The sequence below is a fragment of the Trachypithecus francoisi genome, unplaced genomic scaffold (assembly GCF_009764315.1).
Source record: "Trachypithecus francoisi isolate TF-2019V2 unplaced genomic scaffold, Tfra_2.0 Lachesis_group15, whole genome shotgun sequence".
Taxonomy (NCBI): Eukaryota; Metazoa; Chordata; class Mammalia; order Primates; family Cercopithecidae; genus Trachypithecus; species Trachypithecus francoisi.
The window spans coordinates 113649123-113784474 of record NW_022681460.1 but is presented as its reverse complement, the minus strand read 5'-3'; the positions used below and the strand labels follow the sequence as shown (position 1 = coordinate 113784474).

The 135352-nt window shown below is 58.4% G+C and overlaps 6 protein-coding genes across 27 annotated transcripts; 3 read left to right on the top strand and 3 right to left on the bottom strand.

Annotated features, from left to right (window-relative positions):
• Positions 1-2495: 2495 nt before the first annotated feature.
• On the bottom strand, positions 2496-5792 carry LOC117098109 (mastin-like). Its single transcript, XM_033236576.1, has 6 exons — positions 5653-5792; positions 5499-5559; positions 5151-5331; positions 4725-4999; positions 3052-3224; positions 2496-2957 (listed from the first exon to the last, which is right to left on the bottom strand). The coding sequence occupies exons 2-6, from the start codon at positions 5557-5559 to the stop codon at positions 2772-2774; spliced, it is 876 nt and encodes a 291-aa protein (XP_033092467.1). The 5' UTR covers positions 5653-5792; the 3' UTR covers positions 2496-2771.
• Positions 5793-28139: 22347 nt separating this feature from the next.
• UBE2I (ubiquitin conjugating enzyme E2 I) lies at positions 28140-45803 on the top strand. Of its 3 annotated transcripts, none has more exons than XM_033236299.1 (7): positions 28140-28673; positions 33132-33208; positions 33399-33482; positions 34712-34784; positions 39216-39325; positions 39484-39563; positions 43573-45803. In XM_033236299.1, the coding sequence occupies exons 2-7, from the start codon at positions 33143-33145 to the stop codon at positions 43634-43636; spliced, it is 477 nt and encodes a 158-aa protein (XP_033092190.1). In that variant the 5' UTR covers positions 28140-28673; positions 33132-33142; the 3' UTR covers positions 43637-45803. The 3 variants fall into 3 exon arrangements, with proteins under 3 accessions (XP_033092190.1, XP_033092191.1, XP_033092189.1); XM_033236300.1 differs by lacking the exon at positions 28140-28673 and adding an exon at positions 28769-29027; XM_033236298.1 differs by lacking the exon at positions 28140-28673 and adding an exon at positions 29429-29662.
• Positions 45804-52369: 6566 nt separating this feature from the next.
• On the top strand, positions 52370-67565 carry BAIAP3 (BAI1 associated protein 3). Of its 9 annotated transcripts, none has more exons than XM_033236281.1 (35): positions 52416-52511; positions 57061-57191; positions 57369-57509; positions 57730-57817; positions 57998-58078; positions 58324-58431; positions 58982-59041; positions 59189-59255; positions 59359-59554; positions 59887-59931; positions 60051-60128; positions 60244-60346; positions 60596-60703; positions 60788-60883; positions 60982-61085; positions 61463-61583; positions 62076-62200; positions 62281-62371; positions 62522-62578; positions 62654-62751; positions 62851-62902; positions 63022-63152; positions 63302-63425; positions 63941-64084; positions 64180-64272; positions 64362-64553; positions 64633-64701; positions 64798-64877; positions 65035-65143; positions 65463-65534; positions 65709-65789; positions 65865-65985; positions 66057-66180; positions 66255-66460; positions 66538-67565. In XM_033236281.1, exons 2-35 carry the CDS (start codon positions 57163-57165, stop codon positions 66639-66641), a joined length of 3498 nt encoding a protein of 1165 aa, XP_033092172.1. In that variant the 5' UTR covers positions 52416-52511; positions 57061-57162; the 3' UTR covers positions 66642-67565. The 9 variants fall into 9 exon arrangements, 7 of the variants coding, with proteins under 7 accessions (XP_033092173.1, XP_033092175.1, XP_033092172.1 ...); XM_033236278.1 differs by having other exon boundaries at positions 52422-52511; positions 57061-57249; XR_004443079.1 differs by lacking the exon at positions 52416-52511 and having other exon boundaries at positions 56214-57249; positions 66538-66924; positions 67379-67559.
• Positions 67365-70041, bottom strand: TSR3 (TSR3 ribosome maturation factor). Its single transcript, XM_033236294.1, has 6 exons — positions 69824-70041; positions 69508-69727; positions 68930-69123; positions 68180-68356; positions 68010-68073; positions 67365-67734 (listed from the first exon to the last, which is right to left on the bottom strand). The coding sequence occupies exons 1-6, from the start codon at positions 69933-69935 to the stop codon at positions 67563-67565; spliced, it is 939 nt and encodes a 312-aa protein (XP_033092185.1). The 5' UTR covers positions 69936-70041; the 3' UTR covers positions 67365-67562.
• On the top strand, positions 70035-82197 carry GNPTG (N-acetylglucosamine-1-phosphate transferase subunit gamma). Of its 2 annotated transcripts, XM_033236296.1 has the most exons (12): positions 70035-70144; positions 70229-70286; positions 70366-70433; positions 78984-79038; positions 79118-79201; positions 79285-79378; positions 79453-79567; positions 79699-79781; positions 79857-79988; positions 80067-80148; positions 80239-80381; positions 80632-82197. In XM_033236296.1, the coding sequence occupies exons 1-11, from the start codon at positions 70093-70095 to the stop codon at positions 80331-80333; spliced, it is 918 nt and encodes a 305-aa protein (XP_033092187.1). In that variant the 5' UTR covers positions 70035-70092; the 3' UTR covers positions 80334-80381; positions 80632-82197. The 2 variants fall into 2 exon arrangements, with proteins under 2 accessions (XP_033092187.1, XP_033092186.1); XM_033236295.1 differs by lacking the exon at positions 80632-82197 and having other exon boundaries at positions 80239-80582.
• Positions 80437-134043, bottom strand: UNKL (unk like zinc finger). Of its 11 annotated transcripts, XR_004443081.1 has the most exons (16): positions 133913-134043; positions 133155-133364; positions 120888-121064; positions 118701-118834; positions 116256-116391; positions 114273-114390; positions 110594-110678; positions 109562-109647; positions 106406-106468; positions 100804-100981; positions 88278-88370; positions 87192-87419; positions 84767-84969; positions 84267-84524; positions 83195-83575; positions 80437-81441 (listed from the first exon to the last, which is right to left on the bottom strand). XR_004443081.1 is itself a non-coding variant. In XM_033236285.1 (15 exons), the coding sequence occupies exons 1-15, from the start codon at positions 133987-133989 to the stop codon at positions 83420-83422; spliced, it is 2202 nt and encodes a 733-aa protein (XP_033092176.1). In that variant the 5' UTR covers positions 133990-134043; the 3' UTR covers positions 80438-83419. The 11 variants fall into 11 exon arrangements, 9 of the variants coding, with proteins under 9 accessions (XP_033092181.1, XP_033092182.1, XP_033092176.1 ...); XM_033236285.1 differs by having other exon boundaries at positions 80438-83575; XM_033236289.1 differs by having other exon boundaries at positions 80438-83575; positions 133155-133318; positions 133913-133995.
• Positions 134044-135352: the final 1309 nt, after the last annotated feature.

Here is a 135352-nt window from a genome sequence, read left to right as displayed (position 1 = left end):
AGCAAACGTCTGTTGAGCTCCGTCTTTAAAACACTAGCAGATTTTTTTTTAGACAGTCTCTCTCTGTCACCCAGGCTGGAGTGCAGTGGCACGATCCGGCTCACTGCAGCCTCCACCTCCCGGATTCAAGTGATTCTCCTGCCTCAGCCTCCTGAGTAGCTGGGATTACAGGAGTCAGCCACCACACCCGGCTAATTTTTGTATTTTTAGTAGAGACGGGGTTTCGCCACGTTGGCCAGGCTGGTCTCGAACTCCTGACCTCAGGTGATCTGCCCACCTCGGCCTCCCAAAGCGCGGAGATGACAGGCATGAGCCACTGCGCCCGGCCAAGATTATTTTAAAGACTTGTATTCTCTAATCCCAGAACAGGCAGGTCCCATTTCTCCGTCTCCCTCCCGTCTTGGGGGTCACAGTTGTTCTTAGGATGAAAGGGAGTGACACCTGGTAGGGAGGGGACGTTTGTCTTCTCTCCAAGAACCGGAAGGTGTCAAGTGATGTCTGATTAAAGGTGGAGAAACCTGGCCTCTGGGAGAGTCTTGTCCTCTCTAGGGGTGGAAGTGAGACACTCATGTGGGTGCAGACCAGGGCACGTCAGCGCAGCTGCAGCGGACTGCAGACTTGGTGGGTGTCCTGAAATGTCTCACTCTGCGGAGGCTTTGTTCACAGTGCCCTGCGTGGTGTGAGAAACCCCTAAAAACACCGAGATGGAAACACTCACTAACGTGCAGGGCGATTTTCTATGATGTGGAGAACACGGGGCAGCGAGACTGCTTTGCTCATCCAAGAGACGGTGAGTGAGTAGAGCTGCCGGCTCCCAGCACCAAAATCTCCAGAGGCCTTAACCCCCAGACTCTGTGCTGAGTCGCCTGGTGGAGACCCCCCCTCAGCGGCCAGGGAGTCACCCAACGCCCTTCTCGGCCCTGCTGGACACAGCTGCAGACAGAGATGAAGGAGGCAGTGGGAACCGTGGGCATTACCCAACCCAAGCCGCAGCCCCACGCCGCCCACGCTGCTTCACAGCCCACCCGAGGAGCCGACACAGCCCCAGAGGAAGACGCAGTGGGGCTGACACAGCCTGAGATACGGGGAGAAAACCCCGTGCCCAACTCCGGACAGAGCAGGAGCCTGGTCTCCCTCCTCCAGGTCAGGTCTCCCTCCTCCAGGTCAGGTCTCCCTCCTCCGGGTCAGGTCTCCGGCATCCTCCCTGGGCCTGCAGGGCTGCATTAGGATGGGGAGTTTGAGGTCAGTTAGAGACCAGCCCCGGAAACGCAGAGAGAGGGTGCAGCCCCCCAGTGCTCTCCCCCACACCCAAGCAGGCTGGCTCACCGCTTCCCATGACCAGAGCCACCCCAGACCCTGGCTTTCCAGCAAGAGGCACCAGAGGGGCCTTTGGTCAGTGCCGTGGGCACTCCACAGACAGCACAGCTGGGCCCCAAGCCCAGGAAAGGGCAGAGGGATTCAGGGTCCCCTTGGAAGAATCGCCCCTTCCCGGGAGAACTCAGCGCCTGGCAGACCCCACGGTCGGATAGTTTCAGCCTGAGGCCCCTGTACACGCTGGCCGAGAGTGGACGGGAAATGTGCAGGGTGCCACTCAGGTGGGGCTGTGGGCCACAGGTGGACACCTGGCCCAGCCCGGCCAGCAGCCCTGACCCTTGCTGACCCACTCTGAAGGGAAGGGGCCTGTCTCTGGTGGGCCTGAGCCCCCCACTCCCTGCAAGGGGGCATCTGTCCTTTCTGACTCCGACCCTGACCCTGCGGAGGTGCAGGTATGGGCCCTCCCCCAAGGAACGTGTACATCAGGCCCCCCGGGGCAGAGAGAGCACCACTGTGGCCTCTGAATCCCAGGACCGGAGCTTGGAAGGGCTCCCAGAGCAAACGCCACAGCCCACAGCATGGACCACAGATTGTAGGGATGGGAGCCCTGAGCCAAGTTCCAGGGAGATGGGGGCAGAACCAAGCCCTGCCCCCCAGGTGGCCCTGACCCTCTTGCAGGCAGGAACGAAGGTGAGGCGCTTGACGCTGGAACCTGGGCACATCCCTGTGATCCTGTCATTTCCCTGCCCCCGGGGATAGCCAGCCTCAGCGTCACTGTCCAGCCCAAGCAGCTCCCACTGGTTAAGCCCCTCAGCTGGTCCAGGGACACCTGGGACCCCACTCCCAGGCTGTTCCAGTGGACCCTACAGCCGTCCCCACTGCCAGCGACACCGCGCCCATGCAGTCTGTGGACACAGCCCCCTCCCTCCTGCTGTGGAAGCCACCACTTTATCCAACTGGAACCTAAGGCCTGGCCCAGGGTAGACTATTGCCAACGAGGAGGGAGAGGGGAGAGGGGAGGGAAGGAGCAGGGAAGTGCCAGCCAGGATGAGCCCTCACAGCACCCTGGAACCCCCACTGCCCACACCCAGCTCCATGCTGCCCCGAGGAAGGGCCCGAGCTTACAGACCCCAAGGGAAGCCTCCCCACCCCTGTGGACAAATGCACTCGGACACACGGAGGCTGCTTTACGAACAGTTTAATCAGAGTCAAGGGCCAGGCCGGGCAGGAGGCACGAGAGCTGGTGCCTCTGCTCCCCACGCACACCCGCCTTCCTGGAGACACCAGCCTGCAAAGGCGCCCAGGCCTCTCCCTTGAGAAGGACGGGACGTGGATGAGAGGCAGGAAAGGGCAGCAGAAATGTGGGTCCCAGGCGGAGGACCACTGGGTACCAGGATAGTGAGGCTGGAACCGGGGAGGGGCAGAGGGCATCCACAAGGAGGGCGGGGTCTCCTCCGTCACGTGAACACCCCTGCAGCCCCAGGGAAGGGAGGGACGTGCTGGTGGATCCAGGACATGTAGCTCATCACGCGGGCATACACGCTGGGGATGTCGCCGTGACCGCAGAAGGTGCCCCAGCTGACCACTCCCACCTGGACCCAGGTGCAGTTCCACCTGCACACGAGGGGGCCCCCGGTGTCGCCCTGTGGGGAAAGACGGCACTCAGCAAGGGCTCCCCATGTGCCTCCCCATGTGTCCCCCCCAGGAGGGGACAGACAGGTGGGTCTGGGGTCTCACCAGGCAGGAGCCGTGGTTCCCATCCCCGGCACACAGCATGTCGTCCTTGATGAGCTGCTCAGACGGCTCAGTGTGGTTGGAAGGAAAGCGGTGGCAATAGATCTGGTTACAGAGGACGTTGCTCCTGACCTTCACCCTCACCTCCCGCAAGCTGAGGGGCCAGGGCAGTGGTTCTGCAAGGAGAGGCGTGGTGAGGCTCAGGGGCCTGGCGGGGACAAGGCTGCAGCTTCTCGTTGTGTCCAGAGCTGAGGCATACTATTCACTCAGAGCTGGGCCTTCCCTGGCCAGAGGGTGAGCCCCAAGGCTGCAGTCCTGGGCACAGGAGCCCGGAACCACAGGATTCACTCTTAGAAATGACTAGGGGCCGGGTGCTTTGGCCCACGCCTACAACCCTAGCACTTTGGGAGGCCAAGGTGGGAGGATCACTTGAGCCCAGGAGTTCAAGACCAGCCTGGCCAACATGGTGAAACCGCATCTCTACTAAAACTACAAAAATTAGCCGAGGGTGGTGGCTGACACCTGTAATCCCAGCTACTCAGGAGGCTGAGGCAAGAGAATCACTTGAACCCAGAAGGCGGAGGTTGCAGTGAGTGGAGATCACACCACTGCACTGCAGCCTGGATGACAGAGAGAGACTCTGTCTCAAATAAAATGAAGTAAAAATAAAATAAAATAAGCCAGGCATGGTGGCGCACACCAGTAGTCCCAGCTATTCAATACTTGGAAGGCTGCGGTGGGAGGATCACTTGAGCCCAGGAGTTCGAGACCCGCCTGGGCAACACGATGAAACCCCGTTCCTACAAAAAGAAACAAAGTCAGCCGGGTGTGGTAGCTCATGCCTGTGGTTCCAGCTACTTGGGAGACTGAGGTGGGAGGATCACTTGAGCCTGGGAGTTCTGAGGCTGTAATGAGCTATGATTGCACCATTGCACTCCAGCCTGGGCGGCACAGCAAAACCTTGCCTCAAAAACAAGTTTTTAAATAAAAAAATTTTTTTAAAGAAACTATTTGGGAAAAGCATGGGACCAGGACTCCGCCTGGACTGCGTTGTGGTGGGAACGAGGCAGTCCGCTCCAGCGGCTGTCGCGCTGCGGCGCCCAGGGCGAGCCCCCAGCCTCCCATAGCTCATGGTTTATTTGCTGCAAAGGAAGAGCAGGCAACTGAGTGTGACGCTGAGGACGGAGTTGACTCACAAAATGCCTGTTGGGAGGTGAGCAGGAGCACCCCCATGTCACAACCCCAGAACTTGCCACTGTGACTTTATTTGGAAAAAGACCTTTGCAGATAGAATGAAGATGAGGTCATGTTAAATTAGAGACACCCTAAATACAGCACCCCGTGTCCATCCAGGAGAAGGGAGAGGGGAGCCTGGAGAAACAGGGCTGCAAGCCCAGGGGCATGGGGATGGGCAGACGCCCCAGAAGCCGGGGAAGACATGGAATCGACTCTCCCTCAGGCCCTCTGAAAGGAACCAGCCCTGCTCATGCCTGGAGTTTGGACGTTTCACCTCCAGAGCTGTGAGATAAAACAATTCTTGCTGCTCTGAGCCACCAGGCCTGTGGTCACCCGTCTCAGCAACGGCAGGAAGCCATCCGGGTGCATCTGGAGCCCAGGCCTGCACCGACATTCCAGGCCATCTCCCCACATCCCACCCAAGTGGCCCTGTTCCTGACCTCCACGTCCAATGTCACCCCAGCCGGTCACCCAGCAGGTCTTCCCCGAGGGCACGTCCAGGGAGGCAGGAGGGAGCGAGACTGGGTGGACGAGCTCAGACAGCGGCACTGGGGCCTCCAGCTTCAGCAGGGCGATGTCCGCACCACCCTGGGCACACAGGCTCTCGTTGTACAGGGGGTGACGGACGATCTCAACCACCTTCATCGGCTGGTCGTCCTCATAGAGCCTCAGCTGCCCGACCTGCACCCTAAATGCACAGGCCTCCAACTCCTCCCTGGAGAGAGGAACGGGCACCTCTCAGAGTAAGGCTGGATGCTCAGGACCGGGGCTTTCCCTGAATCCCGGGAGGGGACCCCGGCACACAGGACACCTGCCTGTCCCCACGCCCACTCCCGCCCACCAAGGGGACGGCAGGCTCCACTCACGGCCCAAGGCAGTGGGCGGCGGTCAGCACCCACTCTGGGTGGATGAGGGAGCCCCCGCAGATGTGCTCCCACAGACCCTTCTTCATGCTGTAGAACCTCAGGCTGACCTGCCAGGGGTACCTCCTGGCCGAGACGTCGCAGCCCCCGACGATGCCCACCAGCTCACGCCCGGCGCCGGGCTCTGGGGAGGCAAGGGAGGGGCGTGAGGGGGCCGAACGAGGGTCTTCCCAGAGCTCAGGGGCACCAGGAAAGACCAGCAATCAGACAGTCCCCATGCCCCCAGCAGGGCTGGCGCTCTGAGCCCAAGGCAGGGAGGGAGTCCTGGGGCATTGGGTGGGGTGGACTCGCCTGGGTTCCCGGGCATGGAGCCCCCCAAGCAGGGGAGGGTCAGGAGCAGCAGCCACAGCATCTGTGGGGAGAAGGCCAGGGCTTGGGGTGAGGAGATCTGAGCCCCAGCTGGGGTCTGGGAACGGAGAGAGGGGTTGGGAGTGGGCGGCAATACCCGTGTCTCCGGTCTCTCTGCCTACTCCCTGGCATCTCTGGGAGCCCATTTATGTCTCCTACAGAGGAAGTGGGTGGGCAGGGCAGCCCCCTCCTGGGCACATTCAGAATGCTGAGAGCAGGTGGGGCCAGGCGCTGAGTTCCACTGGGTGGGACTGGGTCCAGGGCACAGAAATGCAGTGTGTGAACCGTGGCCATCTGAGCTGCAGGGGTGGGAGGCACCCCCACTGGCGGGGGGAGGTCTGAGAAATAGTCAACGCCTCAAAGAGCAGCAGCAGCGATACCCCAGCTAGGGAGGGAGGGAGGGAGGGATGCGCGTGTTAAAGGATAGCCCGTTCCTGTTCTCTGGCCAGGTCCCCTCCTCACGCTCACCTGGGACACCCACCGTCCTTGGGAATGAAGGATTCACTTCTCGGTGCCTGGAGCCCGTTCTCCTCTTCGGCCCAAAATATCTGCCTCCCCAAAATAACCCTTAGTGTCCCCTACCTCACGACGGCCTCGGGCTGCGAGAACCAGCTCCAGGAGAGTGCGAGTCACCAGCCAGGGAGAGACGGGGACAAGCCCAGGACGCACCGAGCAGCCCCGTCCCCGACCTCTCTCTGGACCTTCCGCTGCCCGGAGGTGCTGGGGTGGGAGCAAGAAAACATGACCCAGTCTGGCCTTGTCAGCAGCTCTGAGGAATGAGGACTTGACATCCCCTTTAATCTGTTTCCAAGACCCCGAAGCGCCGTGGTATTTTGTGCTCACCCATGGGAGAGGGTCATGAGGACCCAGGAGCCCTTCCCCGCCAAACCCCCAGCACCAGTGTCCCCAGAACATCAGGATGCTGCTGGAAGTGACTGTCCCAGTGCTGGTTCCCCTGTGGAGACCCCACCTCACCGCTGTCAGCCTCACCCAACGCCCTTCTTGGCCCTGCTGGACACAGAGCTGCAGACAGAGATGAACGAGGCAGAGGGAGCTGCAGGCATTACCCAACCCGAACCCCAGTCCCCGTCCCCCACCCACGTTGAATCATAGCCGACCCGAGGAGCGGCAGCCCCCAGAGGAAGACACGGTGGGGACAATGCAGCCTGAGATACGGGGAGAGAACCCAGTGCTGGACCCTCGACAGAGCAGGAGCCTGGGCTCCCTCCCCCGGGCCGGGACTCCCTCCCCCGGACCAGGTCTCCCTCCTCCGGGCCAGGTCTCCCTCCCCAGGGCCGGGTATCTCTCCTCCTGGTCAGGTCTCTGGCGCCCTCCCCCGGCCTGCAGGGCTGCGTTAGGATGGAGAGTTTGAGCTCAGTTAAAGACCAGCCCTAGAAACGCAGAGAGAGGGTGCAGCGCCGCCCACAGCCCTCTCCCTGCTCGCTCTCCTCCCCGCCCGCACAGCCAGCAGCCTGGTCCAGCTCTCTGTGTCCCATGGCCACGGTAGCATTCTCCAGGTCTGGGAGCAACAGCAAATGCACGTGGACCTGCTGCAACCTCAGTTCTTGCCTCCTCAGAATAAAAATCCGACTGAGGGGCAGATGTCAGAAGGAGAGACTGAGGCAAGTTTTAGAGCAGGAGTGAAAGTTTATTAAAACGCTTTAGAGGCTGGGCACGGTGGCTCACGCCTGTAATCCCAGCACCGTGAGAGGCCAAGGTGGGAAGACCACTTGAGGCCAGGAGTTCGAGACCAGCCTGGCCAAAGTGGTAAAATCCTGCCTCTACTAAAAATACAAAAATTAGCTGGGCGTGGTGGTGCATGCCTGTAATCCCAGCTACTTCGGAGGCTGAGGCAGGAGAATTGCTTAAGCCTGGGAGGCGGAGGTTACAGTGAGCCGAGATTGCATCACTGCATTCCAGCTTGGGTAACAGAGTGAGAACCTGTCTCAAAATAATAACAATAATAAAGAAAGAAAAATGAGCAGCTTTAGAGAAGGAACAAAATGAAGGCAAGTACACTTGGAAAAGGCCCAAGCAGGCAACTCGAAAGACTAGTGTACAGTTTGACCTTTGACTTGGGGTTGTTTGTTTGAGACGGAGTCTCGCTCTGTCACCCATGCTGGAGCACAGTGGGGCGATCTCGGCTCACTGAAAGCTCCACCTGCTGGGTTCAAACGATTCTCCTGCCTCAGCCTCACAAGTAGCTAGGATTACAGACATGCGTCACCACGCCCAGCTATTGTTTATATTTTTAGTAGAGACGGAGGTTTCACCAAGTTGGCCAGGCTAGTCTCGAACTCCTGACCTTGTGATCTGCCCGCCTCAGCCTCCCACAGTGCTGGGATGACAGGCGTGCTCCCGGAGTCTCGCGTCCCTTCTCTGTGATTCCTCCCATGGGTGGGCTGTCTGCGTGTGCCGTGGTCTGCTGGCGCTCGGCAGGAGCGTGTGTGGTGCGTTTGCTGGAGCTGTGCTTGTGTTCACTTGAGACGCTCTTCATGACCAGCCGCAGGTCCCTTGAAGGCCACAGACCAGTTAAACTCCACCAGTTTGCCTCTTAGTGGGCCTGTTCTGGCCCGCTCGCCCAGCTCCAGAGATCAGAGATCGTACCGGGAAGCGGCCGATCACCAGTTTCAGGTGTTTGCTCTCTGTTGGGAGCCTGCCTTTCCCTGGTGCCAGCTGCAACAAGTATCATGTTAGAGAGGCAGTTAACAACCGCCTGACCATCGCCCGAAGGTCGCCCGACATCCTGGTGTGTGGGAGGGTGAACCCTCTCCTGCCCTGCCCGTGCCTGACCGGCTGCTGCTGTCACAGGCCCAGCAATCGTAAGTGAGCAGCAGGACACGTTCCTGTGACGAACAGCCACACCCGGCCAAGTTTGTTTCCCACCCAAAATCTCCTTCCTCTGGAAACTTGGGTGGGCGCCACTCAGCCCACTTGGTCTGGCTCTTGGTCGCTCTCGGTCCTTCTCTCTTGCTTCCTCCCTCACCGTGGGATACCCTGGCTCCCCGTTGGCCTTCCGCCACCATGGGAAGTTCCTGAGGTCTCCCTAGAGGCCAAGCAGATACTGACGCCATGCCCGTGCAGCCTGCAGAACTACAAGCCTCTGTTCCGTCTCCTTTTCTCTCTCTCTTTTTTTTTTTTTTTTTGAGAGGGAGTCTTGCTCTGTCGCCCAGGCTGGAGTGCAGTGGCGCGATCTCAGCTCACTGCAGCCTCTGCCTCCTGGGTCCAAGTGATTCTCCTGCCTCAGCCTCTCGAGTAGTTGGTATGACAGGCACACGCCACCACACCTGGCTAATTTTGTATTTTTAGTAGAAACGGGGGTTTCACCCTGTTGGCCAGGCTGGTCTCGAACTCCTGACCTCAAGTGATCTGCCCACCTCGGCCTGCCAAAGTGCCAGGATTACAGACATGAGCCACCATGCCCAGGCTGACTTTCCTTTCTTCTCTCCTTTCCTTTTCCCAGGTTATTGCTCTGTCACCCAGGGACATGATCTCAGCTCATTCAACCTCCACCTCCCAGGCTCAAGCCATCCTGTCCTCAGCCTCCAGAGTAGCTGGGACTACAGGCTTGCGCTACCATGCCCAGCTAATTTTCTTTCTTTTTCTTTTTTTTTTTTTTTTTTTTTTTGAGGCGGAGTCTCACTCTGTCACCCAGGCTGGAGTGCAGTGGTGCAATCTCCACTCACTGCAAGCTCCGCCTCCCGGGTTCACGCCATTCTCCTGCCTCAACCTCCCGAGTAGCTGGGACTACAGGCGCCCACACCACACCCGGCTAATATTTTGTATTTTTAGTAGAGATGGGGTTTCACCATGTTAGCCAGGATGGTCTCAATCTCCTGACCTCATGATCCGCCCACCTCAGCCTCCCAAAGTGCTGGGATTACAGGTGTGGGCCACTGTGCCCGGCCACACCCAGCTAATTTTCTTTTTTTTTTTTTTTTGTTGAGACGGAGTCTTGCTCTGTCGCCCAGCTGGAGTGCAGTGGCTGGATCTCAGCTCACTGCAAGCTCCACCTCCCGGGTTTATGCCATTCTCCTGCCTCAGCCTCCCGAGTAGCTGGGACTACAGGCGCCCGCCACCACGTCCGGCTAGTTTTTTTTTTTTTTTTTTTTTTTTTGTATTTTTAGTAGAGACGGGATTTCACCGTGTTAGCCAGGATGGTCTCAATCTCCTGACCTCGTGATACACCCGTCTCGGCCTCCCAAAGTGCTGGGATTACAGGCTTGAGCCACCGCGCCTGGCCAATTTTCTTATTTTTAGCAAAGACAGGGATTCACTGTGTCACCCAGGCTGGTCTCTAACTCCTCAGCTCAAGAGTCTCCCACCTCGGCCTCCCAAAGTACTGGGATTACAGGTGTGAGTCACTGCCTGCACGGTGGGCGGGGTGTGATGGCTCATGCCTGTAATCCCAGCACTTCAGGAGGCTGAAGCGAGAGGATCACTTGAGGTCAGGAGTTTGAGATCAGCCTGGGCTGCACAGTGAGACCCCACCTTTTTTTTTTTTTTTTTTTTGAGACAGAGTCTCACTGTCGCCCAGGCTGCAGTGCAATGGCGCGATCTCAGCTCACTGCAACCCCTGCCTCCCAGGTTCAATCGATTCTCCTGCCTCAGTCTCCTGAGTAGCTGGGACTACAGGCGCCCACCACCACACCAGGTTCATTTTGTATTTTTAGTAGAGACAGGGTTTCACCATGTTGGTCAGGCTGGAGACCCTATCTCTTAAAAATATAAATTAAAAATTAGGCTCGGTGGCACGCACCCGTGGTCTTAGCTACTTGGGAGGCTGAGGCGAGAGAATGGCTTTGTTACAGGAAAGGGGTTCCGATCCATACCCCAAGGGAGGGTTCTTGGATCTCTCACAAGAAAGAATTCAGGGCGAGTCCATAAAGTGAAAACAAGTTTATTAGGAAAGTAAAGGAGTAAAGAATGGCTACTCTGGCTGGGCGCGGTGGCTCGTGCCTGTAATCCCGGCACTTTGGGAGGCTGAGGCAGGCAGGTCATGAGGTTAGGAGTTCAAGACCTGCCCGGCTAACACAGTGAAACCCTGGCTCTACTAAAAATGCAAAAAATTAGCCAGGCGTGGTGGCGGGCGCCTGTAAGCCCAGCTACTCAGCTAGGCTGAGGCAGGAGGATGCCGAGAAAACGGAGGCAGAGGTTGCAGTGAGCCGAGATCATTCCACTGCACTCCAGCCTGGGCGACAGTGCAAGACTCCATCTCCAAAAAAAAAAAAAAGAATGGGTACTCCATAGACAAAGCAGCCCCGAGGACCACTGGTTCTCTGTTTTTGTGGTTATTTCTTGATGATATGCGAAACGAGGGGTGGATGATTCATACCTCCCCTTTTTAGGCCATGTATGGTGACTTTCTGACATTGCCATGGCGCTGGTGGGAGTGTGGCAGTGAGGACGACCAGAGATCACTCTTGTCGCCATCTTGGTTTTGGTGGGATTTGGGCGGCTCCTTTGCTGCAAACTGTCTTATCAGCAAGGTCTTTATGACCCGTATCTTGTGCTGACCTCCTGTCTCATCCTGTGACTTAGAATGTCTACACTGTCTGGAAATGCGGCCCCAGAAGTCTCAGCCTCATCTCACCCAGCCCCATTCAAGATGGAGTTGCTCTGGTTCACGCACCTCTGACAGCTTGAGCCCAGGAGGTTGAGGCTGAGCCATGATGGCACCACTACACTCCAGCCTGGCCGACAGGGCTACACTCTATCTCTGAAAAAAAAAAAAAAATTCCAGGAACATGAAGACAATGAGTGATGGTTACATTGTGCATCTTGTGGCAACATTTTAGGTAATTTATCAGCTAGCCTGAAACTACAGGGAAAGAAAGGCAAATGCCCTGAAACAGTTGCCCTCCTGGCACGGTGCGGGGACTTCACACGCCTCCTGCTCAGGCCTCTCTGGGCCTGATCCAGGTCACAGACCTCACGTTTCCCAGGCTACTCTGAGCCACTTTTCTTTCTCACATCCATGAGGTGGGCTCGGTGCACCTTTCCGAACCTCACCCTGAGTATCTCTTCATCTGCCCGCTCATTTTTATCCTCTAAGACATCTGCAAAGCAAAAATAAAATTATAAGCCCTCAACCAACAAAACGGAGCCCTCCTATCCTCCAAGGAGATTCTGAAGTGGCTCAGAACACTAGTTCAGGCCACGCTGGGAAGGGGGATTGGAAACGCCTCATTACACCCTACTCCCTTTGGGATTCAGGCACTGCTGACCAGTCTTAACATTAAAACGGAGATCTTTTTTTTTTTTGAGAGTGAATCTCACTCTGTTGCCCAGGCTGGAGTGCAGTGGCATGATCTCGGGTCACTGCAACCTCCGCCTCCCGGGTTCAAGCGATTCTCATGCCTCAGCTCCTAAATAGCTGGGATTACAGGTGCCCACCATCACGCCTGGCTAATTTTTGTATTTTTAGTAGAGATAGGGTCTTGCCATGTTGCCCAGGCTGGTCTCAAACTCCTGATCTCAAGTAATCTGCCCATCTTGGCCTCCCAAAGTGCTGAGATTACAGGTGTGAGCCACCACACCCAGCCCCAAAATATATTTATTCGATATGTATGTGTGTGTGTGTGTATATATATATATATATATATATATATATTTTTTTTTTTTTTTTTTTTTTTTTAGACGGAGTCTCGCTCTGTCACCCGGGCTGGAGTGCAGTGGCCGGATCTCAGCTCACTGCAAGCTCCGCCTCCCGGGTTCCCGCCATTCTCCTGCCAAAGTCTCCCGAGTAGCTGGGACTACAGTCGCCCGCCACCTCGCCCAGCTAGTTTTTTTGTATTTTTTTAGTAGAGACGGGGTTTCACCATGTTAGCCAGGATGGTCTCGATCTCCTGACCTCATGATCTGCCCGTCTTGGCCTCCCAAAGTGCTGGGATTACAGGCTTGAGCCACCGCGCCCGGCCCTCTTCGATATATTTTTAAATGGCCCTGCAAAGCTGCCTCTTGTGGGCGAAATTTACGTTCTGTAGAGAATTGTCTTCCCTTACTAGGTCTTTTTTTTTTTTTTTTTTTTTTTGAGACGGAGTTTCGCTCTTGTTGCCCAGGCTAGAGTGCAGTGGCACGATCTCGGCTCACTGCAAGCTCCGCCTCCCGGGTTCAAGCAATTCTCCTGCCACAGCCTCCCAAGTAGCTGGGATTACAGGCGCCCGCCACCACGCCCAGCTAGTTTTGTATTTTTAGTAGAGACGGGGTTTCTCCATGTTGGTCAGGCTAGTCTTGAACTCCCGACCTCAGGTGATCTGCCTGCCTCAGCCTCCCAAAGTGTTGGGATTACAGGTGTGAGCCACTGTGCCCAACCCTTACTAAGTATTTTCAGGAGAGTCTAGCACCTTTTAAGCTCTGGTAAGAGATATTTGCCATCTATTCTCTTGAAGCCTGCTACCTGGAGGTTTCATCTACGTAACAAGAACCTTGGCTTCACAATTCTGTGACTTTAGCCCCATTTTTTTCTGCAGACTTCAACTCTTTAGGCAAAACTTAACTCTTTCAACCAACTACCAGCCAGGAAATCTTTGAATCCACCTATGACTGGGAAGCTCCCCTCAGACATCCCACCTTTCCAGACTGAACCAACGTGCACCTTACATATATTGACTGATGTCTGCCTATAACTTTGGTATCCCTAAAATGTATAAAACCAAGCTGGAGGCCAGACAAGTGGCTCACACCTGTATCCCAGCACTTTGAGAGGCCGAGGTGAGCAGATCACTTGAGGTCAGGAGTTTGAGACCAGCCTGGCCAACCTGGTGAAACACTGTCTCTATTAAAAATACAAAAAAAAAGCTGGGCACAGAGGCTTATGTCTGTAATCCCAGCACTTTGGGAGCCTGAGGAGGGTGGATCACTTGAGGTCAGGAGTTCAAGACCAGCCTGGCCAACATGGCGAAACTCCGTCTCTACTAAAAATACAAAAATTAGTCATGCGTGGTGGCACACGTCTGTAATCCCAGCTACTTGGGAGGCTGAGGCAGGAGACTTGGTTGGACCTGGGAGGCAGATGGTGCAGTGAGCCAAGTAGCCAAGCAGATTACAGGTGCCCGCCATCATGCCTGACTAACTTTTGTATTTTTACTGCAGACGGGGTTTCACCATGTTGGTGAGGCTGGTCTTGAACTCCTGACCTCGTGATCCGCCCACCTCGGCCTCCCAAAGTGCTGGGATTACAGGCTTGAGACACCGCGCCCAGCCCCAAGACGATTTACTTCTCTAGAAGGCTGCGTCTCATGGATGGAGCAATGGCGAGAGCCTACCTGAACAAGGGAGGTAAAGGGGTTCCTACCCCTGACACAGGTGGGCCCTACTGCTGTGTCCTTCCCCTATCGGCTGGGGTTGGACCGCACAGTCTAAGCTAATTCCAGCTGGCTATTTTAAAGAGAGCAGGGGTACGAGTCGGAGTGGCAGAGTGAGTAGTTTGGCGGGAAGGATGGTCACAGAACAGGTGACTCAGGATGAGTCAGGGCGGAGCAGGTGACCCGGGGTGACTTGGGTCGAAGCAGGTGACCAGGGGAAGAGACGTGAGTTACTGATTAGAACTAGTGGGAAAGTTATTTACTGAAACTAGAGGCAAAGGGTCAAAGAGAACCAGGAGGTTAAACTTTAAAATGGAGAATCAAGGAATAAGAGAACTGAACCAACTCACATGCTGATACTTTGAAGAGAAACTTGGAGGTCACTGTATTTAGCAGTGAGCTGAGATGGCCTCGCTGCACCCCAGTTGGTGACAGGGCAAGACTCTCTCCAGAAAAAAAAACAAAAACACCAGCTGCAGCCCAGCCACCTTCACACATTCTCAAGACATCCTGAGGCTGTGTCACGGCCAAATCCTCAACCTTGGCAAAATAAACTTCTAAATTGATTGAGACCTATCTCGAATACTTTTTGGCTTACATGTCATTTGCAATAAATCTGTAATAGTAAATAAAGCATTTCCCTGAGTTCCATGAGCCACTCTAGCAAATCACTGGACCCAAGAAGGGGTCCTGGGAATGGCCTATTTGTAGCCAGGTCAGACAGAAATCGTGGGTAACCTGTGGGTGACCACGGTCCAATGCCTGGCAGGTCAGCGTGCCAATCCCAAGGGCCGAAGGGCTGTAGCAGAGAAGGGTTTTTTTTCTTTTTTTTCTTAAGACAGAGTCTTGCTCTGTTGCCCAGGCTGGAGTGCAGTGGCATGGTCTTGACTCACTGCAACCTCCTCCTCCTGGGTTTAAGCGATTCTCCTACCTCAGCCTCCTGAGTAGCTGGGATTACAGGTGCCCGCTACCACACCCAGCTAGTAATGTATTTTTAGTAGAGATGGGGTTTCACCATGTTGGCCAGGATGAGGATGGTCTCAATCTCTTGACCTTGTGATCCGCCCGCCGTGGCCTCCCAAAGTGCTGGGATTACAGGCGTGAGCCACCACGCCCAGCCTAAAATTCTTTTTTTTTTTTTTTTTGAGACGGAGTCTCGCTCTGTCGCCCATTCTGGAGTGCAGTGGCGCAATCTCTGCTCACTGCAAGCTCCGCCTCCCGGGTTCACGCCATTCTCCTGCCTCAGCCTCCTGAGTAGCTGGGACTACAGGCGCCTGCCACCACGCCCGGCTAATTTTTTTGTATTTTTAGTAGAGACGGGGTTTCACCGTGTTAACCCGGATGGTCTCGATCTCCTGACCTCGTGATCCACCCGCCTCGGTCTCCCAAAGCGTTGGGATTACAGGCATAAGCCACTGCACCCGGCCTTTTCTTTACAGATGCATATATCCCCTCACAAAAGATGGCTTTGCAGGGCCATTTCAAAATAGATTTTGTTTTGTTTTGTGTTTTTTTTTTTTTTTTTTTTTGAGACGGAGTCTTGCTCTGTCCCCCAGGCTGGAGTGCAGTGGTGCAATCTCGGCTCACTCCAAGTTCCACCTTCTGGGTTCACGCCATTCTCCTGCCTCAGCCTCCGGAGTAGCTGGGACTACAGGCACCCGCCACCACGCCCGGCTAATTTTTTGTATTTTTAGTAGAGACGGGGTTTCACCATGTTAGCCGGGATGGTCTTGATCTCCTGACCGTGTGATCCGCCTGCCTCGACCTCCCAAAGTGCTGGGATTATAGGTGTGCGCCACCGTGCCTGGCCTCTTTTTAGTTTTTTGTAGAGATGGGATCTCACTGTTTCCCAAGCTGGTCTCGAACTCGGCGCAAATGATCCTCCCACCTGGGCCTCTCAAAGCACTGGAATTCTAGGTGTGAGCCGTCGTGTCTAGCCTGAGAAAGGGGAACCCTTGTGTGGATGTATTAATTTCCTGCCACTGCTGTAACACATTACCACAAACATGGTGGCTTAAAACAATGGAAATTGTTTATGTGTTTATGTCCTGTCTTTTCTTTTTGGCATGATGGCTGTGCCACTCCCTGCTGCCTCCATGGCCACGCTGTCCCCTCCTGTTTGCGTCCCCTCTGTGGAACCCTATTGTTTTTTTTTTTTTTCAAATGGAGTTTCGCTCTGTCACCCAGGCTGGAGTGCAATGGTGTGATCTTTGCCTCCTAGGTTCGAGCAATTCTTGAGCCTCAGCCTCCCGAGTAGCTGGGATTCCAGGTCACCACGCTCGGCTGATTTTTGTAGTTTTAGCAGAGACGGGGTTTCACCATGTGGCCCAGGCTAGTCCCAAACTCCAGACCTCACACCATCTGCCCGTCTTGGCTTCCCAGTGCTGAGATGACAGGCGTGAGCCCCCGCACCCGGCAAGCCCCTCTTATTGGAAAGACGCATAAGATCCCATTCAGGGCCCACCTGGATAATCTCCCCTCAGCACCCTTAACTGAATCACATCACGTGCTACATGAGACACAAAGGTTCTGGGAACTCGGACACGGACATATCTTTGGGGAGTCACCACTGAGGAGGGGACAAGAGTGTACCGACACCTTGGAAGATAATTTAGCCACACTTAGTGACATTAGGGGTACTTTTTTTTTTTTTTTTGAGAGGGAGTCTCGCTCTGTCACCCAGGCTGGAGTGCAGTGGCCAGATCTCAGCTCACTGCAAGCTCTGCCTCCCGGGTTGACGCCATTCTCCTGCCTCAGCCTCCCGAGTAGCTGGGACTACAGGTGCCCGCCACCTCACCCGGCTAGTTTTTTTTTTTTTTTGTATTTTTTAGTAGAGACGGGGTTTCACCGTGTTCACCAGGATGGTCTCAATCTCCTGACCTTGTGATCCACCCGTCTCGGCCTCCCAAAGTGCTGGGATTACAGGCTTGAGCCACCGCGCCCGGCCCACCAGGTACCATTTGAACAGGAGTGTATCCAGAGATGGGGTGGGAGGAGGCCACAGACCGGGTAAGTTCGGTGCTGAGGGACAGAAAGACACCCCCGAACAAGAATCCTTGCCACGGGCTCTGCTCCAGGGGAACTGACAGGAGATCAGGACCTAGAGCAAACCCTGGGAAAGGTGCCCAGCTCAGCCTGCATCCGAGTCCTGCCAGGGAACACGGCAACGAAGGGTGTGATGGCCCCAAGTGGATTTCACAGCACCGGGGAATCCGAGAGGTTCCGTCCAATCGCCGGATCCCGGCACCAGGAGCACCGGCCCTGGTTCTTTCCTCCAGGTCCCAAGGCCAGCAGGGTTTCTCCTTCCATGGTCCTTCTGTCTGTCCCCCAGGGCTCCCTCCTCCTCTCCCCCAGCACAGCAGGCTGCCCCAGCTCCCTGCCTCCTTTACCAGGTCCCCTCCCCCGCACCCCTGTCCCCCCGGGTGGGAGGACTACTGGACGGCCAGGCGCCAAACCTACGCGTGTGACCTGCAGCGAATTTCACTGCAGTAGGTGAAACCTGAGAACCGCAGGGGCAAAGGTAGAACTTTTTTCTTTTTTTTTTCCTTTCATGTCTAGTCCTGCAGAGAGAACTTTTATTTAATAAGTGAAATCATTTTTCCCTCTCAAGCTCTAAGTCTGTTTGATTCAGCCAACTGAATCCAGACATTTCCAGTCAATGGCCACCATGGTTCTGGCTGGTTCATTCATTCATTCATTCATTCATTCCATGGATAACTCACTAAGGACCCACCACAGGTCAGGCACTGCTCCAGACACCAAGAATACAGCAGTGAACGCACAGGCAAATGTCCCTGTTCTCCTGGATCCACAAGAGGGCATGACCCAGGGAACAGGTTTCAGAGCCACATTACCCGAGCCTCCAAAAGGTTGAGAAATGCTGTGTAGCTAATACACCCCGAAATGCCTGCACCAAGTGAGCGCATCTGCGTAAATCTGCTCCAGCACATACACGTACGTAAGCGGGTGTAAATGTGAGCGATTTCTGTAGCCCTGAAAGCCCATCGAAGAAGTTGAAGTTTTTTTAAACAAAAAAAAATTAACAGTGCCGGGGGCGGGGCGGGGAGTATCGGGCACGGTGGCTCACGTCTGTAATCCCAACACTTTGGGAGGCTGAGGTGGGCAGATCACCTGATGTCAGGAGATGGAGACCAGCTCTGGCCAACATGGCAAAACCCCATCTCTACTAAAAATACAAAAAACGAGCCAGGTGTGGTGCTGCACGCCTGTAATCCCAGCTACCTGGGAGGCTGAGGCAGGAGAATCACTGGAACCCAGGAGGCAGAGATTGCAGTGAGCCGAGATCGTGCCATTGCACTCCAGCCTGGGCGACAAGAGCGAAACTCAGTCTCAAAAAAAAAAAAAAAAAAGTGTCAGGCTACCTTGCTAAGAAACTGAAGTTTCCCAAGCTGGCTTCAGATGGCAGCTGCGGCGTCCAGCCGACCGTCCATACACGTGGGAATCCCAGGAGCCCAACCCACCTGGCTGCAGTGCCATGTCAGGAGACCTGGTCCAACCTGCTGCCCCGCCTCCCCACGCCCCTCCTGCTGGGTGCGGTGAGGGCTGAGAGCCCAGACGCCCCGGTGTGTGACTCTGCAGAGGAGCGACTGCAGGTCTGTCTGCCCTGCCTCAGACATCTCAGACATCAGTCAGTGCCCCACTGTCCTGGCCAAAGTGTGTCCTTTGTGCCCCAACACAAGCATAACCCACTCTGCAGGCGGCGTCTGGGCTCAGGCATCCGATGTCCCTGGAGGGGTCCCCACAGGCTCAGCGCTGAGCCCTTCCCGGGGGCAGCCCTACACTGACACCCCCACTCCAGGGCCATGGCCGTGTCCCCTGAGGCACCAGCGTTTCCCCGCAGGGCCACCAGGGGGCGGCAGGCAGCTCGGGAGGCTGACTGACTCGGTGCCCCGCCTGGGTGGACACAATGGGCTGGGTCCCGCCTGACCTCCCGGCAGCTCTCTCTGCCCGGCTGGCCGTCTGTTCAGCCCTGTTGACAAACCTCCCCTGGTCTCCTGCTCCAGCGTCCACCCCGCCACAGGCCCCTCTGCTGACCCCTGCTGCCGTCGCTTGGGTCCCAGCACAGCCTTCTTGCCTCTGCCCGCGCCCTCCCTGGCTGCCTCCCCCATGGGGCTTCACGCACCTGCACAGCCGGGACAGCCAGGTCTGCACCAGGTCCCAGGCTCCTGGAGCCCAACAGGACGCAACCTGAGCTCCCCGCCCAACCCCCGGCCACCCAGACCTGCAGACCTGGCATCCCCCAGCCACCCAAACACTAAGTCACCCTGGACTCCCCCTGCCCTCCCGCTCCCTACAAGTCTGAGTCCCAGGTACCCCTCCATCCACCTCTCTGCGCGGCCCTGTCCACACCACCGATCCCCCACACCCCACATTTCTGCAGGAGTTCGGCTGACAGGTTCCCCCAGGGGTCCTGCCCTCCCAGTTGCTCCACAGCTCTGATCCAAGCAGAACGCGACTCACTTGTGTTATGAAGACCCTACTCTGGTGCCCCTCTGCCCACAGGCGAGAGTCTGAATTCCTTGCTGGGCTCGATTCAGGCAGCCCCACCCCTGAGCCCTCAGCCTGGCCGTTCTGAAGCATGCCCTGGCCCACTCTCTCTGACCACACCCTTCACCGCTGCGTCCCAGAAACTTCATGCCCACCTCAACGCCACCTCCTCCGGGAAGCCTGCCCGGACCTGCGAGTGTGCCGGGGCCTTTTTCGCCGTCCTCACAATAGTGTCGCTCTGGCTCTGCAGCAACCCCCACCTGGCTGACCATTTCCCCAACGACCATCTCCCCAGCGGCCTGTCAGCTCAGAACGGAGTTGGTGGCAGGAATGGATCCTCCTTTACCCCCGCATGGTGCTGGCCCAGCACGAACACACATTCGAGGAGCCTCTGTTGTCTTGAAAAGAACAGAGAGTAAACATGAAGTTGGGCCTGGTGCGGTGGCTCATGTCTGTCATCCCAGCATTTTGGGAGGCCGAGGCAGGTGGATCACCTGAGGTTAGGAGTTCCAGACCAGCCTGGCCAACATGGTGAAACCCCATCTTTACAAAAATACAAAAATTAGGCTGGGCATGGTGGCTCACGCCTATAATCCCAGCACTTTGGGAGGCCGAGGTGGGTGGATCAAGAGGTCAGAAGATCGAGACCATCCTGGCTAACATGGTAAAACCCCATCTCTACTAAAAATACAAACAATTAGCCGAGCATGGTGGCAGGTGCCTGTAGTCCCAGCTACTTGGGAGGCTGAGGCAGGAGAATGGCAGGAACCCAGGAGGTGGAGCTTGCAGTGAGCCGAGATCGCGCCACTGCACTCCAGCCTGGGAGACAGAGCAAGACTCCGTCTCAAAAAAAAAAAACTAAAACAATAATTAAAATGTTGAATTATAGAGTGGGCCAGGCACAGTGGCTCATGCTGCAATCCCAGCACTTTGGGAAGCCGAAGTGGGACGATCGCTTGAGCCCAGGAGTTTGAGACCAGCCTGGGCAACATGGTAAAACCCAGTCTCTACAAAAGGTACAAAAATTAGCGGGGTGTAGATTAGTGGGGTGTGATGGTTCACGCCTGTAGTCCCAGCTACTCAGGAGGCTGAGGTGGGAGGATCGCTCGAGACTGGGGAGGTCAAGGCTCCAGTGAGCCAGGATTGCACCACTGTACTCTAGCCTGGGAGGCAGAGTGAGACTCTCTTTTTTTTTTTTTTTTTTTTGAGACGGAGTCTCACTCTGCTGCCCAGGCTGGAGTGCAGTGACCGGATCTCAGCTCACTGCAAGCTCCGCCTCCCAGGTTTATGCCATTCTCCTGCCTCAGCCTCCCGAGTAGCTGGGACTACAGGCCCCTGCCACCTCGCCGGGCTAGTTTTTTGTATTTTTTAGTAGAGACGGGGTTTCACCATGTTAGCCAGGATGGTCTCGATCTCCTGACCTCGTGATCCGCCCGTCTCGGCCTCCCAAAGTGCTGGTTTTACAGGCTTGAGCCACCGCACCCGGCCGAGACTCTCTTAAAATTAAATCAAATTATATTAAATTAGCCATGCATAGTGGCTCACACCTCTAATCCCAGCACTTTGGGAGGCCGAGGCAGGAGCGTTCCTTGGGCCCAGGAATTTGAGACCAGCTGGGGCAACACAGGGAGACCCTGTCTCTAAATCTATTATTTATTTATTTTTGAGTCGGAATCTCTCTCTGTCACCCAGGCTGGAGTGCAGTGGTGTGATCTCAGCTCACCGCAACCTCCACCCAGCAGGTTCAAGCGATTCTCCTGCCTCAGCCTCCTGAGTAGCTGGGATTACAGATGCCCGCCACCACACCCGGCTAAGTTTTGTATTTTTAGTAGAGATGGGTTTTCATCATGTTGGTCAGGCTGGTCTCGAACTCCTGAGCTCAAGTGATCCACCCACCTTGGCTTCCCAAAGTGCTGGGATTACAGGTGTGAGCCACTGTGTCCGGCCAAGGGCTGCGATTTAGAGGATGCTGGAAAGAGCCACTGGGGCGGCTGGGGTGGGAGGGCGGGGCATGTGGGTGGGGCACTGCTCGGGGAAAGGCATGGAGGCAGGAAGCAGCACAGGTGTGCAGGAGTGAGGCTGGGGCAGAGGGACGACGTGGAGGGAACACAGCACGGGCAGGCCACTCCTGCCCTGTCCAAGGGCTCCTGGTCTCAGCAGCATCTATCAGAGGCAGAACAGGCTGCAGTCGGGGAGAGAGAGGAGGGTATCTGACCCGCCCACATGCACCAGGACAAGAATGCTGCGCGCAGGGCCAGGTGGGAGGAGGGAAGGTCACGCCCCACGCACTCCGGTCTGTGGGCTTTTCCGTCTGTTTCAGAGGGTTGGGGGCCAAAAAGCCCCTGGCTCCTGGCTGGACTCTCCCTGCCCGGGTTTCCTGGGGTGCCCTCTTTATTCTCTGCAGTGCTCACGCCAGTCATTCCAACTGTGCCGGCCATGAGCAGGACTGGAGACCCATCTGTCACCCCAATGTGGTCCCGGCCTCTCTCTTCGCTGACAGAGGTGATCAATTTGGGGATGAGCAGTGACAGGCATTCAGTGAGACCTACCTCTTTGGGAGCGCAGAAAATCAAAGCTGTAGGTCATGGCACAGGGAAACGGAAACGGCACCAGACTTTGCTCCTCCCGGTACCACTCTTCTAGCGGATGAGGACCTGTGAGCCAGGTGGCCACCACCGAGGAAGCAGCACAGTCAGGAGGGAGGGAGCGGGCTTTGCACCTTCTCCCCACCCAGCCTCCCAGCCTGGGGAATTTGAGACGAGAAGACACCAAGACACCCCTATACTCTCTGGGGCCAGTCAGAGGCTGAGGGCCCAGGCCTCTATGGTTAGGGGGCTCCCTCAGGGAGCTCGGGAGGAGCCCTGCAGGACACGGTAGGAACAGGTCACAGTCTCTGAGCAGTATCTTCTGAAACCCTCATCCTGGCTGGTTGAGCTGCGGGGGAGACCCCCAAGAGTCAAGGACATGTCCTCAATTGGAGGAGGAAGTGGGGTACATCCGGGCTGGCTGGAGCTGCAGGAACCAGAGTGATTTTTCCTTTGCTTTTTTTTTTTTTTTTCCTTGAGACGAGTCTCGCTCTGTCGCCCAGGCTGGAGTGCAGTGGTGCAATCTCAGCTCACTGCAAGCTCCAGCTCCCAGGTTCACACCATTCACCTGCCTGAGCCTCCTGAGTAGCTGGGACCAGAGATGCCCACCACCACGCCTGGCTAATTTTTTTTTTTTTTTTTTTTGAGACGGAGTCTCGCTCTGTCGCCCAGGCTGGAGTGCAGTGGCCAGATCTCAGCTCACTGCAAGCTCCGCCTCCCGGGTTTAAGCCATTCTCCTGCCTCAGCCTCCCGAGTAGCTGGGGCTACAGGCGCCCGCCACCTCGCCTGGCTAGTTTTTTGTATTTTTTAGTAGAGACGGGGTTTCACCGTGTTAGCCAGGATGGTCTCGATCTCCTGACCTCGTGATCCGCCCATCTCGGCCTCCCAAAGTGCTGGGATTACAGGCTTGAGCCACCGCGCCCGGCCACGCCTGGCTAATTTTTTGTATTTTTGTATTTTTAGTTTCACCGTGTTAGCCAGGATGGTCTCAATCTCCTGACCTCGTGATCTGCCTGCCTCGGCCTCCCAAAGTGCTGGGATTACAAGTGTGAGCCACTGCGCCTGGCCTTGTTTTGGTTTTTTTGAGACGCTGTCTCACTCTGTCGCTCAGGCTGGAGTGCAATGGCATGATCTCGGCTGGCTGCAACCTCCACCTCCTGGGTTCAAGTGATTTTCCTGCCTCAGCCTCCTGAGTAGGTGGGATTACAGATGCCCGCCACCATGCTCAGCTAACTTTTGTATTTTTAATAGAGACGGGGTTCTACCATGTTGGCCAGGCTGGTCTTGAACTCCTGACCGCAGGTGATCCGCCCACCTTGGCCTCCCAAAGTGCTGGGATTACAGGCGTGAGCCTCCACACGCAGCCCTCCAGAGCCATTTTCTTATTGATGTAGGGATTTTCTATACCCCAGATTTTTTTTATTATTTATTTATTTATTTATTTATTTTTTGAGACGGAGCTCGTTCTGTCACCCAGATTGGAGTGCAGTGGCGCGATCTCAGCTCACTGCAACCTCCGCCTCCCGGGTTCAAACGATTCTTGTGCCTCGGCCTCCCCAGGAGCTGGGATGGTGTACACCACCATACCCAGCTAACTTTTCTATTTTTTAGTAAAGACAGGGTTTCACTATGTTGTCCAGGCTGGTCTGGAACTCCTGACCTCAAGTGATCTGCCCGCCTCAGCCTCCCAAAGTGCTGGCATTACAGGCGTAAGCCACCCCACCTGACCTATCATCCTGGATATTAACTCCTTCTCAGATGTGTGATTTTTTTTATTTTTATTTTTATTTTTTAAAGGGAGTCTCGCTCTGTTGCCCAGGCTGGAGTGCAGTGGTGCCATCTCGGCTCACTGCAACCTCTGCCTCCCGTGTTCAGGAGATTCTCCTGCCTCAGCCTCCCTAGTAGCTGGAATTACAGGTGTGCACCACCACACCCGGCTCATTTTTGTATTTTTAGTAGAGATGGAGTTTCACCATGTTGGCCAGGCTTGTCTCAAATTCCTGAGCTCAAGCGATCTGCCCGCCTTAGCCTCCCAAAGACCTGAGATTACAGGCGTAGCCACCACGCCTGGTCCGAGACTGTCCGAGTCTCTCTCTGTCACCCAGGCTGGAGTGCTGTGGCTGGATCTCAGCTCACTGCAAGCTCCGCCTCCCGGGTTCACGCCATTCTCCTGTCTCAGCCTCCCGGGTAGCTGGGACTACAGGCGCCGCCACGTCGCCCGGCTAGTTTTTTGTAGTTTTTAGTACAGACGGGGTTTCACCGTGTCAGCCAGGATGGTCTCGATCTCCTGACCTCGTGATCCGCCCGTCTCGGCCTCCCAAAGTGCTGGGATTACAGGCTTGAGCCACTGCGCCCGGCTCCGAGGCTGACTTTTGAGCTGGTTTTTGTACTTGCTCCGGGGTAAGGGTCCACCTTCACTCTACTGCAGAGGCCCCGCTTCCTCTGGGGGAAGTGGCCTCTGCTCTCAAACCCCTGTGTGCAGACCCTGGCCCCAGTAGGACCCAGAGGGGGCACCCAGGACAATGGAGGTCCTCATCACACTTCCTGCTCCCCTCCCAAGGGGACCAGGGCAAAGGTGGGCGCGTGCCTGGCACAGTCAGCCACAAGCCTTGCCCAGGATCTTATAGTTACTGATTCAAACCCCCGACCCTCTCCAAGCCTCGGTTTCTCCTTTGTACCCAGGAAGCTGGACCCAGCAGGTCCCCTCTCTTTGAAAACACGTGTGCCAAGTCCAGGCTGCTCAAAGAACACTTCTGGGCTGAGGATGCACAACTGAGGGAGCCTCTTCCCTCCCCACCTGCTCCATGCCCCTCCCCCACTTGCTCCATGTCCCCCACCCCCCGCCTGCTCCATGCCCCAACCCCCGCCTGCTCCATGCCCCCACCCCCGCCTGCTCCATGCCCCCACCCCCGCCTGCTCCATGCCCCCACCCCCGCCTGCTCCATGCCCCTCACCCCCGCCTGCTCCATGCCCCCACCCCCGCCTGCACCATGTCCCCCACCCCCGCCTGTTCCATGCCCCCCCCCCCAGCCTGCTCCATGCCCCCCCCCCCAGCCTGCTCCATGCCCCCACCCCCGCCTGCACCATGTCCCCCACCCCCGCCTGTTCCATGCCCCCACCCCCCAGCCTGCTCCATGCCCCTCACCCCCAGCCTGCTCCATGCCCCTCACCCCCGCCTCACCATGTCCCCCACCCCCGCCTGCACCATGTCCCCCACCCCCGCCTGTTCTGCCCCCACCCCCCAGCCTGCTCCATGCCCCCACCCCCCAGCCTGCTCCATGCCCCCACCCCCCAGCCTGCTCCATGCCCCCACCCCCGCCTGCACCATGTCCCCCACCCCCGCCTGTTCCATGCCCCCACCCCCAGCCTGCTCCATGCCCCTCACCCCCAGCCTGCTCCAGCCCTCCACCCCCCAGCCTGCTCCATGTCCCCCACCCCCCAGCCTGCTCCATGTCCCCCACCCCCCAGCCTGCTCCATGCCCCTCACCCCCACCTGCTCCATGCCCCTCACCCCCACCTGCCACAGCCTCCCCAAACCCCAGCCCCTCCTGGCACTATTTCCACCAGGACAAGAATTCTCTGAGCGCCTGGGCCATGTCTCCTCCATCGCTCACCGCACACACACAGGGAACCAGCGCCTTGTCTTGCTTCTCCTGTTCCATAACATTCTATGGCTCCCATGGCTCCCAGGTTCAGGCCCAGGCCCTCCCCAGCCACACACCACATCCAGTCAGTCTCCTCAAGCCCCACTCATGACAAGCCCCCACCTCGCCCGCCCTGCCTTCTCTGTGCCTGAGGCTGGAGTGGGATCCGCCCAGGCCCATGGCTCTCCTTGCTTTCCTTCGACCATGGTCTTTACTGGCTGACAGCTCCCCACACAGCCCTGTTCCGGCATCTTCGCCAGAAAGATGGCATTGGAAACTTAGCCCATGCCAGGAAGCCAAAGGGCCATATCCCTCCGCCAGGCTTGCCCAGGGTGCTGGTTAAGAATGCAGATTTCAACCGGGCGCGGTGGTTCATGCCTATGATCCCAGCACTTTGGGAGGCTGAGGCGGGAGGATCACTTCAGGTCAGGCGTTTTGAGACCAACCTGGCCAACACTGTGAAACCCTATCTCTAATAAAAATACAAAAATGAGCCAGGTGTGCTGCTGCACGCCTGTAGTCCCGTCTACTCGGGAGCCTGGGGAAGGAGGATCGCTTGAACCCGGGAGGTGGAGGTTGCAGTGAGCCAAGATGGTGCCACTGCACTCTAGCCTGGGCGACACAGCGAGACTCCATCTCACAAAAAAAAAAAAAAAAAAAAGCAGATTCCGGGGACCTCAAGGCTGGGGGCTGGGAGAACAGGTGTCTAGACAGGCCACGGACGCTCTGAGCCTGGAATGTGCAGCCACGCCAGGCCCCGTGCTGGTCTTGGTAGGACAGGGTTGTGTGCAGCTCCCAGGGCCTGGAGTCTGGGGGAGGCCGCCCCTGCTGCCCTGGACCCCCATCCCTGCGGCTACGCCTCCCTAGCAGGGGGACCCAGGGTGCTTAGCCGCCCCTCCTGCTGCGGGTCCCTGCCAGGGAAGGGCCCGCTGGGGACCCTGTGGGAGGTGGTGGGGGGAATAAGTGAGGGAGGGAGGGAGTGAATGAGTGAGGGAGGAGGGAATTAATGCATGAGTGAGGGAGGGAATGAATAAGTGAGGGAGGAAATGAATGAGGGAGGGAGGGAGGGAATGAGTGAGGGAGGGAATGAGTGAGTGAGGGGGGAATGAGTGAGGGAGGGAGGAAATCAGGGAGGGAATGAATGAGGGGGGGAATGAATGAGTGAGGGAGGGAATGGGTGAGGGAGGGAGGAAATGAGGGAGGGAGGGAATGAGTGAGGGAGGGAAGGAATGAATGAGGAGGGAGGAAATGAGTGATGGAAGGAAGAATGAATGAGTGAGGGAAGGAATGAGTGAGGGCGGGAATGAGTGAGGGAGGGAAGGAATGAATGAGTGAGGGAGGGAATGAATGAGGGAGGAAGGGAATGAGTGAGGGAGTGAATGAATGAGTGAGGGAGGGAATGAATGAGGGAGGGAGGGAATGAGTGAGGGAGAGAATGAATGAGCGAGGGAGGGAATGAATGAGGGAGGGAGGGAATGAGTGAGGGAGGGAATGAATGAGGGAGGGAATGAGTGAGGGAGGGAGGAAATGAAGGAGGGAGGGAATGAGTGAGGGAGGAAAGGAATGAATGAATGAGGGAGGAAATGAGTGATGGAGGGAAGGAATGAATGAGTGAGGGAAGGAATGAGTGAAGGCGGGAATGAGGGAGGGAAGGAATGAATGAGGGAGGGAATGAATGAGGGAGGGAGGAAATGAGTGAGGGAATGAATGAGTGAGGGAGGGAATGAATAAGTGAGGGAGGGAATGAGTAAGGGAGGGAAGGAACGAATGAATGAGTGAGGGAGGAAATGACTGAGGGAGGGAATGAGTGAGTGAGGGAGGAAATGAGTGAGGGAATGAATGAGTGAGGGAGCGAATGAGTGAGAGAGGGAAGGAACGAATGAATGAGTGAGGGAGGAAATGAGTGAGGGAGGGAATGAGTGAGGGAGGGAATGAGTGAGGGAGGGAGGGAATGAGTGAGGGAGGGAAGGAACGAATGAATGAATGAGGGAGGGAATGAGTGAGGGAGGGAGGGAATGAGTGAGTGAGGGAGGGAATGAATGAGCGAGGGAGGGAATGAGTGAGGGAGGGAAGGAATGAATGAATGAATGAGTGAGGGAGGGAAGGAATGAATGAGCGATGGAGGGAATGAGGGAGGGAGGGAATTAATGAGGGAGGGAATGAGTGAGGGAGGGAAGGAATGAATGAAGGAGTAAGGGAGGGAATGAGTGAGAGAGGGAATGAATGAGGGTGGGAATGAGTAAGGGAGGGAAGGGATGATTGAGTGATGGAGGGATTGAATGAATGAGTCAGGGAGGGAATGAGTGAGAGAGGGAGGGAATGAGTGAGTAGGGGAGGGAATGAATAAATGAGTGAGAGAGGGAATGAATGAATGTGGTCACTCCCCGCGGTCCCCAAGCACCCGGACACCGTGACCTTGGCGGCGGCCCCGCCGTCGGCGAAATGGGGGGCGGGGGGAACGGGAGAGCCCCGGGGCCAGCACGACCGCGCGTTGGCGAACCGAGTGTCCCGCGGGCTCGCGGGGCTGGGGCCTCTCGACCCGGTCCCGGGAGTTGCGTGGGCGGGGGGGGCGGGGTGCCCGGAAGCGCCCCTCCCCCAAGGGCTCGCCCCGCCCCCGCCGCTCGCAGTCCTCCACGCCCCGCCCCCGCCCAGGGCCCGCCCCGGGATTAGGGAGCATCCACACTTCTCCTCCCGTCGGTCATGCTCGCATTCGTCCTTTTGTACGGGGTCAGCTCATTGGGCGGATGAGAAGGTCTCCCCGCCCACCGCCCGGAAATGGCCAATTGCAAGAGGTTTCACAGGGAGCTGAACTCGCGGGAGCGTCACCGTCCTGCGACGCTTTAGGGGATCCTTAGGCCTCAGTGGTCTTTGCCCCCCGGCCCCAGGCTCTGACCCCAAGGAAACCTCGGGGACCTGTGCCTGGAGAGGTGACCGCCGGGCATCCGGGGAGCCTTTGGAGATCTCGACCTCCTTTATCCCCCGCTGCTCGCCGGCGTGTCCCCGGGTGGACGGGGGCGCCCCGAAGGGGAGTTTACAGACGCTCCCTCACATCGGGGATGCGGCTCCTTTAAGGGCGTAGGTGTCCAGGGTGCCGCCTGACTGAAAAGTTACTCCCCGGCCGGGCTCCTGGGGCGGGCCAGGGGCGCGGGCGCGCGGCGGCGGGGCGCGGGCAGCGGGGGACGCGCGGCAGCGCGGGCGGCGCTCGGGGCCGGGCGGCGGTGGCGGGGCGCGAAGCAGGCCTGCAGAGGGCAGCCCCGCACCAGGCCCCGCCCCGCGCGCCCCGCCCGCGCCAGGGTCCTCGGAGCTGCTCGGGCTGCGCGCGGAGCGGGCTCCGGAGGGAAGTCCCGAGACAAAGGGAAGCGCCGCCGCCGCCGCCCCGCTCGGTCTTCCACCTGTCCGCGACGCTCGCCGGGGCCGCGACCGCCCGAGGTGAGCGCGGGCGGGGACCGGGCCGGGGCCGTGGGGCGGGGGTCGGGCCAAGGCCTCTACTCCTATCGGGCCCGGGCCCCCGGCTGCCCCGCGCCCCGCCCCGCTGAGCCGGGCCCCGCGCCGCGGCCGAGCCTCCCGGGGAGCCCGAGAGGCCCCACGCTCGGCGCCGGTTCGGTCCGCGCTGCTGGCGCCGCGGGGCCGCGGCCCGAGCGCCCGGGCCGCCGCAGGCCTTGGGGGCCGGGGCTCCCCCACTTCGCCCCCGAGGTGCGCCTGGTGTGGGGCCGGGGCAGCCACCTGCAGCCGGGGCCCCGCGAGGCCGCGCCTTCCTCCTGCGCGGGGAGCGGCTTCCGGGGTCACTGTCGCCCCGCGGACGGAGAGGATGGGCCGCGGGGGAGAGTCTTGGATTGCAACATCGCTGGCTCGCGGGGGTGGGGGCCGGCGAGCGGGCTTGTTTTTGGTGCCTTAAAAGCAAAACAAGTCTTAAGTTTTCCTGCGCCTCTGAAGATGCTGCCCTGGCCCTTGCTGGGGCCCTGAACGTGAACGTCTCGCTGGAGGGAGAGTTTTATTGTTTTGGGGATGGGTTTTTACCGGTTGAAGAGTGGTTGGCTCTGGTAGTTAACGTGCGTGGGAGGAAGGTAAGCGAATGATTAGCTGAGCTTGTGATCATGGCCTGTAGTCACGCTTGAATCGTAGAATGAAGTGGTTTCGTTTATATAATTGGAAGTTACGCTTAGTTTCTCTGTTTGCAAAGTGCCTGTCTTTGGGGAGTTCGGTTTGTTTCCTTTTATAGGACCTACCCCAGATGTTTCTTGAAGAGCAAGAAACATTGCGTTTGGGTAGAGAAGCTCTGCAGCGGAAGACAGGACGGATCCTAAGTTTGTCCTGATTGCTCCTTCAGAGGTCCCTTCGCTAGACCACTGGGTGGTTGCTGGTGTGCGCTTGTGTGGTGTGTCAGGGTTTGGGATCTTGCTTCAGAAACATCCTGGGGGCCTGGGGCAGATCAGGTGCGGCCAGGTGAGCGTCTCCTGACTGCAGGTGCTTGGGTCTTGCAGAAGGGAACACTTCCCCAAGCCTGGGAGAGTTTGCATTTGGGTGCAGGAGGACCTTTACAGGCTGCTTTGCCAGCCGTCGTGGCGACCACCCGTTATGGAGGTGAGTGCGGTGGAGTTGTGGGAGGTGAGTGCTTTGCTCACCCTCAGCCAGGAAGTTGCTCGGAAGTCGGTGCTGTCAACCAGCAGAGCTAGGCGGTGATCCGAGAAGCTAAAGCTCAGCCGGTTCCGGGTGCCCAGCAGGAGGGCAGAAGGCAGACCTTCGGGTCGCTCCTGGTGTGCTTGGCCCTGTCCCGGTTGCTGCAGTGTCTGGGCCTTGCTTGGCTCTGATAGATGAGGATTGTTTTTGTCTTTGCGTCATAAAAGTTTCCTGCTCTAAAGGGTCTAGTAACTGCTAGCCATTCACTTAGTGCTTGTCTGTTCATTTGGAAGGGCAAATTCGATTTTCAGTGGGATTTTGAATGCTTGGTCTGTGTTGTGATTACATTGTAACAGATTGGCCACTTTCTCCAGGAGGCCAGTAGGAGGGGGAGCAGGGGGAGGGGCCTGGCTTCCACCTAGGACAGGGTGGGTGTGCACCTGTGGCTCCTTGCCCTGACGGTGCAGTTTCCTGTGATACCACCCCGTGGTGCTGAGTGCTTTGGGGCAGGGGATACAGCAACATCAGCCAGATCTTGGCGGGAGGTCTCACAGGAGCACCCGTCACGACGTCTCACAGTGATCTGAGACAGCAATAACTAGGTGCTGGGACGGGGGCCTCTAGGCGGCTCTGTCCGGTCCTCAGCAGCAGGGCTGTCTGTGGCAGGGTCCCAGGCCTGGCTGGCCTCTCTGTGGCCTGGCCTTGCCTGGCTGTGAGGATCGTGTTGCCCATGGTCCTTCAGTGTCTGGAGCACTGGCCTGGGGCTTCAGAGACCTGCCTGATTCCTGGCCCCGCTCAGACCCGGGCACCTGGGAGGTCGTGCCTCCTCAAAACCGCCATTCGCCAGGCTGCTTTGCACCGCACCAGGCACAGGCTGTGGCCGCTCATGAAGCCCACCCTGGGGCTGGGGAAGCGAGAGCTGTGAGTCCTCAAGCCACAGCTGGGCTGCTGCATGTGGAAGTGGAGGGTGGAGACACATGCAGAGAGAGCCTTGTGGTTGGCGGGAGCTCCACTCCGCTCTGGGCTCGAACCCTGCCTGCCCACAACTCAGCCCAGCTGTGTCCCCCACTTTCTCCCTGTCTGGCCCCTGGCTTCCCCCCACCCTCACTTAGAGAAGGGCATGGGGAAGGACACATGGTCCAGAGGGCAGGAGGCCTGCGGGCTCCTCTGCATCCCCGTGAGGAGGGCATGGGGAGGGACATCCCGGTGGGGCCCAGTCTGGGGCTGCCTCCAGCCCGGGCTGCCTGTCTTGGACTTAGTCGTGTAGCTGGAGGCCAGTGCCCGGATGGCCCCTGTCCCCCTCTCGTGATGCCAGCACCTGCTGACTGGAGGACCTGGGTTCCTGTGCCTGATTTTTCTCAGGCTGCCCTGAGGATCCGTGTTTGGTGAAAAGGAGCCACATCCACCTGCAGGGCAGGCGGCTCTAGCAGCCCCGCCTGGCTTCCAGCACCCTGGTTCCCTGGCGGCACTGGACCTGCCTGGGCTTCCTTGATCCCAGCCCCACCCCTGATTTCTGCTTTGCTGCCTCGGGAAGTCGTTGTGCCACCCAAAACCTGAATGTGGGCCTCTCGGAGCTCCTTCCTCAGTGGGTCTGCTGGGGACTGGGCCGTGCCTCTTTAACAAGTGCCAGGTGAGGCTGCGGCGGCTCCGGCCCAGGTGGAGCTGCTGACCTGGCCCCTTCCTGCAGCTGTGAGGTGTGTGAGGTTCGTGGGCCTGCACAGGTGCGGGCGCCATCCAGGTCACCAGGGCCCTTGTAGGGACGGCCTCCCATGGCTTGGAAGGCCTGGCGCAGCCCCCCAGCTTTGTCGAGGTGGCCTTTGTTTGGCGTTGAGATACCAGACTTGGAGGTAGCGTCAGTGTTCCCATGGACTTTGAAAACCAACGCACACTTGGGTTTGAATTCTCTGGCAGGTTTCGTACCCTGAGTGCTGTTTTTCATGGTAAAGGTGACCACCAGTAGGGTGACAGGTGAGGGTGGTGTCAAGGCTGCTGGCCCTGTCTGCCAGGTGTCCCCGGGGACAGTGCGGGCCGACAGGCTCCCGCTGGGAACCAGAAGGTGAAGGTGCCAAGCCCCTGAGGTCCCGTGCAGAAGTGTGGAGCTGGAATCTGGTGTGTGTGCCGCTGCTTCTGACCAGGGACCTGGTCCCGTACCCCATGCTCCTGCCCTGTCCCACAGGACCCGTCTGTCCCCTGAAGCCACAGGGACATGCTAGCGGCTGCAGGGTCTGGGAAGAGTGGCCCTGTGGGGGGCTCCTCTTTCAGCGAGGCTGAGCCTCTGCCCTGTGGTGCTTGTTCCGCTCTGTCTTCAACATGGTAAAACCCCATCTCTACTAAAAATACAACAATTAGCCAGCTGTGGTGGCGGGCGCCTGTAGTCCCAGCTACCGGGAGGCTGAGGCAGGAGAATTGCTTGAACTCAAGAAACGGAGGTTGCAGTGAGCCGAGATAGCGTCACTGCACTCCAGCCTGAGGGACAGAGTGAGACTCTGTCTCAAAAAAAAAAAAACAAAAGAATATTAGGTGTCCCCCGGCCCGGCTTGAGTCTCAGTTCTGAGCGCCTGAGAGTAAGGCAGGGACCCAGCCCTGCCTAGTCCCCAACTGACGGTTCAAGTGAGGACCCTGCCATGCCAGCCTCCACAGGGTGCAGAGGCTGCGGCGCGCGTCGCAGACCGGGGCTGGGGGGCATGGGGAAGGGGTCCTACCTGCCCCCCCACACCCGGTGATCTGGGAGCCACTCATGGGGCCCCCTCTGGTAGACCCCGGGGTCGGACGACGGCTTGCAGGAGGAGAGTCTCTGCTGGGCCAAGCTAGCACCTGTTAGGAGCAAGACTGCCCACTGCAGGCCGTGTGCACGTGGCGGGGCAGCAGGAGCCCGCTCGCCTCTCCTGACCCCGTGCTCTACCTCCTGTGTTCCAGGGACTCTGAACATGTCGGGGATCGCCCTCAGCAGACTCGCCCAGGAGAGGAAAGCATGGAGGAAAGACCACCCCTTTGTAAGGAGGGCTTCGGTTCCCTGTGCAGTGCCGCGGACAGCCCCCTCGGCTGAAACTGCGCCCTCCCTGCTGGGAGGGAGCTGGTCCCATGCCTGGGTCGGGCTGGTGGGACTCTTGGGCTGGTTCTCGGTGGTTTTGGTCAAACAAGATGCCACCGCACTGATGTGCTTTTGTGATTGTTTTCTCTCAGGGTTTCGTAGCTGTCCCAACAAAAAATCCCGATGGCACGATGAACCTCATGAACTGGGAGTGCGCCATTCCAGGAAAGAAAGGGGTAAGAGGCACGTGCTGCTAGCCTCCTGCCTGTCGGGGCTCAACAGATGCGTGTGGCAGCGCCACGGGGAAACTGCTCAGATCCCTGCCGTCTGTGATGGCCGCCCTTGTCCCAGGCTGCGGACAACAGGTCAGGTCCCCAGCTGTGGCCTGGCCCCCGCCCCGTGGGGACTTGAGCTCAGAAGGTGGTGCTGGCAAGGTTGGGGTGACAGCTGTGTCCCCGCCGAGGGCATTTCTGGTTGAGAAGGAAGCAGGCTGGGCCTGGCTGGGCACAGGGCTGAGCTGTGGCAGAGGGGAGGGGGCTCTGGTGTGTGTTGGGAGCAGGCCTGAGGGGCGGGCAGCCTTTGCCGGCTGGAACCCAGGATTCTGCTGTGTCCTTCCAGGTGTGGCTCAGGTCACGGGAGCTGGGTTTGCCAGAGAGCCACCCCGGCGTAAGCCGCCTCCTGGAGAATCTCCTGGGGCACAGGACTGGCGACAGCAGCCTAGGATGCCTGCTCGGGGCCCCCTGTATGTGTGTGGCCAGCAGGGCGGCCCGTGTGCCTGTCTGCTTTGCCCGGCTCCTGTGAAGCACTTGGCCGGGGACTCCAGGCCGGCGTGCACATAAGATTCATGCTCGTGAACCCTGAAGGAAGGAGAGAGCCGAGGTGTTGGTGCTGCCCGAGGCCTTGTTCCCTCCGGCCCATGCCACCCTCTGGGTTTCCCTCTGAAACTCAAAGCAGCTTCAGTCCCCCTGAACTGAGCAGTCCCAGCAGGTCTCCGCTTTGCCTGAGACATGGTGTCACTTGGGTTTGTCGCTTGTCTGAGGCTCTGCTGAGAATGTCCCTTGCTCTTCATGTTACGGCGACGCAGGTGTGCGGCCCCGAGGAAGACGGGAGTGGTGTCGGATTGTGGGGTGGCAAAGGCGCCTCGTCCAGGCAGGACCCCTGGGGCAGAGGTTGTGCTCTCGGTGCCGCTGCCCCAGTGTGCCGCCCCCAGCCCAGCCCCCGGCACCCGTCTCCTCCCCTTTCTAGGAGGGCCTTTCCGACTCACTCTCTGGGCACGGCAGAGGTCCTGACAGTCGTCGTGGTGGGGCCGGTCCAGGCTTTAGGCTGGTTTGGGAGCCGCCTCTGTCGGACTCTGGCCCCGGTGTCCTGGCAGTCCTGGGAGTTGTGTCCTAGAAGCGAGCCCCTTCCTCCTGGGCTGGCCTGAGGCAGGCGAGCAGCCATCTCACCACAGTTTGTTTCCCTGCAGACTCCGTGGGAAGGAGGCTTGTTTAAACTGCGGATGCTTTTCAAAGATGATTATCCATCTTCACCACCAAAATGTAAGTAGCTCGCTGTTCTGTGTCCTGGAAGTCGGCCTGCTCCTGTGGGCATTGGAGTCCTCTCCAAAGAGGCCCCTGGCTGTGGCCGTGGCGCCCTGGGCCGGGCGATCCACGTGGAGCTGGGAGGAAGATCACAGACTTGGAGGTCGGCTTTGATCCCTGATCCCGGCTCAGGCTGCAGATTCGAGTCTGTTTCCAGCTCCGGGGGTGGGCGGTGCACGTAATAGACTTAGTCTCTCATCCCAGCTAATTGGCTGTGAAGCTCCACAGTCCTGTGGAGGGAGGGGCTGTGAGATCCAGGCTGGAGCTCCTGGGCTAGGAGTGCCTGGACCCTCAGCGGTTGTTGGCGATAAAGACAGAGGATTTGGTGCCCACAAGACCCCGGGCCTGGACGGGACGGATGTGCAGAAGGACCGTCATTCAGAGTCTCACCCTCTGAGGATTTATCTTGCTCCACCTTCTTACTGCTTTTCCTGTGGTCTCTCACGTTCTCTCCCAACCGTGGCTGTGTCTGCAGCCTGGGCAGACACAGCCTGGGCGTAGAGTAGGTGAACAGCAGAGAAGGCGTGGGAAGAAAGGGCTGAGGCTGGGTTCGAAATCGAGCCTGCAGCTAAGTGAATGATCTCAGTCAGTTCAGCAGAACTCAGGAGAGGAAGGAGGGGGCTGCCGCGTCCCTGCCCTCCCGTAGCTGGAAATCGGCGGGCCCTGTCTGGTGAGTTCCACGCGTTAACACGTGCCCAGCACCTAGAGAGTGCCTGGCCACGGCGCGGCGAGAGCGGTGTGTGAAAGCTTCCCCTGCGACTCGCTCAAGACACACAAGTGTTTTCCACGGCGGCACCGACCGGAGGAGCTCGAGGGCTGCTGGCGGCACCACGCGGCTGAGACTTCCTTCATTTTGGATTGTCCTTTGCTGTTTGATTTTTTTTTTTTTTTTACCATGAGTGGATATTAAGATGATTTATTTTAATTAAGAAAAACACAAGAATGAGACAGAGGAGCTGCTTTCATTTATTCTGTTCAACCAGTTATTGGAATTCCAAGCAAATGCAGCAAGACGAGAAAGGTCACAGTGGAAGAGGCGGCGAGGAAGGCCGGGACAACAGCTTACTAAAGCTGAGGCTCAAGCAAGGCTGGGCGCGGTGGCTCACGCCTGGAATCCCAGCACTTTGGGAGGCCGAGGTGGGAGGATCACCTGAGATGAAGACCAGCCTGGTCAACATGGAGAAACTCCATCTCTGCTAAAAAAAAAAAAAAAAAAATACAAAAATTGGCAGGTGTGGTGGTGGGTGCATGTAATCCCGCTACTTGGGAGGCTGAGGCAGGAGAAGTGCTTGAACCCAGGAGGCAAAGTTGCGGTGAGCCGAGATCGCACCACTGCACTCCAGCCTGGGCAGCAGAGCAAGACCCTGTCCCAAAAAAAGAAAAATAACACGGGACATGGTGAAGGAAACAAAACTAAATAAATACAGAAATAAAATAGAGATTGAGATATACACAAATCTGCTTTTATATCATTTCAGTGAGCAAGGATTTAAAACTATGCCATTTATAGCAGCTTGAAATACATTGGAATACAACAAAAGATTGGTTCAGGACTTCTCTACTGAAAACTGTAGAATATTCCAAGGGAAGCCCAGGCTGGCCTGAGCAGTCACTGAGCTCTGCGTTGCGTGTGGAGGGGAAGACACGATGTTGCACAGGCGGCCCTTCTCTCCAGGCCCATCTGTGGATTCTGTGTGATTCCAGCTGGAGTCAAGCACATCTTGGTGGAAACTGTCCCATGGACTCTGGAAATGCAGAAATGCAGAGGCCTTGGCTTCTTGGTAGGGGTGGCGAGACCCAGGCTGAGGCGCTGTGGGTGCACAGCACACCCCCCCCACCCCACCACCCCCCCGCCAGATCTGCCACGGGACGCGGTGATAGAGACTGCGGGATTGCTGAGAAGACAGGCAGGCAGACCTGCGGACAGAGTGAGGAGTCTGGAGGCCACGCTGGTGGTGGCTTGGGCTGTGACAGGACCAGTCCTAAGGGATATTCCCGCGGGAGAAACGAGCCCTGCCTCCCACCGTAGAGAAACAGCTTCCAGATGGATTGTGGTGCCCAAGCGGAACAGCGTGGAGAGGAAGACCCAGGAGGGCGTCTCGCGAGCTCTGGCAGGCAGAGATCTGTTCACCGGGGATGCAGTGAAGTGCTGGCCGGGGGAGACCGACGAGGTGACTAAATGGAAATGAAGAATCTCTATCCTAAAGAGTGCAGTTGGCGCCAGGCAGGTGGGCACACCGTAGTCTATGTATGTGCCTCAGCCCTCACCCTGAATCTACCAAGAGTTCCTGGGAATCTGTAAGAAGGCAGACAGCCATGAGGCCTCCACCCGACCAGCAAATGCGGCAGGGATGCCTGGCTTTGCCAAAGAGTGGAAGCCTCCGCAGTGGGATCTGTCGTACCGCACAGGGCAGCAGACAGCCGCAGCACAGGGCAGCAGGAGCCTGAACCACCGCTGGAGAAGGCAGATGTTCTGAACGTTTCCCCTGGACGCTGCCTGCCGCGCTGGTGGAAGCCGAGCTCATGCTGTAGGGCCTGGCTGTTCACTCGAGTCAATCAAGGTTCACAGAAACACGTGTGTGTCCACCAGCGGCACAAGTGGGTGCCCGTGTCACTCCCGCTTGCCACAGCCCAGAAGTCCTAGGATGACAGATGGGGAAGAGTGAGGAGGCCTCATGACCCCTGGCGGACAGTCCAGACAGGAGGCCCCCCTTCTGTTCCTTCTGCGAAGCGTAGCAGCCTCTAAGCTGGGGGCCATGAGGAAGTAGGAGGCAGCCTCCACCTTGGGAGGGCCTGGCGTTGCTGGCGTCCAGCATCTCTGCCTTTCTGTGGGCAAGTTGTGATTGGTAGAAGAAATGAGATTGAGAAATCAGATTAAATTGAAATTAGGCACTTGTGTTTGCCAAAAGATTCTCTTAGAAGAGTAAAAAGTAGGGCTGGGCACAATGGCTCACACCTGTAATCCCAGCACTTTGGGAGTCCGAGGCCAGTGGATCGCTTAAGGTCAGGAGTTTGAGAGCAGCCTGACCCACATGGAGAAACCCCGTCTCTACTAAAATAGAAAAATTAGCCAAGTGTGATGGCGGGTGCCTGTCATCCCAGCTACTCTAGAGGCTGAGGTGAGGTGGGAGAATGACTGGAACCTGGGAGGCGAAGGCTGCAGTGAGCCGAGATCATGTCCCTCTAGCCTGGGCAACAGAGTGAAACTCCATATCGAAAAATTTTAAAAGCAAAAACTCAAGCCCCGAGCAGAAGAGGCCTGTACGTGTCACTTGAAGAACTCGGAAGCAGTCGCCAGGAAGCGGTCCGGCCGAAAGGGGCGCTCCGCGGTCACCAGGAGGCACAGTTTAGCACCATGGAGTGGCCGCTGTGCACCTCACCCAGTGGCTGGAATCCGCCAGCGACCGCCTGCATGAGCATCCTGGAAGCAGCACGGCTTGAGGGCCGATGCCGTGACCCCACATTCCACAGCAACACACTCACGCCCGTGTGCACACTCAGGATGGCCACGCAGCTGCTGGTGTCGCCTGTGGGCTCCTGCGGCGTGGGATGGTCCACTGTGTGGGATGGTCGCAGCGTGGGACCGTCTGCGGTGGTGTCCTCAGTGCCTTCTCCAGGGAGTGTGCCCTGTGCGTCTCCATGGGACCTGAAGTCCAGGAAGCTGCCCATGGGTGTTGGAGTTGGGTTTACGGGGCAGAGGCAGTGGTCGGTAGGAGCGAGTGCTCGGGAAGCTGTAGGTGTTCGTGGCGCGTTGGCTTTGAGAGAATTCCTCAGGCTGCGCTGGACTTGCTGCACTGTGTGTCCTCCATAGCATTGAGGAGAATGCCCAGGGAAAAGACGGGAAATAGCCTAGAATATCAACTGTGAAGGCCCTGATGGGGCTAATGGTGGCAAACTTCTTTGCTTTTTTGTAAAGAAATAACAGAGGGTCCTAAAAGCCCGTGTGTCCTGGAAGCAGAGGGTCTGCGTCGGAACTGCTGACTCTGGAAGGGCCTTGGCTATGTCCCTGGACGTCTCCTGCAGCTCCTCCTGTCTCCCCTGAGTCTGGCCCAGCTGGGAAGGACGTGGGGGCCACAGGTTAAGTGGCCACCCGGGGTCCCTGGTTCCCAGACTGCCTGGCTGTGCCGGGAGTTCTGTCCTAGGAGAGACACAGCTTCGTCTCTGGCCTGCGGCCGTGTCCCCAAGGCTCTGTCCCCTGCGTGCAAAGGTGGATATGCCTTCCTCTTGTCTCCTCATGGCCACAGTTTTATTTTTTTGAAAAGTTACTGGCCAAATAACCTGGCTCCCAACCCAGCGGCCCAGTGTGGGGAGGGGGGTGATGGGGGAAGGACATGACTCGGGGACAGTGCCTGCCTGCAAAAAGCGCTTCCTTTCTTCCTCCTCCTCCAGGTAAATTCGAACCACCGTTATTTCACCCGAATGTGTACCCCTCGGGGACAGTGTGCCTGTCCATCTTAGAGGAGGATAAGGACTGGAGGCCAGCCATCACAATCAAACAGGTACGGGGCCTCCGCCACCCATATGGGCAGGGCTGCCTCAGTCTCCCCTCCGGACGCGGGGGGGTCTGCAGTCATTCTCAGTGGCTGAGGCCGAGTCTCACGGTGTCTCCCTTTCAGACTGCTCACACCCCTGTCTTGTGTTTTTGTTTCTGGCACAGATCCTATTAGGAATACAGGAACTTCTAAATGAACCAAATATCCAAGATCCAGCTCAAGCAGAGGCCTACACGATTTACTGGTTAGTAGCAGCCCTTGCCCCGCTGCTGGCAGCTCCTCTCCATCCCAGGCAAGGCCGCCTGGCAGGAGGGGAGTGGAGCACACAGGCTCACCCTAGAGACAGCCAGGGTCCACCCCTCCAGGGGAAGGTCGGGGGCCATAAACCCTGTGGGCAGCAGGCACTGACGCACACGGGGTCTGCGGTGGGCATGGACGGTGCCGGAGCCCTGTCTGGGGGAGGGAGCAGGCCAGGTGACGGGGCCTGTCTTGGGCCCCTATTAGTAGGGGAAGGACCCTGGCCGTAGGTGCTGGAGGAGGCCATGCTGAGGGGCCTGTCCACCTGCTCAGCCTCCTGTGGACCCCAGCCTCCTGCACTGCCCCTGCTGCTTATCCCCAACCCTCCATACTTGGTTCCTCCTGTTGGGGGGCCCAGCCCAGCAGAGCTCAGTGATGTGATGCTGTCACATAGACCCTGGGCTCCTGTGAGGTGCTGTCCCTGTGAGGTGCTGCTGTGGCTACAAGGGTTCCCGTGGTCCTGGGGTCACTGTCTGCACTGAGGAGGGCCTGGTGTGAGTTAGGATGCAGACGACAGCCAAACAGTGCTGAGGACAGCAGGGAGGACCCTGCCCTGAGCAGACGCCACGAGCCTGCCTGTCCCGTCCCCAGCCCTGGGGGCCGCCTCTGCAGCTGCTCTGGGCAGATCCATAAGAAGGTGGGTCAGGGGCTCCGACTCCCACTGCTGCACCTGCAGTGTTGAGAAACCCAGCCCCATCTCAGCGTGGGTCCCCACACCTCTGAGGGGGTCTCGGGGGCCCCAGTGGCCGGGGACCCAGGAGGCTCCCCCTGCAGCCACCCCACACGTGCCTGCCACCATGGACATCAGGGGCCCGCTCCCTCCAGGGGTGTCTCCTGGTTGGAAGTGGGAGGCTGAGGGGTCACCATTGACCTAAGCCCAGCCCACACAGGTTGTGAGGAAAAGCACCTGGTTTGGGCCAGGCGCAGTAGCTCACGCCTGTAATCCCAGCACTTTGGGAGGCCAAGGTGGGCGAATCACGAGATCAGGAGTTTGAGACCAGCCTGACCAACATAGTGAAACCCCATCCCTACTAAAAATACAAAAAATTAATTGGGCGTAGTGCTGGGTGCCTGTAATCCCAGCTACTCGGGAGACTGAGGCAGGAAAATCGCTTGAACCCAGGAGGCGGAGGTTGCAGTGAGCTGAGATCGTGCCGCTGCGCTCCAGCCTGGCGACAGAGCAGGACAGAGCAGGATGCCATCTCAAAACAAAGAAAGCTCCTGGTTTTGGAGAGACGTGTTTCTCCCTGGATGCAGGCCCAGCCCAGGTGTCTGCAAGGTGCCCTCCCTGCGGGCTGAGGGTGGGACAGAGGCCCCAGGCAGGGAGCAGTTGTCACAGCAGCCACCCCAGCCTCAGCCTGGCTCCCCTGCACACCTCAGACGCTCAGTCAGCCGAGCCATTGCTGGAACTGGCTCGTGGGATGTGGCGTGACCTGGGTTGTGTGTTGGCCTGCTGTGCCCTAGGAGTTCCCTGAAACGCATTCCACGGGGCAGGAAGCCACAGTCCTCACGAGTGTCCACATGGCTCTTGAGGTGGAAAATGTTTTTTTTTTTTTTTTTTTTTTTTTTTTGAAACAGTCTCATTCTGTCACCCAGGCTGGAGTGCAGTGATATGATCTCAGCTCACTTCAGCCTCCACCTCCCAGGTTCAAGTGATTCTCCTGCCTCAGCCTCCCAAGTAGCTGGGATTACAGGTGCACACCACCACACTTGGCTAATTTTTGTATTTTTAGTAAAGACAGGGTTTCACCATGTTGTCCAGGCTGATCTTGAATTCCTGACCTCAGGTGATCCACCCTCCTTGCCCTCCCAAAGTGCCGGGATTACAGGCGTGAGCCACCGTGCCTGGAAAATGTTTTCCAGGCCAAGTGTGGTGGCTCACGCCTGTAATCCGGCACTTTGGGAGGCCAAGGTGGCCTGATCAGTTGAACCCAGGAATTCATGACCAGACTGGGCAATATAGCAAGATCCCATCTCTACAAAAAATTTAAAAATTTTCCAGGTGTGGTGGCTCATGCCTGTAATCCCAAAGCTTTGCAAGGCCACTGCGGGAGGGTTGCCTGAGCCTGGGAATTGGAGACCAGCCTGGGCAGCAAGGCAAGACCGCCTCTCAAAAAAAAAAAAAAAAAGTTAAGCCAGGCATGGTGGTGCACGCCTGTAGTCCCAGCTATTTGGGAGGCTGAGGTGGGAGGATCGCTTGAGCCCAGGAGGTTGATGCTACAGTGAGCCGAGATTGCAGCACTGCACTCCAGCCTGGGTGACAGAGCAAGACCCCGTCTCAAAAAAAAAGTAGGCTGGGCATGGTGGCTCACGCCTGTAATCCCAGCATTTTGGGAGACTGAGTCGGGCAGATCACGAGGTCAGGAGATGGAGACCGTCCTGGCTAACATGGTGAAACCCCGTCTCTAGTAAAAATACAAAAAGATTAGCTGGGTATGGTGGTCCCAGTAGCCGTAGGCCCAGCTACTTGGGAGGCTGAGGCAGGAGAGTGGCGTGAACCCAGGAGGCTGAACTTGCAGTGAGCCGAGATCGTGCCACTGCACTCCAGCCTGGACAACAGAGCGAGACTCTGTCTCAAAAAAAAAAAACAAATGTTTTCCTGCCTAGCCCTTAGTTGGTCTGCCATCCCCAGCATGGTGTGGGCGTGAGCTCTGTCTGGCCTGCACCCCATTTGCTGACCATCTCCGGAGCTGGGCTGTGGCTCCCACTTGCCGCATGGGCCAGGCAGGTCGCAGTCCCCCACCCTGTGTGACTCTCCCCTGTGTCTCCTGGGCTTGGTGCCTGCTGGGCTGCACTGTACACTTGTGTTCACGTAAACGTTCTTTCTCCTACAAACATCACTTGAAAAGCGCCCTTTGTGAAGCATGTTTGCAGGTTTCAGTCCTTTTTCCTGGGTTTCGTGGAGGCCTTGGGCCGTGTTCTTGCCCTGGCAGGTGCCTCTTCTCGGGGCCCCTGCTTGGTAAAGGCAGAGCTGGGACATGTGGCTACTGCCTCTGGTTCCTTCCATGCCCACCCAGCTGAGCTGCTCTGCCCTGGGGCCAGCCGGTGGTCCAAGGAGGGCGCTGGGGTCTGGGGTGCAGTCCAGGCCCTTGGCCTGGGTCGGGGTGGCACCTGCACTGCTGCCGTCCTGGGCTGTTGGCCTTCACTCTGCACCATGCCTGGCTTGGCTCAGTGTCTCAGACCAGGTCCAATCCTGGCGAGACTGCCAGCACTGCTACCTCAGCAACCACCTCCATGAATGTCACAGTGTTCCCCCATCCTCAAGGTCACACTGCCCCGTGTCCCATCAGCCCCTAGGTGCAGCCTGGGCAGCTGTTTGCAGGTGGAACTTCACTCTGCCCAGCTCCGGACCTGTTCTCTGATAACGCCTGCACTGCCCAGCTGGGGCACCACCCCCTTCCGAACCAGGCCTGCCTTCCCACACCTTTGCCCCCGGGGCTGAGAGCCTCCTGGAAAAGCCCTCCGGAAGTTTCTGTCTGTTTTGGGGAGTTGGGGAAGAACAGTGGCAAGCAATCAGTGTTTCAGTTTATTAGCACTGGCCCTAGACTTACAGAAAAGAGAAGCTGCTGATTGCTAGTTAGGACCAGACTGGTGACAATGTTGCAGACCCCCTGGTGTGGGTCCCCTGGGGCCTGAGCCCTCCTCGCAGCCCTGCGGGGCCCCTCTGTCCTCCTCTGACATCACATGCACCCAGCATGGGTTCCTCTCCTCCCTGCTCTTCTGTCCCCCTCAGACCACAGGACAGTCTCAGCCAGGTCAGAGCCAGCCTGGGCTCCGCACCTCGCAGGCCTCCCTGCGTCTCCGGGCTTCCTGCTTCTGTTACTGTCATGAGCTCCACACTGCCCTCACCCAGGAGGGCCCGTCCTGCAGCCTGGTCTGCCGAGCTGGCTCTGGAGCCAGCGTGTGGTCCAGGCTGCTCAGCCCCTAACACACGTCTTTTCTTTTGACCTCCTCAGCCAAAACAGAGTGGAGTACGAGAAGAGGGTCCGAGCACAAGCCAAGAAGTTTGCGCCCTCATAAGCAGCGACCTTGTGGCATCGTCAAAAGGAAGGGATTGGTTTGGCAAGAACTTGTTTACAACATTTTTGCGAATCTAAAGTTGCTCCGTACAATGGCGAGTCACCTGGGGGGGTTGGGCGGGCGCCATCTTCCATTGCCGCCGTGGGTGCGCGGTCTCAATTCGCTGAATTGCCCGTTTCCATACAGGGTCTCTTCCTTCGGTCTTTTGTATTTTTGATTGTTATGTAAAACTCGCTTTTATTTTAATATTGATGTCAGTATTTCAACTGCTGTAAAATGATAAACTTTTATACTTGGGTAAGTCCCCCAGCAGCGACTCCTCGCTCTGGGATGCAGGCATGCTTCTCACCGTGCAGAGCTGCACTTGGCCCCGGCTGGCTGTATGGAAATGCACCCTCCCTCCTGCCGCTCCTCTCTAGAACCTGGGCTGTGCTGCTTTTGAGCCTCAGACCCCAGGTCAGCATCTCGGTTCTGCGCCACTTCCTTTGTGTTTATATGGCGTTTTGTCTGTGTTGCTGTTTAGAGTAAATAAACTGTTTATATAAAGGTTTTGGTTGCATTATTATCATTGAAAGTGTGAGGAGGCGGCCTCCGAGTGTCCCGCCCTCCCCACCTGGCTGCAGCCCCACCACGGACCAGGACCAAGCTCTCCCATCTGCTTTGGATGTACCCAGGCTGTGTGGCTCCGTCTTGCCCTGAATCTTTGTAAACAGGGCTGTGTACAAAGTGCTGCTGAGGTTTCTGTGCTCCCCGGATCTTCAGGCTGTAGAGCGCTGGGCAGCTAAGATCTGCATAGGTCGGGATTGGCGTTGAGACCCTGGCAAGTGTGCACCGGTGCCAGCTGTCTACAGGGCCACAGGGCCAGGTCCAGACCAGGGCTGGAGGCTGTGTGAGGACTCCTATCCAGGCCGCCTGCTGGCGAGGGTGCCCCTCCTCAGTGGCCGGGTCACAGGGATGGAGCCGTGCTGTGCACAGGGTGCCACCTCGGGTGTCTGTCCCTCACGTCTTCCAGAGGCAGCCTTGCTACCACCCCTGGCAAACACGGGGTGCTTTTTCCAGGAGAACCCACAGCCATGGCCCCTCCAGGGAGTGCCAGGTGGAGGGCCCTGGGCGGCCTGTGTCTGGAATTCATCCTGAGGTTGCCTGAGCGTGGCCTCTTGTGGGGAGGCTGTGGCGCTCAGAAGCCGCCCTGATGCTGAGCCCTCTGCAAAGGCTGGGCCGGCGGGCTGCCTGAGCCGTGGCTGAGCTGCTGTAAGAAGTGGCCTGGCTGGGAAGTTGGGTGCCAGTCACCTCCCAGCAGGAAGGTGAAGTGGACAGATGGGAAGCCCTGGGGGACACAGCCCGGCTCCCAGCCCTCCAGCCTCCGACCCGCCACCCAGTCTCCACATCCTAGCAAGCCTGGCCCTCCTCAGTCTCGTTTCGAGACCTGGGGCTGGAGCTGGCCCTGCTGCCCTGGCGCACCCCGCCCGGCGGCTGAGCTGGGTCTCGGTGGCCCAAGTGCAGGGTTCCAAGGGGGCGGGGCAGGTGCTCCCCAAAAGAGCCAAGAATGCGGGGAGGGCGCCCCAGGGCCCTGGGAAGGGGAGCGCGGCTGCTGTTGGCTGGGAATCGAAGTTAGAGGTGACTTCCAAAGGCCCCTCCGAGCCGGCAGTGCCCCCCGTACCCCCGGTGGCTCTGCGGTGCCAGTGCCTTGTTCGTTTTCCTGGTTACGTGCTCTGCAGTCACTGAGCTCTCGGTCTGACGTGTGGTTTGTTTATAATGCAGGGGGCCTTACCTGGGGAATTCAGCTGGTTTGAATATTTGTAGCCCGCTCCCAGAATGTCTTATTTTGTAATGACTGAACTACATTTAGTAATAGTTACACATGTATACGGTTAATATATATGGAAATTCAATATATTTTGTAGTTAATGTATTCTAAAGTAACAGATGTTTCTAGCCAATCGTAGTGACTTCAGCTAATGAAATGTTCCTTTTGTAGTACCACAGTCCTCGGCCTAAGGAAGGACATGAACCTTGTCACAGGAGGGCTCTGAAACGCGGTCACCTTTGTTTAGCGGAAGGGAGAGAGTGTGTTCCCGGCATGAGGTGCCTCAGAATTAATAAAGAATTGTGGGCAATGGGTTTACCACTGTATCTGAGAATCCACCAATTAAAGCATTTGCACAGACCGCGGCCTCCCGGGTGTGTGCTTTCCTGCCTGTCCCCGGCTCCCCTGGGCTGTGGGGGTGGGAGCCCACTGGGGCCACAGGGCCACTCCCCCCCATCCAGAGGTCCAGCCCTGCGCCCCAGGGTTCCCTTCCGGTCCTGCCTCCAGCCCTGCGTTAGCCCCTCCGGGTGATATCCCCTCTAGCCAAGGTGACCCCCAGGCTCGGGGTCTCTTCACCTGCACCTCCCTGGCCTGCTCTAGGGGTCTCCTCCCTGGGACTCCTCCCTGGGCTGCTCTTGCTGCCCCTGGCAGGGGACCTCCTTGGAGAGCAGGGACCCCAGGTGCCGAGAGCTCTCCTCACAGGGCCCATCCAGGGCTGGCTAGAGCCACCAGGTAGGAGTCCGGTGCACAGGCGCAGGAACCCCAGCCCCCTGTGGGATGGGCTAGCCAGGCCTGAGCTGGCGCTCGGGGAGCCCTCCCTTGACTTTGGCAGTGGGGCTGGCTGCACGTACCCTCCGCCTCTCAGGTCCCTTGGGACTTGGGTCTGGCTGGGCTGGAGGAGGCTAGGAGACTTGGCCACCATGCTGGCCACTGCCCTCAGGGACACAGGCTCCTAGCCAGGCTGCTGGTCCCCAGGTCCCCTCACCTTCCTGGACCTGAGGCCCGGCCCCGCCATCACTCCCCGGGTGCCACTGATGGGAAGCCTGCCTTGTGGTTACCATGACGACAAGTTGCCAGGTTGGAGGGCCTTGCACTGACTCAGGCTGGCTGGAGCTGGTTTGAGCCAGCTCCAGCAGGGAGGGGCCTGGGAGTGCTGGGTTTGGGATCCATCCCCAGCTGACCCTGATTCTGGGTCTGGGGGCGTCCTGAAGCACCTGCTCAGGAGAGGCAGCCTGAGACCCCCCAGGCACCCCCTGGTCTGAGGAAGCCGTTGGGCCCAGTTGGGATGGGGGGTTCCTGGCTTCGGCCCATTGGGTGGGAAGGGGCTGGGACAACTGGTCCCGTCCACCCTGCCTGTCTCCAGCCCAGCCTGGCCCAAAGGCTCCTGCACCTGCCAGGAGGTCGGCTTCTCCAGCTGTTAGGACAAAATAGGAATGGGCACAAGAAGACCACCGGGCACATGTGGCCTGGGCTCTCCCTTCCCTGGGCCTCTGCCCTTCCTCCAGGATGCCCTTCACCGAATAAGGCAAGTTCCCACTCCTAGATGCGGACTGTGCCTTATTTATTTATTTACTTATTTAGAGATGGAGTCTCGCTCTGTCACCCAGGCTGGAGTGCAGTGGTGTGATCTCGGTTCACTGCAACCTCTGCCTCCCAGGTTCAAGCAATTCTGCCTCAGCCTCCCAAGCCTGGGCTGTGCCTTTAGGGAGGGACTCTGAGGCCTGGCACGGTGGCTCACGCCTGTAATCTCAGCACTTTGGAAGGCCAAAGTGGGAGATCACCTGAGGTCAGGAGTTCAAGACCAGCCTGGCCAACACGGCAAATGCCCATCTCCATTAAAAATACAAAAATTAGGCCGGGCACGGTGGCTCACGCCTGTAATCCTAGCACTTTGGGAGGCCGACGCAGATGGATCACAAGGTCAGGAGTTCAAGACCAGCCTGACCAATATAGTGAAACCCTGTCTCTAGTAAAAATACAAACATTAGCTCTTTGAGGAAGACACGGTGGTAGGTGCTATGGATCGCTGATCTGCACGCTCCTGCTCCTGACTCACCGCTGTTCGCTCTGGCCAAGGAACAAGTTGGTCAGGAAGCCGCGTAGCAGCTATGGCTTTTAAGGATCCCGCAAGAACTGCCATGGAGCCGGAGATGGCAATTCACCAAAATTCAACAAATTCAAATCACTCTAACGAGCCGCAGTGTAAATCCCTGGAAAAGGTGTGTGCTGACCTGATGAGAGGCGCAAAGGAAAACAATCTCAACGTGAAAGGACCAGTTTGAATCCGACGACCAAGACTTTGAGAATCACCACAAGAAAAACTCCAGATAAGGCCGGGCGCGGTGGCTCATGCCTGTAATCCCAGCACTTTGGGAGGCCGAGACGGGCAGATCACGAGGTCAGGAGATCGAGACCATCCTGGCTAACATGGTGAAACCCCGTCTCTACTAAAAAATACAAAAAACTAGCCAGGCGAGGTGGCGGGCGCCTGTAGTCCCAGCTACTCAGAAGGCTGAGGCAGGAGAATGGCGTAAACCCGAGAGGCAGAGCTTGCAGTGAGCTGAGATCCGGCCACTGCACTCCAGCCTGGGCGACAGAGCGAGACTCCGTCTCAAAAAAAAAAAAAAAATACAAAAAACTAGCCGGGCGAGGTGGCGGGCGCCTGTAGTGTCAGCTACTCGGGAGGCTGAGGCAGGAGAATGGCGTGAACCCGGGAGGCGGAGCTTGCAGTGAGCTGAGATCCGGCCACTGCACTCCAGCCTGGGCAACAGAGCGAGACTCCGTCTCAAAAAAAAAAAAAAGAAAAACTCCAGATGAGAACCCACAAGTGACTCGCTGACTTGCACAGTTATGAGACTGTTCCGCAGATGACTTCCATCCGTACTGAAGTGGAGTTGAAGTGGAAGTCACCATTGCAGATGCTTCAGTCAACTATTTTAACAAATTGATTACCAGTTAAAAAAAAATACAAAAAGTAAGCAGGCATGGTGGCGGGTGTCTGTAATCGCTGCTACTTGGGAGACTGAGGCAGGAGAATCGCTTAAACCCAGGAGGCAGAGGTTACAGCCGAAATCGTACCACTGCACTCCAGCCTGGGCAACAGGGCAAGACTCTGTCTCAAAAAAAAAAAGAAAGAAAGAAAGGGAAGGACTCTGAAGCCCCCGGAGCTGGGAGGAGTCGCCTCCCATCCCCAGCTCTGTGTAGAATGATGCGCACTGAGGGCCTGGCCTCTCCCTGCTGGGTCCCTAACCACAGTGAGCACGGAAGCCCACCTCGCTGGGAAAGGGCCTCTGACACCCCCACCCTCAGGCTGGTGGGAAGCCTGGCCAAGGTACAGGGCGCCATCGTCCCTGCCATCCAAGCCTCACTGCAGCAGGGGCTGTCCTGCCTGCTGGGCTCTGGCACATGAGTGGCCTTTGTTTGGGAGCTTGCAGGCACGGCCTCTCAGAAGCCGCCCCCAACTTCCCTCTGAGGAACCAAGCAAGGAAAGGCAGGGCCCTTGGAGAGCTCGTGGGGTCAGAGCCCAGGGACTCTGGCCAGGGACCCTGCCTGTCCCGGAGCTGGAGGACCCTGAAAACACTGCCAGAACGTGTTCCTTACCCACACTGGCCCTGGGGTAGAAGAGCCCCATCAAGAGAGGCGCTCTGGGTGGGAGGGCCTTGGCCCAGGTCTGGCCTCATGCCTGAGATGCTGGTCTCCAGAGCCCACACCAGCAGCTCCGGGAGTCCCGCTGCCAGGCGTGCACAGGTGGAGCCGGCTGGACCAGGTGACCGCCCGGTGCCACACTGGAGTTTTCTCAGGCCTCCATGCTGCTGCAGCATCTGTGAGGCGTCCAGGGTGGGGTGGTGACAAAGAAGTGGGCCCAAGACACCATGCCTGGCCAGTGTGGGCAAGGAGCACGTTCTGGCAGTGTCTTCAGGGTCCTTCAGCTCCGGGACAGGCAGGGTCCCTGGCCAGAGCCCCCAGGCTCTGACCCCACCAGCTCTCCAAGGGCCCTGCCTTTCTTTGCTTGGTTCCTCAGAGGGAAGTTGGGGGTGGCTTCTGGGAGGCCGTGCCTGCAATTTCTAGGGCTGCCACCAGAGGGTGGTAGCACAGGGCCCTGTGCAGTGCTCCTGAGTGTGGAACGGGAGCGGGTGTCTGACTCTGCCATGGCCTCACCTGTGTGCTTCAGCGGCTTTGGTGCCTGCGTATCCAGAGCCTGGTGTTTTCCCCCGCCCTAAGGAGAAAAAGCTACCCTCCCTGGCTGCCAGACCCTTTCCAGCACAAAGTCCTGAGAATGTGAAAAGATCCAGGCTTGAAAAATGGCTCTTCTCAGCTTTACACAAGCAGCCCCCATGCCCCAGCAGCCTCCTCAAGCTCTGATCCCATCTGGGCAGGGGGTCTTGTGTCCCCACACATCGCCAGGAGGTGTTCCTGCACCTGCGCTATCCCCTCACTGTCCCCGGAGCACGGCAGCTGTCTGCCCTCGGGTCCGAGGGCAAACGCCAGGGTAGCCCCTTGGGAGTGAGGTCTGGGGCTCAGGTGTGGGGAGGGTGGGCGGTCCTCTCTCTTAGTGGGAGGGGACTCACACAAGAATGGGCTTCCAGCCCCGAGCTCTGGAAAGGTAAATTGGGTCACTGGAGGGGCCGGAGTTCTGGCTGGGTGGCCACAGTTCCTACCCCACAAGCTGGGACTGAAGCTGACCTGCTGTGAGTTGAGATTGGCTCACCGAGGTCCCCAGCTGCACCCAAGGTGGGCACTGCTGTTGTCCCCATTTTACAGAAGAGGGAAACTGAGGCCCGGGCAGTGGAGGGTCGCCTTTGGGCAGGGGTGAGCAGGGTGCTGGGACTTTGATCCAGGTCAGCCTGTCTTCAGCCTCAACAAGCTGGAGAACGAAAGCGTCAGTCACTGAGTGGGTCTTCACTCGGTGCGTTCATTCTGTGACTCTGCACTGAACGTTTGTGGAGGGGACGGTCCTAGCGACCATTCTATCCTGGGGAAATGGAGGCCCAGGGCTGGCTTGAGACTCGGCTTATTGCTCCGTGGCCCTGGAAAAGCCCTTTCCCATCTCCGGACTTCAGTCTTCCTACCTAGAAAAGAGTGGGGAGCGGTCTCCAACGGCGCTTCCGCCCCGACAGACTGCAGTGTTGGTTTGGGGGCGGGTGCCCTCGTGGGGGCTGAGCAGCAGCTGCCCCTCCCAACTTCCTGTTTACTGTGGCTGCAGAGCCTGTCCCTTCACTCAAAACCAGTGTGATCACCATGGCAACCGGCCCGTGTTTGTTCCAACAGGTGGGCAGAACCTGGTGCAAGACTGCAGAGGCAGGGGCATCGCTCCCAGACCCTGGCTCCAGACCCGCCAGCCCCTCAGGAGGGACGCTGCTGCAGAGGGGGCTCAGGGCCCAGGCCCCCTCCCCTGCTTCCCCCACCGCGTCCCGGTCCCAGGCAGTCCCTGCATTTCCTGCAAGCTCCCTGCCCTCCCCCACCGGCCTGGCTGTGCTGGGTCAGGATCGGGTAGAGCCTGGGGCCGAGCGTCTGGAAGGAGAGCCCACCCAATGGTCTGGCTCCCCATCCTGCACAGACAGGTGCGGGGCGGGCATGGATGGGAGTGAGTTGGGATCCAGATGTCAAAACCGTTGTTGGCAGACGGGCCCCTCCCTTTGAGGAGCTGTGTTCTGGAAGCCCGTCTCGCCTTGGGCTGCCCTGGTGCCCTTCCGAGTGAAAACTCCAAAGTCTGACACCCCGCACCCCCCGTCCCCAAAGGGCTGCGAGTGTCCAGCTGTATTCGGCCAAGCGCAGGTGGGGCCGGGGCACTGCGCTCTTGGCAAGTCCGAGAGCCTCAGGACCCCCCAGGGCTGTGCTTAGCACAGACTTCTCCAAGTGTGGTCCCCAGACCTGCGGCAGCAGACTGGAGCTGGGAAGTACAGGCACTGGCTGGCGCAGGCGCGGCGCCTGTGATCTCAGCGACTTAGGAGGCCGGGAAGGGGGACCCCTTGAGCCCGGGAGATGGAGACCAGCCTGGGCAACATAGGGAGACCCCCATCTCCACAAAATAAACCCCCCCAAAAAAATAGCCTGCGGATGGTCCCAGCTACTGGGGAGGCTGAAGAGGGAGGATCGCTTGAGCTGGAGAGTTCGAGGCTGCAGTGAGCCGAGATGGCGCCACTGCGCTCCATCCTGGTTGAGAGTTTTGAGAGCTTTTTTGAGAGCTTTTTTGAAACCCTGTATCGAAAGAAGGGAAAAAATGCAGATCGCGCCCCCGCCCAGACTTTGGGAACCAGCGGGTTGGGGATGGGACCCATCAATGCCTTAACAAACCCTGCAGGAGACCGCGGGCCCGCTGGGGTTCCAGGTCACCGCGGCGGAGGGAGAGTGGGGAGCCGCCTGGGAGGCGCTGGCCGGATCCAGTTCAGACCCCAGGGGCTCCGGTCGGCTGTGACCCGACAAGCGCCAACTGGGCCCTCACCAGAGCCTCAGGGACGATCGCCCCACAAGCCGTCCGCGTGGGCGTGGGGCGTCCCGAGCGGATTCCTGCAGGACGCACCCTTGCTCCGAGAAGAGAGCGGCGGGGCCCTGGAGGAGTCCCTGAGCCAGGCCCTTCCAGAAAGGTCTGCACCGCTGCCGGTCTTGGTGACTCTGGCTTCCCTGGGGTCCGCGGAGGAGACCCTGCCGACCAACCCCTCCCAGACCCCACGTGCCACGGGGAGGGCGCGCGCGGCCAGGCGGGGTCCCGAGGCCCCGAAGCCCGCTCCTCGTCCCGCAGACACCTGTGAGTTGACTGACAGCCCCGCACCCCGGGAGAGCGGGCTGCGGCGCGGCTCAAGGCACAAGGACCCCGGCCCGGTCCCCCAAGGCGCAGTGGGCGCGGGGGGCGGGGCGAGCCCGGGGTCGTGGGCGGGACGAGCGCGGTCAGGCCCCGCCCCGTCATGCCCGGCCCCGCCTCCAGTAAGGCCCCGCCCCCGCAGCGGCGTCCGCCCCGCAGTTGCTCAGTCGTCGGCGCGCGCGGCTGGGAAGAGTCTCTGAGCCTCGGCGTTCCCGAGCTGGTGCCCGAGCGCGGCGTCCCAGGAGCCCCTCTCCCCGCGCCGGCCCACGGTGAGTGCCGCGGGCTGCAGCCGGTGCTGTTGGGCCGCCGTCGGGGCTCGGCCCCGCGCCCCCACCCGGACGGACCGACGGCCGCCGCCCCCTTGGCCCGGGTCCCCCAGGAGTCACGGGGGTGGCCTCCGAGGCGGGGGGCAGTGGGAAGGTCTCGACGCCCCCTCGGCCCTGGGGAAACTGAGGCCGCGCATGCGCGGAGGGGCGGGGTCTCGGGGGCATTTCTCTGAGCGCGCAGGAGCAGGTGCGGCTGTGGGGTCCGCACTGCGGAGCGGACGGGGATGGTATCGGGGCGCTGGCGACGGCCTCCCCCGCACTTGGGCCGCCAAGCGAGGCTTCGGCCCCCGCGCCCGCCTCCCCAGGGGAGCAGACGGGCCCGGGGCCTCCCGGCACCCCTCCCGGGCGGGCTGCGCCCCCCCAGCGCCCTCGTCTCTTCCGTCCTCCCGCAGGTCCTCGTAGGGCCCTTTAGGCCCCCCGAAATCCCTGCGAGTGCAAAGTCGCCCCTCCTTCAGCCCCACTCCGCAAAGGCCTGTGGGCTCTTGGCCTGGGCCGGGGTCTCCTGGGGAGAAGTTTAAAATGACACACTAGGCCCGCCCCCAGACTCCCCCCGGACCGCCCGCCCCCTCCAAGGGGAGAGACCCCCATAGAACTGAGGGTGCGGCTCCCGCGGGCGCCCGGAGCCCCAGGAAAGGGGGTGCCGCGAGGCGGGGCAGGGAGGGGGTCGGTGAGCAGGAGGAGGAGAGCGCTGCGCAGACACAGGAGAGGGGAGGAAGAAGGCGCCACGGGCTCCCGTCTCCTGCGCTCCTGCTGGGTGCCAGCAGCTGGACCTTGGCAGCTGGTCTCAGACTTCAGGGAGCCTAAGGCCACCGGCAGCACTTGTTAGAATGCAGACTCCCGGGATTCGACTGGAATGAGACCCGGGGGAGCAGCGTTTGTAGCGGGCCCGCCAGGTAACCTGCACCGGGGCGCTGCCATCAGCCGCGCAGGGGCCGTCTGGAGGAGTCAGTCAGACCAGGGAGAGATTCTCACGGGAAACCCCCAGGGCCTGGTGAAGGGGAGTCGGGGGCGCTGAGGGAGGAAGAGCAGGGAAGCTGGAGAGAAGACCAAGAGGGCGGCTTGCAGAGCCAGCCTGTGGGGCAGACGTCCCGCCACCTCCCCTGACAGGTACACACCCAGGGCACCAACAGCCACCCCCCTGCCCCAAATGTGGTAAGAAGGGTGCCCCCAGCACGGTGGAGGCGTTTGTTCCCAGACATCCTGCATTGGGGAGAAAGGCTGACCCAGCCTCTGCTCTGCTGCCCCCAGACTCAGCTACCTCACTGTTCCCCCACCCCCAGCCCCCAAATGGCCTGGCAGGAGATGGCTTGGCTTCAGAGTCCCAGGTTCACATCTGGGCTGCCCTGGGCTGTGAAATGAGACATGCCATCCTCCTTGCAAAATATCATTCCCCATTCAGCCAGGGCCTGGGGGACAGCCAGGGAGCAAGGTGGGACGGGCAGGTGTGGCTCGGCCCCAGTGCCATAAGGCAGGAACTCCTTGGCAGTCCTCCCTCTGCTCACAGGACACATGGGAGTGTGGTCCTGGCCCGGGCATCAGGCATGAGCAGAGTCTGGGCTCATCCTGCCTCATGCTACTGTCCCAGGGTGAGAGCCTGGCAAGGAGTTACACCACATCTGGACCCACAGGAAAGATGGGGGTTCCCCTGCACCTGGCTCACCCCTGCCCCGTAAGTGCTGAGAGCCACCCAGGCAGTCAGTGCTTCCTGCACTGGTCACAGACACAGACAGATGCGTATGTACACCATTCACAGCAGCTCTGGCCTCTGTGGCAGGTGGCTCCCAGGGCCCACGCAGTTGGGTGCAGCCAGGCTATCAGCTGCCCAGGCAGCCTGGGGTTTCCAGGGGAACCAAAGGGGCTTCTGCGCACCCAGGATGAGCCAAGTCTTTTGTACACCTGTGCCAAGACGCCATTATTGCACCCATCCTAGCAACGGGCAGCAGGAGGGGCAGGAGCTGTGGTTGGGGTCAGGGTGGCTGGCCTAGCTGCTTGTCCCAGGAGCTTAGCACTGGGGACACCAGAGAGACCTGGATGACCGTCTCCGGCCCACTTGCTGGCTCTGGGACCTTGGATAGGCTCTCAGCCCTGCGCCTCTGTTTACCCATCTGAGATGCAGGGAGCAAAGGGCACCCCTCTCGGGCTGCTCTGGGGATGAGGAGGTGAGTGTGGAGAGAAAAATGCAGGGAGGGCACTGAGCCCCCTCTTTCTGCCTGGAACATCTTGTTCTCACAAAGACACCCCCTCCCCAACCCCGCAGCTCAGGCCACTTAGCTCCTGCGTCACGTTTGTCTCCAGGACTGCAAGCCCCCATCGCCCCTGTCACACGCACATTGCGGCCGGCGGTTGCCCTGGCAACAGCTCCAGCAGCGGCTGCTCTGCTGGCTTCGGGGGGCTGCAGGGGGAGCAGCCTCTTCCACCCAGCAAGGGAGGGGAAGCGGAGTCTGCGACTCCCAGGTCCCTGGGGATTTCACGACTGGCTGTGGGGGTGACAGCTTCCAGAAGCATTGTACCCAGCCCGCTGAGCCCCCTGTCTTTTGGGGGGAGGCTCACAGGGGAAGGCACTGATAGGTTTGAAGGAGTAAGGCCCCCCCAAGCGTTACCTCTCATAGGGTGGGAGCCGCAAACCCTCCTTCCTGTCCTCAGCTCTAGGGTCTGGTCCCATGAGAGCCTGCACCCAGGGCTCGGGAGCTTGCAGGGACCCTGGAATCAGGTTGAGATGTCCAGGAATGGTGTCTGAGCTAGTGTGGGTATAGATTGGGGCTGGTGACCCTGAACCCCCACAGACACCACAGGGGCCCGGGAGCTGGCTCTCCAAGGTCCATTTGGAACCCACCACTGGCACGGTGTGCCCAGGCCCCCGTGCTGCCCACTGAGCTTAAGAGTCTAGTGCAGCCAAGGGGAACTGGCCTGGGCATGCAGGGGAGGGGTGGGCTAGCTTGGCCCTCGCTGCCAACTGTCTGTGGGAGCCTGAGTGAGCAACAGAACCTGCTGAGTCTTCGTTTCCTCTCCTGTTCCATGAGAATGACCACGCCCCCTGCAAGGGCCAGTGTGCCCAGCCCGGAGGCACCCTCTGCAGATGGATGAGAGAGCACTGGCAAGGGAAGGGGACCCAGATAGCAAGGCTAGGACCCCGGGGGGCTGGGGGAGTGCAGTGTCCTAGAAATCAGAGATCAGCAAGGCTGGGACAGGAGCCCAAGAGTGGATACCTCTCTTGTGGTGGGGCAGAGGTGGCCTGACTCTGGGACAGTTTTCATGGAGTGGGGAGGGGACCTCCCTGGGGCTGCTGGGGGGCCATGCAGGCAGAGGCAGTGCAGAGGTGGAGGGCCTGCATCTGTACCAGTGCGGAGGAAGAGGGTCTCAGGAGGTTGCGGTGTCTTAGCCATCATCCTGCCCCTGGTGAAGGGGTATGCAGGTCGGTACCACCCGGCCTTCCTCCCTGACACAGGTGGGCTCAGCGGCGGTGGCTCATGCCTGTAATCCCAGCACTTTGAGAGGACAAGGCAGGTGGATCACCTGAGGTCAGGAGTTCAAGACCAGCCTGGCCAACATGGTGACACCCCATCTCTACTGAAAGTACAAAAAAATTAACCAGGCGTGGTGGTGGGCGTCTGTAATCCCAGCTACTCGGGAGGCTGAGGCAGGGAGAATCACTTGAACCTGGAGGTGGACGTTGCAGTGAGCTGAGATCGTGCCACTGCTCTCCAGCCTGGGCGACAGACTGAGACTGCATCTCAACAAAACAAAAAGTGGGTGGGGCCTTCCGGGCAGGGGTCTGCCTGAGCCCGGGCTCCAGGCCTCGGCAGAGGGCAGCTGTGCCCCAGTGGTGACATCTGGGCTGCTGCTGCTGCTACAAGCAGGAGGAGGCTGACAGGGTGGCTTGGTTGCCATGGCAACATGAGGGGAACTGACTCCGGATGGACTGGGAGGGAGCTGTAGCCCCCACGCCCGGCATTTTCCAGCGGGGCCCGGCTCACTTCATGTTTTCGTTGGTACCAGCTGTGGGGAGCAGGCCCTGCTTTGTGGAGGCACTGCCCCCCACCTTCCACTGTCCACCTCAGGTTTGCTGACCAGTTCCTGGGGTGAGCAGGGGGCACTGACCTCCACTGTGGTTGGTGAGCGAGGACCCCCAGGCCATCCCCTCCAGGGCCTCCTGGCCATGTGGGCACTGCCTGCCCCACCTGGGCATGAGTGCTGCAGCCCAGGCCACCGGCCCCTCCTCTGTCAAGGTGATGAAGACCCAGAGGCCTTTCGTACCCAGGCTCCTCTGTGGTCCGGGATGTCAGGGTTCTGGCGAGTTTTTATCTCCTGCATAGGAGAGCTGGGTACCTGGCATCTGTCCTGGCCCCAGAGTGGGCACAGGGGCTGGGGGAGCCGAGCGCTGTGACCCAGATCTTGGTCCTCTTGGTGCAGCCCCAGGAGACAGGTGCCTCCCACTGTGCTGTCATGGGGAGGGGTGTTGGGGGGCGAGTGCAGCAACCACCTCCCTCTCCAGTGAGACCCCAGAAGCCCCCGGATGGACCCCCGGCTCCAGGTGGGCACCAGCCCCACCTTTGATGGCATCCGCTACCTCCTCCCTGAAGCCGCCCTGTAGGGCATGCAGGGACTTAGCTGGTCACCCAGCAGGCGTGTGGACAGGAGCCCTCACAGCCTGGCCAGGTGCCCAGTGCCATCCAGGCTGTGGGTGAGCTCCCAGGCCTCTGCCCCACCTCTTCCCGCCCACCCCCCGCCTGCCGTGGCCTCTGTGGTGCACGGAGGACGGAGTGGATGACCTGAGGCTGCGGGCCGTGCTCTCTGCTGTAGGTCATCCACCATGTCGACCTTGCTGGACATTAAGAGCAGCGTGCTCAGGCAGGTGCAGGTGTGCCCGTCCTTCCGCCGCAGGACTGAGCAGGAACCAGGGAGTGCCAGCGCCGACCCACAGGAGCCTGCCATGGGGGCCTGGTGGGTGCCTGGGGCCCAGCCCCACACGCCCACAGGGTCATTCCCCACCAGACTTCACACACGGCCACCCTGGCCCCGGCCCACCGAGGGGCAAAGGAGGGCCTGCACTTAGCCGTGCCACACTGTGGAGGTCACATGGCCCTGTCTGCCCCTGGAGTTGAGGGTCCCAAGCAGGGGCCAGCGTGCTGAGAGCCGCAAGCTGACCCAGCCCTTCCTCCAGGAAACCTGGGGACGGCGTGGAGTTCTTTGCCCACATGCGCCTCATGCTGAAGAAGGGGGAAGGCAGACAGGGCCTGCCGTGCCCCGAGGTGAGGGTGCCGCCCCCAGGTCCTGGTACTGCAGCCCAGCACAGGGCTTCCCCCTCCTCTCTCTCCTTCCCCCTCGCCCCTGCCCTCGCTCCCACCTCCTGGGGCACCACTTGTCCTCCCAGCTGCAGGCCTAGGACTCTCCCTGTGATCAAGGCCCTCACCCTGGGCCCCCACACACAGGTCCCCCTGCGCAGTGGCTCGCCAGCACCCCCGGAGCCTGTGGATCCCAGCCGTGGCCTGAGAGCCCTGGCCCCGGAGGAGGTAAAGTGGGGGCCGGAACCAGGGGCAGTTGTCTGCAGTGGCCGCTCTCTCAGCCGTTTATAGGCAGATACTGTGTGCACAGGGTCTGGTGATGGTGGAGAGCCAGGGTGGGTGGGTGGGTGGGGAGCGGAGGGGCTCCCAGTGCAGGGTGGCAGAGGTGGGTCCTGGGCTTGGCAGGCAGGAGGGGCTGCTGAGGGCTGGAGGCCTGGGACGTGGCACTGTGGCCGCCCTTCCCCCACCTGCAGGTGGACATGCTCTATGAGGAGGCCCTGTACACAGTGCTTTACCGAGCGGGGACCATGGGCCCTGACCAGGTGGATGACGAGGAGGCACTGCTCAGCTACCTCCAGCAGGTCAGCCCACCCTGACCCCGACCTGGACCCCGACAGCTTCCCCACCTCAATCCCTTCCCCACCCACTGACACCATGATCACCCAAACAGCAGTATCTCCCCGATCCATGCACAACACACAGAGACGGCTGCAGGTGCACAGACACACACGCACACGGCTGCAGGTGCACAACACACAGAGATGGCTGAGGGTGTACACAGACGCACGCACAAGCTGCAGGTGCACACAGACACACATGCGCACAGGCTGCAGGTGCACCCCGAAGGACGCACCTGGTTTCCACCTGAGTGTGCTCTGAACTCCCCCATCCCCTTGTGGTCCCCACTCCCGCGCGTGCACTCGTGTGCCCCTCATCACGCTGACCATCTCCGGGCATGCCCGGGCCCCTTGGCACAAGCCCTCCGCCGCTCCTTCCCAGGCTTCCCCCAACCCTGCACCCATGGTACTGAGGTTGGGTGTCTGTGACTGGGGTTGAGCCCGAAGTCACAGCATGGTGGCAGCCTCGCTTCAGGGGTTGCCTGGGTCCTACCAACCCACCCGCCCTCCACAGGTGTTTGGCACCAGCACTGAGGAGCACACCAAGGCCATTGAGCGAGTGAGGAAGGCCAAGGTGAGGCCGCCGCTGCCTGGGCAGACCCTGACCAGCATGTGCCTGTGTGGCAGGGGCACAGGGCAAGGCCCTGTCACCTGCATGCTAAGCAGGGTGTCTGGGGGGCAGCTCAGCCTCACCAGGCCTCCCACACCCCTCTGTCCACAGGCCCCCAGGTATGCCCTGAAAGTCTCTGTCATGCGTGCCAAGAACCTTCTGGCCAAGGACCCCAATGGTGCGTGGGGACCCAGCAGACCTCAGCTGCACCCAGGCCTGGCAGCTGTGGAGGGCAGAGGGCGTGGGGCTGGGGCTGAGGCTGAGGCGCCTACCGTTTCCAGGCTTCAGTGACCCGTACTGCATGCTGGGCATCCTGCCCGCCTCGGACGCCACGCAGGAGCCCCGTGCGCAGAAAGAGCAGCGCTTTGGCTTCCGCAAGGGCAGCAAGCGCAGTGGCCCCCTGCCCGCCAAGTGCATCCAGGTCACCGAGGTGAAGAGCAGCACCCTGAACCCCGTCTGGAAGGAACACTTCCTCTTGTGAGGCCCTCGCTCATCTGGGTGTGGGAGGGGGGCTCTGCCTGGGGTCCAGAGTTGGGCTGTGCCTGGAGGGTGGTGGCTCGCAGCAGCTCCCGGTCTGTGGGGCCCTGTGCCCACTTTCCAGAGGAGAAAACTGAGGCCCAGAGATGGGCGTTGTGCCACCAGGGCCACACGGCTGGCGACACGTGGCAGGATCGGGATTTGGACCTGAACAGCCTGTCTGGAGAGCCGGAGCTTGTGGCCTGCTCCCTGCTGCTTCTGAACTCCCTGACCCCGGCCTGGGCAGAGCCTCGCCGGGGACCCTCATGGGCATCTCTCTGTTCTCCTTGTAGTGAAATTGAGGACGTGAGCACGGATCAGCTGCATCTGGACATCTGGTATAGGCCCCTGCGCCGTGCAGGGCGGGGGGAATGGGCACCTTGTGGGAGGGAGCAGGACGAACTCAGGGCTGGACTGGGGGCTCCAGACAAGCCAGGTCCTCCCCTCTCCCCACCAGGGATCATGACGACGATGTGTCCCTGGTAGAAGCATGCAGGAAGCTGAACGAAGTCATTGGCCTGAAGGGCATGGGCAGGTATGACTGCTGGGACCTTTCTACCCCTCACCTGTGCCCTCAGCTTGGTCATGGGGACCAGCGGGCGGTGGCTCCCCAGGAGCCTCAGCATGATGCCCACCACCGCGCTGGCCAGGTACTTCAAACAGATCGTCAAGTCAGCCCGTGCAAATGGGGCGGCAGGACCCACTGAGGACCACACCGATGACTTCCTGGGGTGCCTCAACATACCTGTCCGGGTGAGCAGGTGTGGGGTGGGGCTGGTGACGCTTAGGGAAGGCCTGGGGGGTGTCCCAGTCTTCAAGGGGCGGGGCATTGCCTCGAGGAGCTGCTGCTCTTGGGCCTCCGCTGAGTGCTCACCGTTGCCTGTCACCCTCGTTCCCGGGAGAACGGCAGCCCAGGCCATGTAGTCTCTCCAGGGTCTCACAGAGTCAGTGTGGAAGGAGCGGGGAGGAGTCTGGTGGGCCTGACCCCCATGCTACCCCCAGGAGGTGCCTGTGGCTGGCGTCGACCGCTGGTTCAAGCTGGAGCCACGCTCCAGTGCCTCGCGTGTGGAGGGAGACTGCCACCTGGTTCTCAAGCTGATCACTACACAGGTGGGGAAAGTGGGCGTCTCCGTCCTCCACCCCCGCCCTCGGGGCTGGGGCAGAGCTGGTGACCTGGGGGGCTCTGCGTTGCAGAGAGACACCGCCATGAGCCAGCGCGGGCGATCCGGCTTCCTGTCCCACCTGCTGCTGCTCAGCCATCTGCTGCGGTTCGAGCACCCAGCAGAGGAGGTAGTGGGTGCTCCTGGGATTGGGACAGCCCGGCAGGGGGCCTGAGGAGGGGATGTGGGGCTGTCCCGCCTCCACCCATGCCAGACCTCCTCCCCTAGCCCAACTCCAGCAGCTGGCGAGGAGAGCTCAGCACACCAGCCGCCACCATCCTCTGCCTGCACGGAGCCCAGAGCAACCTGTCACCCTTGCAGCTGGCCGTGCTGTGAGTGGGTGGAGCTACGAGTGGGTGGGGAATGTGGGCGGGGCGTGGGTGGGTGGGGCATTGGGGACCATGCAGTGAGTGGCTGTGGTGGTTGGGAGGGTGGGGCAGGGAAAGGGGCGGTGCTATGAGTAGGTGAGGCAGCGCTGATTGGGTGGGCAGGGAAAGAGCCGGTGCTATGAGTAGGTGGGGCAGCGAGAGGGGCGGTGCTATGAGTATGTGGCAGCGCTAATTGGAGGGCAGGGAAAGGGGCGGTGCTATGAGTAGGCACGGCAGTGCTGATTGGGTGGGGCCGAGAAAGGGGTAGTGCTGTAGGTGGTGCTGAGTGGGCGTGGCAGGGGCGGGGTCCATATCCCTTGACCAGGGGCTGGGCCCCGCAGGCACTGGCAGGTCAGCAGCCGCCACCATCAAACCTGCACGCTGGACTACAGCTACCTGCTGGGGCTGCTGGACGACATGCAGGCACACTGGGAGGAGGCGCCCTCACTGCCCCAGGAGCAGGTGGGTGCAGCCGGGGTCCTCTTGCCAGCCATGGCTAAGGGAGTGCTGGGGACTGGGGCCGCTGAGTGCCGGTCGGCGAGGGGCAGAGTCCTGCCTGCGTGGGGGTCACAGACAAACGGACAAACTGTATGACATGGGCGAGAGCCAGCGCTCTGCGGAAAGGAGACAGGAGACTCATGGAAGTCATCCCGGGGGGCGGCCGTGACTTAGGACAGAGTTGGGGAAAGCCACTAAGGTGGCGCCCATCTGAGCGACAGGAGGGAGCGGCCCTTGCAGGACGGACGTGGGAACTGCAGGGGCACAGGCCCTGCGTGAGCTGCGTGGCTGGAAACCGAGGCTGGGACAGGCCGGCTGTGCCCGTGGAAGGTGCTTCTCAGGGCAGAGCTGCGCTGACCATGCGGGGGGGAAGGGGGTTGCGGGCAGAGAAAGGGAGGGTGTTTCTCATCAGTGACCGGTCGGGGCTGCTGGCACTGAAGGGCCCTGTCCCCACAGGAGGAGAGCCTGGCTGATAGCTTTTCCGCCTTCTCTGAGTTCGGGCTGCAGCTGCTGCGGCAGCTCCGAGACTACTTCCCCGCCACCAACAGCACCGCTGTCTACCGCCTGGAGCTGCTGCTGAAGTGGGTGCAGCCCCGCGTGTCGGCGTGGGTGGGGGCGGCTGGCAGGGCAGGCCCCACGTCAGCGTGCTGCCCCCACCCAGGTGTCTGGGCAAGCTGCAGTTCTTCCAGCCCTCCTTTGAGATCTGCCCATTCGAGACGGAGCTGAATATGGACGTTGCTGCGGCCCTGAAGGTGTGTTCCAAAGCCCACTAGGGGAGCCCGCTAGGCCCTCCCCTCCCCTGCTCTGCCTTCCCATCCCCTGCACCTCTGCACCACGGTCTCTTGCCCACCTCTCCCTTTTCCCTGCAACCCCCCATGCTGACTTGGTGGTGTCTATTGCAGAGAGGTAACCGTGAGTGGTATGACAGGATCCTGAATGCCAGGAGTCCCCGAGAGCAGGTGCGGTTGTGGGGGACCCTGGCCATGAGGGGTGTGGGCAATCAAGAGGTGGGTACAAGCTAGGCTTCCTTATAGCCAGGACCACAGCGCCTGCCTGGGCTGGTTGTGCTGGCCGACGCCATCTATGATGACCTTCAATCCTGCTACAGTGTCTATGCCAGCCTCTTCCACAGGTGGGCCTGGCCTCTCAGCGCTGTCCTGGGGCTGGGGTTGGTGCCAACAGAGCCTGCAGGGAGGGCACAGGTGGATGAGGTATGTCCCTTCCTCTGCAGCATCCTCAATGTGGACGTCTTCACCCTGACTTTCCGGCAGCTGGAGCGTCTGGTGAGCAGGGTCTCTGACCCCGGGTACCTGCCAGGCATGGGGAAGTGTGCAGAGGCCCTTGACTAGGAGGGGCCTGGGATTCCTTGCTGCAGGTGGCCTGATTCTGCTGTCCTGGACAGGTGGCTGAGGAGGCATGGGTGCTGACAGAGGAGCTGAGCCCCAAGATGACACTGGAGGTGGCCTCGGGGCTCTTTGAGCTCTACCTGACCCTGGCTGACCTCCAGCGCTTCTGGGATAGCATCCCTGGCCGGTGGGTGCCCCGTCCCTATCTCTTGCAGACAGACTTTTGGATGAGGGGCTGCGGACCTGTGAGGGGGGCTCTCCTGGGGCTATTAGTTTGGAACGTGCTGGTTAAGGCATCTGAGTCGGGGCCAGGCCCTGACCGGCCTCCCACCACAGGGACAGCCGCTCTCTGGCCCTGGCTGGCATCCACACCCCATTCCTGCCTGCCGTGAAGCTCTGGCTCCAAGTGCTGCGGGACCAGGCCAAGTGGAGGCTTCAGGGAGCCGTGAACGTGGATACAGTGAGAGCTGCCCTGGCCTGAAGACACTGGGGCTGGTCCAGGCCCCCAGCCTCCCCCACAATGCCAGCCTCGCCCACAACCCCAGCCTCCCCCACCTCCCCAGCCTCCCTCACCTCCCCAGCCTCCCTCACCTCCCCAGCCTCCCCCACCTCCCCAGCCTCCCTCACCTCCCCAGCCTCCCCCACCTCCCCCGCCTCCCCCACCTCCCCCGGCTCCCAGCACCCCAGCTTCCCCACCTCCCCCCGCCTCCCTCACCTCCCCAGCCTCCCCCACCTCCCCCGCCTCCCCACAACCCAGCCTTCCCCCCACCTCCCCTGCCTCCCCAGCCTCCCCCGCCTCCCCCGCCTCCCCCCCCTCCCCAGCCTCCCCCACCTCCCCCACCTCCCCAGCAACCCCAGCTTCCCCCGCCTCCCCTGCCTCCCCTGCCTGCCCCGCCTCCCCAGCCTCCCCTACCTCCCCCGCCTCCCCCACCTCCCCAGCCTCCCCAGCAACCCCAGCCTCCCCTGTCTCCCCAGCTGGAACCTGTGGACCCCTCCTCCAGGCACAGCAGCTCTGCAGCCACTGCTGGTCTCTGCCTCAGTCACATCCAGGAGCTGTGGGTGCGCCTGGCGTGGCCTGACCCTGCCCAGGCTCAGGGGCTGGGCACCCAGCTTGGCCAGGTGTGTGGGTGGGCCCTGGGGGTGAGGGGAACAGGTAGGGGATGTGATGGGGCAAGGGAGGGTTCCATGGTTCCCCACGACCGCCCCCTCCTCAGGACATGTGTGAGGCCACCCTCTTCTACACGGAGCTGCTTCGGAAGAAGGTGGACACTCAGCCAGGGGCGGCCGGTGAAGCAGTGAGCGAGGCGGTGAGTGGCCAGCTGGGGAGGGAGTCGGCAGGAGGTGGGGAGCCATCACCAGGCCCTGACCCATCGCCGCCTGGCCACACCTCCCCCAGCTCTGTGTGGTCCTCAACAACGTGGAGCTCGTGCGCAAGGCTGCTGGGCAGGCCCTGAAGGGGCTGGCATGGCCCGAGGGGGCCACGGGACTCGAGGGGGCGCTCCCCCGCCCCCTGCTCAGCTGCACACAGGCCCTGGACGATGATCTGCAGCGGGAGGCTCACACGGTGACAGCGCACCTGACCTCCAAGGTGGGTGGGGCCTGGAGACCAGGGCGTGGGCCAGTCCCTGGTGCCCCCTGCCCATGCTGAGCGCTACTCCTGCTCTCAGATGGTGGGCGACATCCGGAAGTACGTACAGCACATCAGCCTCTCACCCGACTCCATCCAGAACGATGAGGTGAGTGCTGGGGCGAGGGGCCGTGGAGGGGACTGTGTGTGCTGGGGGTACGGCAGAGGTGCGGGGTCAGCCTGGCCTGAACACCCCTGCCTGCAGGCCGTGGCCCCGCTCATGAAGTACCTGGATGACAAGCTGGCCCTGCTGAACTCCTCGCTGGTGAAGGGAAACCTGAGCAGGTGCGGGCGGGTGGGGTGGGATGGACTGGCCCGTGGTCACTGATGCTGCCCTGCGGGGTGCTGGAGGCCCTGTGGGAACTGCTCCTCCAGGCCATCCTGCAGGTGGGGCCAGCGGGGCAGGTGAGGCTGGCCCGTGGTCACTGATGCCACTCTGCAGGGTGCTGGAGGCCCTGTGGGAGCTGCTCCTCCAGGCCATTCTACAGGCGCTGGGTGCAAACCGTGACGTCTCCGCTGATTTCTACAGTCGCTTCCACTTCACGCTGGAGGTAGAGCCCTGTGAAGGAACCCTTCCCGCCAGCCCCCACCTCAGGGCTGCTCTGATCCCTCCCTTTATCCCCACGGGCTCAGCAGCCACTCCAGGGCTGTCCACGGCGCCGCCTCCCGTGAATGCTGAGGTGTGACCTCTGGTGACGGCCTTTCCCCAGCTTTCCTGGGAGCTTCCGATGCCCCCAGGGTGTGAGAAAGGGCTCTGTCCTGGACTGCTGAGCCCCCAGGGCTGCCTGGGCTCCTTTGTGCTGGGGGTCTACACCTGTCCCCAGCACAAGCCAGGCTCCCTGACACCTTCGCCTTCTTTCCTTGCCCCAGGCCCTGGTCAGTTTTTTCCACGCAGAGGGTCAGGGTTTACCCCTGGAGAGCCTGAGGGATGGAAGCTATAAGGTGAGGCGGGACCCTCTGTGGGGCGGGGGCGTGGGTGAGGGGACCGAGTTCAAACTGCAGCCCCGCACAGGCTGTGTTCTTGAGCATGAGGTGGCCCCACGGGCAGTCAGGCCTCCCAAGTGCCAGCGCTGGCCACCAGCACCCGGGGCCCCCTCCTGATGCGCTTCCCTGCAGAGGCTGAAGGAGGAGCTGCGGCTGCACAAATGTTCCACCCGTGAGTGCATTGAGCAGTTCTACCTGGACAAGCTCAAACAGGTAGGGAGGTGCCAGGGACAGGGTGCTGCCCCTGAGGCTCCCCGAACCCAGCTGCGCTCACCCGCCTTTCTGCAGAGGACCCTGGAACAGAACCGGTTTGGACGCCTGAGCGTCCGTTGCCATTATGAGGCGGCTGAGCAGCGGCTGGCTGTGGAGGTGCTGCACGCCGCCGACCTGCTCCCCCTGGATGCCAACGGTGAGCTGCAGCGGGGACGGGTTGGGTGATGGTGGGACGGGGACAGGGGGCTCATGACTATGCTCCTGCAGGCCTAAGCGACCCCTTTGTGATCGTGGAGCTGGGCCCACCGCATCTCTTCCCACTGGTCCGCAGCCAGAGGACCCAGGTGAAGACCCGGACGCTGCACCCTGTATACGACGAGCTCTTCTACTTGTGAGTGTCCCAGGCCCCAGCCCCGGGCTCCAGGCTGTGGGAGTGAGACTCCCCTGACTGGCCTCTGTCTGCAGCTCCGTGCCTGCCGAGGCGTGCCGCCGCCGTGGGGCCTGTGTGCTGTTCACCGTCATGGACCACGACTGGCTGTCCACCAACGACTTCGCTGGGGAGGCGGCCCTCGGCCTAGGGGGCGTCAGTGGTGTCGCCCGGCCCCAGGTGGGCGGGGGTGCAAGGGCTGGGCAGCCTGTCACCCTGCACCTGTGCCGGCCCAGAGCCCAGGGTGAGTGAGCATCCGGGTAGGGGGAGGGGCAGTGGCCTGTCGCCGGCTCCCATACATCTGCCCACGCCCGTGTGCAGTGAGGTCTGCGCTGAGGATGCTGGAAGGCCGCACCAGCAAGGAGGCGCAGGAGTTCGTGAAGAAACTCAAGGAGCTGGCGAAGTGCATGGAGGCGGACCCCTGAGTCCGTCAGCTGCCGACCCTGGCCCTGGCCCCCACGCCGAGTTCCCTGAAGCATCTTCCAGTTCACTGTGGCCAGCTTTGTGCAGCCAGGGCCCACGGCGCCCCTCCTGTGCTGTGATATGTGTGTCCTGGCCGGCCCCGTGGCCCCCATTGCCCTGGCCGTGTCCGTCTGGTGTGTGCTGTGAACCCCTCCACCCAACCCCACATCTGGGTGGCCAACTTGGCAGGACCTGGCCTGAAGCTGCCTGGGACACAGTGCAGGCCACAGTGGGCTTGGCCACCAGGTGCGCTTCCCTGCCCGCTTCCTCGGGCTCCCCGGCCCTGGGTGGGCAGTGGGCAGCTGGTCTCCAGGGACTCAGTGAGTGGCTGTGCTCCCTGCACGACAGGCAATGTGCAGAGGCATTTTTGGTAGTCACAGCTGGGGAGGGCAGAGGGTGCCACTGGCACCACTGGGTGGAGCTTCCAGAGCCTCCACTCACAGAGGGATGCAGAGGGCAGGTGAGTCAAGAACCGCACAGGTCTCCAGTCCCCACAGGCTCCCACGCCAGGGACGTCACCCAAGACTGTGGTCAGTGTGAAGGGCTCCATGCCAACTGGCAGGGTGTCCTTCACGCACATATCCGTGGCCACCCGAGACCTGCTCCACAGCCCCTCCAGGCAGAGCCAAGAGTTCGCCCCAACCGTTCCCCAGGCCCAGTGTGAAAAACAGAGACTCACACGGGGCTTCCTGGCCTGCAGCTTCATTGCGAGAGCGCTGAGGCAGGATGCAGAGCACAGCTGTGCTGGAAGTGCGGAGAGAACCCGGACAGCTCAGTCCTGCCAGCAGCCACGAGGAGCCGAGACTGCCAGGCCCATCTATGTCCCTCGTGTCTCTAGATTTTCTCGTTACCCAGCCTCAAATATATATTTATGTCTGCAACCCTCAGTCTCTCTGCCGCTTCTTGATTCCTTTCCAAACCTCGGCTGGGGCCCTGGCTTCAGCCCCCTGTCCCTGAGTCTGCTCGTCTTCAGGGCAGCTGCTGCTGGTTCCTCCGTGCTCGGCGCCAGGCCCCGGGTCCTCAGACGCATCACTGTCATCAGTGTCCGAGGGCAGCCTGGGAGGGAGGGGGAGCACGTTCCCAAATGACATCCTCCCTGGCTAGCTGGAGGCAACCTCATCCACAAAAAGCCCCAAGCCCAGGACAGATTCGTCTCCATGTACTCTCCAAACCCAAACCTCTCCAGTGGGATGTCCACTTCAGGTTTTTTAGTCAGACCATAGGGGTGTTGTTTACGACACCACCCCCAGGCAGCAGGAGGGGCTCAGGCCAGAGGTAGAGGAGAGCCCTGGGTCTGAGTGATCATGAAATTAAGAAGCCCAAGGACCTACCGGGTGCTGGCCACAGGCCTGTTGGGGTTTCCAGACTCTCTCCCTGAATCCACATCGAAGGGATCTGAGCCGAGAGAGGAAAGTGGTCTCTAAGTGAGCTCAGAGCAGGACCAGGCCTCCCACCACCCAGGCTTTGGAGGGCCTTGACTCCCAGCCCTGCCAGGGCTCACCAATCTCCTCCTCCTGGGGGCTGTCCTTGGCACTGGCTAAGAACTCCTGTTCTGCCTGCAGCACCTCCTCCGGGCCGCTGCAGGCCGCGTACTTGTCCAGGAGCTGGCGGTTCAGGTCCAAGAAGCCCTTGCCCCATTTAAACTTCCGCAGCAAAATGACAGCGAGGTCCGGAAAGCCTGATGATGTGACAAACAGGAAACCCAAAGCAGTAAACGGTCCCCTCGAGTGCGTCCTGATCACCTGCTGCCGGATGGCTCTCCCACGTAACTGCAGGGTCCTCACCAAACAGCAGCTCACAGTCCTGAGAGCCCGTGCTGCCCCCAGCCCCAGCCTGCACCTCCCGTGCTACAGTCCACACCTCTGCAACCGACCGAGTCCCCCTCCTTGTTGTGAAACGCAAACATTCCCACCCAGACTGCCCCATGCCTCATCTGGGCTTCTTTAGATCAGCAATTCAGTGAGGAGGACATGGAGGATAAGCAGGATTCTCGGGGCTGTGCTGCCGTGATAATGAATGGCACCCCACACGCTGGCCTCTGTTCAGCAGCGATCCCTTTCCGCCTCCACTGCAACTCCACAGGCTGAAAACCTGAAGTGACAGTCGGGACTGAAACCCTGGTCTGTCTGAACTGCTTCCCTGTCCGTCCCTTACGCTCCTCCAGGGGTCTGTCGGCAGGAAATACCATGCTGGGAGCACAGCAGGAACACCAGGTTGCCTGGTCACGATGCTGTGGAGCCCCTGGACTCACCTACGATGCAGAAGGTGGCAGCAAAAGCTTCTACGCAGGAAAGTTTGCACGGCCGGCCATAGTTCACGGGGTTGGCAGCCACCAGGTACGGCAGCAGGCGCAAGTGGTTACCTCGCATCTTCCCAAACGGCGTCTGGTCCAGCCTGGCCCAGGAGCAGTCGATGACGGCGACCCCAGACTGAGCCACCAGCTGTCTGCCAGGGACAGCATGGGGTAAGTTCAGGAGCCAGTACTACCCAAAGTGAAGCATGTCCCTGGAGAATTGCTTCGCTAGGGATTCAGGGACATCATTCCGCCATCCCCAAACATCCTCAAATGGACTTCATGAGCAAGCTTTTGAGGCAGCTGTTTGGGGTACCTAGAGCATGAGTTTATTCACTCAAAAAACGTTTATTATCCCCAAACCTCCTTTATCCTAGGCTTTGCGCTATGCAAAGGAGGCAAACTAGACAGACGTTCCCTGCCCACGTGGGTGTGGGTGTGGGTGTGGGTATGACATACAAGTCCCACTAAGCGATCCCTGAAAGGAACCACGCGCTGGAAATGAAGACGAGCTAAGGCAGGCCTCCCGCGCCTACCTGTCTGCGGAGGACACGTACTGCTTGCCCACGGGGCTGAGCACCAGACCGCCGAACCTGTGGCCCAGGCGCAGGCAGCGCACCAGCCCCAGGCGGGCCAGCTTACGGCCGGTGCAGCGCCGGGGGTCGCAGTGGCCCAACTCCCACATGGCCAGCGTGCAGGGCAGCGCCGCCGGGACCGGGCCGCCCTCGCCCTCAGCCGCCCCTGCCTCCACGGAAGCTGCACGAGAGAGAGAGAAGGGCACTCGGCCTCAGCGTGGGACCCCCGGGCAGGCCCTCGAACCCCGACCCGCTCTCCCCATCACGCCTCGCTCACCTTGCAGCGCGGCGCCGACCTCCTCGGCGAAAGCCTCCAGGGAGCGGGTCGGGAGGTGCCGAGGGCGGCCGCCTTCCGCCCCCGGCCCGCGCGATGCCCTCCTGCGGCCCATGGCGCGGATCTGGGGTGCCGGGTACCGCCCACCCCACGAGTACGCCCCTCAGCCTCTGGACCGGCCGTGCGGCTGCCAGCGCATGCGCCGAGCTCCACTTCCGGTTCCCGCGGTCACGTGACCGTCATTCCACGTGACCGCGCGGCGCTGCGGCGCGATGGCGGCGGGGCTGGTGCGGGTGCTGTTGTTCCTCGGGCTCTCGGTCCGCGGTGAGTGGCCCGGCCGCCCGCGTCCCCAGGCCCCGCGCGCGCTCTGCATCCCGGCCTCCCCGCTCACGGTCTCGCTCTCCGTAGGGCCCGCACCGGCAGGTGCCGCGAAGATGAAGGTGGTAGAGGAGCCCAACACGTTCGGGTGAGCAGCCTCGCGGCTGGCGGCTCGGGCAGGGGGACGGCCCGGGCCAGTTCCCCGCTGACCCTGCCGCTTCCCGTAGGGTGAACAACCCGTTCTTGCCCCAGGCCAGTCGCCTCCAGGCCAAGAGGGATCCTTCACCCGTGTCTGGTGAGTGAGGAGCGCTGCTGGCGGGCGCGGGGGTGGCCGCGGAGGGGCAGCAACAATGGAGGATGGGTGAGAGACCCTGAGAGTTACGGCCCGGAGTCTAAAGCATTGGTTTGTCAGCCTTCTAAAATTAATGTGGAAGTGCGAGAGAATATACCAGAACGTTCCTGTACCGAATTAAAAGTTATCTCCAGACTTAGTCCTTCCTTTTCTTTCCGAGAGGTAATTGCCGTTCATAGTCTGGTAACTTTGCAGAGACGTTTCTGTGCTTTTACGTGCGTATCTATGCAGCCGGAAAACGTGTAGTTTTTGTAATCTTTGTCGCTTTGTAAAAAAAATCATGCTGGCCGGGCGCGGTGGCTCAAGCCTGTAATCCCAGCACTTGGGAGGCCGAGACGGGTGGATCACGAGGTCAGGAGATCAAGACCATCCTGGCTAACATGGTGAAACCCCGTCTCTACTAAAAATACAAAAAAACTAGCCGGGCGAGGTGGCGGGCGCCTGTAGTCCCGGCTACTCGGAGGCTGAGGCGGGAGAATGGCGTGAACCCGGGAGGCGGAGCTTGCAGTGAGCTGAGATCCGGCCACTGCACTCCAGCCTGGGCGACACAGCCAGACTCCTTCTCAAAAAAAAAAAAAGCTGCGTGAGTATTTGGCTGATTGGTCGTTGTCACTCGCTGTATGTCTTGGGACGCTTCATGGTGGTGATATAGGTCTTCATTCTTTCTCTTGGTGCTCAGTACGCGATCGGATGGCACTGCATTTCCCGATTGTATTTAGGTTCTTTACATTTTTTTTGGCCATTAGAAATAGTGCTGTGGAGAACATGCTGTGTAGGTGCCTTGGTTTGCACTCAGGTGAGTGGTTTCCCAAGGCAGGATTCCGGAAGTGGAATTGTTGGGTCATGAGTATATATGCCCTTTAAACACTGAATGAGTATTAAATATAAGAGACAAAAATCCAAGGAATTTTTTTTTTTTGAGACAGAGTCTCGCTCTGTTGCCCAGGCTGGAGTGCAGTGGCAGGATCTCTGCTCACTGCAACCTCCGCCTCCTGCGTTCAAGTGATCCTCATGCTTCAGCCTCCCAAGTAGCTGGGATTACAGGCATGCATCACCATCACGCCCAGCAAATTTTTGTATTTTTGGTAGAGACAGGGTTTATTTCACCGTATTGACCAGGCTGGTCTCGAAACTCCTGACCTCAAGTGATCCGCCCATCTTGGCCTCCGAAAGTGCTGGGATTACAGGCGTGAGCCACCGTGCCCAGCCTCAATAATTTTATTATTGAATACTTTTATGTGTTAGGGTCTTGCTGGGGTTGCAGAAACGAACAGAGATATACCAATGCTTGTCCTCAGGGAGCTGACAGTCTCATGGGGAGTGATGGAGGAACAGGCACTGAACAAAGAATTAGGTAAAATACATAGAATGGTCAATGATGAAAAATGCCATGTAGATATGTGAAGCAGAGGAGGGAGTGTGTGAATGTGTGTTAGAGTATTGTTTGGGGGATCGCTTTATTTTTATTTTTATTTTTAGAGACAGGGTCTTGCTCTCTCACTCGGGCTGGAGTGCAGTAGTGCATTCATAGCTCACTGCATCCGTGAACCTGGGCTGAAGCAATCAACAACCCTCAGCTTCCTGAGTAGCTGGGACTACAGGTGCATGCCAACATGCCTGGCAAATTTTAAGTGTTTTTGTAGAGATAGAAGTCTCACTACGTTGCCCAGGCTGGCCCCAAACTCCCAGCCTCAAGCAATCCTCCTGCCTTGACTGGGGACTGCTTTAAATAGGGTGCTGAGGAAAAGTCTAAGAAGTGACATTTCAGCCCAAAGCTAAAGGAGAAAAGGGAGTAAAGCTGTGCCTGTTTGGGGAAAGGGATTCTGGAAAGGGAGTGGCCAAAGGCCTTGAGCAGGAAGGCCCGTGCCAGAGGGGATTCAGCTGAGGTAACCACAGATGAGAGAGAAAGGGGATCAGGTGGCACAGCAGCTTGGTAGGTTTTGTGGACTTTGACTCCAAACAGATCTTTCTAAGGTTTTTGTTGTGTGGCTGGGCATGATGGCGCACGTGGGGTTAGGCTCACTTCCCTGAGGCTCAGAGCCATGGGATGTGGCTTCCCAGGGCCTGAAGTGCTGGAGTCGGGCCAGCACCTGTCCCAAGAAGCTGGGGAGGAGGCAGGCCGCTGTGTAAGAGCAGTTCCCGACCGAACCCCTTCCAGTAGGAGAAAGGCAGCCTTGGCTAAGGGGACCACGTCTTTTCGGAGGTAAGAGTCCTGGAAAGAAAACAGAATATGCTGGTTGTGGTGGCACGTGCTTGCTGCTCAGGAGGGAGGCTGAGGTGTGAGGATCACTGGAGCCCAGGAGTTCAAGACCAGCCTGGCTAACATGGTGAAACCCTGTCTCTACTAAAAAAAAACACAAAAACAAAAATTAGCTGGGCATAGCAGTGTCCACCTGTAATTCCAGCTACTTGGGAGGCCGAGGCTGGAGAATCGCTTGAACCCAGGAGGCGGAGGTTGCAGTGAGCTGAGATCATGCCACTGCACTCCAGCCTGGGTGACAGGGCAAGACTTCATCTCAAAAAAATAACAAAAAACCCCCAGAATTTAAAAAGAAGGCCTTTTGTAGTGTTCCCCACCCCCATCCCCACACCCGGGCCAGTCAGGGTTCACAGGTGCATTTGGTTAATCATGTCTCTTTAGTGTTTTCATCTGGAGCAGTTCTCGTCCCACCTTTGGATCTAAGTGGCATGTTTGTTTTCCTGTTTCCCAGTCTTTTTGTTGATGGTGTTTTTCTCCAGACCATTTTTTCCTGCATCTGGGGGGTTGGGTGCGGATAGTCTCCCGCATCCGTGGGATCGGGCATGGATATTCTAAGTGTTTTTTGTCTTTGATGTAGCACTCTTTCAGCATCAGCGTGTGAAACAGATTGTGCGCAGTGGGTAGGAGAGTGTGGTCTGTGGAATGAGCAGAGCAGAAAGATAATCGGGCTGAGAAACTCGGGCGTGGTGAGTGCGGCCTAGGGTTCAGAAGGTCCCGGCAGAAGAGCCTCTGCCAAGAAGAAGGAAGGGGTGGGTTTGCCAGGGCCGAGGCTGGTGGGGCTGGGCTGGGCAGTGGGCACCTCCATGGCCTGGGCCTCCACCAGATGAGTCAGGAGTCTCGTCCCCTGACAGCAGGAGGAGCAGAGGTTGGTAGGTCTGTGATTTGGAGACAGTGTCCTGCTGTGGCATGGAGAGGGGATGGGGCACGGTCAGGTTGGTGGTCCTGCCACAGCCCAGCACACTGTCCAGGAGGGAGCTCTGCCTCAGTGGCAGTGGGAGGGAGCAGCCAGCTGGGCAGGACTCTGGGGCCCTGGCAGGGGCCGGGATCTGGGGAGGGATTGGGGAGGAGCAGAGTGGCCCCAGGATCCTGGCTAGAGAAGCCATGGAAAGCGGACTGCAGGGGTCAGGCTGGGAGCTTGCTTTTGGTTGGGGCCAGGCTGGGCCTATGAGGCGGTTCTGGTGCTTGGAGAGGGGTCATGGTGGGCACAGGACTCATTAGTGGGGGTGCGTGAGGTCCAAGGGTGAGGGTGAGGCTGAGGTCCCCGGGGAAGTGCTTGGTGGGGCGTGGGGGTTGTGGAAGTTAGGAGGGCACTAGGACCAGGTGTGGGGCTAGGCCAGGGAGCAGAGTGGGAGGCAGGACCACCTCGAGAAGGGACTGTCACCAAGAGATGCAGCCCTAGGGGACTGCTTCCCGCCGCAGCTTGACCGGGGCAGACGGGAAATGAGGGAGTCTAGGCTCAGCCAAGTAGATGGGGCCTTGAGGAGCTGTGGCCTCGGGCACAGGGACAGCTGGTGGTAAGGCCACCTGGGCCCGCAGGAGCCAAGGGCACCGGTGAGTGACCTGGCCATGCAGACGGTGAGCATGGAGTGTGCACGTGACGTGCGGGCGAATGAGGAGCAGAGGAGGAGCCTGCCGGCAGGGGTGGTGGTATTTGGGGGTGGTGGTACTTGTGGGTGGAGACTCCAGTTCAGGTCTGGCTGTGTCTGACTGAAGGAGTGGAGGGGCCGGACCCCACCCCTCTCAGGAGAGCAGGCTGCTGAGACCTGAGGGCTGGGCGGAGGGGAGGGGCTGTGGCTGGGGTTCTGGTGCGGGCCAGCAGCAGAGGACCCAGGGTACTGGGCACTGCCGGTTGGGGGCGTGTGGTACCATCCCCTGCAGGAGGCTGCACCCCAGCCAGTGGGAGCCCCCTGAAGCCGTGGACAGCGCCCAGGCAGAGGCCTCCTCCCAGCTGGGGAGCCAGGCCAAGCCCCGCCGCCCTCACGCAGCCCTGTCTGGACAGATGGCCCTGCAGGTGCAGACCTGAGCTTGCCACCCACGCCTCTCCTGGGGTGTCTCCAAGTCATGTCTGCCGGGACAAGCCTGGGAACGCAAGTTCCCAGGACACAGGAGCCTGACCAGCCACCCTCCCAGTGGGAGTCTGAGTGGCAGATGGGCGAGGGACACGTCAGGGTCTCAGATGGCTCCAAAGGCTTCTCTCGGTACCTGTTGGGCAGAGCCCTAGGGCCACACTGGAGGGGCCGAGCCCAAGCACCCCAGGCTATGGGACAGCAGGCATGACAGGGCTGAGGTGCAGCCCCCAGCAGTCGGGCTGGGAGGACAGTGGGTGAGCCCGGGAGTGGGGGCCACCCAGATGGTATCTGACGAGGAAGGACCAGGATCTTCCTGTATCCACAGCCCCTATCCCCTGAGCAGGGCAGCCAGGCCATCTTGGTCTCCATGTCTTGGGAGGGGACAGCCCCGGGGTGTCAGGGAATGTCAGGGAACAGAAGGCCAGGCCGGGCCAGTGCCCTAGAGGTCTCAGTGGCATTAGCCTCTGCCCTCCAGGGGCGGGGCCAGGCTGAGGGTGGCATCGGGCTCCTGGGTTGGCCAGGTTCCCAGGGAACAGCCACCCAGCACCTCGTGTGCATTTTGGCTTTATTATTATTATTTTTGAGACAGAGTCTTGCTTTGTTGCCCAGGCTGGAGTGCAGTGGCGCAATCTCGGCTCACTGCAAGCTCCGCCTCCCAGGTTCACACCATTCTCCTGCCTCAGCCTCCCGAGTAGTTGGGACTGCAGGTGCCCCCCACCATGCCTGGCTAATTTTTTTGTGTGTTTTTAGTAGAGATGGAGTTTCACTGTGTTATCCAGGACGGTCTCGATCTCCTGACCTCATGATCTGCCCGCCTCGGCCTCCCAAAGTGCTGGGATTACAGGTGTGAGCCACCGCACCCAGCCTTGACTTTATTAATACAGTAAAACTGCAGAGTTTAAAACGTCAGTCTAACTGAGGCATCCTCTTCTAACCAGTGCACTTGCTGCTGCAGCGCAGGCCCAACAGGAGCCAGGGGCCAGGTCTCCTCCCCACCTCCACGGCCCACGCCCCAGCCTTGCCCACAGCCCAGAGGATGGCCTCGTGGCTGACAGTCTCGGTGGGTGCTGTGACAGGTGCATACCCAGCCAGGTCCCGACTCCCCAGCGTGCCTGAAGAACGGGGTGGCTGCTGTGGCGTCTTTTACTGACAAGTTGCCACTGGCCTTGATTTGTAGACGCCCTCGCTCTAGCACTGCCTGTGGCCGGCCTGGCTGGAGGGTCGGGACGCTGCACACCTTCCCTCTTCCCCCAGGGGCTGGTTCCACTGCCCTGCAACCGTCAGCACCATCGTCTCCACAACTTGCTCTGTCCCCTTCAAACCCTGGCTCCCCCAGCCCCGGCACCCACCATTCTGCTGTCTCCGAACTTGGCTGTTGCAGAGACGCCACACAGATGACCCGTAACTGCGCACGACCTTCTGTGTCTGAGTGACTCCTCTTGGCACTGAGTCTCCCAGGCTGGAGGCTCTCAGTGCCTCCTTCGTTGTTACGGCTGAGGACTGTCCCAGGCAAGGACAGACCACGTGTTTACCCGTCGTCTGGACACGGCGGTGGCTTCCGGCCCCTGGCTGGGAATAGGCTGCTGTGAACTTTTTTTTTTTCTTTTTGAGATGGAGTCTCGCTCTGTCGCCCAGGCTGGAGTGCAGTGGTGCAACCTTGGTTCACCGAAACCTCCGCCACCCAGGCTCAAGCAATTCTACTGCCTCAAGCCTCTCGAGTAGCTAGGATTACAGGCATGCACCACCACACCTGGCTAATTTTTATTTAGTAGAGACAGGGTTTCTCCAATTTGACCAGGTTGATGTCAAACTCCTGACCTCAGGTGATCTGCCCGCCTCGGCCTCCCAGAGTGCTGGGATGACAGGCTGCTTTGCCAGTTTTTAAACTGGGTTTATTGTAGGGCTGTGGTTCTTTATATATGCTGGATATGAATCCCTCACGTATATGATTTGCCACTGTTTATTTTCTCCCATTCCATGGGTTATCTTTTCACTCCCTTGATGGTTTTTTGTTTTGTTTTTTCCATATAGAGTCTAACTCTGTAGCCCAGGCTGGAGTGCAGTAGCACAATCTCAGCTCATGGCAACCTCTCCACCTCCCAGCCTCAAGCAATTCTCCTAAGTCAGCCTCCTGAGTAGCTGGGACTGTAGGCGTTTGCCATCACGCTCGGCTAATTTTTTGTATTTTATTAGAGACCAGGTTTCACCATGTTGGCCAGGATAGTCTCGATCTCCTGACCTCGTGATCTGCCTGCCTTGGCCGCCCAAAGCGCTGGGATTACAGGCGTGAGCCACCGTGCCCTGCCTCTACTCCGGTCTTTATGCTAGTATCACACTGTTTTGATCATGATCGCTTTGAAGTAATTTTTGGAATCAGTATGTATGAGTCTTTCAACTCTGTTCTTTTTCAAGACCGTTTGATGATTTGGGGGTCCTCTGAGACTCCCTATGAACTTTAGGATGTGTTTTCTATTTCTGCAAAAAATGTCATTGGGATTTGGATGGGGTTGCATTGACTCTGCAGATCACTATGTGTGGTAGTCATCTTAAGAATATTAAATCCATCAGGGCGGGCGTGGGGGCTCACGCCTGTAATCCCAGCACTTTAGGAGGCTGAGGCAGGTGGATCACCTGAGGTCAGGAGTTCAAGACCAGCCTGGCCAACATGGAGAAACCCTGTCTGTACAAAAATACAAAAATTAGCCAGCCGTGGTGGCGGGCACCTGTAAGCCTAGCTACTGGGGAGGTTGAGGCGGGAAAATTGGTTGAACCCAGAGGGGGAGGTTGCAGAGAGCCGAGATGGTGCCATTGCACTCCAGCCTGGTGACAAGAGTAGACTCCATCTCAAAAGAAAGAAAGAAAGGGTGTGGATGTCTCCTGTCAGCCTTATGTAGTGGGTGGCACTGTCTGCACATGGATAATGGTGGTGTCTTGGCGCACGGACCCTGGTGCCGACATGGAGTGGATTTGTCTCCCGTAGTTCCAGCCGCTCCAGCTCTTCTGGCTGCTCACGTGAATCCTCTTCCACACCTTCACTTTCAGCCTGTTTATGTCTTTAAAAGTTAGTCTTTCAGGCGGGGCGCAGTGGCTCACGCCTGCAGTCCCAGCACTTGGGAGGCCAAGGTGGACGGATCTGGAGGTCCGGAGTTCCAGAGCAGCCTGGCCAACAGAGTGAAACCCCATCTTTGCTGAAAATACAACAATCAGCCGGTGTGGTGGTGCGTGCCTGGGATCCCAGCTACTCGGGAGGCTGAGGCAGGGGAATCACTTGAACCCAGGAGGCGGAGGTTGCAGTCAGCCGAGATCGTGCCATTGCACTTTAGCTTGGGTGACAGAATGAGACTGTGTCTCAAAAAGAAAAAAAATAACCTGATGCCTGATGAGGCGAGGTGGAAGCTCCATCCCAAAACCACCCATCCCCACCCCCGGCTGACAGAAAACTGCCTTCCATGAAAGCAGTCCCTGCTGCCAAAAATATGGGGGACCACTGGTTTAAGTTCTGTAGACATACAGACCACAGCTAGAAAGGTAACTGGCATTTAATTTACCCCTGTACTAGGGCCCTCTGTCTCCCTCCAGCTGAGCTGCTGTCTGTCTACTCACTTCCCCGCAGGGCACATGGGCCTGCAGGTAGCCAATTCCTGAAGCTTTTATCTGGGAATGCCTTTTTTTTTTTTTTGGAGACAGGGTCTTGCTCCGTCATGCAGGCTGGAGTGCAGTGGTACGATCTCAGCTCACTGCAACCTCCGCTTCCCAGGTTCAAGCAATTCTCCTGCCTCAGCCTCCCGAGTAGGTGGGATTACAGGTACACACCACCACACCCAGCTAGTTTTTTGTGTGTGTTTTTTGTGTAGACACGGGGGTCCCGCAGTGTTGCCCGTACTGGTCTTGTACTCCTGGCCTCAAGCGATCTTCCCGCCCTGGCCTCCCAAAGTGCTGAGATGACAGGTGTGAGCCACGATACCAAGCCTTAACTCTAATTTTTAAAAGGCTGTTAGAATTCTTGGTTTTGTCAGTTTCTTCCATTGAATGGGACCTGTTTTCCTGTTTCTTTGAACGTGTTGTGCTTTTTGTTAAAAACTGGTCTTTTGAAAACAGACTCTGCCAGTCTTTGCAAACAGGTTCTGTGCACGGAGCCTGGGGATCAGTGTGAGTCTCTTCCAGGGCCGGCGCATCTCTTCCGACTCTCGGGCAAGTGCTTCAGCCTGGTGGAGTCCACGTGAGTGCGGGGGGGCGGGGGTGTGAGGGTGGGCTGGGGTGCAGCCTGGGGACCCCCCTCATGCCACCTGTGTCCCCAGGTACAAGTACGAGTTCTGCCCATTCCACAACGTGACCCAGCACGAGCAGACCTTCCGCTGGAACGCCTACAGCGGGGTCCTCGGGTGAGCGGGGCTGGGCCAGGGATCCCAAAGCGGCAGCGCGGCTCCCCCGCCCGGCCTCACGGGCCGTGCCCATGTCCCCGCAGCATCTGGCACGAGTGGGAGATCGCCAACAACACCTTCATGGGCATGTGGATGAGGGATGGTGACGCCTGCCGTTCCCGGAGTCGGCAGAGCAAGGTGGGGCCTCAGACGGGAGCCTGGGAAGAGGGGCCCCAGCCTCTGCAACACACCCACCGGCGTTCCCTCCCCAGGTGGAGCTGGCGTGTGGAAAAAGCAACCGGCTGGTCCACGTGTCCGAGCCAAGCACCTGTGTCTATGCACTGACGTTCGAGACCCCCCTCGTCTGCCACCCCCACGCCTTGCTAGGTAGGGGTGCAGGACGCAGTGGGGGCCGGTGGGGTCGGCCATGCACGCAGCCCTGCCAGAGGCCCTGCAGTGGTGGGGGCCAGAGTTGGGACATGGGGCACAGCTGAGTCTGGCTTCTCTGGGGTCCTCAGTGTACCCGACCCTGCCAGAGGCCCTGCAGCGGCGGTGGGACCAGGTGGAGCAGGACCTGGCTGACAAGCTGATCACCGCCCAGGTAAGCGTACGCTCGGGGTTGCCCCGGCACGCCCGGCTGGGAGCTGGGTGCTGCCCCTGCATCCTCCACTTTCAGGGCCATGAGAAGTTGCTGCGGACACTTTTTGAGGATGCTGGCTACTTAAAGGCCCCAGAAGAAAACGAACCCACCCAGCTGGAGGGAGGTCCTGACAGCTTGGGGTTTGAGACCCTGGAAAACTGCAGAAAGGTACGGTACTGTGGGAGGTGGCAGCACACAGTAGCCTCCCGCCCCGCCCCGGCCTTTCCCTTGACCTTCGTGTTGTAGGCGCGTAGAGAACTGTCTGAGGAGATCAGAAGGCTAAAAGGTTTGCTCAGCCAGCACGGTATCCCCTACATGAGGCCCACAGGTAAGTCACCTGTGGGGAGAGGGCCAGGCCCACCATTGCACCCACCACCTGTGGGTCCAGGTGAGGATCGGCCACCTGGTGTTTTGGCAGAAACTTCCAGCTTGGAGCACTTGGGCCACAAGCCACCCAGAGCCAAGCCTGCAGAGCAGCTGCGGGGGGACCCAGGACTGCGTGGGAGTTTGTGACCCTATGCTGGGAAGGCAGAGGTGGACAAGCGCCCTACAGATTGGCTGGTAGGATCCCCAGCGACCAGCTGGCCAGGCTTGTTCTTAGAGAAGCAGACAAAACAAAGATTCAAGGTTTTAATTAATTCCCATACTGATAAAAATAATTCCATGAATTCTGTAAACCATTGCATAAATGCTATAGTGTAAAAAAATTTGACAAGTGTTAACTTTAAACAGTTCACTACAAGTAAATGATTATAAATCCTACCTTCCGGGTTAAGAAAATTCCACTCAAACAACACTCTCATCTACTCAGACATACAGATTGAGGCTTCCAGAAATTAATCCACATGACGCGTCCACACGGAACAAGGTCTGCTGACCACAGTTACACACATCACTGTTTTCACTGCTAATGCTGAACACTAGAGTCACAGACGACAGGCAACACCACACAGAACCGGCCACCACTCGGCTCCCATGCCCAGTGCCAGCCATGGCCGCAGGTGGGAGCTGCTGGGCCTGCCTCCACGGGGCACCTTCCAGCCACTGCTGGTTCCTCGGCCACCTCGGATCCATCCCTGAGGCCTTGGCCGCTGAGATGGGTGAGGAAGGCCCCAGGGCGGGTAGCCCCGGGGTCTTGCCTCCATCTCCAATCCTGGCAGCGCCGGCAGCCATTCTTTGGTCTTCCCACTGCTCACCTGTCCTCAGAGCCAGTACTAATATGGGGGAGCAGGTGTCTCCGCCGTCCTCCAACCCCTGGGGCTCCCAGCTCCACCACCCCAGAAGCTGAGCCATGGAGACGCCCTGAAGGGGCAGCCGCCACCTTGTTCCCAGAAAGAGCAGAGCAGCCAGCAGACTAGCGCTCAGCTACTCCCGACAACCGGGAGACGTCTGGGCAGACACCATATCCCAGAAAAGACCAGAGGCCCGAAATAGGAACCAAGTGCATAAATAATAAAAACAGGATTTTACACATTGATGACAGTAGCACAAAATATACGTAATTTCTAGATACTGAGCTAATAAATCATCACTATAATTAAAAACAAAATAGATTCACTAAAACCAAGTCGATAGTTACCTGGAGTAGTGGACTAGCTGCAGAATGTCACGGATCCACTTCCTTTAAAATGATAGAATGTTGCTATCAGTTTGTCTTACGTTAAAAAAGTTCTTAAACCTCCTACTATATTAAATACATTCTAATTTGGTCACTGATAAAAATTTTTTACCTAGACGTTTTGCACTTTTAAAAAATGCTATTAAAAGTCTTTGGCAAAGCGACGGGCAGGGAGGAACACGTTGATGCCGCTGCCTGCTCTTGTGCCCTCACAACCCACATGGCCCACAGAGAGCCAGGTCGCCGTAAATCACAGACGCCTGTTCCTGCTCCTCAACTCCTAGGGACAGTCCCAGCCCTGAGCAGAAGGGTCAGGTCAACGACGCGTTCTCAGTCACGTTTCTGCTGCGGCTGGAAGCCACGCTGTCGCTCCAGGGGCAGACAGGCCAGGGGACCACAGCAGAGCCGGGACCTTGGGGGCTACTTCCCCTGTGTGCTCCAGGCCACTAAGAGGGTGTGACTGGGTCCTGGTGTGACCTTGCTGGCCACATGGATGAACCCCGATACTAACTGGCAGTACGGGTCAGGTGACTCACATACACCCGGCACCCTGGCGCACACCACGGCTCGAGCGTCTCCCACATGAGCAGGACGGGGGTGGCCACAGGTGCTGGGGAGCCAGCCACTCTCCCAGGTCACTGCCTGACCCCCGCCAGGACGCCTAGCGATGTCTCCAAGGAGCTACAAAGCACCATTGCCTAGGACAGATCTAAGTCATCAGAAGACAGCTTTTTTTTTTTTTTTTGAGCCAGAGTCTCACTCTGTCACCCAGGCTGGAGTGCAGTGGCGTGATCCTGGCTCACTGCAACCTCTGCCTCCCGGGTTCAAGCGATTCTCCTACCTCAGCCCCCCGAGTAGCTGGGACTACCGGTGCCCACCACAACACCCGGCTAAGTTTTGTATTTTTAGTAGAGACGGAGTTTCACCATGTTAGCCAGGATGGTCTCAATCTCCTGACCTTAGGTGATCCACCCGCCTCAGCCTCCAAAAGTGCTGGGATCACAGGCGTGAGCCACCGTGCCCGGCCAGAAGACAGCTGCTTAAAAAATTCTAAAACCTCTGATGTCTGATCCCTTCTGCTGCATTTTTCGTTAGTATCAAACTGTCTTTCAGAGGTTCAAGGGAGAAAACAAAACCAGTGATGTTCCTTCACTTGTTTAACAAGGCACAGACGCATAGGAAAAGTGGCCACGGATCACAGAAATGCAGGATGGAGCTCTCCTGCTCCCACGTCACGAGGCTGGAATATCAACCCCAGTGCCTTGTGCGCACACAGGCTCGGGAAAACTAGCTCCTTCCATCAAGTTAAAAACATCTAAATCCATAATCACTCTGCTTATTATAAATACTATCTGCACTTAATGGGAAAATGTAAAAATCCTAGGTCTTACTACTAGATAAACGCTCATTTCATAAGTACTAGTTTCAGAATATGAAATCTAATATATTCAGCATACTATGAATTCACAATGAACTGCTATGAAATATTTAAGTTCACAGTACACATATAAAGCTTCATATTATCGCATATTTAAAAAACAACATAGAAAGCAGCTTAGAGCAATTTATAACCTCTAAATTCCTCGCTTTACAAAGTGCTTTGAAAGACCCCAGCTCTCAGTGGTCCAGTCACAGGAGTGTCAGGACCACAAAATGCTGTGATCACAGCGCCACGCGGACCCCTGAGGCACCAGGCCCCTCGAGGACAGGCAGGCGGGTTCTGTAGGTTTGCCTTTAAGGTTTTTGAGGAAAATACCTTGAAACCGTCGGTAGGACTAGATAGGTGATAACGTGTGACAGGAAAGCTGTCGGCCGAGCGTGGGCAGGGGCTCCCAGCCTCATGATAACGGGCTGAGCGCGGGCGGGGCTCCCAGCCTCGGTCCTCACAGCGGTGGCACCAGAAGTGAGTGACGATGTGTCTGTGGTCACAAGGAGCGCTGGAGCCAGGGTGCCCAGCAGGAGGTGGCTGTCCCCGCTGAGGTCACCACCGCAGGGGCTGGCCCTTGCAGTAGGGGCACTCGGGTGCGGCAGCCGCACACGGCTCACAGAGGACGCGGTGCTGGCACGGCCGCAGGACGGCACTGTGGGCCCGCTCCCGGCAGGCTACGCACTGCTTGGCGCGGAGCTGGAAGATCACCTGCAGGGCCAGAACAGTAATGGGGTCAGGAGGCCCCTGCCCAGGCCGGACCAGCTGGGGAGCTCCAGGGCCTTCTGGGCAGGACTCGGCATCGCAGGCCACCCGGCCACCAGCTACAGAGATAGGGTCAGGGAGATGCCCCCAGCCAGGGCCCCCTCAGGGAGAAGGCAGCTGCGGGGTGGCGGGAATGCTCTGTCTCAAGCCCTGGGCAGAGGACGGCCCCCTGGGGCCACCACAGACACAGCAGTGGCCGGACAGACCAGGCCCCTGAGGGCCCTGGCGGCTGGGTGCCCAGGATGTGGGCTACGCAGGACACACTGGCCCAGAGCAGTTAGGCCAAGAGTCCACCCTTAACAGGCAAGGTGAGGAGAGACATGCTGAAGTGGAGGGAGCATGTGTGAGGGCTGCAGCTGTGAACAAGGAGAGATGGGGCCACCTTCCCTATGGAGGGTGCAGCCTGGCATTCACTGGTAAGGGGTGAAAGGGCAAGGGCCAGCCTGACAGGAGAGGCCGCTCCCAGGGAGACAGGCAGGGAGGTCGCAGGGGGTCTGTGCTGGCACAGGGCACCGTCCCCTCCTCCCCAGGCCCGGAGCAGACCCGAGGGGGCAGGGAAGGGAGGGGACACCACAGCAGCAGGGACAGCAGCCCTGCAGGCAGGCTAGCCCATCACCCTGTCCCGAGCAGGACTCACGCCGTCCACGGCCTCCAGGTCCAGGCGCAGCTGACTCTGCAGCGAGTGCAGCTTAGGCAGGGGAATGGTGCCGATGTCCCCGCAGCCCCGCAGACCCCGCAGTGTGGAGGCTACGCCCAGGCCCTCCAGCTCCTCCTGCAGCTGCTTCACCTGCGCCTCCACCTCCTCCTTCTTCTGCAGCGCCAGCTGCCGGTCACAATCGGCCACGCGGGCACGTTCCTTGGCCTCCTGCGCCTCTCGCTGCCAGGCATCGCAGACCTGAAACCCAGGGCTCGTGCAGGGGGCAGCCAGAGCCCATCTCAGCCCCTCCCATTTCACCTATGCCACCTGCAGACCCCACTGCCTGTGTCACCTGCAATCCTCCCTCCCCTCCCCCATCACCTGTGGCCCGCTCACCTGAGTCCCCTGCGGCCCGCCCTCACCTATCTCACCCCCCACCACTCACCTGAGTCCCCGGTGGCCCGCCCTCCCCCTCACCTGTCTGGCCTCCACACGCTCACCTGTTTCACCTGCTGCCAGGACTCCTCCCACTGCCGGATCTTCCTCTTGGCCTCGTCCAGTTGCCGTCTGACCCGGGTCAGCTCAGCCCCATTTGGACTGGAACCCGAAGAGGATGGGGGGCCGGCGCTCAGGATAGGGGTGGGGCTGGGGGAGAAGCTGCCGGAAACAAAGTCCCAGATGCTCCCGGGGACACCGTTCAAACCTGAGTGTGAAAGGGCCGATGATGGCCCAGCCCAGCTGTGCTCACGGCCTGGTGACTGGTGGGTGCTATGCCCTGGCCCGGCCGCCACGTGGGCACCCTCCGGGGCCCACCCACCCTGATGGCAGGGGTCTTGCCCTTTGTCCTGCCTGCCCCTTGCCCCACTCCTGGACCCCACCAGCCTCAGGAAGAGGCGCTGGGGACCGAGTGGGGCTGGCTGAGGCATTGACAGTGACACCTGCCCCGGTCGGTCTCCCCACCAGACCTATGCCTTCCTGGCCACCTGAGGAGTCTGAACAGAGAAATTAAATTCGAGTTCCTGGGACCACATCACAAGGTGGAAGGGGCAGTGGTTCTCAGACTCCACTCCCAGGAACGCCTCACACAGACTCTCAAAGACCCCAAAGAGCTGTGTCCACACGGTGACATCTGCCAGTGTGTATGCAGCTTTAGAGACTATGACTGAGATACTTTAAATGTTACTTAAAAAAAAAAACAGGACTGTCATCCCAGCACTTTGGGAGGCCGAGGCGGGCAGATCACTTGAGGTCAGGAGTTTGAGACCAGCCTGCCCAACATGGTGAAACCCCATCTCTACTGAAAACACAAAAATTAGACGGGTGTGGTAGCAGCAACCTGTGATCCCAGCTACTCGGGAGGCTGAGGCAGGAGAATCATTTTAACCTGGAAGGCGGAGGGTGCGGTGAGCCAAGATTGCTAGAGCCTGGGCGACAGAGTGAGACTTTGTCTTAAAAAAAAACTTCTGGCCGGGCGCGGTGGCTCAAGCCTGTAATCCCAGCACTTTGGGAGGCCGAGACGGGCGGATCACGAGGTCAGGAGATCGAGACCATCCTGGCTAACACGGTGAAACCCCGTCTCTACTAAAAAATAGAAAAAAATAGCCGGGCGAGGTGGCGGGCGCCTGTAGTCCCAGCTACTCGGGAGGCTGAGGCAGGAGAATGGCGTGAATCCGGGAGGCGGAGCTTGCAGTGAGCTGAGATCCGGCCACTGCACTCCAGGCCGGGCGACAGAGTGAGACTCCGTCTCAAAAAAAAAAAAAAAATTCTAAAATTTTGTAATTTTTGTAGAGTCAGCAATCTCACTATGGTACCTAGGTGTCTCTTGAACCCCTGGCCTCAAGTGATCCACCCACCTCGGCCTCCCAAAGTGCTGGGATTACAGGCCTGAGCCACCATGTTTGCCCAAAGTGTTTTTTGGTTGTTTTTTTCTTTTGAGGTGGAGTCTCCCTCTAACACCTGGCTGGGGTGCAATGGCGCGATCTCGGCTCACTGCAACCTCCGACTCCTGGGTTCAAGCAATTCTCCTGCCTCATCTTCCCGAGCAGCTGGGACTACAGGCGCCCGCAACCATGCCCAGCTAATTTTTGTATTTTTAGTAGAGATGGGGTTTCACCACGTTAGCCAGGATGGTCTCCATCTCCTGACCTCCTGATCTGCCCTCCTCGGCCTCCCAAAGTGCTGGGATTCCAGGCGTGAGTCACCGCGCCCGGCCTTTTTTTTTTCCTTTTTTTTTTTTTTTTTGAGACAGTTTCACTCTTACTGCCCACGCTGGAGTGTAACAACACAGTCTTGGCTCACCGCAACCTCTGCCTCTCAGGTTCAAGCGATTCTCCTGCCTCAGCCTCCTGAGTAGCTGGGATTACAGGCGCAAGTCACCACGCCCAGCTAATTTTGTATTTTTAGTAGAGACAAGGTTTCTCCATGTTGATCAGGCTGTTCTCCAGTCATCAAGCCCGGCCAAGTGTTAGTTCATTTACAACGTAACAAACAGCCGTGCATGGTGGCTCAAGCCTGTCATCCCAGCACTTTGGGAAGCCGAGGTGGGCAGATCACGAGGTCAGGAGTTTGAGACCAGCCTGGCCAACATGGTGAAACCCGTCTTTACTAAAAATACAAAAATTAGCTGGGGGTGGTGGCACACGTCTCTATAATCCCAGCTACTCAGGAGGCTGAGGCAGGAGAATTGCTTGAACCTGGGAGGTGGAGGTTGCAGTGAGCCAAGATCGTGCCATTGCACTCCAGCCTGGGTGACAGAGCGAGACTCAGTCTGCAGCGGGGGGGAGCCTGTGAGTAGCAGGCCATGTGCTTTGCCACCATGGATGGGGCACAAGGTTCCGTGTGGGGCCCCTCAGTCAGGGTGGCCTCTGGGAGGCAGCCCCACGGAGGCTTCATGGGAACGCTTGCGAGGAGGGAGCCGGCACTCACCTAAGGGGCTGTAGGATGAGGCTGAAGAGCCCAGTGCACCCGGCTCTGAACGCAGGGGTGGCGGCTGCTGGGGAGGCGTCATGGCCGAGGAACCCACCGGCCCCGGGAGGGGCTGGGATAGTGAACTGAGTGGCGAGGTGGACGCGGAGGACGGCGAGTGCAGCGATGGTGCTCGGGGCAGGGAGCCAGGGATGGCAACAGGCGCAGAGCCGGCCAGAGACCTGGGACCTGGCAGGGGCGGACCGGTGAGCGAAGGAAGTACCGCTAGGCCTCTGCCCAAACATCTGTTCACCGGCGGGTGGCAGCCACGGAAGATGGACCCTGCTGGCGGTGGTGGTGGGGATATGGGGGGTGGGGATATGGGTGGTGGGGATACGGGGGCCAGGCCAGCAGCCACCTTCTATGGGTGTGGAGCCAGAGCCCTGGGTGGCCACGTCTCACACAGTTGGGCAAGCCATGGGCTCAAAGGGATTTCAACCAGAGGTGGGGACATGGGGGTTTACCATGGCCCCTCCAAAAAGCCAGACACCCACCAGGCTCTGCCAGCCAATTTAGCCACTGGCACAGTCCTCCCAGCACTTGTCCAGGCCCCCTAAAATAGTTTACTTTCTTTTAAAGTCAGAAAGAAAAGATACACTTTTAGGCTGACGGAAAGGGTGTTGTATAGGGTAAGACACATTTGTATGGATGTTGATCTTTTGTCTACAATATGAATACATCTGTCCTTCGGAGACCATCAGGACCTTCCTCAGGAAAAGCCCCGCCTGTCTCTGCAGGGCCACTTTGCTGGAACAAAGGTCAACTGAAGAAGTGGAAGGGCCCGAAGCAGGAGAGAGGCTGAGGAGTCTGTGTGCAGGGGGGGAAGGGGAGGGGCAGTGAGGGAGAGGAGGAGGTACCGCCAGAAGGGGGCCCTCCCGTCCCCAAAACCAGATACGGGGTATTGCACTGTGGCCCAGGCGGGAGCACAGTGGTCCAACCCCGGCTCACTGCAGCCTTGACCTTCCCAGGCTCAAGCGATCCTCCTGCCATAGCGCTTAGCTGTTCAGCGGCTGGAGGAGCAGCGCCCCAGGTGCTCCTCGCCCTCACCTGCTGGTCCCAGGTCGTGGCCGTCTTGCTCTTCCAGATCCTTCTCTAGGGATGCAATATTCACATTGCTAAGATGTGGGTCTAACGCAGAACCTGTCAACAGAGGCCCCCATCATCCACAGCCCACCCAGTGCTGCAGAGCTCAGGAAGCCCAGCTGAGAAGGATGACTGTCCGGCCTGGGCTTAGAGTGAGACCAAGGGCAGAAGGCATGGGAGTTGCTGGGGGAGCCTGGGAAGGACACGCCAGTCCACCCTCGCGGCCCCCAGCAGGCAGTGGGAGGCTTGGCTGTTCTATGGCAGAACGAGCATGCGCAGGTGGGACACCCCGCCACAGCCCAGCAGCTGGGTCCTCGCCTCCGACGTGCCGCTGCTGCTGCTCCTCGGAGTTTAAATACCTAAGCGTGTGTTAGCATCTGACCATGTGTGCACACTCGCCTGTTTGAAAAACCTTCCAGGAGAGTGATTTCAAGAAGCAGGTGTTCATCTGCAATTTCATGCCAAGCACCAAGACCTCAATCCCCTAGGATCAAGACCGAGTGGGAAGGACCCTCCTCGGAGCAGCCTCACCCAGCCACTCCTGCCTTCCAAGGCTGTCCCCACCCGTCCCTGCAAGCCATGGGGCTGCCCTCCTGCATGGGCCCTTCCCTTCCAAGTCCCCACCCCCAACCCCGAACGGCAAGCAGTGGCCCCAGTGCCCCTTCCTAGTATTAGGAAGCCATCTTGAGGAGGCTGAGCTCTGAACACCAGCCCCTGAACACACAGCATGTCTCAAACTCCTGCAGCCTCTGCACAGAGGTTGGGTTGGGGATGGGGCGTGAGCAGAGGATCTGGGATCTGAGAACCCACGTGCCACAGGGGGCAGGCCAGGGGACCACGGCGGCTGCAGGAGCTCCGGGACACACCCTGTGGGCCGGTGCCGCCTCCCACAGCAGCAGGTGGGAGAGGAGCCTGGCTCAGGGGTGGACAGTGGACTCCAGGTCCACCTGAGGGTTCCTGAACCCCCACTGATGCCTGGTACTGGACAGTGTGCTGCTGAGTCCTGCTCTGAGACGCGCGAAGCCACCCCTGCCTGTCCCGGAAGGGTGTCAGACCCCCTTCTTCCTGTCCTCACCTGGGACAGATGGTCCCTCCACGGCCCCCGGCAACCGCACCCCGGGGACACCTGTCAGACCCGACTGGGGGTTGGCACACCGGGAACCTCCAGCCTGGCCAGCCCTGCCTGGTGCTCGGTTCAGACCAGTAGCCCAGCAGAAGCGAAGAGGTGTCACTGGCCCCCATGTACTGGACATCAAGCCCCGCCCTCACAGGGCTCTTACGGCCTCACTCCCCACACCCCACCCCACCCAGCGTGGAGCTGGCTGATCCAAGCAGGGCTGACTGCTGCGACCTGGTGGCCGTGTCAGGGTGACAGCAGGTTCACCACACAGGGGGCATCCCAGGAAATAGCTGGAGAAACGGACTGGGCAGCCAGCGGGCCGCAGAGGGGGCATCCGAGGAAATAGCTGGAGAAACGGACTGGGCAGCCAGCAGGCCGCAGAGGGACGAAACCCCACTCGGCTGGGGAAGAGGGCTGGGGCCTTTCCAGACATTTTCAGCATCAACAGGAAAGGCAGGAGGGTGACTTCTGAAGAAGAACGCGACACTAGCCACACGCGAGATCTGTGGGGACCGCAGGTGTGGGGCCCAGCCTCAGCTCATGGCCTGCACCTCATCCCTCTGCCCAGGCCTCCGCTTCTCCTCCGTAGAACTGGCACCAGTCAGTGCCATGGGGACCATGGGAGCAACCACAGGGTGGCAGGTGGCCCTTCGCCTGAGGCCTGGTGCTCGGCGGCCACACTCTGAACCCCACAGGAGCAGCCAGAACATCCTCGTGCCACCGTGGTGGTCCTGGCTGTGCACAGCCCATCACGCACAGGCTGGTGTGGATGCAGCGCGGCCTGGCAGGTCTGGGCCTCTGAACTTCACCCCGGATCTGGCCTCGCTCAGCAGCCACACTGTGTGGAGACCGTGCTCCACCAACCAGAGCAGCAGGTGGGAGAGGAGCCTGGCTCAGGGGTGGACAGTGGACTCCAGAAGCCGCAAGGCAGAGGCCATCCCCACCCCACTCCACCGCACAGCATGACCCAGACTCAACCCTCATGCACACGCCAGCCATGAGGGAATTTCCGGGGCATGGAGGCCGGGCTGTGGTGCCACCTGACAACATTGTCCTTCCCAGTCACAGAGGCAGCAGGGCCCGGGGCAGAGAACCTGACCCCCTGAGGCATCCGGGACAGCACATGGCACCTGCAGCAGCAGTCTCCACTCCCACAGAGACACTGTTCAAATGAAGCTTTTAGGGACTTTCGAAGGTCTTATCCAGAAACTAAAGGAACAGGTGGGGGGTGGAGGCGGCCAGGCCAAGACCCCCTGAGGACCAGGAACCCACAACAGCAGTCACCAAGGCCTCAGCCCTCAAGGACGCTCACTGGCAGAGCCAAAGGCAGGCCCTGGGCCAGCGGCACCCAGAGCCACTCGCTCCTCTCCTTCCTACTCACAGGACAGTGAGGTCCCCAAGCGGACATCCACCCTGGCCTGCAGAGTGGGCCAGCCCTCCCGGTCCCTGTCATCTGCCTGACGTGCTCAGGCCATGGCCGAAGAGGGCACGACCTCAAAGCCTGACTGAAGTGCTTCGAAGCACAGAGCTGAGACGCTGGAGGCAGCGGCAGAGGACCATGCACTGAGCGGCTTCAGACAGGTGGCTCCAAGGCTGAAAGTCACATCTGCAGTAGGCAGGGCCTCCTCCCTCCCCCCTCCAGGGCTGGGGCACACTCTTTCTCCCTCCTCTCTACAGGGCTGGGGCACACTCCTCCTCCCTCCTCTCTCCAGGGCTGGGGTGTGCTCCTCCTCCCTCGTCTCTCCAGGGCTGGGGCACGCTCCTCTCCTCCTCCTCCTCCTCCTCCTAGTGTCCACCCTCCTTCATGGCTGGCAGCCACATGACTCCAGTGTCTGCCTCTGTGCTGGGGGCCATCTCTTCTGAGTGTCTGTCCTAGTTTGTTCTTTTTTTTTTGAGACAGAGTCTCGATCTGTCGCCCAGGCTGGAGTGCAGTGGCCGGATCTCAGCTCACTCCAAGTTCCGCCTCCCAGGTTCCCGCTATTCTCCTGCCTCAGCCTCCCGAGTAGCTGGGACTACAGGCGCCCATCACCACGCCCGGCTAGGTTTTTTTATTTTTATTTTTTAGTAGAGACGGGGTTTCACCGTGTTAGCCAGGATGGTCTCGATCTCCTGACCTCGTGATCCGCCCGTCTCAGCCTCCCAAAGTGCTGGGATTACAAGCTTGAGCCACCGCACCCGGCCCCAAGTTTGTTCTTATAAGGACACTGGTCACTGGCTCAGGGTCTCACCCTACTGGCCTCATTTTCACCTGGTTATAAGGACCCTGCAGTAGCATCCCCCGATCTGTAGCAGGGGGGATACATTCCAAGATCCCCCATGGAAGCCTGAGGCTGCGGATGGCACGGAACCCCTACATACCAGGCTTTTTCCTATATGAACGTCCTCATTTGCATGTCAAGCCCAGTAAGAGATTAACAAGATTAACTAGTAACATAGACAGATTTCAGCACTGCACAGTAATAAAAGTTACCTGAGCAACCAAATGCCCTCCTGTACGGTGCCATCCTGAACCCAGACCTCACACCAGCAACTGAGGCAGTGGACAGCCAACGCTAGGATAAGAGGACCTGCTGTGCTTCCACGCCAACGCCACGTAGCCAGGTGCGGGGCCTGGGGTTCAGGTGCATCTTTTTTTTTTTTTTCAAGACAGAGTCTTGCTCTGTCACCCAGGCTGGAGTGCAATGGTGCGATCTCAGCTCACTGCAACCTCCGCCTCCTAGGCTCAAGCTATTTTCCTGCCTCAGCCTCCTGAGCAGCTGGGACTACAGCTGCCCTCCACCACCCCCAGCTAATTTTGTATTTTTTAGTACAGACAGGTTTTCTCTATATTGGTCAGTTTGGTCACGAACTCCCCACCTCAGGTGATCCGCCTGCCTCGTCTCCCAAAGTGCTGGGATTACAGGCGTGAGCCACCGTGCCTGGCCTCAAATGCAACTTTCAGGGGACACAATTCAACCCAGGACATGGGGTCCCACCTGCAGATGCCCCTGTTGGTCCTGTCCGTCCTCTCCAGGCCCCTCAGGACTCTGTACCAACAGATCTGCCCCCTGCTGTGCACAGCCCTCCCTCACTGAGTCCTCCCCAGGGAGGAGACCCCCCGACCTGTCTCCACTCCCCCTGCAGCTGTTTTCTGGGGCCTCCTCAGCACTCACTCTGCCCACCACTGTCTGGGGCCTTTCCCTCCAGCCCTGCACCTATGCCCTGAACTGCCTCTGGTCACAGGCACCAGCTTCCCTCCCAGGCCCACCCCCATGCCCACTCTCCTCCCTGGTGTCTGGCAGCCTCTCCTGTGGCCTGGACCCACCCAACACAGTGGCTCTGCAGCCCCCAGCCCAGATGTCCTGGACGTCCCCCAGCAGGGGCCACAGCCCTTCCTCCCTGGAAAAGGATCCCTCGCTCGTTCCCATGGCCCCACTGCAGGGCCTTCCCAGACACCGTGTGTGCAGGGCCCTCCTGGAAGCTGGCACTGCAGGACCCCTTCCTCAGGGGCTGCTCGTTCAGCCCACACCCACTGAGGCCAATGCCCAGCCTTCATGCATTGCAAGAGTGACCTTCCTACCATGAAAAGCCTCATCGTGTCCCAAGTCATGGCCTGCAAGAAAGGAGGGAGGGAGCTTGTGCCCTTGCGCGCGCCAGTCACTGCTTCCCAATGGGTCCTTTGCCAGGCTCCCAACCTGCTGTGCCACTGAGGCTCAGCCTGGCCGTGCCTTCCATTCACTAAGATCAGCCCCACCAGTCCCCAGAAAGCTGCTCCGGCTCCAAGCCCTGCGTGGAATGCCCCTACTCCATCCTTGCAGGTGTCAGCCTCAACCATGCCAGGGCCCCGGGCAGACTCACCCACTGAGGACAGGCATCGATCCCCAACCCACAGACCTGCCCACGGCCCCCGTGTGCTTCCACACTGAGGCTTGACGACGGGGAGGGCCAAGCCGTCTGTGCACGGTCAGGTCAGCCAGGCTCAGGAACATGGACCTGCCCTCTGCACCCAAGTCCCGGAATCAGGATGTGGCAGCCCCTTCAGAGCTCACTGCCCCTCACACCTGGCAGAGATCCAGAAACTCCTCATGAAAAGCAAAGACCCAAAGGAGTTGGGGGACAGGAACGGAGGCGCCTTTTCTCCCCTTGGAGTGGGGTGATCGCACCATGCCCTGTGCTAAGTCAGCGAAGAGGCTTCTCCCACCAGGTGCAGAGCGCACAGCATGTGGAGGGGCTAAGCTACCTCCAACGCTCACCTGACAAACTACTACAGCTGGTACTCAGCTCAGAGGACGTCAGCCACCACCTACCTCAGCCAAGTCACCTGCGCTGAACCCTGGGAAGCTACCTGGAGAGGGGACGTTTGCGGAACATGTGGGTGCCCCCAAGAGACTCCAGCCCTGCTTCAGAGCCAAGTGCCCCGATCCAAGGAGGGCACTGGGGAGGGTCCCAGGGGGCTCCACCACCCCCAGGGTGCTGTCTGGGGGCCCACTCCCAGAAAGCTAGGGGGGAGAGAGCTGCTGCACCCACCTGGCCCGCTTTCGCACCCGCAGCTCCTTCCCTACCTCACCGTTCCAAGGTCAGATCCAGCTCTTCTGAAACATTCTCAAAGGCAGGGCTAAACCTCACGCAAAGGCACAATCTAGGTGAGGCTGGTTATCTAAGCGAGTACAGCTGGGTCAGGCCAGGCTGCCTCAGCCCCGGGCGTTAGGAAATCACCGGCCCGCTGAGTCACTGCCCCACAGCCCGGTTCTGCCGTGACACAGCACGTTCAAGCCGCCGCGGTCCCCCGGGGTCAGGGACACGCGAGGACAAGCTACAGACTGCTCGGAACTCAGGCCAGGGAGGGGAACCCCCGACGCCAGGGAAATCCCCGTACCACGCGGGCTGAGTGCAGGCTGGGCCAGGCCAGGACACAGGGGTCGGCCCTCCCCTGCCCCGCTCCCCTGCCCCGATCCGCCCCGCTCCGCTCCACTCCCCTGCCCCTCCTCGGGGCACCAACCCCGCCTCTCTAGGGGACGCAGGCGGTCCGAGCCCGCGCTGGGAACGCGAGCGCCCGGCAAAGGCAAGTTCCGAGAAGGCAGCGCCTTCGCCTCGCTCCGGGTCTCTGAGACGCCCGGGCCCACCCCGCGGCTGTCACACCCGGCTCCGGGACGCGGGGGACGCACCTGGGGGGCGCACCTAAGGGAGGGCCCGCTCCTGAGGGCCGAGTAACGAGACCTGCACCTTGACGGCGCAGGGCTGCCACGCGCTGGGGCCGCCGCCGATGCTGACTCACGGTCCGCGGCCGCCCCGCGCCGCCGCCGGGGATTCAAACCCGGCCCGCGCCCCGCCCCCGTCGCGCGGGCCCCGCCCCGCAACGAGACTCGGCCCCCGCCCCGCAATGTGACTCAGCCACGCCCCCACTGCACTGGCCACGCCCTCCCCCAACCTTCCCCTCCCCCCCGGCGCACCCGGTCCCCGCGGCTCCCGGTCCCCGCGGCTCCTGGCCACCATCTGGGCGGGCACGTGGGCGCGGGCAGCGGGAGCTAGAGGTCTTCAGGCCGAAAGCTCCGGAGCCGCCCCCCTGCCCGGCTCCTCCTGCCCTGCCCGGCTCCTCTTGCCCTGTCCACCTGCATCTGCAGCGGCTCCGGGCGGACTCAGGGGAAACACCCGAGCCAACACGCGCGCTCGCGGGGCGGGGCGGGGCGGCGTGACCTGGGGCCGCTGCCTGCCCTGCAGGACCGTCCTCCCTCCCAAGTCCGCGTGCCCGCCCAGCCCCATCTAAACGCGGGGTACGGAGCTCGCAGGTCACTCTTAATCTAAAACCTATTCCTATGAAGTGGAAGATGAAGGAAAATGGAACCTATCAGATGGGCCTGAAATGCTTTCACTAAATCCCTTAAATACAGAATCCGCCCACTTTTTCTATTCCGTGCTTCAGTCACAGTACATCTACAACCTAAAGGAAACTGTACTATTAACAAGGAAAAAATGACCCAGTCTACACACTTGCTTCGCCGAAAACCCTCTACAACAGCTAATAAAATACACATGCAGGCAGGCGGGCTTACACCTGGGACCAGACAGTCCCGCTCGCTCCGGGAGTCCCTGAGCCTGGGGCGCAGAAGTGCCCCGGGGTCAGCGGGGAGGACACTGCCTCTGGTGCCTGCGGCTAGTGTAGGGATGTAACTTTACAGTGATACCTTAGGCATGGACAGAGGAAAAAAGTGAGCCTGGCACTGGGTGGCAAAGCTCACAATTTCAGCCGCAGCAGCAACAACAATACACTGCCTGTAACTAAGGCAATGTTGATCCTGAGAGGAAAAAAAAAAAAAAAAAATCCATCGCTTCACCTCTGAATATAGCTGGTTCGGGATTTTTTTTTTTTTTTTTTTTCTGAGACAGAGTCTTGCTCTGTCACCTGGGCTGGAGTGCAGTGGCCGGATCTCAGCTCATTGCAAGCTCCGCCTCCCGGGTTTACACCATTCTCCTGCCTCAGCCTCCCGAGTAGCTGGGACTACAGGCGCCCGCCACCTCGCCCGGCTAGTTTTTTGTATTTTTTAGTAGAGACGGGGTTTCACCGTGTTAGCCAGGATGGTCTCGATCTCCTGACCTCGTGATCTGCCTGTCTCAGCCTCCCAAAGTGCTGGGATTACAGGCTTGAGCCACCGCGCCCGGCCAGGATTTTTTTTTTTTTTTTGAGAACAAATCTTGCTCTGTCGCCCACGCTGGCATGCAGTGGCACGATCTCAGTTCACTGCAACCTCCGCCTTTGTGGTCCAAGCAATTCTCGTGCCTCAACCACCTGAGTAGCTGGGATTACAGGCGCAAGCCACCACACCCAGGTAATTTTTGTATTTTTAGTAGAGACGGGGTTTTACTATGTTGGTCAGGCTAGTCTCGAACTTCTGACCTCAGGTGATCCACCGGCCCTGGCCTCCCAAAGTGCTGGGATTATAGGTGTGAACCACAGCTCACGGCTCACGAAATATTTAAGTCAATGAAAGAACGTGCTTCAAGATCGCGAGTGGCATCCTAAAAGAGGTCGAAAACATACCTCAGATATGAAAGAATGTTTGGAAAAATTACTACAAATGTGCTAACTCCAGTCCATCTGAAGGTCAGCTATGCAGATGCAGCCACGCCTCTGTCAATCACACAGGCACCTGGTTCTGTTTTCCACCAGAGTAAGCAGAGTCCAAGATGGTCTGTCTTGTTTGGGATTTAATTTTCCTAAATATTTTTCTGCTATGCTCAAATTCTAGAATTACTACTTTTAGGTTGGGGAAGAGAAACTTCATTTAAAAAACAGAATGTATACTTATTTGTTTAAAAAAATAAGTGGCCGGGAGTGGTGGCTCATGCCTGTAATCCCAGCACTTTAGGAGGCTGAGGCGGGCAGATCATGAGGTCATGAGTTCGAGACCAGCCTGACCGACATGGTGAAACCCCGTCTCTACTAAAAATACAAAAATTAGCCAGGCGTGGTGGTGGGTGCCTGTAATCTCAGCTACTCAGGAGGCTGAGGCAGGAGAATTGCCTGAACCCGGGAGGCACAGGTTGCAGTGAGCCGAGATTGTACCACTACACTCTAGCCTGGACAACAGAGAAAGACTCTGTCCCAAAAAAAAAAAAAAAATCAATCAATCAATCCTGGGCGGGCACAGTGGCTCACGCCTATAATCCCAGCATCTTGGGAGGCTGAGGCGGGCGGATCACCTGAGGTCAGGAATTTGAGACCAGCCTGGCCAACATGCAAAACCCCATCTCTACTAAAAATACAAAAATTATCCGGGCATGTGGCACACACCTGTAATCCCAGCTACTCTGGAGGCTGCAGAGGAAGAATTGCTTGAACCTGGAAGGCAGAGGTTCCAGTGAGGCGAGATTGTGCCATTGCACTCCAGCCTGCATGACAGAGCAAGAAAAAAAAAAGAACCTGCTCAGAGGCCGGACCCTCATGGAGCTTTAGCCACTGTGTAGACTTCATCCCTGACCTCTGAGTTTCTGATGGGGATGTGTGAATTTGAGGGTGTGATTCAGCACAATCCAGGGCTGTGGACCACACAACCCATGTATGATAGCGATCTCAAATCAAAACAAGCACGTTCTAGCTAGGCCCATCGCACCTGCCTGTGGTCTCAGCTATACTTGGGAGGCTGATGCAGGAGGGTCTCTTGAGCTCGGGAATTTGAGGCTGCAGCAAGCTGACTGCACCACTGCACTCCTGCCTGGAGGACAGGGCAAGATCCTGTCTCAAAAAATAAAACCCCAAAATGAACAAAAACAAACTCAGGGAAGGCCGTTACCTGTGGTGGTCTCCAAGTGCTCTGTCCCTGGGCTGGAATGGAATGGGATGGAGGTGGGCACCCCAGCCCATTCAACTCCTGAGACCTCTCTGGTTCGAGAGGAACAACATGTCTGCCCTAGTTTCAAGCTGAAAACACATGTGGGCTTGTTTCCGCATGAGGGAAAGCTTAACACAGCACTCCCGCCCATGGAGTATCCCGATTTTAAACACCTGCCCTTTACGGGGAAGCCCTAACAGGAGTCATCTCACAGCACATGCTTCCTCCTCCATAGAGGTTCCGGGAGAAGATGACTTCCAAAACAGACCGGAGAGCGGAAGTTTGAGTCCTGTCCTGAAACCAGGTGAGCCCTCCACAGCAAGGCAGAAATGAGGAGCCCTTCCCTGGGCAGCGCAGCTCAGAGCTCCCAGCCAGAGGACGAAACAAACACAAACACTGCCTGAGCCTGTGCCCCTGCCCCGGCCCAACAGAGCGCCCCCGCACTGGGCGCGGGGTCCATCCAGGATGCCCGCTCTCCCCATGGCCTCCTGAGGAGGGACTGGTCCTGGATTCTGGAGGGTTCTCCTGCAGGTGCACGACACAGCCCACATAGGAACACCAGGGCTGCGAGGGAGAGACGCATGCGGCCACAAAAGGTCCCAGTGTTTGGGAAAGAGACCCTTTAAAAACTTCAGGCCGGGTGCAGTGGCTCACGCCTGTAATCCCAGCACTTTGCGAGGCCGAGATGGGAGGATCACCTGAGGTCGGGAGTTCGAGACCAGCCTGGCCAACATGGTGAAACTTCATCTCTACTAAAAACACAAAAATCAGCTGGGCGTGGTGGCCTGCGCCTACAGTCTCAGCTACTCAGGAGGCTGAGGCAGGAGAATCACTTGAATCCAGGAGGTAGAGGTTGTAGTGAGCCAAGATCACGCCACTGCCCTCCAATCTGGGTGACAGACTGAGACTCCATCTCAAAACACACACACACCCCGGGCAGTGGCTCAAGCCTGTAATCCCAGCATTTTGGGAGGCCCAGGTGGGCAGATCATGAGGTCAGGAGTTCAAGACCAGGCTGGCCAATATGGTAAAACCCCATCTCTACTAAAAATACAAAAAAAAAAAGTTAGCCGGGCATGGTGGCGGGCACCTTGTAATCCCAGCTACTCCGGAGGCTCAGACAGGAGAAAGGCATGAACCCGGGAGGCGGAAGTTGCAGTGAGCCAAGATCGCGCCACTGCCCTCCAGCCTGGGCAACAAGAGGGAGACTCTGTCTCAAAAAAAAAAAATCAAAAACAAAACAAAAAACCCACACACACACAAAACAAAAATGTAAAGGCCTGGGCTCAACCCCAAGGGGATGTAGGGATGGGACGGCCCAAGAGCAACACAGGCTAAGAGCTGTGCCCAGAAGATGCACCTGGGTTGCAGAGGTGCTGAGAGCGGCGCCCTGGGTGCTTGGGGGACTGAGGACCATCCTGGGGCCTCAGGAGCTGCACCTGGCTTTCTTTGCAGACACCACTCAGGATGAGACTGGTCTAGTGTCCTGCTGAGGTGCAGTCTGTGGCCTAAGTGGCCGCTGGGAAGAGTCTCTCTCCTCGGCCTCCTTGGCCAGCGGTGTCCAGGCCTGCATGGATGGAGCTGCTGGAGGCTTGCAGCGAGGCCTGAGCCGTTCCGTGTGGGGCAACCACCAACGACCGGCAGCTCGGCTCTCGGGCAGGAATCACTGCAGGTCTGGCCGCCGGGCCGCCTCCCGCATCGACGCGGGCCCTGATGGTGCCAGGGTCCCACTCCGAGTCCCCAGCGTGTGCCCATGCAGGCACTGGAGCAACGGCCCCCACCACGTGGCCCCAGCAGCCCTGTCCTCCTGATCCCATGTCCAGCTCCCCCACCACACCCTGGACAGCAGAGGATGTAGGAGAGGAAGGGGTGGGCTCCAGGAACGGGCTGAGCTGAGCAGGGCACATCCTCACTATACCCCCAACCCCATCCCATTCCACCCCAGCCCAGGGACAGAACTTGGAGACCACCACAGGTGGCGGCCTTCCCCATGTCCCTCACTGTCACTGTCGGGAGAGGCAGGTTTGGGTCCCTTGGGCGCTGGTGGCCATGGAATGTGGGGCTTCAGCACGTCCCATCATTCACCAAGTGTCTCTGCAAGCAAAGCCCTGCACAGGTGCGGCAGGCATACCCCCCACCCCAACCTGTCCCCAGGGGCTGAAAGGGACCAAGGACACACACAGCCCAGCCCCTGGCACTGTCCCGCCCCCAGCTCTGCCCCTCTGGGCCTCTGGAAGAATCTGCCCCCCAGGTTCTGGGCTTCTGGCCAGGCCACGACGGGTCCCCACAGCCCAGCTCCATCATGTGTCTCAGTGCCCAGTGACTCCCTCCAGCTAAAGGCCTCCCAAAGCTGCCAGCCCAGTTCCTCACAGCTTTGCCCCCGACTCCAAGCCTTCGCCGGGCTCCCCACCCCATCACTATCCCCCACCTTCAGTGCCCTCACTGGTCCACAACCCCTACTTTCAATTTTTTTTGGAGATGGTCTCACTCTCTCACCCAGGCTGGAGTGCAGTGGTGCCATCACAGCTCACCACAGCCTCGACCTCCTGGGTTCAAGTGATCCTCCCACCTCAGCCTCCCAAATAGCTGGGACTACAGGTGTGCACCACCATGCCTGACTAATTATTTTATTTTTAGGAGAGACGGGGTCTCTCTATGTTGTCCAGGCTGGTCTTGAACTTCTGGGCCCAAGTGATCCTCCTGCCTCGGCCTCCCACAGCACTGGGCGCACAGGCAGCCAACTCCCACGCCTCCCATCATCTGTCAGCAACCTCCCTGTTCTCAGTCCCTGGGCTGGGCGGTGCCCACCCTGACTGGCTCCCGGGAGGCTCCTCGTCCCCAGCGCCCGTGGCACCCAGGCCAGGAGCCTCTCTGAGCCAGGGCTTGTTTTCACAACTCCATGTGCAACACAACCAAAGTGACAGAAGACCGAAAACACACGTCTGGCTTCTTTACAAAAATGACGATTCTGTAACATGTCCTGAAATAGAAGCGCTGTTCCTGAAAAGCTACAGCATGAGAACAGAAGGAGGTCAGGGAGAAAGGAGGGTGGTGCCGGACTTACCGAGGACGGCCTCCACGGTGCTGCCGGCGGGGCTGAGCGGGAGGGCGCGGGCGGGGGGCGCAGGCAGCGCAGTGGGGGAGGAGCTGCCAGAGCCGGCGCTGGACGCCAGGCTGGACGCCACGCTGGAGCTCACGCTGGGGGCCGGCGGGTGGACGGCTGCAAACACGGCCAGGTGGTTCTGTTCAAAGACACAAACACCGTCAGCACGTGCCCCCTGCGTGGAGGAGGCAGCGTCACGTCAGCACCCTGCAGAAAGCACCACGGGACAGCGGCCGACTTCCACGCCCTGGCAAGGCCCGGGGAGAGTTTCCCAGACCCGGAGGGACTCTGACTGCACTGAGGAGAAACGCCAGGACGGGCAGGGCAGCGGGCTATGGTGCACTTGGGAAAGGCACAGACACCTCTGGGAAGTGTCTCATGAGCTTTTCTGCAGAAAATGTTTCAGGAGTAGACATTTGCCAGTAAAAATCAATCCGGCAGGTGCAGAAAGATGTGTCAGAGGCCAGGGGCCTGCCAGCCCAAGGGGCAAGCCCTGCAGCAGCTCCCCACACCTCCTGGGTGCCCCCACCCCAGCTCTCACCCAGGACTGGCTCCTGAGCACCTTGGGGGGCCCCCAGAGAAATGTCCTCCCAGGGACTTAAAAAGAGACCCAGCACCACTTCTAAAACATCCACAGCGTGGTCCTGTGACCTCATCACCAGGGAAAGTAAAACATGGGGCAACTCACATGATCTGTGTTTGGTGGATAATAGATCAAAATAAAAAGAGCAAGCACACAGAGCAGTGCTGACTAAGAGCCCAGTCACGGGCAGGGCGCTGCACACAAGAAAACACCCGATACAAATGAGCCCGAGCCACCTACGAGGCCACTGCAAAATCGAGCATCAAAAGCTGGATTAGAATGAGTTTCTGGCCAGGCACAGTGGCTCATGCCTATAATCCCAGCACTTTGGGAGGCCGAGGTGGGCTGAGGTGGGCAGATTACTGGAGGTCAGGAGTTCGAGACCAGCCTGGCCAACATGGCGAAACGCTGTCTCTACTAAAAATACAAAAAAAAAATAAGCCAGGGCCGGGCGTGGTGGCTCACACCTGTAATCCCAGCACTTTGGGAGGCCAAGGTGGGTGGATCACCTGAGATCAGGAGTTCGAGACCAGGCTGCTCAATATGGAGAAACCCCGTCTCTACTAAAAATACAAAAAATTAGCCCGGCATTGTGGCAGGCACCTATAGTTCCAGCTACTTGGGAGGCTGAGGCAGGAGAATCGCTAGAACCCAGGAGGCGGAGGTTGCCGTGAGCCAAGATCGCACCACTGCACTGCAGCCCGGGCAACAGAGAGACTCTGTTTCTAAAAAAAAAAATGAATTGCATACTGAAAATTACAGTTGAAATGATATGATATTTGGGTTTTGCTGAAAAGTAATGCAGGAAAAGTTAATCTTGGGGGGTGTGATTCTACTAGTTTGTCTGCTTAAGTAAAACCGTCCATAATGAAGCAATTTTAACGTGCATTTCCTAAGGATCAGAAATCAGGCACTGACTAGTCCTCAAGAACACACCTGGCTCCAGGCTTCTGTGGCCTTGGGGTCCTGTTGCCTGCAATGGCTTCCTTCTGGGAACGGATTTGCTCCTCAGCCCACGGCACAGGAGGTGCACAGAGCCCCCGTGACTGACTCTGAAACAGTCTCCTCCAGCTGCAAACTCTGCAGACAGCCGCCAGAGCTCCCTGTGCAGGTGCAAGATGGGGCCTGCTCCCTCGTCCATAATCCACTTCCCCTCTCTGGCTCGGAGACCACTTTTCCTCAAGCCGTGAATAAAGGAACCACAGTCCACCCCGTTAGCCTCAGGGACGGCGGTAACTCCTGCACCCAACACCACAGACCTACCCAGTCATGCAACACCAGGGACCCTCCCAGCCATGCATGGCGCTGCTGACACCCCCCATCCATCCCCATGGTAAGCCTGGTGACGGGGTTGCTGGAAGCCTCACGTTCTCTAGCAAGCAGCCCAGAAACACGGTGGGAGATTCGAGACCTGGTGACATCTCAGTGGCAACCTGCCCCCACCCCTGGCGCTTCCTGTCCCTGCTCCAGAGCCTCAGTGTGGCCCCAGGAAGGCTGAGAAGGACCTCCCAACAGACGTTCCGGTGACCCGACATCCAGGAGCGACGCAGACACCTGGGAGCTCCTTGTTCCCCAACAGCTTGGATCAGGGAGGGACCGACCTTCTCTCCCGGCAAAGGACAGGGCCACCTGGGCTGCGGGACCGAGGAGGCCGACACCAGCAAGGGGTGAGTGACGTGGGGCAGTCTGCCGAGCTCACCGCATCCAGCAGCTGTGACTCAGAACCGAAAGCTCGGGGACGGCAATGCACTGCCCACCAGGGATGTGGACATTGCACAGCTGCACAGCTGCACGGCCCGCAGAAGCCCTCCCCCACCCCCTCCTTGTCCCATCTCTTGGCAGCCCACCTGTGTCTCAGGGTCTGCCTAGGTCCGTGCTCTGGGGCACGGTCCCTACACAAGCTGCCCCTGCTCCGCCAGGCTGAGGTCCACCATGTCCTGACCCACCAGTAGCCAAGAGGCCACCGCCCGCGTCACAGTCACCCCTGTGGATGTCCTCCCAGCTCCATGACCCCTGCAGGCGTCTCAGTCTTTGCCTGAACCCAACTCCAGAGCATCACCCAGGCCCAGAGGCCACCTCCCAAATAAGGGAGAGCCTAGGGACTGTTGCCTGGAAGGGCCCGGGCCCACCAAGAAGCCATGGACAATGCTGGGGTTTGCAGAGCAGGCCTGCCCTGCCCTAGGTCAGATGGGGAGCCTGTGCCCCGCACCTGTGTCTGCATAGAGCCCAAGAACGGGGAAAGCCGTGAGGCACCACAGTGCAGGTGCCACATTTGCCCCCAAAGCAGCGCTGGTCTGAGGGCTGGGCACAGGCTGACCCTCGGCTAGGAGGCGGCCTCAGGCTCCCAAAGCACTGCCTGGCCCAGGGTGAGTGCAGCAGCCTGAGAAGCCAAGGCTGCCTCCTTCGTGGGTGTCTGCAGGACGGACTCCACCCTGGGGGCCTTCCCCAGCCTACTGGAGGCCATACACCAAGAGGGATCGGAGAGGAAGCCTCAGCGCTAAGTGACTCCCAGACCCCATGCTGACCCTGCCCGGGAGCTGGCCAGGGTGATGTGCACACTGTGACTTCAGCCCAAATGATCACCTGAAAATCATCAACATCCAGGTCAGTCCTTGTTCCCCAAGGTACAAATGCCACAGAGGACGGGCCTGGTGTGGGGGCCCATCCACAGGAGGGCTGGGCATGGTGAGAGGCGTCAGATGAGAGCCCCGTGGGGATGCCGCACCTCCACTAACACCGGCACTGTCCGCCCCATGGGGACGCCGTGGGGACACCGCGCCTGTGCTAACACCGGCACTGTCCACCCCGTGAGGACGCCGTGGGGACACCGTGCCTGCGCTAACACCGGCACTGTCCGCCCCGTGAGGACGCCGTGGGGACACCGCGCCTGCGCTAACACCGGCACTGCCTGCCTGGTTTTTCTTCTCTGTATTACGGTGAAATATAACATTTACTACAGTGGTCATGGGTCGGTGTAGTCCGTGGCATGAATGCCATCCACACCGCTATGCAGCCATCACCGCATCCATCTCCAGAATGCTTCATCTCCCAGCCGGAAGCTCTGACCCCAGGGAACACCAGCTCCCTCCCCCGGCCCCAGCCGCGGCCCCCACCATGCTACCTGCTGTCTGTGAACATGACTCCGCTAGCGACCTCCTGTGGGTGGAATCACACAGGATTTGCCTTTCAGTAACTGGCTCGATTCAGTCAGCACAGTGTCTTTGTTATGGACCAAACGTGTCCCCCCCAAATTCCTACATGGAAGCCTTGACCCCCGGCGTGACTAAATTTGGAGATAGGGCCTGTGAGGAGTAATTAAGGTGAGACGAGTTCTTAGGCTGGGTGTGGAGGCTCACACCTGTGATCCCAACACTTTGGGAAGCCAGAGCAGGAGGACTGCTTGAGCCCAGGAGTTCAAGACCATCCTGTGCAACATAGTAAGACCCCACCCAGTTCTAAAAAAATACAAAAATTAGCCAGGCCTGGTGGTGTGGGCCTAGGGTCCCAGCGACTCAGGAGGCTGAGGTGGGAGGACTGCTTCAAGCCAGGGAGTCCTGGGCTGCAGTGAGCTGGACTGGGCCGCCGCACCCCATCTGGGTGAGAGTACCCAGGTCTCAAAAAATTCAAGAAAAAAATTCAAGAAACTGTCTCAAAAAATTCAAGAAACTGGGCCGGGTGCGGTGGCTCACGCCTGTCATCCCAGCACTTTGGGAGGCCGAGGCGGGCGGATCACAAGGTCAGGAGATCGAGACCATGGTGAAACCCCATCTCTACTAAAAATACAAAAAATTAGCCGGGCGCAGTGACGGGCGCCTGTAGTCCCAGCTACTAGGGAGGCTGAGGCAGGAGAATGGTGTGAACCCGGGAGGCGGAGCTTGCAGTGAGCCGAGATTGCACCACTGCACTCCAGCCTGGTGGGCAGAGTGAGATTCCGTCTCAAAAAAAAAATTCAAGAAACTGTAAAAAACAACAGCAACAATGAAACGAGGTGTTAGGGGCAGGGCCCTACGCAGCCGCTGTCCCCAGGAAGAGACCCCGGGATGCCCACACACAGAGGATTGACCCCAGAGGATATGGAGGAGGCAGCATCTGCACCTAGGGGGCCTCAGGAGCCAGTTCTGGACAGCTCAAGTTCAGACTCAGCCCCCAGAACTAAGAGAGAGAGAATCATGTGCTGCTGCTTGGGGTGTGGTTTTGGTTTTGCTTTCGTTTGAGATAGGGCCTCACTCTCGCCCAGGCTGGAGTGCTCGGCTCACTACAACCTCCAACTCCTGGGCTCAAGCAATTCTCCTGCCTCAGCCTCCCAAAGTGCTAGAACCACAGGTGTGAGCTACTGTGCCCAACCAAAACTCCCTCATTCATTCATTTATTTAGAGACGGAGTCTCGTTCTGCGTCACCCAGGCTGGAGCACAGTGGCATGATCTCGGCTCACTGCAACATCCACCTCCTGGCTTCAAGCGATTCCCCTGCCTCAGTTTCCCGAGTAGCTGGGACTACAGGTACGTGCCACCACGCCTGGCTAATATTTTGCATTTTTAGTAGAGACGGGGTTTCACCATGTTGGCCAGGTTGGTCCCAAACTCCTGACCTCGTGATCCGCCCTCCTCGACCTCTCAAAGTGCTCGGATGACAGGTGTGAGCCACCGCACCAGGCAAGTTCTGCTGTTTAAATGGCCCCATCTGCATCCTTCCCTCGTAGCCCAAGGAAAGTAACACAGACGGACTCCAAAGGGTCCCTCTTATTTCCCTGAGCAGAAAACAGCAGGAGGTTTTGGCCTTGTTGTTTCCAAAGTATAACACGAACGTTTCAAACACACAAACACGGGGGTACCAGGAGAGAGCGAATTCTGTAACAAGCAGATGTTAACCAGACAGCTTTGTGAGCCAAGAGTGGGCGGGACCAAGGATGCACCAGCGCAGCCCTAACGCAATGTCGCACCGGCGGGCACGAGGGCCGCGGGAAGCCTTGGGGCCTGTACCTGCTTGCTGTCCTGCTCGTTGCCCTTGGGGCCGCCCTCGGCCGGCGAGTCTCTCCGCTTGGCCTGCAACATAAAAAAGAGTCATGTGAGAAAAAAGCAGGGAGGAAATGTGAATTAAAAATATACATATTCGGCCGGAGGCGGTGGCTCAAGCCTGTCATCCCAGCACTTTGGGAGGCCGAGACGGGCGGATCACGAGGTCAGGAGATCGAGACCATCCTGGCTAACATGGTGAAACCCCGTCTCTACTAAAAAATACAAAAAACTAGCCGGGCGAGGTGGTGGGCGCCTGTAGTCCCAGCTACTCGGGAGGCTGAGGCAGGAGAATGGCGTGAACCCAGGAGGCGGAGCTTGCAGTGAGCTGAGATCTGGCCACTGCACTCCAGCCTGGGTGACAGAGCAAGACTCCGTCTCAAAAAAAAAAAAAAAAATATATATATATATATATACACACACACACACATATTCAGGCTGGGCACAGTGGCAGCACTTCGGGAGGCTGAGGCGGGTGGATCATCTGAGGTCAGGAGTTCGAGACCAGCCTGGCCAATGAAAACCTGTCTCTACTAAAAATACCAAAAATAGCCAGGCGCAGTGGCACATGCCTGTAGTTTCAGCTACTCAAGAGGCGGAGGCAAAAGAATCACTTGAACCCAGGAGGTAGAGATTACAGTGAGCCGAGATGGCACCATTGTACTCCAGCCTGGGCAACAAGAGTGAAACTCCGTCTCAAAAAATAAAATTAAAAATTAAAAAGAGGAGAATTGCTTGAACCTGGGAGGTGGAGGCTGCAGTGAGCCAAGGTCGTACCACTGCACTCCAGCCTGGGTGATAAAGTGAGACTCCGTCTCCAAAAAAAAAAAAAAAACACACACACACGTATATGTATATATATACACATACCTACTCAGCAGTACTTCCGGTTTTTTTTTTTTTTTTTTTTTTTTTGAGACGGAGTCTCGCTCTGTCACCCAGGCTGGAGTGTAGTGGCCGGATCTCAGCTCACTGCAAGCTCCGCCTCCCGGGTTTACGCCATTCTCCTGCCTCAGCCTCCCGAGTAGCTGGGACTACAGGCGCCGCCACCTCGCCCAGCTAGTTTTTTTTTTGTATTTTTTAGTAGAGACGGGGTTTCACCATGTTAGCCAGGATGGTCTCGATCTCCTGACCTCGTGATCCGCCCGTCTCGGCCTCCCAAAGTGCTGGGATTACAGGCTTGAGCCACCGCGCCCGGCCTTTTTTTTTTTTTTTTGAGACGGAGTCTCGCTCTGTCGCTCGGGCTGGAGTGCAGTGGCCGGATCTCAGTTCGCTGCAAGCTTCGCCTCCCGGGTTTACGCCATTCTCCTGCCTCAGCCTCCCGAGTAGCTGGGACTACAGGCGCCCGCCACCTTGCCCGGCTAGTTTTTTTTGTATTTTTTAGTAGAGACGGGGTTTCACCGTGTTAGCCAGGATGGTCTCGATCTCCTGACCTCGTGATCCGCCCGTCTCGGCCTCCCAAAGTGCTGGGATGACAGGCTTGAGCCACCGCACCCGGCCAACTTCTGGTTCTTAAAGATATGTATATACACACACACACACAGATGTAAGCTCTGCTCAGAATTTAGACAAACGCTATTTTTTTTCTTTTTTGAGACAGGATTTCACTGTCTCCCAGGCTGGAGCACGGTGGTGCGACCTCCCTGGCTAAAGCAATCCTCCTGTCTCAGCCTGCCAAGCTGGGAGCACAGGCATTTGCCAGTGGACCCAGTTAATTTTTCAAAGCTTTCTGTAGAGACAGGGTCTCGTCTTGTTGCCCAGGCTGGTCTTGAACTCCTGACCTCAAGCGATTGTCCCACCTCAGCCTCCTAAAGTACTTGGTTTACAGGCGTGAGCCACTGCAACTGGCCAAGGATGCCAAATCTTGAAGGTTTCATGAAACAGAAGAGACGTCTGAATCTGCTGGCTCCCTGTTGGTTCTCCTAAGTTCCATTTCTTCTTCTTTTTTTTTTTTTTCTTCTGAGACAGTCTCCCTCTGTCGTCCAGGCTGGAGTGCAGTGGCGCAATCTCAGCTCACTGCAGCCTCCTCCTACTGGGTTCAAGCGATTCTCCTGCCTCAGCTTCTGGAGTAACTGGGACCGCAGGCAGGCACCACCACGCCTGGCTAATTTTTGTATTTTTAGTAGAGATGGTGGTTTCACCATGTTGGCCTGGCTGGTCTTGAACTCCTGACCTCAGGTGATCCACCCGCCTTGGCCTCCCAAAATGCTGGAATTACAGGCGTGGGCCACCGCGCCCGGCCCTGAGTTTCATTTCTTACATTTAAACGTGGCTCTCTGACCTTGGGTTGGTCTGTGAAGGCAGGGTGCCAGCTCGAGACTCCCTGAACCAACCATAGCGTCAAACCCCAAACCGAGCCATTGGCCTAAGGCAGAGGCTCAGCTGAAGCTCTAAGACATACACGAGGGGGTCAGAGTGTGTCACCCCACACATGCCACTCTCTGACAAAAAGATTATTTTGAGTTGAAAGCAGCTGAGAAACAGCAGACGCAGGAACAGCTCTGCGCTCCCTTCCTGCCTCGAAGCCGGGTGTGAATTCCCTCTGTGAAGGTGCCCTCTCCCCTCTCCACACCAGGAGGAGAGGCTGCGTAACCAGCCTCACTGAAGTTACTCTTATCTTCCACCAGTCTCCCCCATAGCCTTACCTTCCTAGGAGCCCAATCCCCTCTTCCCCCCTCTTTTTTTTTTTGAAAGAGTCTCACTCTGTCACCAGACTGGAGTGAACTGGTGGGAACTCAGCTCACCACAACCTCCGTCTCCTGGGTTTAAGCAATTCTCCTGCCTCAGCCTCCTGAGTAGCTGAGATTACAGGCATCCACCACCACACTCGGTTAATTTTTGTATTTTTAGGATAGACAGGGTTTCACCATGTTGGCCAGGCTGGTCTCAAACTCCTGACCTCAGGTGATCCACCTGCCTCAGCTTCCTGAAGTGCTGGGATGACAGGCATGAGCCACCACACCTGGCCTAGTGGCAAGGATTTTCTAGACTCTTCTAGAAGAGCCACGAACTCCACAGACTGCCTGCAACCACATTGCTGAAAACTCATATCCATGCACATCCCTAACAGTTCAATTAAACCAAAGGACACTTGGTATTGTCCTGGGAACACCGTTTACTTACGTTTCCCGGCTGGCCGCTGCCCGTGGAGGCAGGACTCGTGAGGTGGAGGTCGCGGCAGCCCCAGTCATTCACCATCCCCAGGCTCTCTGCAAGGACAGGGGAGCAGCAGGCTCTGAGGGCCACTGGTGGGTGACACGAACACGCAGCAGTCTCTGCACCACACGTCAGGGCCGAGCGTGCGCGGCCTTGTCACAATCATCCCTCAGGGGTGCAGCAGAGGACGGCTGGGCAATGACAGGGGACGCCCAGGGCAACGGGACCCTCAGGACTTAGACCAGTTTTTCATGTTTTTAACACTAAAAGCAATGTTTAAAATGTGAACAAGAAGAGCTGCCCTCCCTACTAAAATCAAAAACAAAGGAAAATTTGAGCTTGCAACCACAGGCAGAAAACCTAGAACCCAAACCCCCGGCTGCGAGGAGGAGGCCGCATGGGTTCCCACTGGGGCTTGTTCCTGCTGCTGGGAACTTATTAGGGACCACGTGATCCAAAGCTAAACCCTCATCCTCTGGACAGCAGACGGCTCTGGAAAGCACGGGCTTACCCCAGCAACCCTTGCTCAAGGGTCTCTGCTGTCTCCCCGGGGGAGCTGGGGTGGACAGACCCCTCTCCACAAGGGTGGTGCTGCTCCTGCGTGGGCGCCCGGGAAGATGGCAGTCTCAGGGCAAGGCCCAGGCAGCGGGGGGCAGAAGGTCCCAGCTTGGATGCCCAGGAGACAGGTGGGGGCGCCAGCCGGCCCACACCAGGACAGCCTCCATGCTCAGGGCCCCATCGTGCCTGGAGACAGGGTCCCTGCAGGTTCCACCTGGCCTGGCCCACGCCGGCGTGGAGGGAACCCAGCCTCACGTGGCACAAACACCCCAGGGAGCCTCCATGGGCATGTCAGGGACCCCCCACCCCCAACCACAGTGCTGAGCTCCCGCCCGTCTTCCAGGTCCTCGTGGCCAGCTCCGGGTCGTCAGTAACTCCAGTGAGGGCCTGCAGAGCCGCAGAACCTGCTAAGGTGAACCTGCCACAGGGACGGTCACTCACTCTCAATGTGTGCAAAGGCGCAGAAGGGGCCGCGTGGGCAGTACCCGGTTTGGCGCATGTCGTTGCATTTCGTAGATTTGTAGATCTGGGGGAAGAAATGAAATAAAGACACGTGATTGGATATGGGATCCTGTGGAAAGAGCACGGCTGGCATCATCCCAAGGTAGAGGAGGAAGCTCCAAGCCATAACAAGACACCCCTGAAAAGGGGGGTGTGGGCCCTGCCCTCCTCCACTGTGTGCCCTTGGTCCCCACATCCCTCCGCGCTGCACAGCTGACCCACAGGGAACAGGCACACGTGTGGGCCATTCCCGCAGCATCTGCCCTCCAGTCACGGGCAAGGTCATTTCCCTGCTGATCTTTTCTGAAAGAGGTACCAAATTCAGAGACTGGCATGCAGCAGGTGCCCAATAAGTGCCTATTAAAAGAAGCGCATCTCTGTTCCCTGACCAGATCCACTGACACTTCACCTCGGGTGACAGCCCCATGGGTCAACAACACTTAAGACCCAGCAAGGGACAGAGCGGCCTAGAAGCCCCCAGTCCACCTTCAGAGGGCCTGGCCCAGCCCCACCTACTCCACAGCTCTCGAGGAAGGACACAGCAACTGGCACACCTGGCCCCCAGTGCCCACACCTGCCTGGGTCCCAGCAGGCAGCCTCTCTCCTGACCTCCAGCCTGGCCACCCCCGCCGCCACGGCTCTCCCACCACGAGGGACCTATGGAGGCTCGATTGCTTGTTCATTTTGTTTGTTTTTTGAAAAAGTATCGCTCTGTTGCCCAGGCTGGAGTGCAGTGGCATGATCTTGACTCAATGCAACATCTGTCTCCTGAGTTCAAGCGATTCTCCTGCCTCAGCCTCCCAAGTAGCTGGCATTACAAGCACGTGCCACAATATCTGGCCAATTTTTTTTTTTTTTGAGACGGAGTCTGGTTCTGTCCCCCAGGCTGGAGTGCAGTGGCGCGATCTCAGCTCACTGCAAGCTCTGCCTCCCGGGTTCACGCCATTCTCCTGCCTCAGCTGGGGCTACAGGCACCTGCCACCATGCGCAGCCATTTTTTTGTATTTTTATTAGAGATGGGGTTTCATCGTGTTAGGCAGGATGGTCTCGATCTCCTGACCTCGTGATCCGCCCGCCTCGGCCTCCCAAAGTGCTGGGATTACAGACGTGAGCCACCACGCCCAGCCGCCTGGCTAATTTTTTGTAGTTTTAGTAGAGATGAGGTTTCACCATATTGGCCAGGCTGGTTTCAAACTCCTGACCTCAGGTGATCTGTCCACCTCGGTCCCCCAAAGGGCTGGGATTACAGGTATGAACCACCGTGCCCGGCCTGTTCATTTTTTTTTGCGGGGGGGAAGGAGTCTGGCTCTGTCACCCAGGCTGGAGTACAATGGTGCCATCTCGACTCACTGCAACCTCTGCCTCCTGGATTCAAGCGATTCTCCTGCCTCAGCCTCCTGAGTAGCTGGGATTACAGGCGCGTGCCACCATGTCCAGCTAATTTTTGTATTTTTAGTAGAGACAGGGGATCACCATGTTGGCCAGGCTGGTCTCAAACTCCTGACCTCAAGTGATCCACCTGCCTTGGCCTCCCAAAGTGCTGGAATTACAGGCGTGAGCCACTGTGCCTGGCCTGTTCATTTTAAATACAAATCTGAGTATGATCCCTTGGCAACTACACCGCTGCGTGGACCATCCATACCCTGCACCTTCTAGTGGAGGCACAGGCCTGGCTCCAGCTCAGGCTGCCCCCTTCAGCCCCAGGAACTTCCTGCCTGGGAAGAGTTCTTATTCACCTGGGGCAGGGCCCAGGTGGGAGGGTTTATGCCACTCAGGATTTACGGGGCAGCTGTGACCCATGTGGTGCCAGCTCCACTCAGCGGGGTACGGGAGATTGGGGTCTGCAGCCAGGCCTGTGTGAATGAACACAGAAAAGGCTCCGGATGCTGGACTCCCGACAGGCCCCTGGTGGCACCGCTGAGTGTGTGGTCACCGACACCCAAAAGGCATGATGCGCGTCCGTGACGACATGTGTCAAGAAAAGACAAGAAGCAGCGCCGGGTCCCTCCCAGCCCCTGTGCGCCTCTCCCTTGGCTCAGGTTTTCACGTTTTTTACACGTGAAAGACAGAGTCTTGCTCTGTCCCCCAGGCTGGAGTGCAGTGCCGCAATCTCGACTCACTGCAACCTCTGCCTCCTGGGTTCAAGTGATCCTCGCACCTCAGCCTCCGGAGTAGCTGGGATTACAGGCGCACACCACTACACCCAGCTAATTTTTGTATTTTTAGTGGAGACATGTTGACCAGGCTGGTTTCAAACCTCCGACCTCAAGTGATTTGCCCGCCTCGGCCTCCCAAAGTGCTGGGATTACAGTGTGATCCATCGTGCCCAGCCTGCATATATATATATACATACATTTTTTTTTTCTTGAGGCAGAGTCTCGCTCTGTGACCCAGGCTGGAATGCGGTGGCATGATCTCGGCTCACTGTAAGCTCCGCCTCCCAAGTTCACGCCATTCTCCTGCCTCAGCCTCCCAAGTAGCTGGGACTACAGGCATCTGCCACCACGCCTGGCTAATTTTTTGTATTTTTAGTAGAGACGGGGTTTATCTCCTGACCTAGTGATGCGCCTGCCTCGGCCTCCCAAAGTGCTGGGATGACAGGCGTGAGCTACTGTAATATTGTAATACTGTACAGGATTACGGGCGTGAGCTACTGTAATACCGTAATACTGTACAGGATTACGGGCGTGAGCTACTGTAATACCGTAATACTGTACAGGGTTACGGGCGTGAGCTACTGTAATACCGTAATACTGTACAGGGTTACGGGCGTGAGCTACTGTAATACCGTAATACTGTACAGGGTTACGGGCGTGAGCTACTGTAATACCGTAATACTGTACAGGGTTACGGGCGTGAGCTACTGTAATACCGTAATACTGTACAGGGTTACGGGCGTGAGCTACTGTAATACCGTAATACTGTACAGGGTTACGGGCGTGAGCTACTGTAATACCGTAATACTGTACAGGGTTACGGGCGTGAGCTACTGTAATACCGTAATACTGTACAGGGTTACGGGCGTGAGCTACTGTAATACCGTAATACTGTACAGGGTTACGGGCGTGAGCTACTGTAATACCGTAATACTGTACAGGGTTACGGGCGTGAGCTACTGTAATACCGTAATACTGTACAGGGTTACGGGCGTGAGCTACTGTAATACTGTAATACTCTACAGGATTATGGGCGTGAGCTACTGTAATACTGTACAGGATTATGGGCGTGAGCTACTGTAATACTATAATACTGTACAGGATTATGGGCGTTAGCTACTGTAATACTGTAATACTGTACAGGATTATGGGCGTGAGCTACTGCGCCCGGCCCTGAATATGTATGTTTTTAATTAACATTTTCTCCCTGCTTTTTTCCCACGATTCTTTTCTTTTGCAGGCCAAGCGGAGAGACTCGCCAGCTGAGGGCAGCCTGAAGGCCAGCAAGCAAGAAGACAGCAAGCAGGTACAGCCCTCATGCCCCCCCCAGGCTTCCCGCCCCGTGCCAGCCCTCAGCCACGGTTAATCACTGTTCTTTCTGTGTGATGAGCCGCGCTGTGAAACCCTCGGCTTCTCCGGGGCCTTCCAGCAATCCCTGCACCTGGGGGGTCGGAGGGACGTACCTCGGGATGGAACTGCTGCTCCGTGCGGGAGTGGCAATACTGGCAGCCGTCACCGCCGTCGCAGCGCGAGGGCTCCCCCCACTCATCCCCGTGCTTCACGCTGGGGCAGGGCGTGGACCTGGGGATGAGGAGGTGTCAGGGGGACACAGCAGGACATGGCTGCCCCCGTGTGCCCAGAGGTGTCTGCCTCCCATCAGGAGGGGCCTCAGGCCTAGGGCCCTGGAGTGACCAGCAACCCAGCTCTGCGCTCATGGATATGCAGGCCCGGCCAGTGCCAGGATGGGGTCAGGAGCCCCGGGGCTGTTCTTCACGGAATTTAACTTGAGTCTGAGTCAGAGCCACCCTCACAGACGTGGAGAACGCAGGGAAGATGCAGTCGAACTTCCTGGGGGCAGTGAGGCCGGGCACCCGGACAGCACGGGGCTGTCTCGTCAACCTTCTATAAAATGCAAGTGAGAGTTTTGATCCCACGATTTAAAAATCCTCACCAATTTCCAATTACCTATGTTCCTACTGCAGTCAGCTGAAATGCACCACCACACTCCAGCCTGGGCAACAGAGAGACTGTCTCATAAAAAATCAAAATCCGGCCGGGCGCGGTGGCTCAAGCCTGTAATCCCAGCACTTTGGGAGGCCGAGACGGGAGGATCACGAGGTCAGGAGATCGAGACCATCCTGGCGAACACGGTGAAACCCCGTCTCTACTAAAAATACAAAAAACTAGCCGGGCGAGGTGGCGGGCGCCTGTAGTCCCAGCTACTCAGGAGGCTGAGGCAGGAGAATGGCGTAAACCCAGGAGGCGGAGCTTGCAGTGAACTGAGATCCGGCCACTGCACTCCAGCCCGGGCGACAGAGCAAGACTCCATCTCAAAAAAAAAAAAAAAAAAATCAAAATCCTCTACTCTTCGTGGAATTTCTAGCAGCTTTATTGTAACTGGCTTGGATTTATGGAAAACATAAGTGCCCGCTGAAGAAAAGAATTGTTCTTTTCTTTCCATGACGGGCGATGACAAAAACCTAGAGACTAATTTGTGGTTTGTTCTACAGTCGTTCAGGTCCCTCAACCTGGACGCTGCTCAGAGGGAGACGGAATGTGGCAAAACAAGGAGGGGGTCCTTCCCATGGGGGCACAGGCGCCCTCCGGGGCATCCTTCCCATGGGGGCATAGGTGCCCTCCAGGGCACATGAGGCAGCACCAGGTCATTCAGAAGAGAGGGTGGCTCTCTGCTCAAAGGAAGAGCTGGACACAGATAGGGCCTCAGGGAGGCCAAGGCCATGGTCCAGTCATCCAGACACCCTGTGGGGTCTGTACCCCTCCACCCCCGTCTCAGGTGCAAATTGCAGATGGCAGGCAGGCCAGGCCAGGCACAACCAGAAGGCCGGGCTGGGGCCAGGAGGAGAACGGGGCTTCAGAGGCAAGCAGGCTGCGAGGCGCCAAACGCGCGGGCCAGACCCAGGGACAGTTGGGGCTCAGGCAGTGGAGGAAGGTCCTTTGTGCACCCTGGGCAGGGCGACCCTTGGGTTGTTGGCCGTGGGACGCAGCCTAAGGACCCGGTGTCCCAGCTGCCAGCTGTGAAGACGAGGTCAATCCCAAGTGACGACAACGTCAGAGCGCCTGGGGCTCGGGCGAGGAGACAGCATGCGGCCCACGGCCCGGAGAGCGCGGCTGCGACCAGAGGCACAGGTGGGGCACACGGGGGTCCCTCCTGCAGTGCTCCGTCCCCTTGCCTGGCAGAGGGGCCCCAGTAGGGGACTGCATGGGAGCCGCTGAGCATGGGTGGGGAGGCCCGTCCCCGGGACAGACGCGTGGGCCTCCATGGCGCCTCCCACAGCCACTGTGCTTGGAGATGCCCTCCCCTCCCGGGGATGATGGTGCCACAAGGGCAGCCCTCCCATGAGAACCCCGGGGTGGGCAGTGTGGGCCACGGGCCAGGAAGGACGCCCACCAGCCGGGGTCCTCTGAGCATGGTCCCGCAGGCTCACCTGTACTGGAACCGCCGGGGGTTGCGCCGCCTGTCCCGGCTGTTGTGGTAGTGCGGGCACGCGTAGCCCTGGCGACACAGGCGCGGTGGCTTCGGGCACTGCTCTGTCTTGTAGCTGCCCAGCACGAAGTTGGCGTCTGAAAAATGAGCCACACGGTGCCTGAGCAGCGTAACTGGAGGAAACGCCAGGCACAGGAGACCGAAGGTGGGAGGACGTGGCTGTCCCCCAACGGAAGGAGCTGCAGGAGCACTCAGGGAGCGCAGACACGCGCCACGGCGCACGCGGACCTCAAAGACTCAGGCTTGGCCGGGCGCGGTGCCTCAAGCCTGTAATCCCAGCACTTTGGGAGGCCGAGACGGGCGGATCACGAGGTCAGGAGATCAAGACCATCCTGGCGAACACCGTGAAACCCCGTCTCTACTAAAAAAATACAAAAAACTAGCCGGGCGAGGTGGCGGGCGCCTGTAGTCCCAGCTACTCGGGAGGCTGAGGCAGGAGAATGGCGTAAACTCGGGAGGCGGAGCTTGCAGTGAGCCGAGATCCGGCCCCTGCACTCCAGCCTCGGCCCACAGACGAGACTCCGTCTCAAAAAAAAAAAAAAAAAAAAAGACTCGGGCTCAGTGAGGGAAGCCGAGCCCAAGGCCATGTGGTCTGATTCTGTTTATGTGAAAACAAACGCCCAGAACTAGGGAACCCACAGAGACGGAGTGGAGCCAAGACTACCAGGGGTGGGAGGGAGCCCTGCTGTGGGTATGCGGCTTCCTTGATGGGGGATAAAAACGTTCTCCAACTATTACAAAGGAAATGGTTGCACAGCTTTGTGAGTATGCTAAAAAACAGAGAAACGCACACCCTGAAAGGCTTCACATTGAGCCTCACGCACACCACAGCCTCTGGGTGACAAGCACACCTCAATGTGGGTTCACTGCTGGTAACAAGCGTACCTCGCAGTGCAGGAGGTTCATGGCAGGAGAGGCTGGGGGGCAAGGGGCGTTTGGGAAATCTATTTTGCTACTCAGTTTTGCTGTAAACCGAAAACTGCTCTAAAAAATAAAGCCTAGTTTTAGAAGTCATTCACTGGGCCGGACGTGGTGGCTCACGCCTGTAATCCCAGCACTCTGGGAGGCCGAGGTAGGTGGATCACAAAGTCAGGAGTTCAAGAGCAGCCTGGCCAACACGGTGAAACCCCGTCTCTACTAAAAATAAAAAATTAGCCGGGCATTGTGGTGGTGCCTGCCTGTAATCCCAGCTACTCAGGAGGCTGAGGCAGGAGAATGGCATGAACCTGGGAGGCAGAGCTTGCAGTGAGCTGAGATCGTGCCACTGCACTCCAGCTTGGGCAGCAGAGAGAGAGACTCCGTCTCAAAAAAAAAAAAAAATTGCTGCCATATGAAGCGTCCAGAGTAGGCAAATTCATAGAGCTGGGATGCAGGCCAGTGGGTACAGGGGTCAGTGAGGGGACGGGGAAGAAGTGCTCATAAGCAGGGGGGGGTTCCTTTTGCAGGGATGGAATGTTCTGGAACTAGAGAGTGGTAGCAGCTGCACAACACTGCAAATGTGCTAAATGCCACTGAACTGTACACTTAAAAATGGTGCATTTTATGTTATGTGCATTTTACTCGCTTTTTTTTTTTTCTTTGAGACGGAGTCTCTGTTGCCCACGCTAGAATGCAGTGGTGTGATCTTGGCTCACTGCAACCTTCACCTCCCGGGTTCAAGAGATTCTCCAGCCTCAACCTCCCAAGTAGCTGGGATTACAGGTGCCCACCACCACAACCGGCTAATTTTTTGTATTTTTAGTAGAGATGGGGTTTCACCATGTTGGCCAGGCTGGCCTCGAACTCCTGACCTCAAGTGATCCACTCACCTCAGCCTCCCAAAGTGATGAGATTACAGGCATGAGCCAGTGCCCCCGGCCTTACTACATGTTTTTTCAAATCAAACTCTCCCCGGCGTATAACCTCTTCTATGTGCCAACCAGGAATGCACGTCCCCCAGCCCCGAGGGACAGCCCCCTGGTCCATGCATTTCCAGCCAAGTCCGGGGTTCGAAAGCTGCTGTCTAGAGCACCACCCCAGAGAGGCGCACGGCTGGGGGCTCTGCTGGGCATCCTGGTGGGTGCCTGGTGGGCGCCCCGGCTCTGGGACACGACGCCCCACAAGTTCCGGGGGAGCTGTGCTACTGCCCCCTTGGCCAATAGCTGACCCCACGGAGATGCCAGTTGCCGCGGAGATTCAGAGCAGGTGTGGGGAAGGCACCTGGGCCCAAATCCCACTCAGCACCCACCCCTGTCGGGGAGGGGTTGGTACTGGACTCCGTGAGCCTCAGTTTCCCCGTCTGATCAGCTTGCACATAAACTGAAAAGCATGGAGAACTGAGTGGCCCAAGCTGTTCTTGTGCTGTGCCCGCCCCCCCTACCGCCCTCAGCTGCGGCCGTGGAGTTACCTTGCCACCGGGGGTCCTCGCTCAGGATCTTCTCAATCACGGCCTGGCTGGCCAAGACCCCAGGCTGCAGATCCGGGACCCCTTCCCCGCTGCCCAGCTGGCCGTTCTGCAAGGCTTCCTGGGCCTGCAGCTCCCTGCAAGCCGAGGACACAGTGGTCACGGCTCTGCATCCTGAGCCTCCAAAGCTGAGACGAGGTCACTGCAGGGCACGCTCCCCTCCCACCACTGCACAGAGAGGCTGCGGCCGAAGGTTCAGGACGGAGTCTCAGTGTGTAGGCGCTCCCCTGTCCCGGCCCACAGTCCTCATCCAAATCCCAACCACTTCACTTTGTTTGCTTTGTTTTATCTGAGACAGGGTCTGGCTCTGCCCCCAGGCTGGAGTGCGGTGACGCAACCACCGCTCACTGCAGCCTCCACCCCCCAGGCTCAAGCAATCCTCCCACCTTGGCCTCCCAGAGCACTGGGATTACATGTATGAGCCACTACACCTGGCCCCACCCACGTAAAAGCGGAGTCTTCTTGGGCAGGATTTGCTTTCCTGCAGCCCCAGACTGTGCTGAGTTCGTTCTCCTGGAAAGCAGTGCCTCACAGCCTCAACCCCACTAAGCTGCCCACCGGACCCAGAGAAGAAACACCCAGTGAGAAGAAGTGAGGGATTGTCTCATTAGAAATAACATCCAGGCCGGGTGCAGTGGCTCATGCCTGTAATCCCAGCACTTTAGGAGGCCAAGGCATGTGGATCAGGAGGTCAGGAGATCCAGACCATCCTGGCTAACACGGTGAAACCCCGTCTCTACCAAAAATACAAAAAAACCCCAGGTGAGGTGGCGGGCGCCTGTAGTCCCAGCTACTCGGGAGGCTGAGGCAGGAGAATGGCGTGAGCCCGGGAGGCGGAGCTTGCAGTGAGCCGAGATCGCGCCACTGCACTCCAGCCTGGGTGACAGAGCGAGATTCCATTCCGCAAAACAAAAAAAGAAAAGAAAAAAGAAAGAAGTAACATGCAGAGGCTGGGCCTGGTAGCTCACGCCTGTAATCCCAGCACTTTGGGAGGCTGAGGTGGGAGGATCACTTGAGGTCAGGAGTTCGAGACCGGCCTGGCCAACACAGTGAAACCCCGTCTCTACTAAAAATACAAAAAATTAGCTGGGCCGGCACCTGTAATCCCAGCTACTCAAGAGGCTGAGACAGGAGAATCACTTGAACCTGGGAGGCAGAGGTAGCAGTGAGCTGAGATCGTGCCACTGAACTCCAGCCTGGGCGACAGATAGAGACTCTGCCTCAAAAAAAAAAAAAAAAAAAAGGTCTGGGCGAGGTGGCTCACACCTGTAATCCCAGCACTTTGGGAGGCCAAGGCAGGTGGATCACGAAGTCAAGAGATCGAGACCATCCTGACTAACATGGTAAAACCCGGTCTCTACTAAACGTACAAAAAAAAAAAAATTAGCTGGGCGTGGTGGTGGGTGCCTGTAGTCCCAGCTACTCGGGAGGCAGAGGCAGGAGAATGGTGTAAACCCAGGAGGCGGAGCACCACTGCACTTCAGCCTGGAGACAGAGCGAGACTCCGTCTCAAAAAAAAAAAAAGGACTAACATCCAGACTCACAAACAAATTCTGGAAGAGAGAGATTTGGGCCAGCAGAGCCTGCAGCAGCCGCAGGCAAGCCACTGGCTGAGTGCCCGCTCGCGGATGCTCACTCACCTGACGGCAGAGCCTGCAGCAGCAGCAGGCAAGCCACTGGCTGAGTGCCCGCTCGCGGATGCTCACTCACCTGACAGCAGAGCCTGCAGCAGCAGCAGGCAAGCCACTGGCTGAGTGCCCGCTCGCGGGTGCTCACTCACCTGACGGCAGAGCCTGCAGCAGCAGCAGGCAAGCCACTGGCTGAGTGCCCGCTCGCGGGTGCTCACTCACCTGACGGCAGAGCCTGCAGCAGCCGCAGGCAAGCCACTGGCTGAGTGCCCGCTCGCGGATGCTCACTCACCTGACGGCAGAGCCTGCAGCAGCCGCAGGCAAGCCACTGGCTGAGTGCCCGCTCGCGGATGCTCACTCACCTGACGGCAGAGCCTGCAGCAGCAGCAGGCAAGCCACTGGCTGAGTGCCCGCTCGCGGATGCTCACTCACCTGACGGCAGAGCCTGCAGCAGCCGCAGGCAAGCCACTGGCTGAGTGCCTGCTCGTGGGTGCTCACTCACCTGACGTCACACACGGGCGGCCGCAGGTCCAGGGGGCCGTGCGCGAAGGCACAGTGCAGCCCGTTCTTCACGCAGTGGCCACGCGCATCCGTCTCGTGGATGCAGGTTCCCGTCTTGTAGTAACGCAGGTGGTATTTGCGTTCCGTGTCCCCTGTTGTCCGGTGCAGGTAGGGACACCTGGGGAGCAGAGGGGCACGTAACGCCTGGTTCTCATGGACCCAGAGGCAGCCCTACAAAGCTCCCTGAGTCCACGCCCTGTCAGCAGGCGGCAAGCAGTGAATTCCCTTCCCTTCTCCCAGATTCCTGTTCTGATCAGGACGGACACACTGAACACAGCACCTGTCCCCAAAAGTGGAACTGCTCAGGTACACAGACCACCACAAACCCCCAACCAGTCAAACACAGACCACTGCAAATCCCCAGTGAGCCAAACACAGCAGGAAACACAACGCTGAATTTCCACAAAGCTCATCCTTCCTAATGTTCAAATAAACTTTTAAACCTGTGTAGGAATGAGAGTTCACGCCCTGCACACAGGCTGCATCACCTTCCTGACCAGTCACTGTCACAAAGTGGGGGCCCCTCCTGCCCAGCGTCCTGCTGCTTTCAGGGACCCCAAGAGGGAGGTAGGGGAGGGGATAAGCACAGGGCCCTGGACGCGGCCAGGGGAGACAAGGGGCATGGGCAGAAGAGGAGGCAGATGGCGTGGTGGGGAGCACAGGTGAGGCAGCGTCGCCATCCCATGGGCCACCTGCAGGCCCAGAGCCATGCTCCTGGGGAGTCACAGGCGGCTCCTGGAGCAGGACGGGGCGCAGTGGGGAGGGGAAGCAGCAGCCAAGGCTCAAGTCATAGACAGGCAGCAGCAACGGCGACACGGAGATGACACAAATCGCTCTGGCATTCCTGGGCACCTCCAGGTAGGTCACTCCAGAAGGAGGCCGGGGACACACAGAGGACCCTGAGCCATCAATGGTGCCGAGCCCTAGCTCACCCTGAGTGGCCTGAGGGCCAAGGCAGAGGATGACAGGGGCCGTCACTGCAGGTCCCCAAACGTAAGGACTCAAACCTTCACCTCCAGCTCCGGCTGGGGAGCTCTGTGAGGGCCCCGCCCACCTCGCTGTGCACAGGGCTGCAGCCTGGACACTAGGAGCTCCGGCCAGGGATGGCTGGGGACCAAGAGCGATTCAGCAACACCAGGTCTAGCCCCATCCTCTAAGGTCAGGAAATAGACACCCAGAGTTCAGAGAGCCCAACCCAGGCTCCACCAGGCACCTGTGATGTGCCAGACACTGAAAGCTGAGGGGGACAGAGGCAGAAGAAGGGGTGCCCGGCTGGCTCTCAGGGTCCCCAGGAGCCAGCCAAGCAAAAGTCACATTAGAATGCTACCCTGGTACCCAGCGATCCTGCTCCTAAGTACACATCCAAAAAACCCAAAGGCAGGGTCTTCAGGAGACACCTGCATACCCATGTTCACAGCAGCATCAATCACAAGAGCCAAGAGGGGGAAACCACTGAAGTGGGCGCTGATGGAGCCAGTAAGGAAAGTGTGGGCTGGGCCGGGCGCGGTGGCTCAAGCCTGTAATCCCAGCACTTTGGGAAGCCGAGACGGGCGGATCACGAGATCAGGAGATTGAGACCATCCTGGCTAACACGGTGAAACCCCGTCTCTACTAAAATACAAAAAAAAAACTAGCCGGGCGAGTTGACGGACGCCTATAGTCCCAGCTACTCGGGAGGCTGAGGCAGGAGAATGGCGTGAACCCGGGAGGCGGAGCTTGCAGTGAGCTGAGATCCGGCCACTGCACTCCAGCCTGGGCGACAGAGCGAGACTCCGTCTCAAAAAAAAAAAAAAAAGGAAAGTGTGGGCTTCCGTCCACACAATGGGGCAAACGCGGGCCTCCGTCCACACAATGGGGTATTTTTCAGCCTTGGAAGGGCTGGCACACTGGCTGACACCTGTAACCTCAGCACTTGGGGAGACAGAGATAGGAGGATTGCTTGAGGCTAGGGGTTTAAGACTAGCCTGGGCAACATGGTGAGTCCCTAACTCTACAAAAAATTTAAAAATTAGCCCAGCGTGGCGATGGATACCTGTGGTCTCAGTGACTTGGGAGGCTGAGGAGGGAGGATAGCTTAAGCCCAAAAGGCCGAGGCTGCATTGAATCATGATTGTGCCACTACACTTCAGCATGGGCAACAGAGCAAGACCCTGTCTCACAATATAAAAAAAAAAAAAAAAAAAAGGAGAGGAAGGGAGGGAGGGAGAGGTGGGGAGGGAGAAAGGAAGGAAGGAAGGAAGGCAGGCAGCCAGCCAGCCAGCCAGCTGGGTACAGTGGCTCACGCCTGTAATCCCAACACTTTGGGAAGACGAGGCGGGTGGATCACGAGGTCAGGAGTTCAAGACCAGCCTCGCCAGGATGGTGAAACCATCTCTACTAAAAATACAAAATTAGCCGGCCATGACAGCAGGTGCCTGTAATCCCAGCTACTGGAGAGGCTGAGGCAGAGAATCACTTGAACCTGGGAGGTGGGGGTCGCAGTCAGCCGAGATCGCGCCACTGTACTCCAACCTGGGCGACCAGAGCAAAAGTCTGTCTCAAAAAAAAAGAAAAAGAAAAGAAAAACTGGAAAAAGTTTTAGGAAAATGCCTTACTCTTACGGACACCTAGGAGTGAGAGGGAATACCTAAGAGAAAGCTCACGGATGCCCAAGGAGGGGACGCAGGAGCCCCCAGGGGTCGGGTGACACACATGGTTCTCAAACTCATCCGAGACAATCAGTGAGCAGAGCCACCAGACTACACCCAGTGCACGGGAACCTCTCTGCCTCACGCTTCAATGCCCTGGACCCACCGAGACCAGAGGACAGGAGGCAGCCACATCCCGGAGTGCGAGAAGCCCTTCCCTCAGGCAGCTCTTACCTGAACCCAAGGAGGGTGCACCAGACCCCTTAACGCATTCTCCAGACCGCGAGCCACCTGCATCCAGATCACCTGGGAGGCCTGGAGCCCACGTGGCCCCCCCAGCTGGCAGGACGAGGCCCATGGATCTGCACTGCCGGCTGGTTCCCAGGGAACATGCGAGAACCACCGGGCTTAGGGGACAGGCAGTGTACATGACTCCCTTCCAGCTGAGGGGGGCCCAAAGCACAGCACAGAAACAGCTCGGGGAAATGGGAGGAATAGGCGCACCCCCATGCCTGGCTATATTGGCATTTGTTTTGTTTTGTTTTGTTTTTGAGACGGAGTCTCGCTCTGTCGCCCAGGTTGGAGTGCAGTGGCCAGACCTCAGCTCACTGCAAGCTCCGCCTCCCGGGTTCACGCCATTCTCCTGCCTCAGCCTCCCGAGTAGCTGGGACTACAGGCGCCCGCCACCTCGCCCGGCTAGTTTTTGTATTTTTTTTTAGTAGAGACGGGGTTTCACCGTGTTAGCCAGGATGATCTCGATCTCCTGACGTCGTGATCCGCCCGTCTCGGCCTCCCAAAGTGCTGGGATTACAGGCTTAAGCCACTGCGCCCGGCCTGTTTTGTTTTTTTAGACGGGGTCTGGCTCTGTCGCCCAGGCTGGAGTGCGGTGGCGCAATCTCGGCTCACTGCAAGCTCCGCCTCCCGGGTTCATGCCATTCTCCTGCCTCAGCCTCCCAAGTAGCTGGGACTACAGGGGCCCACCACCTCGCCTGGCTAATTTTTTGTATTTTTTAGTAGAGACGGGGTTTCACCATGTTAGCCAGGATGGTCTCGATCTCCTGATCTCGTGATCCGCCCGCCTCGGCCTCCCAAAGTGCTGGGATTACAGGTGTGAGCCAACGCCCCTGGCCGGTTTTTTTTTTTTTTTTTTTTTTTTAGACAAGAGTCTCACTTGTCTAAGTGTCTGTCTAAGTGTCTAAGAGTCTGTCACCCAGGCCAGAGTGCAGTGGGTAATCTTGGCTCACTGCAACTTCCGCCTCCTGGGTTTTAGCGATTCTCCTGCCTCAGCCTCCCGAGTAGCTGGGATTACAGGCACCTGCCACCATTCCCAGCTAATTTTTGTATATTTAGTAGAGATGGTGTTTCACCACGTCGACCAGGCTGGTCTTGAACTCCTGACCTCAGGTGATCCGCCTGCCTCAGCATCCCAAAGTGCTGGGGTTACAGGTGTGAACCACCAGGCCCGGCCTAATTTTTTGTAGAGACAGAATCTTGCTCTGTTTCCCACGCTGGTCCCAAACTCCTGGGCTCAAGTGATCCGCTTGCCTAGGCCTCCTAAAGTACTGGGACTGCAGATATGAGCCACCGTGCCCGGATGCCTCTGAGTTTTAAAAACTGCTCTCATGCCCCAGGCCAGCCCTGGGCTTTCTTCTCGCTCCCAAAGCCCAAGCTCATCATGACATCAGTTTAAACAGCAACAGCCTACACACCCTGAAGTGAGTAAATCTTTCACCTACACCTTAGGTCCTAAGCCATTCAACATTTTAAAATTAAATATTGCAATTGGATCTTTTAACAGATCAGACTCCCGGTCGGGCGCAGGGGCTCACGCCTGTCATCCCAGCACTTTGGATGGCTGAGGAGGGTGGATCACCTGAGGTCAGGAGTTAAAGATCAGCCAGGCCAACATGGGGAAACCCCATCTCTACTAAAAATACAAAAAAAAAAAATAGTTAGCTGGGCACGGTGGCTCACACCTGTAATCCCAGCACTTTGGGAGGCCGAGGCGGGCGGATCATGAAGTCAGGAGACTGAGACCATCCTGGCTAACACGGTGAAACTCTATCTACTAAAAATACAAAAAATTAGCTGGGCATGGTGGTGGGCACCTGTGGTCCCAGCTACTCCAGAGGTGGAGGCAGCAGAATGGTGTGAACCTCGGAAGCGGAGCTTGCAGTGAGCCGACATTGCACCACTGCACTCCAGCCTGGGCGACAGAGCAAGATTCCACCTCAAAAAAAAAAAAAGAAAAGAAATGGATACTTGGAAAAGTTTCTCCTCCCACCAGTTCCTCACAGAATGCACAATGGAGACCCAGCTAGGCACACCCTGGACCCATCCAGACAGGAGTTTTGCACCTGCCGGAGAACAGGGGCCTGGGGAGGTCCCACAGGGCAAGCGGGAAGTGTCAGGTCTGCCAGGTGACACCACCAAACAGAGCTCTGGAAAGAAGACAGAGGCCAGGTGCAGTGGCTCATTCCTGTAATCCCAGCACTTTGGGAGGAGAGGTGGGTGGGTTACTTGAGCCCAGAAGTTCGAAACCAGTAAGACCCCATCCCTGTAAAAAATATAAAAATTCTGCTGGGCGTGGTGGTGTGCGCCTATGGTCCCAGCTACTCTGGAGTCTGAGGTGGGAGGATCACTTGAGCTCAAGAGGTTGAGGTTGCAGTGAGCCAAGATCCAGCCTGGGCGACAGAGTGAGGCCCTGTCCAAAAAAAAAGACAACAAACCTGTGTGTCAACCTGGAAAAGTTGCACCACAGGAATGGGGTGAGCCCGTTTTTTCCTGAGAACAAGAGACCCAGGGTGGCTGCAGGGCCACAGTGCAGGGGCGCTCTTCTGGGCAGGGGTGGGCTGGCAGATGGCCACTGGTTCTGTGGCTACACAGCTGCAGGCCACGTGGATTTTTTTTTTCCCCAATGAAAATGGGCCTAGAGGCTGGGCATGGTGCCTCAGGCCTGTAATCCCAGGACTCTGGAAGGCCAAGGCAGGTGGATCGCTTGAGTCCAGGAGTTGCAGACCAGCCTGTGCAACACAGCAAAACCCCATCTCTATTAAATTACAAGAAAAAAAAATTTAGCTGGGGGTGGTGGCGCACTTATGGTCCCCGGTACTCGATAGGCTGTGGTGGGAGGATCAGCTGAGCCCGGGAGGCAGAGGTTGCCGTGGGCTGAGATCGGAGCCACTGCACTCCAGCTGGAGAGACAGAGCCAGACCCTGGCTCAAAAGAAAAACAAAAAAGACGGACCCTGAAGAGGCCCGGGGTTCTGCGGGGAGTCTTTTCTATTTCTTTACTACAATCTGTTTAAAGAGAAAAGCAAGCACCCCGCCCCTCAGCGACAGCCCCGCAGTCTCAAGGCCCCGCCCCCACGGGAGCTGCGCCCCCCCAGGACAGTTCCCACGGGGGCGGGGCTCCACACGTGACCCGGGGCAGCCAATCGTGGGGGCGCAGGGGAGGGGCGTGTCCCGCAGAACAAAGGGCCTTCCCCGACCCGGGCGGGTCGGGGCCCAGGGTCCGCCTGATGCCCACAGGACCGGCACGGCTTGGGGTGCAACAAGGGGCGGCCACCCACCTAGGAAAGGTCGCACAGTGGGGGCACCCACGGGGGCAGGCACCGGAGGGGGTGCCCACAGAGAACAGGGGAGGACACCGAGAACTGACCTGGGGGACCATGGGAGGAGGAAAGGGATGACAGCACGGGTTGGAGGAGGTCACCCTGCACAGAGGGGGCGGTGACGGCAGAGGCGCCCGCAGGAGCTGGTGCCAGTGAGGCTGACCCCAGGAGGGGCTGACACTGAGGCAGCAACTGAGCAGGCAGGGGTGCAGCGAGGTGCCAGCCTGCCCAGGAAAGGAGGCGCCAGCAGCGGGGGCCCTCCTGGGGTCCCAGTCCTGCTTTGCCCCACAGCTCAGCCCCAGCGCCTCCAGGCAGAACCAAGAGCCATGCCTGACACGGGTTAAGGGTCTCTGCTCTCTGATACACATTCATGTGTAAAACAACAGGTTGGTAGTATCAACACCCAAAATAGAAATTTCTTTTTTTGGGGGGGGGGGACGGAGTCTCGCTCTGTCGCCCAGGCTGGAGTGCAGTGGCGCGATCTCGGCTCGCTGCAAGCTCCGCCTCCCGGGTTCACGCCATTCTCCTGCCTCAGCCTCCTGAGTAGCTGGGACTACAGGCGCCCGCCACCACGCCAGGCTAGTTTTTTGTATTTTTAGTGGAGACGGGGTTTCACCGTGTTAGCCAGGATGGTCTCGATCTGACCTCGTGATCCACCCACCTCGGCCTCCCAAAGTGCTGGGATTACAGGCGTGAGCCACCGTGCCCGGCCAAAATAGAAGTTTCAAAAACCAATGAACTAAACAAAAGGAAGGCCCTGGCTGGTGGCAGGTGCCTGTAGTCCCAGCTACTCGGGAGGCTGAGGCAGGAGAATGGCGTGAGCCTGGGAGGCAGAGCTTGCAGTGAGCCGAGATCGCATCACTGCACTCCAGCCTGGGCGACAGAGCGAGACTCCATCTCAAAAAAAAGAAAGAAGAAAGAAAAGAAAAGAAAAGAAAAAAGAAAAGAAAAGAAAAGAAGAAAGAAAGGAAAGAAAGGAAAGAAAGAAAGGAAAGAAAGAGAGAGAGGGAGGAAGGAAGGAAGGAAGGAAAGAAAGAAAGAAAGAAAAGGAAGGTCCTGTCCTTATTCTGAACGCTCATCTATTTACAAATTCCGAGGCAACCCTCAATGAGAACCAGAGCGGGCACTTCAGTGGGACAAACTGGCTATCCCCTGTGTGCAGGGATAAGAAAGTCCCACTCCCGTGGAACGAAGGGTAATTATGGAGATTCCCAGGGGAGGCAGCCTGTCAGACACCTCCGAAAGGGCCGGCCGAAGCAAGTCATTCACATGCTACAAACAAAATATTAAATAAAATAAGGAAATTTCCTTATTATGTGTGGATGTACCCAGGATGCATCCAAAACAAAACACCAAACAGGCATCTTAGCCCCACTTACCACCCTCAATTATAAACTGTAAGCCATTCAGACAGCAGGCTAGTATCTGTGTAATGAATAATCACATTATGCAACGGCTACTTGAGCACGGCTTGAAGTGACCACCTCGAGGTAGGCGCTTACCACAGCACTGTCTGTCCCTGTAAGAACTGGACACCACCCTGTGCCTAGCAGTGGGGCTGAGTCCACACCAGGACTTCCAGACTCCGGAACCAAAGCAGTTACGAGGCCGGGCGCAGGGGTTCATGGTGGCTCCTGCATGTCATCCCAGCACTTTTGGAGGCCGAGGCTAGTGGATCACCTGATGTCAGGAGTTCAAGACCAGCCTGGCCAACATGGCGAAATCCATCTCTACTAAAAATACAAAAATTAGCCAGGCATGGTGACACACGCCTGTAATCCCAACTACTCAGTAGGCTGAGGCAGAATAACTGCTTGAACCCAGGAGGCAAAGGATACAGTGAGCCAAGATTGCGCCACTGCACTCCAGTCTAGGAGACAGAGTGAGAGGGAGACTCCATCTCCAAAAAAAGAAACAGTTATGAAAAGATGCTTTCTCACCAGGTGCAGGGCTGCACACCTGTAATCCCAGCACTTTGGCAGGCTAAAGTGAGAGGACGGCTTAAGCCCAGGGGGTCGAGGCTGCAGTAAGTTGTGATGGCACCACTGCACTCCAGCCTGGGTGACAGAGCAAGACCCTGTCTCAAAAAAAAAAGAGAGAGAAAAAGATGCTTTCTCTTTATGCATCAAAAGCATCACCTGTCCAGGTGCAGTGACCCACACCTGTAATCCCAGCACTTTGGGAGAATGAGGCGGGCGGATCACCTGAGGTCGGGAACTCAAGACCAGCCTGACCAACATGGAGAAACCCGGTCTCTACTAAAAACACAAAATTAGCCAGGCGTGCTGGTGCGTGCCTGTAATCCCAGCTACTCAGGAGGCTGAGGCAGGATAATCGCTTGAACCTGGGAGGTGGAGGTTGCAGTAAGCTGAGATCGCACCACTGCACTCCAGCCTGGGCAACAGAGCGCTGCCAATCAGTGCCCCGTATTCAACACTGGAGTGGGGTCAGACAGGCTGGGTGCTCATATTCACACTTCTGGGACCCCCACACTAGAGTTAGGTAGCACTGGCCCCACTCGCAACTCAGGATCCCAGATCTGGGCAGATAAGGGGCTTGACCAAGGGAAATTAGGGGCTGAGCCCAGACATCAACTAGACAAATACCTGCCTTTGAAAGCCCCATTTGCAGTAAACAGTGGCTCAAAAAGCAATTCAATTATGCACTTTCAGAACCGCCTAGAAGTACATCATCATCCTCACCAAAACGGGCTGGCTACATTACTTCAAGTTTAGGCACCAACCTGCCTTAACAACAACATGGCCAGGTGTGGTGGTTTGCACCTATAATCCCTGCACTTTGGAGAGGCCAAGGTGGGAGGGTCGCCTGAGGCCGGGCAACACAGTGAGACTCCATCTTTACAAAAAAAATAAAGAGTGAGCCAAGGTGTGTGGTGGCTCACACCTATAATCCTAGCACTCTGGGAGGCTGTGGTGGGAGGATCACTTGAGTCCAGGAGTTTGAGATTGAGACCAGCCTGGACAACGTAACAAAACCCCATCTCTACTAAAAATACAAAAAAATTAGCCGGGCATGGTGTAGAGAGTCTGTAGTCCCAGCTACTCCAGATGCTGAAGAGGGAGAATCACCTGAGCCCAGGAGGTAGAGGCTGCAGTGAGCTGAGATCGTACCACTGCACTCCAGTCCGGGCAACCAGAGTGAGACTTGGTCTCAAAAAAAATAGTAATAATAAATTAGCCAGGAGTGACAGAGCACTCCTGTGGCCCCAGCGGCTCAGGAGGCTGAGGCAGGAAGATTGTTTGAGCCCTGGAGGTTCAAGCTGCAGTGAGCCGTGTTAGTGCCCCTGCACTCCAGCCCAGGAAGAGAGCAAGATCCTGTCTCAAAAAACAAAAACAGCCGGGCACGATGGCTCACGCCTGTAATCCCAGCACTTTGGGAGACCAAGGTGGGCAGATCATGAGATCAGAAGTTCAAGACCAGCCTGACCAACATGGAGAAACCCAGTCTCTACTAAAAATACAAAAATCAGCTGGGTGTGGTGGCACATGCCTGTCATCCCAGCGACTTGGGAGGCTGAGGCAGGAAAATCGCTTGAACCTGGGAGGTGGAGGTTGCAGTGAGCCGAGATGGCGCCTGCGTGACAGAGACGTCGTCTCAAAACAAAAACAAAACAAACACTATTTAATGTGCAATTAAAAACATTTCAGTATTTAAAGTTTCTAGCATCCCTAAAAAAAAAATTAGAAAAATTTATTCCCTGGGCTAAGCACTATTGAAAAAGTAAAGGAAAACAGACTTCACACGGGTCTCCGCACTGAAAGCAGCCTCCAACGGGAAGGTCCCTGGAGAACCAGCTCCTTCCAAAAGATCAGAGCATGGAGACTTCAAGACTGCAACTGCCGCCATCTCACTCCTAGGCAGGAATGGACCACCGTCCACCCTCCACCCTCTGCCAGCAGCCCACAGGAAGCAAGCAGAACCTGACACCACCTCCCACCGGTCTGTGAATACACAATCTGACTTGTATTTTCCCTGTTTTCCCATTTTGCATACTTCAAAATAAAGACATCTGTTCATAACACTATTAGGAAACTTGTAAAAAAATAAAAAAAACAAAACAAAACCTTGATTTTTTAACTTTAAAAGTGCTACACAGGGGCCAGGCATGGTGGCTCACACCTGTAATCCCAGCACTTTAGGAGGCCAAGGAGGGAGAATCACCTGAGGTCAGGAGTTCGAGACCAGCCTGGCCAGCATGGCGAAACCCCATCTCTATTAAAAATACAAAAAAATTAGCCAGGCGTGCTGGTGGGTGCCTGTAATCCCAGCTATTCAGGAGGCTGAGGCAGGTCACTTGAACCTGGAAGGTAGAGGTTGCAGTGAGCAAAGATCGTGCCACTGCACTCCAACCTGGGTGACAGAGCAAGATTCAATCTCAATGCTACATAAATGAGCCTGCACATAAAAACTTTACTATCTTTTTAAAAATTAAAATAAATATGTAAACATCAAGAAAGGAAACATCCCAGATACATTCTACAGTGTGAATATTCTTTTTTTTTTTTTTTGAGACAGAGTCTCGCTCTGTCGCCCAGGCTGGAGTGCAGTGGCCGGATCTCAGCTCACTGCAAGCTCCGCCTCCCGGGTTCACGCCATTCTCCTGCCTCAGCCTCCCGAGTAGCTGGGACTACGGGCGCCCGCCACGTCACCCGGCTAGTTTTTTGTATTTTTTTTAGTAGAGACGGGGTTTCACCGTGTTAGCCAGGATGGTCTCGATCTCCTGACCTCGTGATCCGCCCGTCTCGGCCTCCCAAAGTGCTGGGATTACAGGCGTGAGCCACCGCGCCCGGCCTACAGTGTGAATATTCTAACAAGCTCTCTGCGTGGAAAGCAACCGTCCGCTACAAAATGCTCCAAAACCTGGCCAGGCGCAGTGGATCATGCCTGGAATCCCAGGACTTTGGGAGGCCAAGGAGGGAGGATCACTGTGCCCAGGAGACTGAGACCAGACCAAGCTACAGCAACAATCCCGTCTCTACAGAAACACAAAACAACGCACTTGGCCAGAGGTTGTTTCTGATGCAGGAACTGTGTCAAATCAAGAGTGGGAAACAGCTAGGCACAGTGGCTCACACCTGGAATCCCAGCACTTTGGGAGGCTGAGGCAGGAGGATCACTTGAGCCTCCTGGGCAATGTTCAAGACCACCCTGGGCAATGTAGTGAGACCCCATCCCTACAAAAACTATGCAAAATTAGCTGGCATGACATGAGCCTACAGTCCCAGCAACTTGGGAGGCTGAGGAGGGAAGATCACTTGAGCCTAGAAGTTGGTGGCTGCAGTGAACCATGTCCCATCATTGCACTCCAGCCCCAGTGACAGAGCAAGATCCTGTCTCAAAAAAAAAAAAAAAAAAAAGGTGGGGCCAGGCATGGTGGCTCATGCCTGTCACCCCAGCACTTTGGGAGGCCGACGCGGGTAGATCACCTGAGGTTGGGAGTTCGAAACCCGCCTAACCAACATGGAGAAACCCTGTCTCTACTAAACATAGAGTAAAATTATTTAACTCTATCAGCTGGGCATGGTGGCACATGCCTATAATCCCAGCTACTCGGGAGGCTGAGGCAGGAGAATCACTTGAACCCGGGAGGTGGAAGCTGCAGTGAACCGAGATCATGCCATTGCACTTCAGCCTGGGCAACAAGAGCGAAACTCCGTCTCAAAATGCAAAAAACAAATAAACAAAAAAAAGTGGGAGATGAAGCAAAATTGGTTTGAGTCACACAAGTGTTACCCCTAAAACACATACAATCCCTCCGGAACTGGCCTGAGAATAGGCAACGCCTCCCCAGCATCCCTGGTCACTAGAAAACTTCAGCATATAATTACGACTCCCTCGACAGAGACCAGGTATGGACACCAAGGTGTCCGCTGAGGGTCCAGGCCGAGTCCCTGGGCGGAGGCCCCCACCTCCCCCCGGGCAGCGGCGCCCCCTCGCGGCCGCTTACTCGTCGCCGTCGGGGCACACGCCGGTGGCTTCGTTGTACTTGGAGCAGTACACGTCGGGGCTGTAGTTGAAGGTGCCGTCGCGCCTGCGGAGGGGCCTGCGGCGCCGCTGGTTGAGGAAGTGCCAGTGGAAGCAGGTGAACGGCCGGTGCTGCGCGCACTTGTGCTGTGAAAACAGGGGGCACTGCTCCGTCCTGAACTCCTTCAGGTACCTACAAACACAGACAGCGCCGCAGCTCGCTTCCAGCAGCACCTCCAGGGACTCACCAGCCTCAGGCGCTCCAACCCCAGGGTCGACCCGCACTCAGATTCCTGGCGGGTCCCGGGCGCTGCGTCCACCCCCATCCCGACTCCAGATACGACCCTCACCTGACCTCGAAGCCCAGGCGCTGACCCTGGTCCCCAAGCCCAAACGCCACCTCGGACCCTGGGCGACCCGCTGTGACCTCAGGGTCAGCAGCCAGAGCAGAGGGTCCCGGTCTCCGAGCCCAGGCGCAGCCCCTAACCCCGGGGCGTTCCTCCCTCCCAGAGGCGCGTGGACCCCGGAACCAGGTGTCGTCCCAGACCCTGGCGCCGCGCTCCGACCTCAGGCGGAGGCCGCCGAGCGCAGAGGGTCGTGGCCCCCCCAGACCAGGCGCGGCGCGGAGGCCAGGGGGCGCCGGGACGGCGAAGGGGAGGCGGAGGCGGCGCGAGCCCCGGCGGGAGGCTCCAAGCTGTACCGGGCGCGGGCGGGGGGGCCGCAGGCCGGACGGGCGCTGACCTGTAGTGGGTTGGCTTCTCAGTCTGCGGGGGGGACCCGCTCAGCGCCGCCGCCGCAGCTTTCGAAACCGACGGCATTTTCAGTCAAAACAATGCAGGGCGCATGCGTCGCGCCGGCGCCCCCGCCCCCGGATCTCCTCGCGCGCCCCCCGCGGCCACGCCCCCCGCTGCCCCGCCCCCGGCCCGCAGACCCCGGCCCCGCCCCAGCCCCAGCCCCGACCCCGGCCACAGACCCCGCCCCCGCCCCAGCCCCGCGCCCCGCTCTACCCTGCTCTGCCTTGCGGTCCCCGGCCTGGGACGCGGGTGGGAGGGGGCCCTGCCCGGGGCCGCGCGTGGGACCCGCGATGGTCTCCCCTGCTGTGACATGACCCAACATAACCGTGTATTTTACATGAATTAATCACAGGAGTTGTATCTCAATAGAGCTGGTCTTCCGCAAACTCACCAAGAGGCTGATGTCAGGGGGAGCCAGGCACGGGGCGGAAGGGCCAAGGGGTCCTGGCCTTTGTAATAAGGAATTTCTTCCATTTCGAACCCTGACCTCAAAAACTTATATTTAAAGAATTATCTACAAAGGTAATTATCACAGTTATTTTGCAAACACTTGAGGCCCCCCTTCCCCCAACAGCCCAGTAGCCGAGAAAATGGAAAACTCTAACTGCTATATACATGATTTGATAGAAACAGCGTTTCCTAAGAATTGTTAGTGGTAAGAGGCCGGGCGCGGTGGCTCACGCCTGTAATCCCAGCACTTTGGGAGGCCAAGGTGGGCAGATCACTTGAGGTCAGGAGTTCAAGACCAGCCTGGCCAACATGGAGAAACCCCGTCTCTACTAAAAATACAAAAAACTAGCCGGGCTTGGTGGCGGGGCGCCTGTAGTCCCAGCTACTCTGGAGGCTGAGGCAGGAGAATGGCGTGAACCCGGGAGGCGGAGCTTGCAGTGAGCCCAGATCACACCACTGCGCTCCAGCCTGGGCGACAGAGCGAGACTCCGTCTCAAAAAAAAAAAGAAAAGAAAAGAAAAATGTGCCCATTTAGGTTAAAAACAAATCACTTCCTGTAGATTTGTTCCAAGTATGTCAGGTTTTTTTTTTAATATTAATACTGTAAAACAACAAAAACTATCAAAACTATCATTTGCTGGTAGGATAAATTTCTTTATAGGTTCACATTTTCTTTTCTTTTGGCGGGGGAGAGGCGGAGGGGGCGGGGATGGAGTTTCACTGTTGTTGCCCAGGGTGCAGTGCAGTGGCACGATCTCGGCTGGCTGTTGCAACCTCCGCCTCCCAGGTTCAAGGAATTCTCCTGCCTCAGCCTCCCGAGTAGCTGTGATTACAGGCATTCACCACCGCGCCCAGCTAATTTTTTATTTTTAATAGAGACGGGGTTTCTCCACGTTGGTTAGGCTGGTCTCCAACTCCCAACCTCAGGTCATCCACC

Coding starts and splice junctions, on each gene's coding strand:
- UBE2I (XM_033236299.1), top strand. CDS start 33,143: ATGTCGGGGATCGCCCTCAGCAGACTCGCCCAGGAGAGGAAAGCATGG. Junction 34,785..39,215: donor TCCATCTTCACCACCAAAAT/GTAAGTAGCTCG, acceptor CTCCTCCTCCAG/GTAAATTCGAACCACCGTTA. Junction 39,326..39,483: donor CAGCCATCACAATCAAACAG/GTACGGGGCCTC, acceptor TTTCTGGCACAG/ATCCTATTAGGAATACAGGA.
- BAIAP3 (XM_033236278.1), top strand. CDS start 57,122: ATGGCATCCGCTACCTCCTCCCTGAAGCCGCCCTGTAGGGCATGCAGG. Junction 65,790..65,864: donor ACCTGGACAAGCTCAAACAG/GTAGGGAGGTGC, acceptor GCCTTTCTGCAG/AGGACCCTGGAACAGAACCG. Junction 66,461..66,537: donor GTGCCGGCCCAGAGCCCAGG/GTGAGTGAGCAT, acceptor GCCCGTGTGCAG/TGAGGTCTGCGCTGAGGATG.
- UNKL (XM_033236285.1), bottom strand. CDS start 133,989: ATGCCGTCGGTTTCGAAAGCTGCGGCGGCGGCGCTGAGCGGGTCCCCC. Junction 87,420..88,277: donor CCACGACCTGGGACCAGCAG/GTGAGGGCGAGG, acceptor CGCCCCTGCCAG/GTCCCAGGTCTCTGGCCGGC. Junction 84,970..87,191: donor CTCATCCTACAGCCCCTTAG/GTGAGTGCCGGC, acceptor TTTCACACTCAG/GTTTGAACGGTGTCCCCGGG.
- GNPTG (XM_033236296.1), top strand. CDS start 70,093: ATGGCGGCGGGGCTGGTGCGGGTGCTGTTGTTCCTCGGGCTCTCGGTC. Junction 79,568..79,698: donor CCACCCCCACGCCTTGCTAG/GTAGGGGTGCAG, acceptor TGGGGTCCTCAG/TGTACCCGACCCTGCCAGAG. Junction 80,149..80,238: donor CCCCTACATGAGGCCCACAG/GTAAGTCACCTG, acceptor GTGTTTTGGCAG/AAACTTCCAGCTTGGAGCAC.
- TSR3 (XM_033236294.1), bottom strand. CDS start 69,935: ATGGGCCGCAGGAGGGCATCGCGCGGGCCGGGGGCGGAAGGCGGCCGC. Junction 68,074..68,179: donor CCCCCAGGAGGAGGAGATTG/GTGAGCCCTGGC, acceptor CTCTCGGCTCAG/ATCCCTTCGATGTGGATTCA. Junction 67,735..68,009: donor AGGCCTGTGGCCAGCACCCG/GTAGGTCCTTGG, acceptor CCTCCCTCCCAG/GCTGCCCTCGGACACTGATG.
- LOC117098109 (XM_033236576.1), bottom strand. CDS start 5,559: ATGCTGTGGCTGCTGCTCCTGACCCTCCCCTGCTTGGGGGGCTCCATG. Junction 5,000..5,150: donor GCCGCCCACTGCCTTGGGCC/GTGAGTGGAGCC, acceptor TCCTCTCTCCAG/GGAGGAGTTGGAGGCCTGTG. Junction 2,958..3,051: donor GGAACCACGGCTCCTGCCTG/GTGAGACCCCAG, acceptor CTTTCCCCACAG/GGCGACACCGGGGGCCCCCT.